This window comes from Prionailurus viverrinus, chromosome A2 (assembly GCF_022837055.1).
Source record: "Prionailurus viverrinus isolate Anna chromosome A2, UM_Priviv_1.0, whole genome shotgun sequence".
Classification (NCBI taxonomy): domain Eukaryota; kingdom Metazoa; phylum Chordata; class Mammalia; order Carnivora; family Felidae; genus Prionailurus; species Prionailurus viverrinus.
The window spans coordinates 38,981,256-39,125,434 of record NC_062562.1 but is presented as its reverse complement, the minus strand read 5'-3'; the positions used below and the strand labels follow the sequence as shown (position 1 = coordinate 39,125,434).

The window sequence follows — 144,179 nt, the reverse complement described above, 5'->3', positions numbered from 1 at the left end:
GACAGCTCAGAGCCTAGAGCCTGTTTCAGATTCTGTGTCTCCCTCTTTCTCTGACCCTCCCCTGTTCATGCTCTCTCTCTGTCTCAAAAATAAATAAATGTTAAAAAAAATTAAAAAAAAATAATGATTATGGTAATCAGCAAAATCCAAGATCGCTCTAGGGCAGACTATAACATCCATTCACCCTATCTGTGAGAGGCGCCAATGCCTCTCCCAGAAAGATAACAAAGGCGAGAATATTGCTTAGCATGGTTACACTTTTGCTTGTCAGATGCTTGGAGGTACAAAGAAAATGTAACTTCTTTATCTTTCTGTAATAGGCCTTTTGCCTTGCATATCTCCACCCAGCTAGATAGTGAGGGGACGAAATATGATTTTTTTAATTAAAAAAAATTTTTTTAATGTTTATTTATTTTTGAGAGACAGAGCATGAGTGGGGGAGGGCAGAGAGAGAGAGAGGGAGACACAGAATCTGAAAGAGGCTCCAGGCTCTGAGCCATCAGCACAGAGCCTGACGCAGGGCTCAAACTCATGAACCTGGAGATCATGACCTGAGCTGAAGTCAGACACTTAACCTACTGAGCCACCCAGGTACCCCTATGCCAGATAATTTAAACAGTTTGTGAAGTTGTTCCGTCAGCACCTGGCTGAGCAGGGGGGAGAATGCGGCCAGGGTTCTGAGCCTTGTCTTTCCGTCCCCATGATTGGAAACCCTCCTCCTCGCCATTTAAGACGGAACCTGGGCATATGGGGGATAGGTAGGAAGTGGACTGGGAACCAAGATCCTCACAAGGTTTCCTTTAGAATGATTGGTCTGAGCGAATACCTGGACTGGGGGGTGGTTGAAGGGCTATCTGCCTAGCTTTTTGTGGCAGTGTTCTGAAACTAGAGCCATCTCTCATGGGTGTGGCTTTCCCTCCTACACAAGCGCACCCACCAAGGGTTTGAAATGTAGCCACTGCTTTGCTAACCAAGCTATGAGCCCGTAAGGCTGTGTCTGTCAGAAGAAGGAGGCTTTTGCTAGTTAGCACAAAGGCGTTCTGTGGGCCAGGACAGACCTTGGCCAGCACCCAGCGTCCAGGTTATGTGCTCCTGGCTTCGCATTCTTTGCCTGTGGCAGCTTGCTGCTCCCGATTACAGGCCAGCTTTGCCATTACCATGGAAATTCTGGGCCCCCTGCACGCCCCAAACAGGCTCCAGGGGCCCAGGGTATCTTCCTCAGACTCCTCTACACCCTCCTGCTACCACCTGCACACCATCGCTCCTGGGCTGAGGGACACAGGGCGTTAAGCCAGAGGCAAGTCCCCCAGGGGTGGCAGACTTCCTTCTACCCTGCCCTGGGATGTGAGGCACTTAGCCTGATGTTCTCACACCCCCCCCCCCTTATTTTCTAGATGTTTCTAAATCTCCTCTCCCTAGAGGCATCTGACCTTATCGGTGGCCTTCAGCTTTTCCTTTCCTGCCTGACATCTTCCCAGAGTGGCATGAATAGGTCTGGGGCATATCTGGGAATGATAAAACTCCGTGATCTGGGGTGGCACCTGTCTACCTTTTTCCTCTGGTAGCACCTCTAGAAAAGAATATGTGTATGGCCCACTGGGTGACCTGGAGGAGACCTGGTACCCTAGCGGGCTCTTTTGCAGGATTAAGCCGGTTGGTGGGTGGGTGGGTGGGGTGCAGCGGGAATCCCAACCACCAAGATCCTAACCAGGCTGCTCCAAGAGTAGTGGGGATCAAGTCCCCTGGGATGTGTGGAAGCACTCTGGCTAGGCAGTCCTCTCTAGAACCTTCAGCCTGGCTTTATTAGAGCGGAACTGTGTGGTTGAGAAATCCCTTTTCCCCACCAAAAAGCCTGCTTTCAAGGCCATTGTCTCTCTGCAGAGGTCAAGAACCTCAGTTTGGAGACTAATGCTGATCAATGGTCTCTTTATTCTTTGATCTTTCTTTGTCCCTAGGGCACTAAAACTCCGGGCTCAGCCCTGGAGCTGGGAAGCGGCAAGAAAATATAGTTTCAAGCGGGAAACTAAAATACACAGGCAAAGTGTTGGTGAAATAGGATCCCCAATACAGTTGTAATGATAGGAACTCCTCAGGCAGCGTGTGTGGTGGGGGGCGAGGGGGGGCGTAATATGGGTTTAGGGTTGTTGGGTAAGACCTCACGGCAGCATTAGGCTTGAGTTTGAATACACTGAATTTATCAGCAGGCTTGAATAAATTGTGGCTACACTGCCTTCTAAGGGAGCAGATTCTTGTCACCTCCAGGGCTTTTGTTTTGCTGAGTGGCTTATGCAAATATAGAGCCCGCCCAGTGGTTCTGGGTGAGAAAGGGGAGAGCACACAGACCTTCCTTTCCAGCTACCTGTCCCTGCAAGACTGTCCTGTGCCCCTTCCCCGTCAATAGTCATCACCACAGATAAGTTTTGCCTATTTTTGAATTTCCTATAAATCAGATTCTACAGCGTGTGTTCCATGTGTTCTGATTTCCTTTGTTTAACATCCCGTCTCCGATACTCATCCATGGAGCTGTGGATGTTCTTTTTCGTTGCTATGTCGTATTCTGTTGTAGCAAAATACCCTCAATTTATCTTGCCTTTCTACCCTTCATTTGGTTCGTTTCCATTTTAGTTATCACACACAAAATCTGCCATGAACATTTTTGTTCATGCCTTTCTGTGGACATTTTTGAAAAAATTCTTGTCAAAATAATTATTATTTATTTCTGATAAATGTTATATATATTCATTTAGAAAGTGGAACATCCAAAAATACAAAGTTTTTTAACAAGTTGTCATCAATGTACATTCAATTTTGTACTTGGCTTTTTTTTTTTTTTTAATTTTTTTAAGTAGGTTCTGTGCCCAGTGTAAGGCTCAAACTCATGACCCCAAGATCAAGAGCAGTGTGCTCTACTGACTGAGCCAGCTAGGTGCCCCCGACCTGGCTTTTGCACTGCAAATATCATGAGCATTTTTTCATCATACTCCGTATGGAAGGCTCTTACCCTCTTTTTAGTTCCATTTGGCCTTGTTCCTTGATAGGCCATCAGCTAACATTTGCGATGATTCTGAGGTTTTACCCAGGAGAGACCTGGAGACAGCTGGCCACCTACCCTGTCCACCACAATCCCCAGGTAGATGCAGGCTGTCTAGTGTGAGAATGTGCCGCGTCAGGAGGGCAGATGCCTCTCTCCATCACCTCTGCCCTGAGCAATCACAAATGGACCTAACAAGGTGAAACTAGAGGCTGCAGATTGAGAAGAGAATGAGAAGTGCAGCTGTGAACCTGGAAAACAGTCTGATAGTAAAGAGGGAAGCGAGCAGTGAGTTTGGAAAGCAGTCCCTTCCCTCACCCAAAGTGTCTTCTTGGGCAGCTCAACCTGCGTGTGAACGATTTCAGCGAATCAGTTCAGTGGGATCCATGGATGGACATCACCCCGACAAAGAAAATCACAGGACAGGTGCAAAGCGAACGATTTCCCATTTCCTCCCTCTCTTAGTTCATCTCAAATATTGGCAAACTTTTTCTCAATCCCTTGTTTGCATTCATTTTGCCAATTATGTTTGATCATAAACCTAAGTATCTGGAAGTACCTCTCTGTACTTGTTTCCTCATCTGTAAAACGGGTTGAATGATGATTCCCCTGTCTCTTACAGCAGGGGTTTTCAGCCTCAGCACTATTGACATTTTGGGCCAGTTCATTCTTTGTGGTGGGGCTGTCCTGAGCATCATGGGATGTGTGACCCACTAGATGCCAGTAACAACACCCTCCCCTAAAGTTGTGACAAGCAAAAGTGTGTCTAGACATTGCCAAATATGTCTAAGGGTTGAGGGGGAAAGCAATATAACTCCCCTTTGAGGAGCAGTGGCTTAGATTTACTACAAGTATCACCTGAGATACCATAGGTACAGTGCTTAGAAGAGTTTCTGGCGGCAAGTACTCAGTAAACCTTAACCATCGGTGTCGGAGGAGCTCCTAGAAAGATGTGAACTTGTGGCCGGGGCTACTTCACAAACCAATTTGCTTGTTTATTTCATCACTATTACTCTTTGCATTTTCTCTTCTTCCTTCGTAAAGTGCCATGGTTTAAAGGGATTTTTTTTTCTTATGAGAGGTGCCTTTCCTTATAGGTACAAGTATCAGAAATAAAACTTAGAAGTACTGGCATTTGCAAGTGGCTTTTGAAAGTGGAGAATGCCAAAGAAATGTAAATCATACTCTCTAGGAGCAGGAGAGTGTCTTTTTCTAAAGCTTTTGCAACCATTAACTCATTGGACGCCACCATAGCGTGTTCTAGCTGAGCCTAAACGGAATTACTAGCTTTGTTGTTTGCGGGGTGGAGGGGAAACCCTGGTCGGGTGACAGCTCACAGGGTCCGTGTGCCACAGTGGTGGGGGGAGGATGGGGGCATGGCGGGGAGGGAGTGGCAATAGGGGGAGAGGGGAAACGGGTGCTATTTCTTCCTGGTGAAGGGGACAAGATTACCCCGTGGGCTGGGGGACCTGAAGAAGACAGAAGATGAAAAAGAGGGTGGGATAGTGTAGGTCCCTTCATGCATCCTGAGGGATCTGGATGATGAGAGGGGGCTTAGGATCCTGGTGCAGAATACTGCTGCCCCATGCACGGGAGGGGCAACCTTAACATCAGGTTCTCTGCCACAGACATTGTCAGCTTGGGCTTCCTGAATGCACATATCCTGTAGAAAGGAGTCCGGGTGGTTTCAGGTCATTTGCATGCCAAACCCCACTCTCACCAGAGGACCCAGAAAGCACCAAGGTATGTGACTGGGACCTCTTCTCTGATCTTTTGCTGCCCGCTCCCCGCCCCCCCGCCCCCCACCCACTCAGGGCCTGTGTCCATCCTTAGCTCAGTTCTACTTTGATTCTGCCTAGAGTTCTACCTGCTCTGGGGGACCAAGAGCACAGTTTTTCAAGTCCCTGCGGTTCCTGAGATGAGGCCAGCCAGCAGGGTCTCCCGGGGTTAACCCCTTGAGTCCTATAGACACGCCCACAGCATGCCCCGGGCCGGACACGCCCACCGCCACGCCCCTGTTTGTGACCACACCCACAGCCTGTCTCCAGGCTCCAGCCACACTCACAACCACACCCGTGGCTGCGGCCACTCCGCCTGGACATTCCTTCTCACAGCTGCTTTCAGCCAAGTGGCTGCCACCAAGTTCCTGCGAAATGACTCACAGGAGATTGCTAACTTTGGGGGAAATCTCGTGCCTGTTTTATTTGCATGGTGTGAAGACCAGCATGATGAGAGGCCACAAAGCAGTACCTGAACTCCAGAGCTTTTAAAACTCAACATTCAGAACAACATTTTAGAGGCCCGTGCACGCCCCACCCTGTGATTCTTTGGGACCCACTCCCCGTTCGCTCTCTTTGAGTAGAAGACAAGCCAGCCACAGTTTTATATCTCAGCGTTGCATTTGGGAGGGCACGCAAAGTACCGCCGGACCTCCAATGTATCTGTCCAGCCCATTAAAACTTAAGTTCCCATTCTGTCCCTTTGTCCCCGGGATCCACACTAGATCAGGCTGTGCCGAAGCCAGCTCAGCCCTGAGAACCGTGCCATGGCCTTTGGAAGCCCTCAGTATCTGTTTGGACTGCCTGGCCGGCTCCTCCCTCTAGAACACGTGCACTCCAAGGTCACAGACTGTGTCTGTTTGGTCCTTTTGTTTACAGGACAAAAATTATTAGCATGCATATGTTCTCATTTCGTCTCTGTCACTCTATCAGAGGCAAGCTTGTAGTTGACAGCCCACGTCGTCCCTCTTGCTGAAGAGGTGGTATTGTTTTAGGTTGGTGAGAAACTAGGTTGATCTATAATAAAGAAAGAAGGGGGGGAGAGGGAGAGGAAAATGCATGTAAGAGTGCGTCCCAATCTTAGCCTGCATCAGAACCACCTGGGGATCTTGCTAAATTCTGATCTAAAATTCTGATCTAAAATCTTGCAAATTCTGATTTAGTAGATCTGAGACTCTGCATTTCTAACATGCTCCCGGGTGACGAAGTTGCTGCTGGTGTTCACATCGCATTTCGCCCGGCAAGGGTACACGGCGCTGGATATCTGGGAGGTCTGCACGTAACTGGAGAGATTAGAGCAGCTTCAGCATGTGAGAGAAATGGATAGAAAAGGCTTTTTTTTTTTTTTGTTTTTTAAATAGGTGTTACCATAGCCTCTGTAGCTGACCCTCCTCATTCTCAAGAAATTCAAGGATATTCATTGTTTGTCAGCTGCCCAGCCTCTAGCCTGTCTTCTGCTAATAGCTCTCCATTTTTGTCTGACGGAATGGTTAGCCAGGTGCCCGTCCCTCCCCCGGCACGTGACTGCCAGTGAGCCCAATGAGGGCTCCGGCTCTGAAATCTGAATCATGGATTCAGGCCCAAAACAGAGAACAGTTGGAGTGTTCTCTTTCCAGCCAAGGCAGCTGGGTGAGATTTTTGAGCACTTTCTGCTGCCAAGAACCTTCTGGAGATGCTGGGTGCCTGATGGCTCCACGCCTGAGTCTTTAGCCTTCCCTTTGCTCTAGTGCACTCTCCACTATGCTTCCAAGATATCCTCTTTTTTGCCTAGACCAGCCAGAGTCAGTTTCTGTTGCTTGCAATCAAAGCACCCTAACAGATATGCTATTTAACCAATATAACATTTTAAGCTATTATTTTGAAACAGTGTTTCATTTCCTGACTGGGGGCGGGGGGATAGGTGGCAGGGTGGTGATAATTATAATACCACTTCACCACTTTGGCTGCACCTACGGTGGCTGGTTTTACAGATCCCCATTTGGAGTCCATGCCTAGCACTGTGCCTGAGAGAAACCCAGTCGGTGCTCAATGGATGGCCATTAGCAAGAATGAGCAGTCACTTCACAGCATGTGCACTGAGCCCTGGCATGTGTCAGCTGCCCCCGTGCCCAGGGACATGTTAGACAGCCATCAAATACTAAAATAGCAACAGCTTATAGGAAAGCCTGTGTAAGCTTGTAGCAGCACTAGCTAATAAACTTCTGACCTTTCCCTTGGATCTCCTTTCTCCCTCTACGGTTTAAGAGCAAAGTGTGATGAAAGGTCAGCAGGGAGCATGCTCTTTGTTCCATCAATGTATTGTGGTTCCATTAAAATATTCCCAGTTAAACAAGAAGCACGCCAGTATTTCCATTATGGCCTTTCCGGTTGTGGCAGTTATTGCTAAAAAAGAGATTAAACTCTCTATGTACTATAAAGGTTAATATTCCCAGGCTGTAGAGGCAAAAAAATCTACCATCCCAGCCGCGCCATGAACTAGCTATTCTTGGGCACGTTACTTAAGGTTCTTGGAGCCTTAGTTTCCTCATCTGTAACGTGGGCACGGTATTAGCATCTTCCTCAGTGGATTGTTGTGAGGATTCAGTTAGGCAATTCATATAAAGTACTTACATGCATTAAGGCAATGCATATAAAGTGCCTGGATCATTGTCAGTACTTAATAAATGTAAGCTATTTATTAACACTCATTTTCCCCTAAAGCCAGAACGTATAATCCTTCCCTCCCCTACTTTTTTTTAAAGCTTATTTATTTTTATTTTTAATTTGTTTAATGTTTTATTTTTATTTTTGAGTGAGAGAGACACAGAGTGTGAGCAGGGGAGGGGCAGAGAGAGAGGGAGACGCAGAATCCGAAGCAGGCTCCAGGCTCTGAGCTGTCAGCGCAGAGCCCGACGTGGGGCTTGAACCCATAGACCGCGAGATCATGACCTGAGCCGCAGTCACATGCTTAACCAACTGAACCACCCAGGTGCCCCCCTTCCCCACTTTTAATAGAAGTCTTGAAAAAAGGCAGTCGATCCAAGGGTGCCTATGTGGCTCAGTCGGGTAAGCATCCGACTCTAGTTTCTGCTCAGGTTATCATCTCCCGGTTTCGTGAGCTTGAGCCCCGTGCCAGCCTGTGCACTGACAGTGTGGAGACTGCTTGGGATTTTCTCTCTCCCTTTCTCTGTGCCCCTCCCCTGCTTGCGCTGTCTCCGTCTCTCTCAAAATAAATAAATAAAAACTTAAAAAAAAATTTGTTAAAGGCATTTGATCCAATTAGGGTGAAGAGAATTATCCTATCCATGAGGAAAAGACTGGAAGAAAACATAAAACATACTACAGTTTTTAATGTTTGTCTATGGGTGTGACAGTATGTATAATTTTTTTTTTCGTTTAGCATGCTATGCCTTACAAATTCTTTTGCAGTGAACACACATGACTTTTATAACCAGATGAGAAGCCCTGACAAATGCTATCTTTAAAAAGGAAGGCAAATATTAAGGCAACATGATTTTGTAGAAACAGGGTGGGGAAAAAAATCCCTGTTAGATGGAGAAATAGATGTTTTCTGGTCAAGAGCTTATTGGGAGGGAAATGACATCAATTTGGTTCTCATCAGCTCGAGTGGCAAATCATAATGCAAAATGAAAGTACATTCAGGAGAGCCAAACCCACACTGGGATTTTGCCGCCTGAATCATTAAGCTAGAAATGACCTCAGGAGGGCATGTGACCCCGCCCCCTTCCCTCTCCTCGGGAAGGCTGGCCCTGGGACTTTTCAGGACTCATGAGCAATGGTCCTATTTATAAGCCCTCTAGGAACTAACTCTACATACATTTCCTTCCTCCTAAGCTTCAGGCAGCCTCAATTTAGCTTTTGCAGGTGCCCTCAACTAACGATCTCCAACCTAGTTCTCCCTCTGCCTGGAAGAGGCCTGGGAATTGTCCCAGATCTTTTTTATTCACCCTGGTCCTTGCACAAAACCTAATCCCCCTGGAAGTCAGTTTTGTCACCCGTAAAACAGGGATAGGAAGGATTTGAAGGGAAAATGCAGAACTGGGAGTCCAGCAGGGGCCATCTTGTCCTGCGTCACAGCCCGGGTGTTTAACCATGTCTATACCACCCTGGTGGGAACACATCACACAGAGGAAGCTTGTCTGCAGAACAGGTGACAGGTTTTTTTGGAGGTGGGGGCGGCAAGCCTGTGAGAAGGAAGCGAGGGGTGGCTGGGAATGGGAGGAAGGGAGATTGAGGGGGTCCAGAGAAAAATGGACGTGGCTCAGGAAAGCAGCAATCAGCAAGGGTGTGCACAGAGCGACGGGAACCCCTGTCGCGGCCATCACCAAGAAGCTCATGGACCAAGCTGCTGTAGATTCCATTTTAATCAATCCCCTGTGCCGGGCTGTAATATCCCTCTCATTATCCACAAACTTTTAGGACCCCACCTTGTGTTCATAAGGCTCTGAGGCATGGAGGAAGTGAGCTGGTCCAGCAGGTACAGAGCGGGAGACCAGGGATGGAGCCTCAAGAGCAGAGGGTGATGGAGAAGGACTAGGGAGCGGTACAGACCAAGGCCGCAGCCCCCACTGATCAGACAAGGCAGACCTTTCTGGAAATCTGTGGAGTTTCTGAAGGAGACTTGTCAAAGCACTGCAGTGGGGGCTGAAACGATTTTGTTTATCAAAGGAAAGTATAATTACTGAATTCTGAAGAACCTGGGCTCTCCAATGGGGAGGTGTCTTGATGACAAGTATCAGCAGTGTTAAAATGAGTAGTAGTCAAGAGTATTACTATTATTACTGATATTTGTATTGCTATTAGTATATTCCTTTCCCTCGCTCAAGTCTTGAATTGGTTCTTGCATCCATTCTCCTGAGGCCAAATCAATGAACCACCACTAAGACCCTGCCTCCCTGCGTGTTGATGAGAGTGGCATGTGGTATCAAATTAAAAGCCCTCCTGAGACCAGAGAGATACACTTACTGCCCACACCCCCTCTATCCACACACGGGGTCACTTCATCATGGAAGGAAGTTAAATGGGCTCGGAATGAATTACTCCTCCTGAAGCCATGCGTGCAGGTCCCTAGCCTTCCTACGTAGCTGCCCGCTGAAGGCTTGATCGTCTGTGGCTGCGTCACAGATCTCCCCACAATTTAATAGTATTAAGTAACAGTCAACTTTTATTCTCTCACACAGTTTCTGTGGGTCAGGAAATAGGGAGTGGCTTAGCTGGGTGGTTGTGGTCCGGGGTTGCTCAAGAAGTTACAGTCAAGATGTCGGCGGGGCTGAGAGCCTCTGTTTCCAAGATGGCCCGCTCACGTGGCTGGCAAGATGGCACATGGCAGTTTATAGGAGGCCTCAGTTCCTTGCCCCAACGACCCCACTTGAGTGTCATCATGCCACGACAGCTAGTTTCCCGTTTCCCTCCGAATGAGTGGTCCAAGAGGGAGTAAGGCAGAATCATAATACCTTTTATGAGCCAGCCTCAGAGTCACATGCTGTCGCTTCTGCAATGTCCTACTGGTTGCACGGGTCAGCTGTACTCCCTGGGGGAGAGGACCATCCAAAGGCATGAATACGGGTCCGTGAGACTCACAGGAGACCATCCGGTGCTGGCTCCCATCCTCCCACTCCCCCCACCCTGATACCAGCTGAAACTGACCAGGCTACACTTCCCAGAATCATGGCTTTTCTCTCCTTTCTACGTGAGTGTGAAATTGGCTGATTTTCAGTTACATGAATAATAGTAATGATGATCCCACTTGACATTACTGGATCAATTTCATCTTCTGGGAGCTATTACTGCTCCATGGCGCAAATGAGGAAATGAAGGCTCAGAGAAGTTAAATGACTTGCCCAGTGTCTCAAAGTGAGAAAGTTCTGGAAGGCTGGGAATTGAACTTGCGCGTTGTAGTGCCTAGTCCAGGGTCCTTGCTATCACACCACACAGTGCCAACAAGCCTTAAACATGCCACATGCCTCATTGTCTTCCAGGGCAAATTCTAGGCGAATTAGAAAGCAATTGTAGTGTAAGAGATGTCCTCTTTCTTTCTTTAAGAAAACTTATTACACAGGTGATTCATGCCCATTGTGAAAAAACTACAAAATAAAAATAACTTAAAAAAAAGGAAGAAGAAAAGGCACCCCCCCCCATAATTCCACCCACCCGAATCTACCACTGTTAATATCTTAGTGTGTTCCCCTAAGAACAAAGGAAATGGTTTTAAAATACATTGCATTAACGGCATCTCCAGGGCAAGCTGTGAAAGAAATCCCATCCTCGGGCTTCACCCGAGAGGAGGAAGGACGTGGAATGGGAAAGTAATGAGTGCAGCAGGCGGTGTGCGTGTGCATGTGCGTGGGTATGTGCTCGTGTGCACACGTGTGTACGTGCCTGGCCCTTCTCTGCCGGGCCCAAGAGAGCGCTTGGCACATCAGCGGCTAGCCAAGTTGGTAGGGAATTTATTACAACTTCGTAGACAGTGGTTCTGCAAGTGAGACGCAGAGCAGCCATGACTGCAAGTGACAAAAGTGGCCTGCCTTCTAGTTTGGTTCAAGCTCCCGTAGGCAAGGGAGGGTTAAGTTTAATTCAGTCCAATGGGGCTGCTGCTGAGAGATGGGGTCCCTCAGGCACCAGGACAGGGCGACGTCCCCTTTCGTTATTTTCCTTACACATGAAGTGTCTTATTTGTGACCGTCTGCCCCGCCCCTCCTCCAGCCAGAAGGCCAGGCCCACAGAGGGGGGCTCATCGGCCTTGCTCACCCGCATTTACCTCTCAGCGCCTGTCTCACTGTCTGGCAGGTTGTAGTACTCAAAACATGTTTCAATTGATTGCAGAGTTTGAGGGTATGCACAAGATAGTTGCTAAAGGCATCCCTCCTTTTATGTAGAAGGACCTAGACCCGACTCAAGGGGGTAGTCAAAGTCCCAGGCACCCTCTCTATGTCATCTGTTTGTAACTCAGGACCTCTAAAATAAGGTTGCCAGCACCTGGAAACAGAAGAGCCACGTCCTTTCTTCCACGAACTGTAAGAAGTGTTCCAATGCCCTGGGCACCTGTTTTGTTCCAAATTAGGAAGACAGAAGGAAATTGACTCTACCTCATCATTCTCACTCATTCTCAGCTTCCAAAGATTTTTCCCTTCAAGTCCAGTGTCTAGGAGGCAGTGAGGTGAGGGGTTATGAGCCCCAGGCTTGCAGTCTGATGAACCAGGAATCAGATGGCAGGTCATCTACTTTTCAGCTCTGTGAGCTGCGGGAGTTTTGTTGACCTCTGTGAACCTCAGTTTCCTCTTCTGTGAAGTGGGAACAACAACATTAAATTTGCAGTGTTGCAGTGCTTAAATGAGATAAAAGTTAAAGTGGATAGGGCAGTGCTTTGGCACATTGTCTCTGAAGCATATATATTCTTCCCACTGGGAATATCTTCCTTAACCTTGAAAGTCTAAAAGCAGTGCCAGCCATGTAATCCCCAAGGTATTTGCATGAGGAGAGCATTGATAAATTCTGCCCATGGACGGCTGCCCACTGAATAGTGTCTCTATTCAATTGATATAAAAATCATCTCCCTGTGAGATTAGGAGATGCTATAGCCTAACTCCAGGCAGTGAGTTAGAGAGGTCCATCCACGAGTCCTAGGAGCACACTCCCAGCACTAGACAGGACTAATCAAGGTTGGAAAGGATACTGGGTTCTATTTTAGTTTTTTTTAATGTTTATTTTTATTTTTGAGAGAGAGAGAGAGAGCGAGCTGAGCAGGGCAAGGGCAGAAGGAGAGGGAGACACAGAATCCGAAACAGGCTCCAGGCTCCAAGGTGTCAGCACAGAGCCCAACGCGGGGCTTGAACTCAAGAACCATGAGATCATGACCTGGGCCAAAGTCACTTAACCAACTGAACCTCCAGGGTTCTAATGGAGAATGTGGGCAGGCTCTCCCATAGGGGTCTTTGTTCTTCTGCTTGGGATGGGCCAGAGAGGTCCCTTCCATGGTAGGAGTCCAGGTTTAGGAGCTGAGGTAGAAATCCTAGGAAGATCAAGGCTCCAGATGATAATACAAGGGCCAGCACACTAGGGAGAGGGTTAAGTGTGTTCCCTGTGGCTCCCCTGCCGATCTCCTGCTGGACTCCTTCCCTCCCTTTTTGCGTCTTTCTCTTCAAAGGGGCTTTGGTACATCAGGCTTTCTCACTACGGCCACTTCTTTCCCCATCAAAACTTAACCATACCTGGACGAACTCTGAACCCAATTGCTTTGACAATCACATCCGTGTGAAAGAGTTATGGGGGTCATGGTTTGCAATACGTGACAACTTAAATTAACTACGTGCTTCTTGAAGATACCACCTGCATTTTCTGGGCTGTAGGACTAGAAATCATGCCCATTCTGTCTCCAGGATCTTCTGTCTTTCCACGACATCTGGGAGAGTGGTCATAAGGGATAAGTATTTATTTATCTCTGATCTAGACCAATCCCCCGGCCCCATTTTCTGAATGAGAAATCTAAATTTGTCGCAGAACCTGGGGGAATAGGGCTGGGGGACAAATCTCCCGACCTCTTTCCCTCTGCCTGTCCCTAATTCTAGACTCTTTACATTCAATATGTAATCTGCAGACCAGCAGCACTGGTGTCACCTGGAAGCTTGTTAAAAATGCGCAATCTCAAATCCATAGGAGACCGGGTGAAACAGAATCTGCATTTTAACAAGATCCCAGGTGATTCACATGCAGTTTAGAATCTGAAAAGCTCTGGTTTAGAACTCACATTTTCCCCATTTCCTTTCTCATCATTACTTCAACCTCGAGGGTCTGTGACCCTCTGAGGCTGAATTTAGCCCAATCTCCGAATATAATGTGCAAGGAGTCCTGGTGTCATTACATAAAGCACAATTTTCCAGTGAGATTTCTGCCCCGTTTTCTGACATTTTTTTCCTCTGCCTTATTTAAAATTCTAAAAAGAAAAGCCTCATCAATGGATTTCTTTTAAGAATGGGCAGGAGAATCCACCACCTTGAACTTCTAGCAGAAAAGGCATGATAGACACTTAATAAATAATCATAACCGGGTGGCGACATGTGTGTGAAAGCGCTTAGTAAATTATAAAGCAGGGCACAAATGTTACTGATTAGAATTCCCAGGGATCCCGGAACGTGATCCTTCACGAGCCCGTTCAGGGTGAAAATGTTTCTCAGAATATAACGGGAAACTTAAAAGTTTTCTAATTATTCTCATTTTATTAGACACTTACATGGCTACAAGAAGAGTGGGTGTGAGCCCTGGCTATGCATCAGAATAACTTGGGGGAGCTTTAGTTAGGAGCTTCATTTCAGAAATACATAAGCCTGAAAAAATATAAATAAGTAAATGAACGAATGAATGAATGAATGACCGGGCTTGGCCCTTGATTCTATTTCTTGAGCTCTGGACAGTCAGGGCTGGGCAATAGGACATTTTTAAACACTCCCAGGTGATTCTCATACACAGTGAGATTGGAGAACCACTGAGCTGGAAAGTTGTTATTTCCAGGTTTACGGGAAATAAATGTGAGCGAGCATTTTATCCATATTTATGATACACCTAAAGTCCAAATTTTGTAATTCCTAAATCTTAATGATGGTCAAACCATCGGGAGCTACCCCCCAAATTGAAATACTAATGGCTGATTCCAAGCAGTATTAACTTGGTAATGACAATTTGGTTCATCCTTTATTCTCTTACCATTTAACACGGGCCAGCCAACACAGCACCCAGGAGTGACCTCAGTCCTGACAGCATATTTGTGTACAGGCTTGTGCCCCAGTGTCAAAAACCAAATTCCATGGTTTTTGCTCCAGCAATTTGACATTTCGATGACATGGGTTTCAAAGAATACTGATGAGGATCTAGGAGACCTAATTTCTAGGCAATGTTCTTTCCTGAAGTTGTCTGATGTTGGGTCAGTTTCCTGCTGTGAAAAACAAGGGTGCTGGACCAGTGGTTATGGAATCTGGCTGACCATCAGATTCACCTGGAGAGCTTTGCAAAACCACAGATTTCAAGGCCCCAGAGCTACCAGTTGAAGCTTCTGGAGTGTGTGTCTATGGGGTGGGGGGGCAGTGGGCAGTGTTGGAAAACAGGATTTTTTGTTTTTTTGCTTTTCGGAAAACAGGATTTTTGAAAGAATCCTAAAACTGGAAAATCAGCTGTGGTTGTGAGCCATTGGACAAGATAAGCTCTTTAGTTCTTCTCCGCTTTATGAATATCTGACATTAGACCTAGTTGGTTAAATCCCACTATCAGAAGAAGCTGGTCTGGGGACAGGGCCTGGCCAGAGGGCTGGGTCTGCAGAGGGATAAACATAGGAAACCCACAATAAGAAGTGTCATCTTTGACCACCTCCCGCAAATGTCTCAAGATCCTGTGTTCATATGGCTTCCGCCCAGGTCTTTTTGTTCGAGTCATATTGCTAAGTGTCGAATTGCCATCTTATCACATTGCCTTTAGAAAAATGGTTAGGGGCACCTGGGTGGCTTGGTCGGTTAAGCGTCCGACTTCGGCTCAGGTCATGATCTCATGGTCCGTGAGTTCGAGCCCCGTGTCGGGCTCTGTGCTGACAGCTCAGAGCCTGGAGTCTGTTTCAGATTCTGTGTCTCCCTCTCTCTCTGCTCCTCCCCTGTTCATGCTCTGTCTCTCTCTGTCTCAAAAATAAATACACGTTAAAAAAAAAAATTTTTTTTTAATGGTTAAAAAGGTGCTGCTTGGGAATAAAGTTCTTAGAACAATTGTCTTCTTTTCCTGCTACCTACCTCACCTCACTTCTCCTCTAAGTCTGAATTTCACTGTGCAAAAGAATCTTTCTTGGATGCTTATTTAAATACAGGTTCTGGGGTGCCTGGCTGGCTCAAACAGTGGAACGTGTGACTCCTGATCTTGGGGTTGTGAGTTCAAACCCCACGTTGGGCCTAAAGCTTACTTAAGAAAAAATACAGATTCCTGGGCCTGTCCCTAATTGTAATAAGGAGATTTGGGTTGGGCCCAGAAACCTGCATTTTTACAAGCTCCTAAGGCATCTGAACTACTTTCGATCTCCCTGTAAAACTTAGTTTGCAGCCTTTCTCAGGCTTCCTTTATGATAAGCATCTCCTCAGTCCATCAACAAATGAATGGATAAAATGTGATGTAGCCATGCAATGCAATAATACTCAGCCATAAAAAGAAGTGAAATACTGATATTTGCTGCCACAGTGGATGAGCCTTGAAAACATTATCCTAAGTAAAAGAAGTCAGATACAAGAGGCCACGTAGTATACAATTCCATTAATATGAAATGTCCAGAATAGGCCAATCCATGGAGACAGAAAGTTGATCAGTGGTTGTCAGGGGTTCAGAGGGAGAGAGGAATGCAGAGTGAGTGCTGATGGATGGGAGTTTCTTTAAGGGGTGATGAAATGTTCTCAGAAAGTGGTGATGGTTGCACAACTGTGCAAATATATTAAAAATCATGAATGGTATACTTTAAAAGGGTGGATTTTATGGCATGTGAATTATATCTTTAAAAAGAGAAACGAGGGTGCCTGGCTGGCTCAGTGAATAGAGCACACAGCTCTTGATCTCGGGGCTGTGAGTTCAAGCCCCACGTTGGGTGTAGAGATTACTTAAAAAATAAAGTCTTAAAAAAAAAAAAGAAAGGAAAAAGGAAAAAAGAAACAAAGACAAAAACCTGGGCAGTGTTTAAAAAAGCAGATTCCCAAGATCTAAGATCCCAAGATCTAAGATCCTCCCTCAGATCCACTGAGTTAGCACCTCTAGGGAAGATCCTAAGAATCTGATTTTAATAAATGCTTCAAGTGATTCTTAACACAAGGGAAGTTTAGGAAGAGCTCCTTGGTACACTGAAGGCCTGAGTCGTACTTCTGCACAGACTCTTGACACTCCATCTGAGGTTGGCAGCCCCTAGGATTATCCTTGTGATCCCTGCCTCCTAGTATTCTGCTCCTCTTGAGTGTGGACAGGGCTCATTGACTCCCTTCTAATGAACAGAATACAATGGAAGTGATGCATAGTCCTTTCAATATTAGGTTTTTAAAAGATTGTGGCTTCCATCCAAAGAATGTATACAAATGGCCACTAGTGTGTGAAAGATACTCAGTGTCACTCATCAGTAGGGAAATGCAAATCCAAACCACAGTGAGATATCACCTCACACCTATTAGGATGGCCACCATAAAACAAAACAAAACGAAACAATGGAAAATAACATGTGATGGTGAGGATGTGGAGAAATTGAACACGTGCAGACGAACACGGTATGGAGGGTCCTCACAAATTAAAAATAGAATTACCAGGGCACCTGGGTGGCTCAGTCGATTAAGCGTCCAAATGCGGCTCAAGTCATGATCTCAAAGTTCATGAGTTTGAGCCCCACGTCAGGCTCTGTGTTGACAGCTCAGAGCCTGGAGCCTGCTTCGGATTCTGTGTCGCCTTCTCTCTCTGCACCTCCCCACCTCACTCTGTCTCTCTCTCAAAAATAAATATACATTAAATTTTTTTTTTTAAATAGAAATGCCATCTGATCCAGCAATCCAACTGTTGAGTCTATACCCAAAAAAACTTGGGTCTTGAAGGATCTTGAAGAGATATTTGTATACCCATGTCCACAACAGCACTCTTCACAATAGCAAAGGGGTGAAAACAACTCAAATGCCCACTGACAAATGAATGGATAAAGAAAATGTGGTATAATGCGTATGATGGGATATTATTCGGTCTTAAAAAAGAAGGACATCCTATTACATACTACAACATGGATGAACTGGAAGGCAGTATACTTAGAAATGGCCCAGTCACCAAAGGACAAATACCATATGGTTCCACCAAGGTGAGGCACCTAGAGAAGTCAAATTCGTAGACAGAAAGTAGAATACTGGTTGGCAGGAGTAGAGGGGAATGGGGAGTTGTTCAGCGAGGAGAGAGTGCTGGTTTTGCAAGATGGAAAAGTTCTGGAGATCTGATGCACAATGTGAATATATTCAACATTATCAAACTACACACGTAGAAATGGTTAAGATGGTAAAAAAAAAAAAATTTGGCTTCCATTGCAGGCTCTCTCTTGGTATGCCCCCTCTCCATTGCCCTCCAGCCCAGGCTATCTTTCAGATCCCCAACTGTCATGTTGGGGGGACACTCAGGCAGCCTATGGAGAGACCCATGAAGTGAGGAGCAGCGTCCTGCCAGTAATACCTGGGTGAACTCGGACTTCAGTCTTCTGATTCCTGCCAACATGTGAATATACTTGGAAGTGGATCCTTGACCCTTCCCCAGTTGCGCCTTCAGATAAAACTGTAGCCGTCACAAACAGCTTGACTGCAGCCTCACGAGAGACTTTGGGGTAGAAGCACTCAGCTGAGCCACACCTGATTTTTGACACACTGAAGTTGTGGCATAAAGATGATTTGTTTTAAACTGCGAACTTCTGGGGTAATTTGCTATGCGACAGTAGGTAACTAATACACCATCAGTTACATTTTGCTCAGTTAGTCAGGTTGCGGTGCCACAGTGCAGACCACACCAGGGCACTGGCTGCAATCCTGCTTTTCAGGATATAAAATTGTATGTATATTTTTTGGTAGATCAAATAATGGGCCCTCCAAAATGGTCACATCCTAATCCCTGGAATGTGTGAATACATTATGTCCCATGGCAAGAGGGACTTTGCCCATGTAACTTTCTTTCTTTCTTCCTTCCATCCTTCCTTCCTTCCTATCTTCCTTTCTTTCAAGAGTGAAAGTGGGAGTGAAAACAGCGGAGGGGCAGAAGGGAGGGAAAGAGATGATCTTAAGCAGGTCCCGTGCCTAGCACAGAGCCTGACACAGGGTTCGATCCCAGCAGGGCTTGATCCCAGGAGGGCTCAATCCCACAACATGGTCCGAAATCAAGAGTTGCACGCTTAACTGGCTGAGCCAGCCAGGCATCCTAAGATTACAAACTTTAATATAGATTATCCTGGGTGATCCAAGTGAGCCCAATCGAATCACACGAACCCTTAAAGGCAGAGAACTTTCTCTGGCCGGAGGTGGGACAAATTTGGCAGAGGCAGAAGCTGGAGAGATTCCAAGTAAGAGAGGGATCCCACCACTGGTGAAGGGGCAATGTGTAAAGTGTGAGAGTCAATGTGGGCAGCCTCTAGGGGCAAAGACTAGCACCCAGCTGACAGCTGGCAAGGCAACAGGGACCTCAACTTTACATCTGTAAGGAACTGAATTCAACCCCAACTTGAATGAGCTTGGAAGTGATTTATCCTGAAGTCTCCAGCAAGGAATGCAGCCTTGCTGACAGCTTGATGTTGGCCTTGTGAAACCCAGAGCAGAGAAACCAATCCAGCCACCTGGAATTTCGGGTCTACAGAGGTGTGCGATAATAAATCTGTATTATTTTTGGTTACAAAATTTGGGGTAATTTTTTATGGCAGCCATGGAAAACGAACATATTTATGCATATATGGCATGTATTGCTTTTGAGCCCCTTCCTACCAGGTATCATAGCTATGCAGATGGTGCACAGTGTTATTTATCATTTTCCACTTATCCTGCTGAAGCAGTCATTCACTATCTTAGTGAATGTATTGCAGGCTCGAGTGTTCCGTGCATCGTTTTCCAAGGCTCTCTGGGAAAGACACTCCTTTTTTCGGGAGCCTGGCGTCTGGCTGGGGAAAGACTGAGTGCGTGCTGTTTTTTTTTCTGAGGCTGCTGATCAATACTTACCATTAGGAGGACAACTCCATGCATCACTAAACTTTGACCTCGGTGCCCCAGAGCGGTCCCAAGATGCCAATTGATGTACAGGCAATATACATATTCTTCAAATGCAATACCCCTTTCATAGACTTCCCTGAATTAAATCTTAGAGGCTTCAGTGATGGCAAAATAATGTTGCTAATGTACCAGCAAGCCCAGGATATTCAGAAAGGATGCTTGGATACAAGGAATTGTCTTTGTGCTTTTTAAAAAAAACTTTTGGAGGCACCCGGGTGGCTCAGTCAGTTGAGCATCCGACTTCAGCTCAGGTCACGATCTCACGGCTTCTGAGTTCGAGCCCCGCGTCGGGCTCTGCGCTGACAGCTCAGAGACCGAAGCCTGCTTTGGATTCTGTGTCTCCCTCTTTCTCTGCCCCTAACCCACTCGCATTCTGTCCCTGTTTCTCTCAAAAATAAATAAACATTTAAAAAAAAAATCTTTTGCATGGGCACTGTGTTTGGATCGTTGACCAGCTGACCCTGCCTTCTGTACAACGGGTGGTGTGGGCATAAGGTGTCCCTTAAGTCTGCCGTGGAAATAAGTACACGTCTAAAAGGCCAAGACTTGGAAATAAGTGGTTGCCTCCCCTTAGAAATCACAAGATAAGCCTACAAGAGCCTAAAATAACGTTAATTGCACTTCTTTCTCATCTACAAATTTGGAATGTTGTTTCCCCAGAAGTATGCATTTTTCAGGGAACTCTTCATAGTGGTGTACCATCACATAACATCATGGTGCTCTGAGTAAAAAGAGATGCTACTCCTGTTTCCCTGGATCTGTTCAAATGGGATCAATTGCCAAACAGTTGTTTGGATTAAAACCAAGTGGTTAATTTAATCAGGCTTTCAAGAGGCAGTTATTTTGATTAAAAGAATCGTATCTGAGCGGGCTTTGGCAGCTTCTTATCTCCAGGCAGTGGGTCCCACACACTGAGCTTTTCTGTGGAACCAGGGGGCATCAACTGCTCGAGTAAAAAGGGGCGTACGGGAAGAGAAGGCTCACGAAGCCCCATTGAAGAAAGTATAGCGGCGCCTCGTCCGAAGTGAAAAGCCATTAGGAACATAAAAGGCTACCCCTTCCATCTCTTTCTCTCTCTCATGTCTGGCTACAGCTACCTGGCCTCACATCAGTTTTCCTGCTTATTCACTGCTTATCCACTGGTGTGGATAATTCTCTGCTTATCCACTGGTGTGCCCAAGGCTGAGAATTCCAGCAGCCCTGAGTTTATGTCACTTTTGCTATTTGTACCCATCACCATGATTAACTTCATCCTGAGTCTGAATTTGAATCCACTCCATTTTAAATTCCCAGGAAAACAATTTGATTCACCAGGTGTGGTCACGTGACTAGCTCTGGTGCAACGAGCTGTACCCAGGATGGGTCAGGTGTCACAAGACATGAAGGAAGGGCTGGCCCCCCCAGGTGATGAATGGAGCAGGGAGGAAATAAGTGACAGACACCTCCAAAAGCTTTTCCTGAACTGAAAATGGCAGATACCCCTTTATCACTTCTTTTCCTGCCAATCTGCACATTCTTTAAGGGCAGAGGAATTTTTTTTTTAATCCTTATCTTCACCACTATTCTTAGGCCAGTGCCTCATCTATAGATGCTCGATACATAAAAAAAAAAAAAAAAAAAAAGATAAAGTTGGTCATGCCTACTGCCAGTTGTACCTACTGGAACTTATTTTACCCTGCTGGCCCCAACCCATGTGGGGATGAGGCATGAAAGCAAAAAGAGGTGTCAGATGGGCTGAACCTTCCTGAGTTCTTTCTTCCAGCATTGCTTGGGTTAATAATAACTATTATGTATTCTTCAGTTTCCAAGGGGCAAGCATAATACAGAGTACTGTATGCATCACTAACCTACTTATCCACTATGATGACCCTGTGAGAAAATTGTTCAGAGAAGTTTAGTAACTTGCTCAGGGTCACACAGCTCTAAAGTGCCATGGCCAATTCTAAACCTAAATCTAGAGGCTACCCTCCGAAGCTTTCTATTTTCCTTCCTCCTCTGCCATGAGGAGTTGGGAAGGAGGCTGAGAGATGAAGCTAAGAGGAGAGGTGTTGGGTCAATGCCAATTTTGTGAACTAAACAAAATTGTTCCATGCTAACAGTTTCTGAAAGCTTTTTGAACATGGCCTTGGGCCTTTCATGGTTCTGAGGTTTTCCAACAACTCCTCTTAATTGAGTCTTTCCAAGCTGAGCTACAGGATTTAAGTATTTCAACAAGAAAAGAGTTCTCAGGTTCCTTCTCTCCCTTTAAGCTGGGTGAGAATGTGTCCACCAGCTTTCTGCTTTTGAACACTGGAAAACATTCTGGGAAGCTGAGACAGGACCTGGGTCAGTGCTGCCATTTTTTATTGTGCTTTGCATAGTGAGGGCTCAAATCCAGGCCACCCTCGACCCACTACATCTTGTACACTGGCACCAGCTTGTACTGCCCAGAAGAAGACGTGCCATGTTCTAATGCACATCTTAGGGCACCTATGGGAGCACTGGATGGTCATAACATTGTTTCAGATTTCCCCTGCTTTAACTTTTAAGTTTTGACTATGACTTGTGTTAATGCCATTTCTGGATCATACCTCTGGTGTATGTACTGGCAAGAGGAATCCAAATTCTGTTCATCATTTTCGAAGGAGAGAGGGGTTGACATTGGTGCCTGGAGCTGCGTTTCCACCTGTCAGTGGGTGGGTAGGGTCTTCTTGCCAGTTCCCAGCTGGTCTCTCTACACACAGCCCTGATCCAAATCCCAAGGAGTGGTCTTAGCGGTCTTGGGAGTGGTGGGGGAAGAAACTGAAACCTGTTTAGCAAAACAACCCTGTAAAATCCCAGTCTAGAGCAGGTGCCTATGTTAACCCTGAGAAAGGCCGGCTTGTCTTAGGACTGTGTGAGAAAACGCAAAGCCCCTTCACCCCACCCTTAGGGCACTATAGGCCTAGCTAAGGGGTTGTATAGTATTTAGGGCCTCTTTACTTTTATTTGTAGTCCTGTTAAAATGCCTTCCCAACATGCTTCCATGATTTGAATTCTGTATGGGAACTCATCCTGAAATTTATGCCCTTGGGAATGTATTTGGAACAGAGACAGGATTTTAAGGAAACAGAAAGCTGGTGAGTCCCAAGAACCCCTTCCTCCGTGGAGCTGTGTATTCACAGCAGTACCTAGGGAGTCCGCAGGGAGTAAAGCGTAGTGGTTACACATGATCAGTCTGCAGGGACAGCTCTGGGTGGGTTCAATCTCATCTTTGCCACTCACTCGTTGTAGAACCCTAAGCAAATTGCTTAATGCTCTGAACCTCCTTTCCCTCATCTATAAAACAGAGACAATAAAAGTTTCTTCTCTAACCTCATGGTGAGGTTCCCTGAGATAATGCACGTGGAAGGCTGGGCACGGAGCAGAGAACATAGTTAGCAACGTCAGCTCCCATTCGTTGCTCATCTCAAGACGTGAACCCAAATTCTGCCTGAAACCCTGTTGAACACACAAGAGTTTCTGACCTTTTTTGATTGGAGGTCCCCTTTTATTCCATATGAATGACCTCAGATTTTAATCCTCCTCCCCAAATCTCATCCACGACACTGCACCCACCAGGAAGAAGTTCTGGTTACCGTGATGTGCACCTAGTCTTAGCCCGTGAGCACACCTACCCACCTCAGTCTTCAGTTTCCGGAGGAGCAATGTAAGATCAGTGAGCTTGTTAACGAGGGAGCGAAGCTGGAAGGGAATGGGCTGTCTGCTGGATGTGCTTTTGTTGCAAAGTTGTGTGGGAAAATGAAAGGCTGGAAACTCAGGACACTGGTAAAGGAGAGAAAGCTCATCGCAGCACATTTTTCCATCCTCACATACAATTGCTTCCACTCCCGGGTGTAACAAAACTTCCCAGTGGCTTCTTTTTATCAAAGGCGGTAGGTAGTAGAGTGTCAGCGCGTGCACTGACTTTGGGATGGGGTGGTCCTGGGCCGGCTGCTACTAGCTGAGGGACACCGGGCAAGTTATTGAAACTCTACATGCCTCAGTTTTCACCTCTATAAAATGGCTCAGTTGGTTAAACGTCCGACTTCGGCTCAGGTCATGATCTCATAGTTCATGAGTTCGAGCCTCGCATCGGGCTCACTGCTGGCAGCTCAGAGCCTGGAGTCTGATGCGGGTTCTGTGTCTACCTCTCTTTCTGCCCCTCTCCTACTCATGCTCTGTCTCTCTCTGTCTTTCAAAAATTAATAAATGTAAAAATAATTTAAAAAGAAAATGGACATATAAATAGCATCTATCCATCTCACTTGTGTTTTGAAGATTAAGGTAATGAATATAAAGTGCCTGGCACATAGTAAGCCCTCAATAAGCGTACTTCATTGCCAGCATCATCATCCAATTATTACCTACATCTTGATGTTGCTGAGCGTATGCGATCCGTGAAACAATCAGCCTTCTGCCTAGGGTTGGTAGTGAATATGTGGTGGATAAGTTTATTTATTTTGAGAGAGAGCACAAGTGGGGGAGGAACAGAGAAAGAGGGAGAGAAAGAATCCCAAGCAGGTTCCACACTGTCAGCTCAGAGCCCAATGTGGGGCTCGAACTCACGAATCGTGAGATCATGACCTGAGCCAAAATCAAGAGTCAGACCTTTAATCAACGGAGTCACGCAGGTGCCCCTATATGTAGTGGATATTATAATAACATCTCAGCTCTGAATATTAACTGTAACAGCTAGTCATTCTTTTCGAAGCATCCCAAGGGCTTGTCTGATGCTGTAAGGTCTCTGATGGGCTCCCCTCACCCTGTGAAAGGATAGTTTCCTATGGCCGACACGACAGGTTGTCACCCCAACTGCCAGTCCCCCGTCTTCCTTGTGAAACAGAACACCAATTCTGTTCAAGCAGCCATGTGCCTAGCCCCAGGGGAAGAACGATGATTCGTGCGAGCTACTTCTGGTAGTCCCATTTACCTCTATCTTAATTGGTCTAAGAGGAGGCATGTGATTAGATATAAGGGAAAGTCTCCCAACAAAAGGAGAGCGGAGTGTGAGGTGAGCCTCAGTTTGGTCCCTGGCATCTTCCTTCTTGCTTTAGGTACTGTCACGTGGGGATGTAATGCTTGGAGCCTGCAGCTGCCATTTTGTGACCTCATGGTAACTAGCATGAGAATGACAGGGCAGAAGAATAGAAGGAGTCTAGATTCTTAAAGACATCACTGAGCTGCCAAGTTGACTCTGAGGCTGTTCGCCTCTAAACGTCTTTTTGGTATACAATAACTGTTTTTATGATTGGGCCTATTGTTAATCCGGTCTTCTGCCTAACTGTTTTACTCCTTTTCTGTTTGCCAAGCCGGCAGAATGACCGCTATTCAAATTCTGCCCAGATATAAAGACATTCGGTTCCCATTTTCTTCCTCTTGATTTGAGTAATCAAGTGTTTTTAAATAAATTCCTCACCCACCATTGTAGTGAAACTGCTCTTGAAAAGGTCACCAATGACCTCTTGATTGACATGTTGAATAGCTCCATCTAATTTCACATCCTGCTTAACTTCTGCTGCATTAGACAGCTTGACCACTTTCTTATTCTTAAAGTGAGTCCCTCTCTTGGTGTGTGTCACTACTCTTTCCATGTCTCTGGTCCGCCTTCTGTGGTTCCTTCTCTTTCTGCCCCTCGACTCTGTATGAACCCCGGCATTCCGCCCTGGTGGCTTCTCGTCTCTCACCAGCACCAGGAGGTACCTTCTCCACGTTCAAGACTTTGGTTACCACCGGTGGGCCTTTGTGACCCCCACGTCCATGTTTCCAGGGCACGTCTTTCCCCAACACAGATCTGCTTTTCTCTCTGTGAACAGGATGTGTCCGCTTGGATGTCCCCACGGGACCATCAACACCGTATCTGTAAACTGAACTCTGTCCCCTACAAATGACTTCTCCTCTGTCACACACCTCACCACTCACACTGGCCCTCAGCTAGAAACCTCAGTCATTCTAAGGAATTCCTTCTTTTGCAACACCCAATCAATCATCAAGTATAAAAATTCCTCTATTCTCAGGAGTCTGTTGCAGCTTCCCCCCCCCCCCCCCCCCCCCCCCCGTGTTCCCTGCCATGGCCTCCAGCCGTCACTTCTGTATTGCAAAAGTCTCTCACGTGCCTCCAATCTCCCCTCCCCTCCCCCACAATCACCTGCATTGCTGTTAGAAGGGATTTTCTAAAAACCAACGGAATCGTGTCATGGGATTTAAAATTTTTCAACGGAGTAGATGTGTGGGGGAGGAGGTGGGGGGCAGGTTGTATTAGCCATCATGCCCTCCAGATAAAGTCTGCACTTCATAACATGGCACAGAAGACCTTCTAGTCCCTCTGGAAACAGACCGGATTTTGTGTTTTGTATCCCCTCCACCTTCCCTGCATTCTCAGCTGGAGCTCCTGGGGACTTCTCTTTCTCTTCACGATGTCCTCTGATTCCATGCTGGACTCCCATGCCAGGCATTCTGAACTTCTAGCACCCGCTAGTTCTCAACCCAAACTGCACTTCCCCAAATCGTTCCCTGAGTCTAGTACTAGGCCAGAGTTCCTCAACCTTGGCCCTGTTGACATTTCGGGTTGGTTCATCGTCTGCTGTGGAGGTTGCCCTGGACATCGTAGGGTGTCTGGCAGCATGGCTGGCCTCTCCCTGCTAGACACCAGCGGCACCTGCCTCCCCCAGTTTCCACAACCACAAATGTGTCCAGACACTGTGACATTTTCCCTAGGGGACAGAATTGCCCCTGCCCCGGGTTGCAAACCATTGGACTAACCCAGTCCCCTTCTTGTCATCCCATGGCTTCCTGTCCTGCTCTGAGCATAACACCCATGGCACAATTTTGAAGTGACTCATCTGTTTCAACAGAATGTTAATCTCCAAGAGGGCGTCTCCCAGGGCTGGGCACCCAGTAGGCATGCAGTCTAGCTTCACGAAAGAGTGGGCTCGCAGATGGGAGTGACCTTGCCTGTCACCTGTGTAGCCCCCAGGATGGTGCTGGCACATGATGGGGCTCCATAAGCATTTGTTGAATGAAGGAATGACTCGGTCATTCATTCAAATGCTTCTTTCTCTGTGAAAATTTTATTAGTTTCCCTGTCAAGTGGAGAGGATGTTTTCTCCTCTCAACTCCATAGTATTTTGTGCGTGCCCTTGTCCCCCAGCATTACTACACTGGGTATCATAATTTGCTAACACATGTTGGTGGAAATTAAATCATGCTCTCTGTATCTTCCGGTCTCTTTCTAGAAACAGAAAAACTAGGTCCATTCCTGTGCCCGGGAATCTCATGATCTACGTTTTCCTTAAACTACTACACCTGTTCTACCCCTGGCTGCTGTCAGCCACACCTGCCCTCCCACATATTCATCTATCTTCCTTAGCCGACTTCAAAGAGGGGGGGATGGCTCAGAGCTGCTGGGCACCGAGGACCCACATCTGCTACACGGCCGCTTCTTGCCTCTCTCTTCCTTGACTGTGCTCCCAACGATGGCAACCAGTTCTGGGAGGTCTTAATAACATATGGTGCTCGCTCGCAAGCCTCTCCTGGGGACGGGATGCACCATGTCTGCAGCAGGCCCACCACCTGATGGCTTCAAACGCAAGAGGCTACGGGGAGCCCCATGGCGGGAAGGAGCCGTGCTATTATTAAAGTAAACCAACACACATTCACAACGGTAGGAAAGGGGATCAGCTTTCTTTTGAGAAGGGTTCAATACGCTGAGAAGAGTAGAGCTGCTTTTTCTGCCCGGTAGATGGTTTACATGCATCCTTTAATCACAAAGTCCTGTGGGGAGAAGATGCCGAAGTTAATATTTATATCTGGCATCCGACCCTCCGCATAAATAACAGCAGAGAGGCCGCGTGTTTGGTTTGAGGTCAGCTCTGTTTCAACAGCGAGGCCAGGTGCAGACACACATGCTGGACCTTTGAACTCTGTGTGTTGCAATCCAGATGTTCGGCAGAGGTGAGGAACTTGGGTCACTGATGGTGAGAGAATGTGGAGTGCTCTTCTAGCATCTTCCACGGGGAGCCCTGGCCAGTAGACTTGGCCCTAAGCCCACTTTCCTCGCCAGAGTCGAGAAACAGTAGCAGCTCCAGTTGTTGCTAGGGATAAGAGATCATCCACTGGGGAGTTGAGATAGCCAGGGCGGGGTGAGGGGGGCGGGGGAGTGGGTAGCACAAGGGAGGTCACGAAATTGACCGTGCTTAGCTTCTGCCCACGTTTGAGTCACTGGGAGACATTCTGCAATGGGAAAAATATTAGGCTTTTAATGACAGCCCTGACAAACAGGATCCGTGTGACCAAATTGGTCTCAAAAGCAACTGCTATCATTTCTTAAAGGAGGATTTGTCAAATTGCGTGTTTCTTGAAGGGTTTTCCTAGTCCCACACTTTGCCTCGAAAACGTGCACAGAGTGAGGGGTTTGAACTTTCTGAATTTAATGCAAAGCACATATGTTGTTTGGGTTTTGTTTGTTGTGTTTGTTTGTTTTTATGGTTCCAAAATATGTTATATAAAAAAGAACCATATAGCAATAAAATGGTAATGTAAACACAAATCCTCGAAAAGGATGCAACATATTTCTAATGAAAGGAAACAACCACCTTCGCTTTATCCACAAAAAAAAATTAAAAATGATGAACAGGGGCCGTTTCGTTCACAGATTGTGGAATCCTACTGTTTACTGCTCTCCGAATGAGTATTTTTGAGGCATGACTGAAAACGGGAGTTTTCAACACCAAGCAGCTCCTGGCATCGTGCAAAGCACGCTGCTGTCGGTTGGTAGCCAGGCGACTTGAATTCTGGTCTTCACTGCTGACCCCCTGCTTCCTGGCTCCCAACCCCAGCACTCCACTGAGAGTGCTCTTGTCAAGGGTACCAGTGACCTTCTAATTGCTAAATCCAAAGGGCAGTTTTCAGTCCACTTCCGACCTGACCTCTCTTCAGCAGATGACATAATTGCCCACTCTTTCCTCCTTGAAATCCTCTCACCCTGTGCCTTCAATGACTCCATCTCATCCTGGTTATTCACCAGCTTCCCCCTTCACTTTTCAGATACTCTCTAGGCTGTTCTTTTTCACCAATGGCTAGGAGCAGCTGCCGTGGGCTGAGGTCGTGTGGAGGCTTTGTGTGCATTTTCTTATCGACGCTTCACAGCAGCCCTGGGAGGTGGGACTTATGGGTTCCCTTTTTCAGACAAGGAAGGTAAGGCTCTGCGTAATGCAGGGATCTTCACTGACCCCCTTGTAGGTCAATGGCTTATAAGCAGCAGGAATTGAATTCCCACCTAGGTCTGTCTGAATCCAGAGTCAAGTTGTCAACCATTACAATGCAGTTTTTCTTCCTCGGATATCCCTTAGATAGACATGTTCTCTGGAATTGTGTGTTTGGCCCCTGTTCTTCTCTCTGCCCCTGTCTCCGCAGGGGACAGCTTTCCTCATAGCACCTCTATGGTGCCTTCACCCCAAATCTGTCCTTTGTTCCTTGTTTCTGACTGTTTCCAAGCTAACCCCATTTGCATATGCCACGGTCACCTTGTAGGGCTGTTGGTCGTGGTGTTGGACGACTCTTCAGCTGCCAATCCTTTCCAGACGATTGGCTGAAGCCTGTGATTGCTTAAGGAGTGGGCATGTGACCCAGACAGGGCAGATTGCTGGGAATGTCTAGGAAAAGTTTTCTCTCAAACAGATACATGAATGATGGCTTCTTTTCTCCTTCTCGATACTGCTGTGCCTTGGAGTCAGTCAGAGTCAGGAAAACCAACTGCAACCATGAGGGATAGGTGAAATCCAACAGGAGTAGAGCCTGGGTCCTTAATGACCAGCTGATTGAATCTTATTGGGAAAGGGGCTTCCAACTATGTTAAACAATATAGTCCCTTATTGTTTGCGTGGGTTTTTAGTTTGTTTTGTTTTGTTTTGTTGTTACTTGCAGCCAAGAGCATCCTAAATGATACGTCAAATTCACTACATCTACAACTCAACTCAATATCTTCTTCCAACCAGCCTCCCCTCCTATAACTCTAGCCCTGTTAATATCACCATGACTGACTCATTGACCCACATCAGAAACCTGGCCATCATCCTTGACTCCTCCCTCTGCCTCACCCCTAAAATCTAATCATGAGTTAAGTCCAGGAGATTTGCAGGTGCTGAGAGCCGTGGTGGCTGCCAGCACCAGGTTGAATGAGGGATGGGGGCGGGGGCGGGGGCTTTGTCCACAGCAGCCAGCTCCTCTGCATTCTGAGCCCCACTCTGCCAGTGCCAAGGGCCTGGCTGTTGTGGCTCCCCGGGAGTGTGGCCTTGCCCGCTGGACCAAGGTGTTTTGGGCCTCCGTGGCTGAGCTGCGCACAGGCGCCCGCCATGGTGGTGGTCCCCACCCACACGCCATAGGGCCTGGCCTTCTCGGCAAGTTGCTCAGTGGCACAGGGCGCTGTGTACCCCCTCAAGGGCTGCAGCAAGGCCAAGCTGCCGCCTGTCTATCTGGGCCATGTGGCCGATGTCTACAGGGACTGCCATGTTGAGCATATCCAAGGTGCTCCTGAAAGACTTATTATCAGAACCAGTGACCCTGGTGTTGGAAAGCTCCCAAGAGCTCAGTAAGGACCTGAACCCCTTTACTCCTCTTGTAGGCACCTGGACTCCTATCATGGCTTCATGCAGGATTTGGCCTAGGTGTTTGAGCAACACTTGCTCTCACCAGTACCAACCTTGACTCTTAGGCCAGTTCTCCAAATGTCAAGGAATTCCTGTACCTCTGGCCTCAATTGTTGCCGGTCATTGATGGGGGACCAATTGGGGATGGCCAGAGCCCTGAGTACTGCTTGGGCTCAACTGTGGTTGACTTGTCTGTACTTGGAAAGTTTGGTATCATTCATCCAGGCTGTGCCCTGGAAAGTATTACATCCATCCTCCCACAGAAGTATGGGCTGTTCCCCTCACAGAGATCTTGCTTGTGAATCTCAGGATAAGGGAGGGCCCAAGGACAAATGCCCAACACCATGTGTCTGTTCACCGGTGACTGGGAGGCGTCATTTACAGAGGCCCCGGGGGCTACAATGTCTCTAGTCTCTGTCTTTAAGCCAATGTGTCTTTCTGAACACTGGAGACCGGGGCCCAGAAGCTGCTGGTTTAGTCTTACACCTGGTGGGGGAGGTCTTCTTTATTATCTGTAACTTCATATATCAGTCAAAAGCCGACTAGAGACTTTGACAACATTCCTAGGATGGCCTTGTTTTCTACTAAGTTGCTTTTTAAAAAATATTTTTGAAAAATAAAGAACAGGCTTGGAATCGAGTCGGAGCCTCTTCTCTGGTGGGTAGTGGCATTTAAGGTCCAAATCAGCTAGGGTACCAGCTGGTGCTACTTAAAAGTCTCAGGTGACCAAAGGCATGTGCTTGTGCACCTGAGGCTGGGGCCAGGTTAGGACAAAGATTGTTGAGCCACAGGGCAAACACTATTTCCTCTGAGCTGAGGAGGCTAGTATTGTGATGTGCTGTGATGCCTAGTGGAGAGAACCCTCCCTTTGGACTAATGGTGGGGAGTGAATTCAGTTGGCAGGGGTGGGGGTGGGGAGGTCCAAATAAAAACATATTGGAAAATAAATCTTTATTGTTCTTTAAAAAAAAAAAAAAGTCCAGAAGATTCTACTGCTGAAAATCTGTTTCTTTCTTTCTTTCCATTAATCCCCTCCTTGTTTTGTTCAACTCTTTGCCACTTTTACTGTTCTTCTGAGCGAGCCCTTTCTCATTTTGACCCAAGCCACCACCATCTATATTGCTCCCAAAGAGATTTTATTTTAAAAAAAAAAGTTTTTTTAATGTGTATTTATTTTTGAGGGAGAGAGAGAGACAGAGCCAAGCAGGGGAGGGGCAGAGAGAGAGAGAGGGGGGGACATAGAATCCAAAGCAGGCTCCAGGGTCTGAGCTGTCAGCACAGAGCCCAACACGAGGCTTGAACTCATGAACCACAAGATGATGACCTGAGCCAAAGTTGGACACTTAACTCCCTGAGCCACCCAAGCGGCCCCCCTCCCAAAGAGATTTGAAAAACTTGGTATTAATCCTACAACTTCCTTGATCACAATGTGTCCATAGCCTACCTTTATCTTCAACATAAACTCCAGCCATCGTGCAGGGTTTGTAAGCTGTGTCAAGACTGGGCATGCCTCTCTGGACTGTCACCTCCACTGTTCCACATCCTCCTAGTTCCTGCACACTGATTTCCTTGTGGTCCACAAGTCACTGCCCCATAGTGTCACTGCATGGGTGGTCCTCTGGGCCTGGGCTGCCCTCCCTGGCGTCTCCCTGGACAATCCTGGCTGGCCAGCATGCTCTCACGCACCTTGGTTCACCTATCGTACAACTTAGGTGTGAATTTCCGGCACACCAGGAATATCTTTCCTTATTTTCATTTCTCCCTTCTCGATTTGTATTTTGAACCCCATCCCAACTCAATCGCCATCAGTTTGGCACTTCCTCTCCCTCCAGTGTTGTATCTAAGTTCTAGACTTTCTAGTGTCACAGTGCTGAGGGACGTGTCTGCCTAGTTTCAGGGCATCTGTTCATCACAGGTTCCTATAAAGATATCCCTGGTTTTCTCCTCGTGGCCCCTTCAAGTCCAGGAGTCACGTAGGCAATGCCTACTCTATGCTGGGTCCCTAGAATCTCTGCAGGGTGGCCTTGGCTTTGTCTGCACATATATATCACCACTACCACACCTACTCCGAGGCCTTGCCACCCTTCCCAGGCCCCCTTCCCAGGCCCCCTTCCCAGGGCCCCTTCCCAGGGCCCCCTTTATGGACATACCCTCCTGCTCTCTGGCCCTCAGCTCTCTCTAATGTACTTATTGTCTTTTCTCCCTCCCTCAGCACCTTTGAAGAGTTTTCTTGTCTTGAAAAAGCACTCTCCTCTCCTTCCTTCTTTGGAATATTTATCCCTTACCGGCCCTGGATTGCCCCGGGGGGACCTTTGAGAGGTTAGAATTATGGACACGAGAGGCAGAGACTAAGGCCTTTTTTTTTTTCTACTCTGTCAGATTTTTTACCTTAAGACAGAGAGCACAGGCCCAATCACCTGCTTGGGAAAGGAAGAAGATACCAGGACACAAAAGAACATGGACAGTTATGATCCCCTGGCCCCCATGGCCCTCGCCACCCTGGAAATGATCTGTGTGTGTACCCATTTCATCCAGACTGTGGGTTCCAAAGGCCAAGGCCTGCCATATCCTTTATCCCCGTGTGGTCAGCCTCTGATATCAGACCCATAGTAGATGCCTTGTAAATACCTGTCAAAGCTAAAAATGATAGAGGAGAGTGGACTTGAGAGTCAAGGACACCTGAATGAATCCTGCCAGCTGTCTACCTAGCTGTATGGCCGCTCACCCTTCAGTGGGCCCAAACTTCTCTGTCACATTCCTCTCCCCCCACAAATTCATTTTGTGTATACATAGATTTTTGCTCCTACTCTTTCGGGTGAGTCCCTTCCCTTCCTCCAGTGAATGACTTTCAGGATCCTTGAGTTCCAGCCATTCGTTTGCGACAAAATCAAATAATTTGGAATTCTGGTTCCACCACACCCTGGTTCTGGGATGTTGGACAAGTGTGTGAGTCTCAGTTTGCCCATCTGGAAGTGATGATAACACACTCAGCTAGATCCTTCAGAACAAGGGCCTGGGAGCCCAGGCCACCAGGATTCAAATCCTCGCCCTGCCACTTTATAAACAGGCAGCTCAGAGCAGGTGACTTTTCTTTGTCTGACTTTCCTGATTTTAAAAGGGGCACCATCATAGAATCTACCTCACGGGGCTATTGTTAGCATTCATTTCATTAACACACCTAAAGTTTTTAGCACCTGAGTAAACACTCCATGTAGGCTGGCTATTACTATGCCATGGGTGGCCACTCTGTAGCCACCCACAAACTCATGAACCGGGTATTATCAGTGTTCTGGGGCTGCTGTAACAAAATACAACACACTGGGTGACTTAAACAACAGACGTTTGTTGTCTCTCATTGTGGAGGCTGGAAGTCAGCGATGAAGGTGTCAGTGGGGGACTCTCTTTGACTTGCAGATGGCCTCCTTGTCACTGTGTCCTCACATGGCCTTTCCTCTGTGTGCACATGTGCCTCGTGTCTCCTCCCCTCTTATAAGGAAACCAGTCACATTGGATTAGGTCCCACTGTAAGGGCTTCACTGTAATTTTATCATAATTTTAAAAAGCCCTATCTCCAAATACAGTCATATCCTGAGCTGCTGGGGGGTAGGGCTTTCTATATGAATCTGCGGGGGGCGGGGGGGGAGGGGACACAGTCCAGTCCATGACGATGCATAAACCGACCACAACATTTGTTGTTCCTGTGGGGGAGCCTCTTTCTTAATGCAGTTCTTAATGAATCCCAGGATATTTATCCCAGGTTCTCTGGATTCTGTTTGCTGTGTAGTAGAGAGAACCTGCCATCAGAAAAAGCCTGCCTGAGCCTCAGCATGGACACCTCTGTTCTAAAGAGGAGGACAATGGTAGCTCTTACGAGGGGTTCAGTGAGGATCAAGGGCGACCATGTGTGTGAAAGCCCTCTGTAATCTCCACGCCCCCCGGGGTTCTTGCCCTTGAAGTAAAAGGACACAAGCAGATGCATTGATTCTCTCCTTTCCACCCTCAAAATTCTGTGATTCGGACTCTAAAGGTAGGAAGTATCAAGCAGAAGCTTCTAGGGAAACAGTTTCTGCATCCAAAGCGCCAATAGATAATGTTGAATCAACGACGGAAATCACACCATCATAGAGAACCCTCACTGTGCATTTTCTTAAAGCCCCAAATGGAGCCATACCAAAGCATATCATTCATGCCCTGGGTTCTGGCACGCGTGTCTTGTCTGATGTGGCAAGAACTCACAGTAACGTGGGCCCATAAACTAGGTGTGCCAGGGCCAAAAACCTCTCTGTTTGTGAAGAGGACCCTGGGATCTCCTGTCAGAGAGGACCACTTGAGCTTCCACGTCAGCCCGTCCTCCTCAGGCACCCTGTAAAACCGGCTGGTTCTTTTTCAGTGAACACAACTCTTCATAAGCAGCACGGCAGAAAGAGAAATGTAAGAGGTGGAGTTGGAAAGTCAGATGCTGACTCTGAATTCGAACTCTGTCCCTGGCTCCAGGCAAATCGCTTCCCTGACTCACATTTTTCATCTGTCAAATAGGGCTATAAAAGTTCTTACCTCACTGCGTCATTTGGGGTTTCATTGAGGGTAACGAATATAAAAGTGCTTCATTCAGGGGACGCCTGGGTGGCTCAGTCGGTTAAGTGTCTGACGTCAGCTCAGGTCAGGATCTCGCGGTTTGTGGGTTCGAGCCCCGCGTCAGGCTCTGTGCTGACAGCTCGGAGCCTGGAGCCTGCTTCGGATTTTGTGTCTCCCTTGAACTCTGCCCCTCCCCAACTTGTGCTCGCTCTCTCTCTCTCTCTCTCTCTCTCTCAAATAAACGTAAAAAAAAAAAAAAAAGTGCTTCATTCAGGGCACCTGGGTGGCTCAGTTGGTTGAGTGTCCAACTTTAGCTCCGGTCTTGATCTTGTGGTTTGTGAGTTTGAGCCCCACATCCAACTCGCTGCTGTCAGTGTGCAGCCCGCTTCAAATCCTCTGTCCTCCTCTCTTTGCTGCTCCCCAGCTTGCACTCTCCCCATAACAACTAAATATTTTTAAAAATAATAAAAAATGAAAGTGCTTCATTCGTTCCACAAATAATTTTTAAGGTTCTACTATGTGGAGGAACATTTTCTACACTGTTCTAGGCACAGGGGATACAGAATTGGGACAAAGCAAAGTCATTGCCCTGATAGACATTGAATTCTAGTGCAAGAGTCAGGCAAAAACAAATACTACATCAGATAATGCCAGGGCATAAAAAGGATGGAAAGAAAAAGCAGGATAAGCACTGACTGGGGGTTATGCCATGTATGATATTTCAGCCAGGAGATCCTCTCTGAAGTCGGGGCATTTAGCAGACACCTGGACAGTGAGAAAGATGGAGCCATGGCAATATCTGGGGGAGAACAGTTAGAGAGGCCCTAAGTTTGGGGCTTGCCAGGAAACCACAAGAGGCCAGTGTGCCTAGAGCTGAATTGGAAGTAGATGAAGTCAGTAAGCCTTGAAGGCCAGGGTCAAGACTGTGAGATATATATATGTGTATGTGTGTGTGTGTGTGTGTATGTGTGTGTGTGTGTATGTATACATATATACGTGTACATATATATATGTATACATACACACACATATAATTTTTTACTGTTTATTTATTTTTGAGAGAGACAGAGAGCACAAGCAGGAGAGGGGCAGAGAGAGGGGGAGACACAGAATATGAAGCAGGCTCCAGGCTCTGAGCTGTCAGGACAGATCCCGACACAGGGCTTGAACCCACAAACCAAGGGATCATGACCTGGGCCGAACCTGGATGCTTAACTGACCAAGCTCCCCAGGCACCCCAAGATTGTGATTTTTCATTTAAGTGTCATGAGAAGTTATTAGAGGATTCTGAGCAGGAGACTGCCTTGGTCATGCACATCTCTCTGACTACTGTTTGGAGAAGAGACTTGAAAGAATCATGGTCATCACAAAGCTGATGAACACACACTTCCTGCTTTCCACCTCCTAGACACATGGTGGGCTGCACTTCCTGTTACTGAGTGGGGCCATGAGCTATGACCAATGAGTGAAAGTCAGAAGTATCACTTACAGGCCACGTTGTTAATTAGTTGCCACTGCAAGTCTGTCTATAAATCCTCCCCACCCCACCCCACCCACCATCTCTGTGACCAGCAGGGCTCAAGCTGGACACTGCTCCATCAGCCTGGGTTCTAGAGGGAGGAGACACGGGGCAGAGCTACAGCTGGCCTGCAGAGGACATGTCACTTCTGGGAGAAATCAACCTTTCAGAGATAAATCACAAAGACTGGGGAGTCGAAACCATAGCGTGAACTAGTATACACAGACAGGTGCGAGGAGCAGGAGGAGAGGTTAGAGAGGCCATTTAGGTGGCGGAAAGGTGATCCTAGCTTGGACTGGAGTGATAGCAATAAACATAATGAGAAGTGGTCAGATGCAGGATGTGCAGTGAAGGCCAAGTGCAAAAGATTTGCTGATGGGCTGGATGTAGGGCATAAGGGAAAGAGTGGAGTCAGGATGATTCCACAAATCATGGCCTGAGGAACTGGGTGAATTACTGAAGAGAAGAGCACTCAGGAAAGCGCAGGATTGCCCCCCGTGCTAGGCACACAGTTAAACTACAGAATGCTAGCTCATGTAATTAATACTATAATGGGGCAGGCAGGATGGGAGGTAGAGGCATGAGGAATTTTCCATGCTAACATGGCAGAAGCATCCCAAGTCGGATTTACTGAAGTGTAATTTATGGGTAATAAAACTCTTTTTGGTGTATAGGTCCGCGTTTGGACAAGTGCATTTGGTCCAGTAACTACCTCCACAACCGAGATGTAAATTACTCCCATCTCCTCTCCAAAACCCCTCTTGCTTGCTGCTCCTCTCTGTGGTCAAACCCTCTCTCGAACCCAAACCCTGGCAACCACTGATCTGTTCCCCAACCCTATGCTGAACGTGGAGCCTGTTTGACATTCTCTCTTTCTCTCTGTGCCCCTTTCGCCTCCTTGTGCTGTTTCAAAAAAAAAAAAAAAAAAAAAAACAATGAAAAAAAAAAAAGAATCACACAACATGAGCCTCTCTGTCTCTTTTTGAGACCGGCTTCTGTCACTTGCGATAATGTATTTGAGATTCGTCTGTGTTGCATGTGTCAGTAGTTGGTTCCTTTTTTCTTGCTGAGTAGTACTCCATGGTAGGGATGGACCCACTCTTCGTTTCTCATTCGCCAGCTCAAGGGCATTTGGGCTGCTTCCAGAGTTTGGTGAGATGAATAAAGCTGCTATAAATATCTGAGTACAGGTTTATGTGTGAACATATGTCTTTATTTCTTTTAGTAACTTTCTAGAAGTGGGATTGTTGGCTCATATGGTAAGTGTATGTTTAACTTTATAAGAAACTGCCAGACCATTTTCCCGGAGGAACTGTACCATATTGCACTCCTACTGGCATTGTGTGAGGGTCCCTGCACTTCCTCCCCAGCACTTGGGATTGTTAGGATTTTTTTTTTAAGCCATTCTAATGTGCAGTGGTACCTAATTGTGGTTTTCATTTGCATCTTCCAAGTGAATAATGATTTTCAGTGTCTTTTCATGTGTTTATTAGCCATTCATGTATCCTTTTCTGCAAAATGTCCATTCAAATCTTTTGCTTGTGTTTTCATTAGGTTGCTTGTCTTTTTGTGTATAGTAAAAATTCTACATATATTTTGTATATGATGCCTTTGTCAGATAGGTGATTTGCAAATATTTTCTCCCAGTCTTTGACCTGTCTTTTCATTTTCTTCGCAGTGCTTTCTAAGAGCAGTTTTTTTTTTCTCTTTTGAGAGACAGAGAGAGAGGGAGAGAGGGAGCATGCTCATGGGGAAGGGGCAGAGGGAGAGAGAAAGAGAGCAGGCTCCATGCTCGGCTCAGAGCCCAGTGGGAGGCTTGATCCCACAACCCTGGGATCATGACTGGAACTGAAATCAGAGGAAGATGCTCAACCGACTGAACCACCCAGGCACCCCAAGGGCAGTTTTTAATTTTGACTAAGTCCAAACTATTGGCTTTTTCTTCTATGGGTCATATTTTTTGTATCATGCCTAAGAAATCTTTTTCTATCCAGGGGCACAGAGGTTTTCTCCTGTATTTTCTTCTGTAAGTTTTATAGTTATAGGTTTTATGCTCAGGCCTATGATCTATTTGGAATTAATTTTTGTAAATGGCATGAGGTATAACCCGGGACAATTTTGACTGGTGATATTTCCTACTGTGCCAGAAGCAGATCAATAAAACTTCATAGCTCTGATAAGCACGTGCACAGGCTGGTTGCAAAATCTGGTTAAGGTTCAAACACAGGTGGTCAGGGAAGCTCCACCTCTCTCTGCCTCCAGGGCTGTTTCTTTAGATGTTAATCCTATCCTGAGTATTGCTCTGCCGATGTCCCCAGTGATACCAGCACAAGCCTGAGTCTTTGAAATGAATTAGGTTCTCCCCAGTTCCTAAAACACTCCATCCATGTAGTTAGTTTGCTTCGAGAAGCAGTGTTCTCTCTTAAACCACTGAAGGAACATTCAGTGCAAAGTAGGGCATTAAATCTTAGCAATTAGGGTGGAAATCTTAACCTTCCTAGTTTCTGTCCTGCTTGGGTGGCTTTTCTAGTCACCAGATCATACTGTTTTCTCCTTCCTCTTCTCCTCAATAAAAGTTTCATTAAAGTTTCATTAAAATCATTTAGATTTTGCTCTGCTTAAAATGTCAAGAATAAAATCAGTGAGGAGAGAAAGTTAGAAAGTCAACATGGGGTTGCCTGGCTGGCTCTATGAGCAGAGAGCATGGGGTTCCTGATATCAGTGTCGGAAGTTTGAGCCCCACGTTGGGTGTAGAGATTGCTTAAGAAAACAAACAAAAAAAAAGAAGTCAATATAGAATTGTCACGTTGTGATGTGGCTAGTCGAGAACATTTTAAGAAAGATAACTAATGTCTACTCCTGCTTTTATTTAGAAGGCATTTATTTATTACATCAAGAATGATGAGGCAGAAAAAGAGTATCTAAAAGGGTCTGGCACTATTTCTGTAAGGGTATCAGGTCTTTAACTTGAGATATGAATATAAAATTCTTTTTTACACTGGTCTAGTGTGTGAATCTGATGCTCTTACTCAACCATAAGCCCTAATATCTTCAAGGCCAAAAAGTTAAAAAACCTAGAAATCTGAAAAAAAAAAAAAAAAAAAAAAAAAGGAGGGGGGTATTAAATTATCCAAACTTCCGGGGCGCCTGGGTGGCTCGGTCGGTTAAGCGCCCGACTTCGGCTCAGGTCATGATCTCACGGTCTGTGGGTTCGAGCCCCGTGTCGGGCTCTGTGCTGACAGCTCAGAGCCTGGAGCCTGTTTCAGATTCTGTGTCTCCCTCTCTCTGTGACCCTCCCCAGTTCATGCTCTGTCTCTCTCTGTCTCAAAAATAAATAAACGTTAAAAAAAAATTTTTTTTTTTAAATAAATTATCCAAACTTCCAAGAAAAGAAAAAAGTCGGCAGGACATAATCTCAGAATAAAAAATACTCTTTCCCAAGAATCAGTTGTTGGTAATCTACTTGGCTGTAGGAGACTGTTCCTACAAATGTATGTACTCTTAGTTTTCTCATTTCATCTCACTGGAGACTGGTGAAAACCTCACCCCAAATCACAGTTTGGGGCTCAGACCATAAGAAGGTATAACATGGGTGGGGTGGGATAAACCATGAGGTATTTGGAGAAAGACTTTTTTCTCTCATTTGTGTATAATAGCTTTCCTGGGTATTTCTAAGGTTCAAAGAGTATTTAGGTTTTCTGTTTGGAAATAGCACAGAGTGGGGCGCCCGAGTGGCTCAGTCGGTTAAGCATCTGACTTTGGCTCAGGTCATGATCTTGCGGTCTGTGAGTCAAGCCCTGCGTCAGGCTCTGTGCTGACAGCTCAGAGCCTGGAGCCTGTTTCAGATTCTATGTCTCCCTCTCTCTCTGACCCTCCCCTGTTCATGCTCTGTCTCTCTCTGTCTCAAAAATAAATAAACATTAAAAAAAATTTTAGAAATAGCACAGAGTATTTAGGATTTCTGTTTAGGAAAAATACTTACAAATTTAAAGGCAGGAGGAGGCAAAGTTGATAAAACTCCAGACCCTTCTTTGGTGGGCACTAATAATTTTTGCTTCTTTCTTGAGCAAAAGAAAGGAAGCCTGCTGGAGCTGCCCTCCTGCTCCAACTATCAGGCCAATCTAAAGTTCCTTCACTACCTCCTGCCTCCAAGGGGTCTGCTTTCACCCTCATCTCATTTGTGAAGGCAGACCACAAACAGATAGGCAAATATTCTTCTTTTTCCTTTTTTTTTGTTTTTGGTTAAATAGGCTTCACACCCAGCGTGGAGCCTGGTGCAGAGCTTGAACTCCTAACCCTGCGACCAAGACTTGAGCTGAAATCAAGAGGCAGACGCTCAACCGATGTGAGCCACCCAGGTGCCCCAACAAATAGTCTTGGTAAACTCATCAGTGGCTTCCATGGCATTCAGGATACAGACACCAATCCCAGCTGAGCCTGCCCTGCCATATAGGGGATCTAGGCGGGCTCTCCCTCTCCAGCCTCATCTCTCCTCTCCAGCCTCATCTCTCCTCTCCTGCAGGGCTCTGCCCACAGCTGCTTGTCTTCATCTCCTGCAAAGTAACATATCCCTGACTGCTCTTTTCTTCTTCTGGGTGATCTTTACTTTTTCGGGGCTGTGCCCCACCTCCCCCCCAGCTGTATCAACTCCCCTCCTCCCCTAGTACCCTCTTGCCATGCATCCTATGGTTTGTCTTTGTAGCAACTGCCACAATCATAATTAATTACTTGTATAAAGTCTGCCTTCTCAACTAGAATGTAAACTCCAAAAGATTAGGAATGAAGTCTATGACGGCCATCTGATCTTCCAGTCCCTGGCATGGGGTATGGCACCTAGTTGCTACTCTATAAATTACTGTTAAAGGAAAACAAAATTCTCTTCAGTGCATGCTTATCGGGCACTTCTCAGGGCACTTATATATAACATTGGGAAGGAAAAAATGCAAACAGAGAAAATCCTTGCGGTTACAGAATTTATAGTCTACTGGGCAATGAGCTGCTAAACAAGATAAGTAAACTCCATGGTATATAGATGATGGTTAAGTGCTAAGGAGAAAAAAGTAAAATAGTTAAGGTATCAGGTTATGCGGTGGTGTGTGATATGTTTCAATGGGTGCTCAGGAAAAACCTCACTGAGAATGTCACTTTTGAACAAAGACCTGAAGGAAGCCAGGCAGCTAAGAATGTGATTATCTAGGGGTAGAACATTCCAGGCAGACAGAAGAGCAGGTGCAAAGGCCCTGAGGTGGGAGCATGAGTGCTCCAGGAAAAGCAAAGAAGCCAATGTGACTTGAGTAGAGTGAATGATGGGAAGGGAGAAAGAATATGGTCTTTTAATCTATTCTACGTATCTGTGTAATCATTTACATCGGACACTTCTTGGGGAGTGCTTCTAACTAGCATCTATTCTAAAAAAACATGGATTTCAAATAATTTTTAAATCAAAAGAACCCTTCAGATGAAACTTGAAATGGAAGTTCAAAATAGGGAACAGAGGAGCAGAGGAGGGGCTGTCTGTCAAATCCCACTCATCCCTGTACCCAACGATGGTTCAAGGCAACACCATGGAGGAAGATTTGTTCCCCAAATAGCTCAGGTGCAACAAAAACCACTCTAGAATGATAATCTGATGCTCTGCCTGGAGACAAGTGTTCTATAGTACACTGCTCCAGAAGTATGCTTGTCTGGCTTCTGTACCTATAAGGAGGCTTTCAAAACATATTTACCCCCAACAAGGAAACCAAATTAGTCTCTACAGTTATAACCGCATGGTGATGTGTGGGTCTGATATTTTCCTAGAAATGAGTTCTCTATTCTGGAACTTCTTTTTCCTTCAAAACAGCTTTTAAAAACTTTTTTGTTTTTTGAAAAGGTAAAACAGGTCAACGATTAAAAGGAAAAACCACTAAAAATTTCGTCTCCTGTGGATAACTAAATTACTGTGTATTTGCAATGGAATGCCACACACTTAAGAAAGCAAATTAAAAGGAACTACTGATAACAGGCAACAATATAGACGAATATCACAAAAATAATTTTGAGCAGACACACAAATACATACTTTATGACCTATATATATATGACATTCACAAACAAGCAAAACTGATCTTTGGTGACACAAGCTGGAACAGTGGCTACCTTTGGAGAGGGTAGTTACTCAGTGGGAGGATGAAAATATTCTATATCTTGATCTGGATGGTGGATACAAAGTATAGCAGGTATCTATAAAAATTCATGGAGCTGTAGAATGATTTGTGCATTTTATTCTATGTAAATAATAATAAAGTCAGTCTCCTTTCCATAAGCTGTGGCTCCCAGCTACCCAGTTTCCCTACCCAGAGGCCACTCCTCCAGCTGGGATTTCCTAATGCTCCTTTTTTTCAGTACCTGCATACCAGGGGTGGAGTCCTGGGAGGAAGCCACGCAGACACCAGAGGCCAAGGCTGTGGGCACTGGGCCATTGCTTGTGTGCATGCCCCTTGGCTTTCTCTGGCCCCTTTGGCCCTCTGCCTCCCTCTTCTTCCTCCTTTTCTCCCTCCTTTCCTCAGAAGGCAGGGGGGTGGAAGCCAGGGAGGTGCGGGAGTTGCTGACCCTTGCTAAATAATGCTGTCCCTCCTGGCCCTCCAGGGTGTGCCTGCCTGCAAAGGACAGCATGTGCTGATCAAGCTTATCATTGACACGTTCCCTCCCTCTTTTATTCTCTCCCTTCTGTTCCCTGGAATGATCCTAGGACTTCCTGCTCCTTGGGCATTCAGTCTCGGAAAGCTTCCCTGGTCTCTCAGGCTTCCGTATGTTTCCCTTCCATGGGGCAGTCCTGATAATCCACTTTGTGTTCGCATATAAACGTATCTCAGTAGATGCTGCAGGCCTGTCTTATCTTCCCTCCACACCCCTATCCGCACCTCCCAACTACTAGCATCATTCTTTGACCAAGTCCCTACCCCCCAGCCAGAGCTTCAGCCCCGCCAAGCCTTTTATCTAACCATCTTAGGGTCCTGACTCCTTGAGGGCAAAGGGGCCCGAATCATGTTCAAGTCAATTTGGCAAGCACTCTTGGAGCAGGGTGGAAAGTTGTTCTTCGCCTTCGAGAATCTTCCAAAGCGGGGGAAATGGTGCTCAACCCAGACCCAATTACAAAAGTTCTTAACCCGATACTTTGTATTGGTCCTTCCTTAGTGCAAGGCACTGACTTGCGTGCTTTTCGTGCATTCCATCTCTGAATTTCCCCAACAACACTAAGAGGACAGTTGTTAACCCTCACCTTGGAGACGAAGAAGCTGAGGCACAAGGTTAGCCTGCTGGCATGTGGCAGCCAGGATTTGAACAGCAACTTCCCTAGGGAAACGCCCTATTTAGGCTGGTGGTGGTGGTGCGGGGGGGTGGTCTCGAGTGGGAGCTGGTGCATTGGAGTTCAGAGTCGGCCTTGGGGAACCTTTAGTTGTGCCACACCCTTAATGCACAGTTCTCTCCTGCGTCAGGGGCCAGAGAAGGGGCTTCAGGCCAGAGTATCCGCAGGAAGCCAAGACTTTAAGAGAGGCAGATACAAAGCTCCGCGTGGCAGAGGAGCAGAGGGGCGCGGGGGAGCCCGGGCCAAAAGAAAGAGGCCCTGCCGACTCCCGGGGCACTATAAGCCTCGAGGCGTTGCAAGCGGCGCGGCAGTTGCCAGCCCCAGTGGCGCGCGCAAACTGCGCGGAACTACTTCCCCCGGGGCGGCTTCGGGGCCGGGGTCCACGAGACAGCCCGATAAAGCGGGAGCGTGGGATCCGGAGCCCACCGCCGCTTCCCGGGCGCGGCCACGTGCGCCCCTCTAGGCTTGCACGCTCCGCCGCGCCGGGCCGCCGGGCCACCGGCAGGCACGCGCGCCCCCAGCGCGCACACACTCCCGGGCACGCACACCGACGGCCCAGCCCACGTCCGCCACGCCCCGCCCTCCCCCGCGCCCCGCCCCCGCCCTCGCGGCGCAGGCTGCCGTCCTCCCATTGGCCACACGGCGCGTGACGCGCGGCGCCCGGCCCCGCCCCTCGTCAGTCACTCGGCGGAGGCGGCGCTGGCGGGGACTAGTCTCGTCCGGAGACTGGCAGCGGCGGCGGCGGCGGCGGCCGGAGCTCGAGCCCCAGCGGCTGAGGGCGGGCGGGCGGGCGCGGGGGAGGGAGGGGGGCCGGTCCGCGACGACTCCCCGGACGGCGTTTCTCCTCCGAGCGGCGCCGATTTCGGCTTTGGGGGGGGCGGGGGTACAGCCCATCCATGACCATGGGCGACAAGAAGAGCCCGACCAGGTACCTGCTCCGAGCTGAGGGGGCGGAAGGGGAGGGAGGGTTGGGGGCGGGCGGGGGCCGGCGACGACTAGGCCCCGGAGCCACCCGGGGCGGGGGGGAGGCGCTGCTAAGATGGAGATCCGGGGGCGGGGGGAGGCGGCGGCGGCGGGCGGTGGCGGCGGCGGCGGGAGGCGGTGTCGCTCCCGCTCGGGGCCGGCGGCCGTGCGCGCCGCAGCCATGGCGGCTCCTCCTCAGCCGCCCTCCGCCGCCGCCGCCGCCGCCACTCCTCCCAGACAAAGGGAGATTTAACCAGGTGGGGAGGGAGGGAGGGCGCGAGTATGGGAGGGGAGAGGGAAGGAGCCGGCCCACTCCCCGCCGCCGCCGGCCTCGGGCTGCCCCTGCGCGCCCCCTCCAGATCCGGCCCGCGGCTCCCCTGCCGGCCCCCCCAGCCCCACGCTCAAGTCCACAAGTCCGCCCGCTTCCTGCGCCCGCCGCGGCCCTTCCCGGGGCGCCGCCGCCGCCGCCTGCTGTGCGAGGCAGTACGGCCCGCGCCCGGGGGTTGCGGGGTGCCGGTAGGGGCGCCCCGTGCCCTCCCCCGGTCCCTCTTTAGTCCCCGAAAAGGGTGGGTGGGTGGTCGCCTGAGCGAAGTTTCCAGCACTGGATTCCTGCGAAATTGCGACGGCTCACCAGCGCCTGTGTTTTGCTGTTTCTCCCCCTTTTTCCTGCTCCCTGTCTCTTCCCTCCCCTTTCCCCCACTCCTCACTCCTCCGAAGGCCAAAAAGACAAGCGAAACCTGCCGCAGACGAAGGCTTTTGGGATTGTAGCGTCTGCACCTTCAGAAACAGCGCTGAAGCCTTTAAATGCAGCATCTGCGATGTGAGGAAAGGCACCTCCACCAGGTACTTGAGGATCTGTGTGAGCTTTTGTTGAAGGACTTTTTTTTTTTTTTTTTTTTTTTCTTAAGGTGGGAGATAGGGTAGAGAGCTGTACTTGCTGCCCTCTTTCCAACTTGTTGATTACGGCTTTTTTGCATTTGGGGGGTGGGTAATGTGTGGTTTTGGTTGTGTGTATTTCGTGTTGGGTGCAAAGCTTCCTATTCACTGAATGATTTATGGGAGGGAATTTTTCCAGGTTTTCGTCTTATTTCAAACAGACTGGATTTATTTGACACTTGTATCCATTGGCTTATTGGTATTGGCTCAAAAAGAGAGGAAGCAGTGCTTTTGCTATGCATTGTAGGACTTTAGACCTTTTATTTTTGCCATGTGTAGAATGTTTTTAATTTGCCTGTCCTGAATTTTTTTTTTTTTTCCTTTTCCGAGAGATTTAACGGTGAATGTACAGTTAGGCTGGTTATTGTGCTTTTCCTGTCTTGAGCTGCAAATGTCTGTTATTTCTCACCCTGTGAAAAGAAATGTTGGGGTTTGATAAAGTAGTATTTGGAAAGCTGAGCTGTCAATTTGTGTGTTTTCTGATTAGCTTATGCAGAGTGGTGGATGGAGGACGATTTTGCAAAATGGTGAAAGGAATATATTGAAGTTTGCATGTAAAGCTTTATTATAATGAAAAGAATGTTGAAAGAATTCCTTTTCGTTTTTTGTGAAGGTAGTAAATCGCATCTGGTATCAAAATGAGTGGAAATATTTCACTTTTAACGTTCAGATATATTTGGATAAAATGTCAAAGTTGATTTTGTAGTTTTCTGGTCATTTTTTAAATCGTATCTGGAATTTGGTTCAGGGGATGTTAGAGTTTGAAGTTAAACTGTTGTTGATGTCTTTTAATGGGAGGGCATTGGGGGATGTGTGTGTGTGAAGGCCAGAGAGGAGTTGAGAGTCTAGTGAATCCTTGAAGACTTAAGTCGATTGCCAGAAGTCTCATTTCATCAGGTACTTATTTTTGAGTTGGTAGTGTTCCAATATGACTGTGTGGTAGTACTGCATAGTTCTAACTGGATAAGGTCCTTGGACTGAATGAGTGTGTCCCGTTAGGGTTTTCTTGCTTTATTTATACCTGGGAATTACCTAGGATATCGGGTAATCTGAAGAATATCATTCTGGGATGAATTGGTGCAATTACTGGGAGAGCAGTTCTGTGACTTCCACTAACTCTTGAAGTAATGAGTGCTTTGAATAAAAGTATTCAAGTACTAGAAATATTTTTTCAGAAGTTTTTACACCAAATTCATGTCAAGTTTTGTAGAACAAGAACTAAATACCATAGAACAGATTTAGTTAAAATAAAAAGCACTTATTGGGAGCTTAATAGATTTTGCTTTGTTCTACGAAACAGGGAATTCCATCAAATGGGATGAAAGTTTAGAAATGTATTTGTTATTTAAAGCAATAGTGATTGTATTTTATTTATGAGTAATGTTTTTTTACACGTAGAATCCCTCAGAGGCCAAACCTCTTTATTGTGGTTTTGCTTTGAGTGTTACCGTAGATGATGTTCAAGTGACTAGGAAACTCCTAAGAACTTGAGAACTTTACTGGTGAAGAGCAAAAACCAAATTCAAGTTTACATCTCATGTATTGCTGGGAATAATTATCTTATAATGAAATGCGTTTCAGTTTCTTGGTGTATTAAAAAAAAATCTGACTTATCAAACTTTCTGAAAGCCTGTGGGAGGTTTGATTTTAAAAGTAATAGAAATGTTTAGTTTTTTCGGGGTTACAGATGATGACAGTGAGATTCAGTTTTTTTAAACAAATACATTAAATAATTAAAGATGAAATATTTTAGGAATAGGACAGTCCCTTCTAACCTTTACGGGTTTTTGTGTAATTTTTTGAGGTCTCTTGTTGAGTAGGATTTGAACACAGCTTTCCGAGATGTGAGGACTTAAACTCCTAACAAGTCACGTATGATACCCTTACATAGCCAAAGTGTGTTTCATCTTGGTTACTGTCAATATTTTGGTGTTTTAGATCTATTCTTGAAGTCGTCATTAATTGGAAGGTGAATGACATTTTGGCTTTCTCATGCTGTGAATGGATTTCATGTAGACAGGTGAATTTCACAGCTCTTCATCCAGGTTTACCCAGTCTAGTAGCTGTTGGTTAATTTCTCAGTGCTAGTACTCCTTATTGCTGTGTGATTTTCCTGTGCCTTTTTCTTGAAATTTTCTTGGTACCTCAAAGGTTTAATACTTTTTGCCTTGCATTGTTTTAATCACACCTGGTATTGATGACAGTAGAAAATTGTTGGGTTTTGGATGCTGAGTAATAGGCAGAAATTGATTTTAGAATAACTTAAATAATCAAAAAGGGCTTTGTAAACCTGTTGACTGGTATAGAAATTAAGTTTTACTGCTCTGGGCTGGTGTTTCTTACTCGTATTGTAGTAACAGCCTATCTGGTGGCCTAGCCACTGGTCATTTTGGAGTTCATCATTTTTGTCTCTGTCACCATCATCTAGTCAACCATTGAAGTCAGATTTTAATTAGTAGTAGGTCCAGTAGGACACAGAAGTGCATTTACCCTTCGAGATAGAATTGGTGTTACTCAATTTGATGAGGAAAATATTGACTCTCATCCAAAGAACATTTATTAAGTTCCTAGGAGGTGAAAAATACTGGTCAAGACATTGGTAGGGAGCATGGGTTGGTTAGGCATGTACAGGGATGATCAGAATCCAGGTTATAAAGACTCTAAGAGTGGTGTAAATAATGCTATGGGAGATTGGAGCAGTCTGACTTGGGGAATCAATTAGAAGGATTCCTCCTCCGCCTCCCCATTTCTTTGGGCAAGGAGAATTGATTTCTACAAAATCACCTGCCACCTCTTCATTGTTATTGCCATGTGTACCGGATATCTTGAATTCTGCAAGTATATTCATGAGAGTAATTCATGAGGTCTTCTTCCTATTGGAGCAGCATAGAGCAGAATGAAGGAGGACCAGATTGCTCCTAAGGAACGTGTTAAGGGAAGGAGGAGATGCTTACTAGGCTGCTTGGAAGTTCAGCGGGCAGTAGAGATCTATATTTTGGATATCTCAGTTATATGGAGGGTCTCCGTATACGCTTCTTTTTCTAACTATATCGTCACACTCTGTTTTCATTTTTTATAGCTTTACTGGGTATGATTTGCATACTATGCAATTCACTAATTGTAAGTGTATGATTCATTGAACTTTAGTTATTTTAAAGACTTCTGCTGCCATCACCACAAACTAGATTTTAGATTTTCGCATCACCACAAACTAGTTTTAGATTTTCATCACATCACATGGTTTTCTTCTGCCTGTTCTGTGATATGTCATAAGAGCACTGGAAGGTTGCCTCCTCACCATGCTGAGCTCTCTAAGGGCTTAGGCCTTTCAACATAGGAAATAAAAGAGTGTGTCTGTAAGGTGGCCGTGGGTGGGGAGGAAACACTATCCCTGTCCTAGGTGGTAAATAGGAGATAAAGTAGGATTTCCCAACCTACTTTGCCAGTCTCATGAAAGTTGATACCACCAGCTTTTAGAAGGAAAAAACCCTGCAAATTAACACATTTACCTGATTATTCTCTTAAGTGGAATTTCTTGAGTGTTGAGCAGAGTAACTTCCTAGACTTGGTGATAAATGAAATGTGTTTTGCTTCGGTCTACTATTGCTGGAAATGCAGCGATGTCTTGGTTGGAAAGTACAGATCGCCGAGACACCGCTGCAACTCTCGCTGATCAGTGGTTTTTCTTTTGATCATAGTGCTGCATTTTGACCAGCTGCTGCTTAAGTCACGCTCGAAAACTGGTAAACTTTTGCTTTGGGTAATTAGCAGAGATTTAGAACTTTGCTAGTCTTCAGTGCCAGATTGTATCATGATGTTGTGTTCAAATCCTGTTTATTTAAATACCATCCCTCTGAAAAGTGTACTCTTTTTAGAGCTTTTATAGGCAAGTAGAAGTGAGGAATTTACTTTAGATGTGTAGTAAGATTATGTCACTTAAAAAAAATCAGTACTCAGGATATTGAATTAGAGGTTGGTACTCAGCTGTGTTATTTGTAAAATGTTCTCCTTGTATAGGAGCTCCCTCATTCTTTGCAGTTATAAATGTGGACATTTTCTCTCCTTAACTTCAGATAGCCTAACAACTCAACATCCCTTGAATAGTTGTGAAGTACTTCACTATTGTGAAGTTTTAGAGGAAAACACACATAATTAGCGATAAGTGAAAGTTCTGATCTTCAAAACTACGTCACCCTGAGGTAATGTTCAGATAGGAAAGCTCCCAGAAAGCAGGGCTGGGTGTACCTAACTCTTCCTATGCTTTCACCCACCACAGTGGTTTTGCTCCTTAGGTCACATTGGTTTTGCCGTAGTATTTGTCTTTCATAAAATTTCTCCATAAAATATATGGAAAAATTACCTGTCTTCCAAACCATCAAACCTTAGGAAACCTTTCAGCCTCAAAGCTGGTAGAGTTTTAATGATCACTCTTACCCAGAAACAGTGATAATTTATTTTGTTATTTGCTATTACGTTGGACTTACTGATTTATTGGTACCGACTTGATCTTATGTATACTTGGTGACCTTAAAGTAAATTACCTGGGTAGTTGTGGTTATTTGACAAGTTTTTATTGAGCACACAGCCGCATGGGCTCTGGGTGTGCAGTGGTGGAAAGACAGACAAGGTCCTTGTTTTCGTGGAGTTTAAAATACTATGGAGAGGAAGAGAAAATAAGTAAACCGGAAAATAAAATACAATTTCGACCCGTGGCAAGTGTTTGGGAGAAATTAGATCAGGCTATGGAACTATAGAGTGATGAGAGCTGGGGCAGGTGACTACTTTCTAGACCACGTAGAGATAACACATTGGTCTTTTTAGGCAACATGCATGCTGCTTTCTTTTGGAGTAAGGAGATATTTCTGTAGTCTGTGCCATTTAGCTCATTGGGTTGGGGACAGTTTAGAGTTGGAACCTTTGTGCACAGGCTACTCAACTTTTCCTTAGTTGCATGTCACGTATGGAAGCCAGGACAGCAAACTTGTTAGTATATCCTGTTAGTTACTGGGATAGGAGGTTTGAATGGATTCAGTTATGTATTATTCATGTGGCATACATTTGTCCTGTGCTTCTGTAAATACTGAAGAAATTCCAAGACTAATAAAAACTATTTTGGTAAACTACAGCTACTTGAGGAAGTTGTTGGCACTAATTCAGTTCATTAGTACTTTAGGTAATAGTGGATCTCTAAATGTCTCCTTTACGGCTTGAACTAAAACATTCTAGTCTTTCTGGCTCTCATTTTCTCTTTGGCTCCATCACTAGGGCTTTTCTCCTTTGTGACCTCTTTATCCTCCTCATCATGAGTGTTGCTCTTTTTTTTTTTTTACCTGTTAAAAAATGAAATCTTAAAAATAAATTAAGTAGTCACACCCAACTTGGGGCTCAAACTCACAACCCCAAGATCAAGTTGCATGCTCCACTGACTGAGTCAGCTGGGAGCCATTTACCTGTTTATTTTTAAGTAAGCTTTTTGAGCTATAGTATATATAGAGAGAAGTGCACAAATCATAATAATAAGACTTGACGAACTTTCCCAAGGTGAACACATCCGTGTAACTTGTACCCAGAAACAGAAGATTGCCAGGACCCCAGAGCCCATCTTACACTCTTGACAGTCACTTTAGCCACTGTCCTGATTTGTAATGCTGCAGAGGAGTTCTGCATGTCTCTGATCTTTATGAGTGGAGTCCTGTGGTTGTGTGCACTTCTGCACTACCAGCACAGAGCCGGATGCGGGGCTCGAACCCAAGAAACCATGAGATCATGGCCTGAGCCGAAACGAAGAGTCAGATGCTAAACTGACTGAGCCACCCAGGTGCCCTTGGGTCTGGGTTTTTGAGATTCATCCATATTATTGTGTGGTTCTTGTTTATTTTATCAGTGCTGTTTTATCCTAAGAGTATATTGGAACTCAGTTTTTTTTTTTATTAATTTTATTTTTGAGAGAGAAAGAGCGTGAGTGGGGGAGGTATAGAAAGAGAGAGGGACACACAGAATCCAAGGCAGTCTCCAGGCTGGAACTCAGAGCCGGTGAGATCATGGCCTGAGCTGAAGTCGGACGCTTAATCTACTGAGCCACCCAGGCGCCCCTGGAACTCCGCTTTTTACATGTAGACCCTTAGAGACGTTCTAGCGATAGGGTCTCTTCTTGATTTCTATTACCTACATACTTGAACACAGCTGTCTTCTTTCAGCTGGTGTAAATTGACACATTAGGTGAGAGGATAAAACCTGGTGTGTGGAACTTCCTGCAGATAGTAAAGGGAGTAAACTGCCTCACATCCAGTTGTGTTCATAAGTCATTTATAATATTTCAAGTCATTGGTTAAGTAAACAGAAAATTCGTCCTTTGAGGGACCCCCAACAACCATGTTGAAAAGGTTAGGTAACATCTTCAGTGGTGTAAAGCACCCAGTGATGGTATGCGTGGAATGAATGAGTCCATGGTAGAGGTAGTCTGTGTGGGTACATTGGGGAAGGCTTCACTGAATCTGGGATTTGAATGAGGACTGTATGATTCTGTGATTGATGCAGAGTTTGTTGTACAGGCTTAAAGAAGTTCTTTGTTCCCTCTACCTCCTTTTAAGCTTTTCTCTCACTTGAGATGTCATCCATACCTTTCAACTTCTCCCGGCTGGCTGGTAATTCGCAGATACTGTGTAGTAACCATACATATCCCTGCTCTCATGCGTGCATACCCATGACGATCAAATCCAACTTGTTTTGAGGCCGTTCCACCTGGTCAACTTCAATTCTCTCCTAGTATTTATTGCCTTTAAGGTAAGTCTAAATGCTGATCATCACGAGGGGCTTCTGGTTTAATCTTTTCATGTTCCTTTAGGATTTCTGGAAGCCGACTGCCTGCTACCTCACACCCATCTGCCCTCCACATACAGCATGTGTGTGTTTCATGCCAAACTGCTTATTTTCTACGCATGGACCGTGATCTCTCATTTCCATACCTTCACACATTCCTTTCCTCTGGATTTTCTTCTGAAATGCTTTTCCTTCCTTCTGTGTCCTGCCTGTCTTCTGTTTGTCCTTCTAGACGTCTCAGGAAACCTTTCCATCACTCTCCGGTCAGGTACCCCTCATGGTAACACTTGAAGTGTTTTTATTTGATTGCCTCACCCTTCAAATCATGTATACCTCATTGTAACACTTGAACAGAATTTTTATTTGATCACCTCTGTTAGGTTTTCACCTTTTTTGAGGGCAGGATCATTTCTTTTCACAGCTTTATTTTCTTTAAAAATCTAGTCCAGTGCCTGGCAGTTGCCAGGGGTTCAGTAAGTGTATATAGAATAAATGAAGTCTAGGACTTTGAAGAGGAGTTCCCTTTAAAACTGTCCCAGCTAAGGGTTCTGTGTAATAGATACGCTTTCACATTAGTCTTGCATCTTGTGTGGGTAATTCATTGATTTAGGGGAAAGTTGTCTTGATAAAGTGTGTCCTTAAAAGTAGTATTCCTGTTTTTCTGGGTTTTTCTAAACGTGTACTAGAAATTAAACACAGAACTTCAGCCTTGGAGGCTGTAGGCAGTTCATTTAAAGTACTTCCTGGAGTGGTTTGGAGCTTCAGAGCATTAGCACATTTACCTAAAAAATAACTGTGGCGATTCTTAATCTTCTTTTTGGTTGCCCTTTTGGTTACTTAAGCAGCCCAAAGTCATGAAAGTCTGACACTGGGGCCGAGGATCAGTCATGTTGTGCAAAACCAATTTTAAGGAACTAGATGGGTGTGCGTGAGAGCTGGCACCTAAAGGCAGTCTAAAAATAGACTCAAAACGTGTTGGGTGTTGTTGATGTTACACTATCCCTTGTATAAGTTCTGTTGTGTTAACATACCTATAAGTTGGTAGTTGTACCTTCTACATAGTGTGTATTACTGTTCTGTTGAGTAATTTGGGTTAATTACTTCCGTTGAAGTCTTGACTCATTCACTTCATTTATTTAGCTTCAATTCAGTTGCATGCTGAAACAGTGATTGACACAGACTGTTGTGCCAAAGATGAATTCTCAGTGAATGCAATGCAAATAAACTGCAGTGTTACTCAGAAATCATGGATAGTTGAAATCACAAGGTAAACAGGTGCAATTTTAATTTTTAAATAGGATTAGGTATTACTGTTCTCCTTTCCCTCTCCTGTCTACTTTGAAAACCATTTAAATTATCCTTTGGTTAGGAAATAAACTGGTGGAAGGGATATGTAAAAAGAAAAACCTTACTCAAAACTTTATCATTTAAGAGCATTAGCAGTACAATTTAAGATGAAGTAGCCTTCGGGAGGGAGAAGAAATGAAAGGTGATGTAGCCAGTTTCATCACCACATATTGGATCTTAAAACTTAGTACATGCTGGTTAGTCAAGGAGAAAACAAACTTGGTTACTGCTTTCTAAGAAGATATCATTTCATATGTAGGTTATAAGGTTTACACACTCTTCATTCTTTTACAAAACATTCCTTTAAAAGTTGTTCGTGTCCTAAGTGCTGCTGGAATATTCGAGGTTTCAAGAACGAAGAATTCAGCTCAAACTAACCTTAAGTCAAAACAAAACAGTTTTGCTGGTTTACATAATTTGAACTTGGAGTCAGCTGCAGGAATCAGGACCCCTGTCACTCGCCCAGCTCTTGGACCGTTCTTTGTTGCCTGGAGGTTGGGATACTTGGGTTGTCCAAGCCTAACAAACACATCTGAAGTCTTACTTGAAGAGAGATGGACACTTAACCAGGTGGATAGAAAATAATTACCATAGTAACACAAATTTGTAACTGGGTTAATACTTAGGATATATATTCAGTTCTAATTGAGAACTGTAATAAACTTGAAGGCTGGAATTTTGTTTACCAGCATCATGTAGATTTTTTAATCATACAGATAAAGGAAGGAAAGATTATCAGTACATTGGTAAAATTAATAATATGGGTGTTTTATAGGTTCATTTCCTGTATCATTAGTTACAGTCACGATTCTCCTTTATTTTCATCGTGAAGGTGGTAATACATAGTTACTACAGAAACTTTGGGGACAAAACAGAAAAACAAGCGTCACCCATATACTGCCTTGCAGAATTATTTTTATTTATTGACCAATTTATTTGTTTACTGGACCACAAATATTTGAGTAACTAGTTTTCCAGGTGTGATCTAATACGCAAGTTCACTGAATTGTCGAAGTGTGATAGGGAATAGTTGACGTAGGAGTGGGAAAGTCAGGCAGTGTATGGTACAAAACTAGTTGAGTTTCTGGTTTGAAAGACACATATTCCGACCTGTTAGTTTATATGGTTCATTTTGGATGTTTCTTCTAAGGGAAATTTTTTGTGAACACTTCATGGTTTTTAGGATTTCTTTTTGCAGGAAATAAAGCTAACATTCAGCTTACAGTTTTCTTTCTGGATTGTTTTAATTTGGGGAAGAATGAAAATCTGTCAATGAATTTGTAATATCTGTGGCATGATTAACTTTGCCCAAGTCCTCCATTTAAAAGAATATGGATACAAGGCAATCGAGATTCCGTGTTTTTATATTAAATTTGTTCAAACTTCACTATGTATCAGAATCACCTGAAAGCTTGTTGAAACACATTGCTAGATTCCCTGTTCCTTCCCTCACCCCCTGGATTTATATTGAGTAGGTCTGGGGTAGGGCCTGTGAATTTGCATTTCTTAGAAGGTCCTAGGTGATGTTGATACTGCTGTGCTGGTCTGGGAAGCACTTTTGAGAAGCACTGGTTGGATGACCTTAAATTCTCCTAAAGAGAAGCCAGCCATGTTTTTTAATGAAGCTGGAGATAGTTCTTGATGTTTGCTATGGAAAATTTATGTCTTGGCATTTCAGAGTGAATTTAAGAGAATTGATCAACATTCATTTTTTTAATTTATTTATTTTAACTTTTATTAGAAGACCACAGCTCTATACTGTTTTATTTACTTATTTTGAGAGAGAGAGCAGGAGAGAGAGAATGCACACGCAAGGGAGGGGCAGAGAGAGAATTCCAAGCAGGCTCTGCACTGTCAATGCAGAGCCCTTTGCAGGGCTTGAACTGACAAACTGAGGTCATGACCTGGGCTGAAACCAAGAGTTGGACGCTTAACCAGCCGAGCCATGTTTTTAATCTAGAATTGGCATTGGAGATGATTTTTTTTTTTTAACCAGTACGTTGTATGTAATATAGGAATACTTACAAATAAATTGGGGAGTCATATCAGCTAAACTTGCATCTTTTTTTCATTGTAAAATCAGATATTGTCTTGCACTATTAACACGTGCGTTGAATTTCAGATATACGTATTTTAAACTATTTCTTTGCAACATACGATAGAACTAAGTTTTATAGTAAACCCGCATTTCAGTAAAATGTTGGCAAAGAACACAAATAGGTAGTTTATAAAAGAACACAAATTAAGTCAGGAAACAGAAATGTATCACCTTCCCATTAGTTAAATAAATACAAAAAAGCATTTTTGGGAAATCTCATTGTAAAGATTAAAAATTTGTTGGTGAGTCTAGGAAGAATTGGGTGTTCTCACAGATACTTGGTGGCTGAGTAAGTTGATTTAAATTTTCTGAAGGCCATTATGGCAGTTGGTATCATGCCTTTAATATTTGTACTGTGAGATAACAGGAGTGCTGATGCATACGGGCACATGTACCCCAGTGTTTATAGTAGTGCTTTCAACAATAGCCAAATTACGGAAAGAGCCTAAATGTCCATCCACTGATGAATGGATAAAGAAGATGTTGTTTATGTATATAATGGAATACTACTTGGCAATGAGAAAGAATGAAATCATGCTATTTGTAGCAACATGGATGGAACTGGAGGGTGTCATGCTAAGTGAAGTAAGTCAGAGAAAGACAGATATCCTGTTTTCACTTATATATGGATCTTGAGAAACTTAAAAGAAGACCATGGGGGAAGAGAAAGGGAAAAAATAGTTACAGAGAGGGAGGGAGGCAAACCATAAGAGACTCTTTTTTTTAATTTTTTTTTTTTCAACGTTTATTTATTTTTTTGGGACAGAGAGAGAGCATGAACGGGGGAGGAGCAGAGAGAGAGGGAGACACAGAATCGGAAACAAGCTCCAGGCTCTGAGCCATCAGCCCAGAGCCTGACGCGGGGCTCGAACTCCCGGACCGTGAGATCGAGACCTGGCTGAAGTCGGACACTTAACCGACTGCGCCACCCAGGCGCCCCTAGTTTTTTTTTTTTTTTTTCCAACGTTTATTTATTTTTTTAGGACAGAGAGAGACAGAGCATGAACGGGGGAGGAGCAGAGAGAGAGGGAGACACAGAATCGGAAACAGGCTCCAGGCTCTGAGCCATAAGAGACTCTTAAATACAGAGAACAAACTGAGGGTGGATTGGGGGTGGGGGAGAAGGGAAAGTGGGTGATGGGCACTGAGGAAGGCACTAGTTGGGATGAGCACTGGGTGTTGCATGTAAATAAGTTATATTTTAAAAATAATAATATTTGTACCCTGAGACCAAACAATTCACCTTCTAGGAATTTGTGTGATCTGCATGTAAAAATATTTGTGTAAACATATTAATTACATCAGTATTGTAACAAAATGACTGGATGATAAACTCACAAATGTAGGTAGTGTGCCACCTGAGGGGCAAGTCTTTCCCTAATACCACAAGGGTCTCTGGCCCAGTAAGTGGAGTTTGATAGTAGTAATTCTTGCTACAAGTTTAAAAAAAAAAAAAAAAAGAGGAAGAAAATTACCTACATAGGAATCAGCAGGGAATTATTAAAAAAAAAAATGGAATATCAGTAAATATTTTGTAGCTCAAAAAATGTTTGGAGGTCTTTTATACATTTGTGGTGGTAATGTAAAATGATAAAACCGCTCTGAAAAATAGTTCGGCAGTTTATTGCAAAATCAACCATATACTTACTTGTATGACTTACTAGTTGCATTCCTGGGCATTTGTCCCAGAGAAATGTAAACTTAAGTTCACACAAAACCTGTTCACAAATGTTCACGGCAGCTTTATTTGTAATAGCCTAAAACTGGAAATAATATAAACGTCCTTCAGTAGACCAGGGGTACATCCATACCATGTGGAATACTATTTAGCAATTAAGGAGGAACAAATTCTTGATAAATAGAACAACTGGCACCAATTTCAGTTATCTGATGCTGAGTGAAAAAAGCCAATCTCTGAAGATCACATACCCTAGGAGCCCATTAACATTTTTGTAATAACAAAATTAGATTAATTGTTGCCAAGGGTTAGGGCTGGTGGGAAAGGAGGAAGATGGGTAAAGAGGTAGCAAGACAGAAAGTTGTGTGTTGATGAAATCTAATCTTGACTGTGTTGGTGGTTACATGAATCTACACTTGTGAAAAGGTGGCATGGAACTGCGCATGCGCACACACACACACACACACACACACACACACACACGCGCGCGCATGCCAGTACCCAGTTTCTTGGTTTTGATGTTGTACTATATATAATCCAGAAGATGCGACCCTGTATGGAAACTGGATGAAAGTTATATGGAACCTCATACTATTTTTGCAACATTCTGTGTATCTAACTATTTCAAAATAAAAAAGTTAAGTTTTAGGAAGAATATGTAATAAAAGGAAATGTTCGTAATATATTAGAAAAAAAGCGAGTTTCAAAATGATAAAACCATATGATCGCACTTCAGTATTTCATATCATTTGATATATATACCTGGAAGTAATGATTAAAATATTCTGACTGGTAAGATGATGGATTCTTTTGTGTGTGTGCTTTTCTATAATTTCTATAGTATAGATGAGTTCATACCACTTTTGCAGTTGGAAAAAGCAATTTTCATAATGGGAAATTCAAAAAATCTTAATTCTGGAATAAAATTTAAATAATAATTCACATCAAGAGATTATATAAAGGTTTTTTTTTATATTGGTTACACTAATTTAGTATTAAAACAGCTATTAGCTGAGATTGAAGAGTATATTTGTACTCTAAAACATGTTGTGTTTGTAAATTTAAAGCTCTTTTGTGCTTTCTGTATTAGAAATGTTTTGTATGATGTTCTGAATCAATGCTGTCCAATGTAAGTATATGCATTGCAAGCCACATGAAATTTTAAACTTTGCTAGCCACAGTGAGAGAGTAAAAAAGCAGGTGAAATTAATTTTAAGAATTTATTTTGTTTAATCTGTTTTATCTAAAATACTACCGCTTCAGCATGTAATCAACATAAAATTGCAGTAAGACTTTCTGTGTTCTTTTTATCATACTAGGTCTTCGCAATCTGGTGTGCATTTTGTAATTACAGCACAGTTGAGTTCAGACTGGCCAGCTTTCAAGTGCCCAGTAGCCACATGTGGCTACCATATTGGAGAGTTAGTAGTAGTAGTAGTTGAGAGCCAAGGTTTTGGTGTCCTACCTAAGTTCAACTAACACCAGCTCTGTCATTTGCTAACCTTATGTCCTTGGGCATGTTACTTAAACTTGTGCTTTCGTTTTTCATTTGTGGATGGTAACTTCTCCACAGGGGTATTATAAGTACTAAATGAGTGAGTTACTGTATGTAGCAACTTGGTGCAGGACCTAGCACAGAATACATATTGTAAAAAAAAAAAAAAAAAAAACACCTGTTGATTTGGATTGGATTGGATCGAATGACTCATTCTAAAGGCACAACTGATTTCTTTTTAATTTTTTTTTAATGTTTCATTTATTCTTGAGAGAGAGAGACAGAGTATGAGTGGGGGAGAAGCAGCACGATAGAGGGACACAGAATCCAAAAGAGGTTCAGGCTCTGAGCTGTCAGCACAGACCCCAACATGGGGCTCGAACTCAGAAGCCGTGAGATCATGACCTGAGCTGAAGTTGGACGTTTAACCACCTGAGCCACCCAGGTGCCCCCAGGCAAAACTGATTTCTTAATGTTACTACTGAAAAATACATAAGTAGTACATGAGGTGGTCTTTGTGTTCCAGAATTGAATTTTTGGGACCTAAGTTTTAAATGATGATTGAATAAATGGACAAATATTTGAGCACTCATGTAGAGTGTATTGCACCAGGCACTTGAACATTTAGACTGTAAATCTTAAGATGATATATTCAAATACTTTATATTTGCATAGCACTTTACATTTTCTATACTTTTTTTATGTCCGTTTTCCCAATGTAATACTCAAAGCAATCCTGAGATAAAGTTGTTATTCCAGTTTCCACAGTTAAGGAAGTTGGGGCTCAGAAAAGTGAAGTAACTTACTTGATTTCCTACCCAGTTAGTAGAATGGAAGAAATAGAAATGTGACATAATTAAATGGACAAATTAATATAGTACCAAAGTATTTTAACTGCATTCTTTTAATTCTTTCCCTTCACCTTTGCCATCTCACGGGAGAACATGTCACCCTTTTCCAGGGCCGTTAAAATTAGAAAAGGGCCATAATATAATGTTTGCTGAATAGCTACTTTGCTTAGAATTATCCTGAGATTATTAGGTTAATCATATCACCTATGATGTAAAAAGTTACCATAAGCCTGTATAGATTGGGTGATTTATTTTGCTTGTTGTGATGTTTTTCAGTCTGTCTCTTGATCAAATATGCCCATAAAAATGGGCTGAGAATATGCAGTATGTGCTGACTGCCATAAAATCACCTTTGAAGTACTGTTCATCGCTTGACTCATTCAGAAAATTACACAGTTCTTTGAAAGAACATGCCATGCCACCATTAAAATCAGTGGTCAGAAGCAGCAGTGAGTTTGTGAATTATTGACTCTCCCAAGGCAGTGGTGCAGTGGAAGGTATCTGTCTCCTGAGCAGGGTCTGATGGAGCACACATATCATTAGATGTTCAGCATCTGTGTTCTGTTATGTACATTCTGCTATCCTGGTATGTACTGCTGTCTTTATTTGTGGTTTTTTCCTCCAGTTAAGAAAATTAAAGAAGTCACTCACAGGACATATAATTTGTTGTGTACTCTGGGACAAAATATATGACCATAAACTGTCAGCTTATCCTGGCATGTACTTTTGGTGTGCATCATTGAAGTGAATTTATAAGAAGGGGAATTACATTTTGATGCTCAGGACCGGAGTGATAGATAATAGGGGGAGGTGGGTAGGTAGTGTTCTTTGCCCCCTGATTTTTTCTCTGCCCTTTGTTTTTGTTTTTGTTTTTGGCCCCGCAGGATGTGCCTGACAATGCCTCCTCTCTGGTCTACCCAACCTATAAATCATATACAAAAAACCCATCAGAATTCTATACGGAGAACTTACTTCTGATCTAGGTGAATCTTAGCAACATGAACTTCTGCAATTAGTGTTTGGTTTTGTTTTTTTCTTTATTGAAAGGTTATGAGGATTGTGGAATTTGGCTGTCCAGACAGACTGAAATTTGATGGAATTACGTTTCAAAGAGTCTTGTTTTTTCTCAATGCCTAGGATGTCTTAGAAGTTTCACTGTACACAGTTTTCTGCTTACTGCAGTTGTGAATGAAAGCTTTAAAATTACCACATTGTAAGACATTATGTATGTACAGATAACAGATTGGGATTTTAAACTGAGTTGCAATAAGTTGAAGTTCCCTGAAATTTGCAGAACTAGATGATTTCTGTGTCTCCTCCAGTTGTAAAATATACTGTGATTTGTGTCAGTTTTGGCAGTTTATAATAATGAAATGACTTAAATACCATGATGCCAAATTACTTGTCTAAAAGTATATGGAAAATAACTTATTTGTAATGTCTCACTCCTCTATTCCAAGATAATGTCCGTAGATATTTGTATATTTCAGAATTTGAATAGGAATAGGAAGGCTTTATGTGTTAAAATTTTTTGGCAAGGGGGCGCCTGGGTGGCTCAGTCGGTTAAGCTGCTGACTTCGGCTCAGGTCATGATCTCACGGTCCGTGAGTTCGAGCCCCGCGTCGGGCTCTGTGCTGCCAGCTCAGAGCCTGGAGCCTGTTTCAGATTCTGTGTCTCCCTCTCTCTGACCCTCCCCTGTTCATGCTCTGTCTCTCCCTGTCTCAAAAATAAATAAAGTGTTAAAAAAAAAATTAAAAAAAATTTTTTTTTTGGCAAGAGTATGTATAGCTGGAGTTTCCTTATTTAAGATAATAGTTAGGGGGAGCCTGGGTGGCGCAGTCGGTTAAGCGTCCGACTTCAGCCAGGCCACGATCTTGCGGTCCGTGAGTTCGAGCCCTGCGTCGGGCTCTGGGCTGATGGCTCGGAGCCTGGAGCCTGTTTCCGATTCTGTGTCTCTCTCTCTCTCTGCCCCTCCCCGTTGATGCTCTGTCTCTCTCTGTCCCAAAAATAAATAAACGTTGAAAAAAAATTAAAAAAAAAAGATAATAGTGTTTTTATTTTGAAATCCTTCATTTGTGGACTTAAAAATCTTTGTTCTGTTTTTCCCGGTCTAAAAAATTAAACTTTCAGACCAACCAAAACTAGATTCAGTTAATCTCCTATTAAGGATCCTTAAGATACAGGCTTTCTGTCAAAACATTGGTGTGGAAGGTGTTTTAACTACAGACAGGTGTGTTGCAGTCCTAGTGGTAGTCTTTGTTATATCTTTTAATTAAAAGAATGACTCTGATGCTTCTCTCTGTTTCTTATTTTTACAAAGTTTGTATTTCTGCAATAGTTAATCCTGGGTCCTGCCTCAAGGCAAAACTTGGTTCTAATACAGCAGGAGTAATTTGCACTTTTTAAAAAAATTCTTTTAAGCTTTATTTATTTTTGAGAGAGGGAGAGAGCGAGAGAGAGCATGAGTGGGGGAGGAGCAGAGAGAGGGAGACGCAGAATCGGGAAGCAGACGCCAGACTCTGAGCTGTCAGCACAGAGCCCAACGCGGGACTCGAATTCACGAACCATCACAAGATCATGACCTGAGCCAAAGTCGGACGCTTAACCGACCGAGCCACCCAGGTGCCCCTACACTTTTTTATGCTTAGCATTTATTGAACAAACCGTAATTGAGTGATTTCGGTACTGTAACTGTAAGACCTAGAACGAGCTTCATTAGGTAACAGGAAGATGTGTGGGACACAGCTCATCGAAGGTTTCATCAGGAACCTGGCCCCAACCTACCTAATAATTATGCTGATAAGGGCCAACATTTAATGGGCATTTAATGTATAGTAGGCACTATATTAAGCCCATTTCATGCATTGTCTCATTTCATCGCTTTAAATTTATGATATATATCTCCATTTCAGATAATGAAATGAGGCTTAGAGTTTACATTCCCACCCTGAGTTTACATAGCACAGTTGCACGTGACTCAGATCTTTTCCAACTCCACATTTATATTGTTTCTATTTAGTTTTCCTCTGAAGATGGCATTGCCACCTATATAGCCGCCAATCTGTAGACATCATTTTTTTTTTTAAGTTTATTTACTTTTGGGGGGAAAGGGGCAGAGAGAGAGGGAGAGATAGAATCCCAAGCAGGCTCCACGCTGTCAGCGCAGAGCCCAATGTGGGGCTTGAACTCATGGACCGTGAGATCATGACCTGAGCCGAAACCAAGAGTCGGACACCCAACCGAGCCCCCCAGGCGCCTCTGTAGACATCATTTTAAGACACCCACCTGTAGCAGCCAGGTATCAAATTCTGTTACTCTATTTCTCCTGTATTCCTGTTGCTACCACCTCACTTCAGGTCCTCATTATTTCATTGTGAACTTCATTAATTGCAAGCCTCTCTAGTCCAGACTTGCACCTGGACTATTGCAGTAGCTTTGGTCAGCCAGGTAGTCAGTGATCTCTCTAGAAGACACCTAGATCATGTAGCTTGTCTGCTTAGAATACTTGGTTGCTGCCTGATTGCCCAGGGAGGTATTGCCTTGTCTCCTTAAACGTCATGTGCAAGGCCCAGCCTAGGCTGGCACTGTCCTACCCACCCGCTCATGTATGCCTGTTCTTACCATGCACCTTCTGGTCAAACTTAAGTGTTCCTTCAGCATGTTCTTTGTGACAGTGCCTGAAGACTCTTACCTTATTACTGTTACTTGGTAAAGTAAACAGTAAACACCACCTTTGCATGGTAAGACCCAGCTCATGTCAACTCTTTTGGGAAACCTCTCTTGATTCTTTTTTTCCGTGATCATAGAAGAACTTTGTGTATTTCTCTAGCAGCACATCATCATTTTGCACCAGAATTTCTTGTTAACATTTGTTGCCCCAAATTTAAATTTGAAGCCCTCATGGGCAGGGACAGTGACTGTTATTCAGTCTTCAGAGGCAGGATCTTACTGTGCTGCAGCTTTGTACTCTTAGGTGTACCTTTTCAAGTGTAATCCATTCTCCAGTCTCTAGTGTAAAATGTTTCCTTTTTAAAATAATGTCATATTGGTTAACCCTATGTGCAAATAGGTTATGTCCTTTCAAAAAAAAAAAAAACACTCGGTAAATGACTTGGAAATACTACCCACATTTGTTTACTTTCTCTGTAGTTTCTATAGAATTTTTACTCTTTGCATAGTCTTATTCTTTTTTTTTTTTTTTCCAACGTTTATTTATTTTTGGGACAGAGAGAGACAGAGCATGAACGGGGGAGGGGCAGAGAGAGAGGGAGACACAGAATCTGAAACAGGCTCCAGGCTCTGAGCCATCAGCCCAGAGCCTGACGCGGGGCTCGAACTCCCGGACCGCGAGATCGTGACCTGGCTGAAGTCGGACGCTTAACCGACTGCGCCACCCAGGCGCCCCTGCATAGTCTTATTCTTAAGATAGGTTCCTTCATTATCTCCCTTTCAAACTCATACTTGCTTTTCTGCTCACAGCTGAGACTACAATTTATTGCAAAATGGAATTTTTTAAAAGTTTATTTATGTATTTTGAGAGAGAGAGACATGGGAGGGACAGAGGAAGAAAGAGAGAAGGCGCTGTCTGCACTGTCAGCAAAGAGCAGGATGTGAGGCTCCAGCTCATGGACCTGGAGATCATGACCTGGACTGAAAGCAAGAATTGGATGCTTAACTGACTGAGCCACCCAGGCACCCCAAAATAGAATTCTTGTGAACCAGTGTCTTTTTTAAAAAGGTTCTCCCTCTCAGGAGAACTAAAAAATACCTTTCTCTTAAATTCTGTTCTGTTCTCTGCTTGCCGGCTTAAGGTTTTAGAAACAGCTGTCTTGAAAGGTTTGTAAAACAGTGGCTAGCATGGTCTAGATGCAATATGGTTTAAAGGAGGATAGGATTAAAATTGACCAAGTCATGAAGTCTGTTTTTCTTAGAAATTTTGAAGCTCAGTAGGACTCAGAATGGGTGGAATTCTCTTAGCAAGGGGTTTTCAAGAGATGGGTTGGAGAATTTTTTGAACTGGTTAATGTAATACAGATATTGGTATTTTACCTATTATTTTCAGAATGGAAGTCCTATATGATCTTTCCCTTTCAGTTGGTTCTATTTTATAAATGAAGCCTCTTAATTATTTATCAGTATTTTTAAAACTCATTGACCTAATAATGAATTTCATGAAAGAAGATACTTCTGATGAATTGGAATGTTTTTGTAAAAAGAGAATTTTACATTTTCACTTAACCTGTTAGCTATTAATACGCATTTAATTACTGGAACACGACTTTGGCAATAAACAAATACCCAGTGAAAATAGAGACTCATGCCAAACTGCAGAGTTGGCTTCTAAAAAGATGTTACACGCAAATTTAAGAAAGTCCATACCTAGTTTTAAAAGCATTTACAAACAGGAAATGTTCTATATAAGCATCAATAAATTTAGTACACAGCAACCATGTTGGTCCCTAGCTCGGGAACTTTTGCTATAAATTTAGTGTTTGGCTTAATCCTATTAGTTAAACCAGCTAATGGTAACTTGATGAATCTTTGTGATCCTCTTGTTTTGAAAGGTATATTTTCAGATGTAATTTTATTCATAACATGCACAGAAAATTGTATAAGGATATTTCCTTGTTTTTCTCAGTGACCAGTATAGTCTTCACTCTTTCAGTTATGTTTTGTAATCACCAGAATTTTGTTTTGTTTCCAGTTCATTGATCTTGTCAAGTAAATAGGTCCTAATTATCTTTTCCTAGTCCTCTTTCCTTTATCCAGGCTGTCTAGTTTTATATGAAATAGGGCTTTAGAAATGAGAGCTTTATTGTAACTCTTTACTTTTATTTATTTATTTATTTATTTATTTATTTATTTATTTATTTATTTATTTATTTTGGTAACTCTTTACTTTTTCAAGTGTCTTATTTATATAGTGGAACTTAAATTTATAGTAGTGTTTCCAAAGTCTTAATAATAGGCAGTGTGTTGAAGTGTAAAAATCTTTCAAATTCTACATAATGACAAACATATCTTGGATATTTCTGTGTCATTTTAACTTTGCTAAGTCTAGTGCTAATGAGTCAGATTTTTGAGGAAAGAGGTGTGAGCTAAACTTGTAACTTTGACTTCCTGGTGGTGTCTGCTCCTTAATCTTTCATTGTAAAACTCTTACCTTGATGTAATTGAGTAAATCTATCAGGATTGTACAAAGTAAGATACAGAATGTGGTTTTCTTTTGTGATATATATATGTATATATATTTTTTTTTCTTTCAAGAACAGACTTTTGGACTGATGGATTGCCCTTTTGAGTTAGAATATTTGTAGTTTGCAGATAAATCAGACTTTTTCTTTTTTTAAATTTTTTTTTTTCAACGTTTATTTATTTTTGGGACAGAGAGAGACAGAGCATGAACGGGGGAGGGGCAGAGAGAGAGGCAGACACAGAATCGGAAACAGGCTCCAGGCTCTGAGCCATCAGCCCAGAGCCTGACGCGGGGCTCGAACTCACGGACCGCGAGATCGTGACCTGGCTGAAGTCGGACGCTCAACCGACTGCGCCACCCAGGCGCCCCTAAATCAGACTTTTTCTACAGGCCCGTTCTTGAGGATTCTAATTGGATCTTCAGTTTAGCAAGTATTTGTTGTAAGTTATGGAATACCATTTATTGTATATGAATGAACATATTTTTAATTCTTGCGACTGGCTGTATTTAGACTCAAGAAAGCGATCTTGTTGGCTTCCTTTGCATCTGCTTTGCAGCAAAAAACAGCCTAAGAACGATGAATGCAGAGCAGTTAGTGCCAGTTTCCACTTGTCTTACGTGATTTGGATTTTCCTCATCTAACCTGAATATTCATTTTAATTAGTAGTTTAAACCTTTTTACCACCACCCTACCCCATCCCCCCCAAACAAACAAACAAACAAACAAACAAACCCTAGCCCTGGAATTTAAAAAAGCAAGACTTCTGGTAAATGAGAGTTGGTTTACTTTCTTTCCTTACTTCTGGCTTTTCAAGGCTCAGGGATTCAAAAGTAGTGAAAGAAGTCCCATCTCTCCCTGTGTCTGGCCCCATGAAAACTTACATGCCATAAGCAAGAAAGAACTAGCTAGGTAATTGACCTTTAAGTAAACTTAGCCTGGCTGTGATTTTTGCCTTTCATATCTTTTCTTGTGCTGGGCCTAAAAACTTTCGGACTAGATACTGGTGTAGAGATCGGGAAGGAGAATAGGATTTTACTCTACTATATAGGCAATATAAGAAATAACATAGTGACCCCAAAATTACATGAAGTTGTAAACAAGCTGGATTTATGAACTCTTCCAGCCGTCGGGAAAACCACTTTATGCCTTGGTGAAAACTGTGGTGGTACAGATTGTTTCTGAAGAGATGCATGTTATAATTTATGGGGTGAGTTTGTGTAATGGTAATGATGGTATTGATACTAAATTTACAGCTAAAATGTTAGGCTTATTTGCCAATTAAAATTACTGGGAAGGAAGATAGAGCATTTTGAAAATACTTACAAGCTAGTGAGAAATACTTTACTTTACAAAAAGCAGATGTATTCGTAGCATTTCTGTAATACATTATCAAATAGTACCGAACAACTAGATTTGATGTCCTGATTTTAAAAAAGTGATGAACAACAAAACATTAATTTATACACTGATGTATAATTTCTCTATTACTCTGTATTACTAAATCCTCTATTATTTAGGAAAAGCTAAAAAGTATTGTAATCAGGAGAAAAAGCACAACATCTTGTCATCTGGGTTTAATTTTTTAACTTTATTAAAATATAATTGGCCTGTAAGAAACTTCATGTTTAAAGAAGAACCTGGAGAAACCACCACAAGTGAAATAATTATCTGTCATCTCTAAAAATTTCCTCTTGCCCTTTGGTAATTCCTCCTACCCTTTTCTGTTCCCAGTCAACCACTAATCTGCTTTCTGCAACTACACATTAGTATGCGTTTTCTTGAATTTTGTATACATGTGATCCTACAACATACACTTTTTGGTTTTCCTTTGGTTTCTTTGAATCAGCGTACTTATTTTGAGATTTGTCCATATTTATTCCTTTTTATTGCTGAATAATATTCCATTGTACACCTGTTCTACTTGTTTATCCACCTGTTGATGGACATTTGCGTTTCCAGTTTCTAGCCAGTACAAAGAAAGCTGCTCTGTACATTTCCAAACAAGTCTTGGTGTACACCTATGCTTTCATTTCTCTTGGGTTAAGCTCTGGAGTCACTGGGTATTTTTAATGTTTTAACAAACTGCCAAACTGTTTTTTCACGGTGGCTTTGTATTTTAAATTCCCAAAGCAGTGTGTGAGAGTTTTTGTTGCTCCCCATTTCTGTCAACCTTGATGTGTGTGTTTTTAAGTTTAGGCAGATAGAGGATGCCTGAAGGTCTCTTATTGCAGTTTTGTATTTTCCTGGTAACTAATAACATTGATCGTTGTTTTCATGTGCTTATTTGCCATCTGTATATTTTAAGGTTTTTTGTGGGGTTTTTTCCCCCCCAGATCTTCTACTCATGTTTAAATTGGGTTGTTTGATTTACTGAATTGTGACAGTTCTTTATTCTAGATTCAGGTGTATGTTTTTTTTTTAATTTTTTTTTCCAACTTTTTTTTTTTTTTTTTTTGGGACAGAGACAGAGCATGAACAGGGGAGGGGCAGAGAGAGAGGGAGACACAGAATCGGAAACAGGCTCCAGGCTCTGAGCCATCAGCCCAGAGCCTGATGCGGGGCTCGAACTCATGGACCGTGAGATCGTGACCTGGCTGAAGTCAGACGCTTAACCGACTGCGCCACCCAGGCGCCCCTGATTCAGGTGTATGTTTTAAAAGTCTTCTGAAGAACACTGGTTTTAGATGAAGTCCAATTTGTGATTTTTTTTCTCTTATAACTTTTTGTGTCATATCTAAGAAATCTCTGCCAAACGCAACGTCACCAAGCTTTTCTCAGGTCTTCTAGGAGTTTTATAGTTTTAACTCTTAAATTTGGATCTTCAGTCTGTTTTGAGCTGATATTTGTATACATATTTGAAGGGTGAATTAGGTGGCTTCTTTTGGTTTTGTTTTTTACATATGCCCATCCTGTTTTTCTAGGATCTTGTATTGAAAAGATTATATCTTCATTTGAATTGGCTTGGTATCTTGGTGAAAACCAATGGACTGTATGCATGTCACTTTCTGGACTCTGTTTTGTTCCCTCAATCTCTGTCTTTACACTGGTACTGTGCTGTCTTAACATTTTTTTTTTTTTAGGCTCTTGAAATTGGGGAGTATTAAGATACACTTTTGTTCATTTCAAAGTTATTTTGGCTATTCTAGGTCCTTTGTATTTGCATATAAATTTTAGCATCACCTTGTCAGTTTCTGCAAAAAAAGCTGGGATTTTTAAAAGATTTTTTTTTAATCTTTATTTTTGAGAGACACAGAGTGAGAGCGGGGGAGGGGCAGAGAGAGAGGGAGACACAGAATCTGAAGCAGGCTCCAGGCTGTCAGCACAGAGCCCGATGCGGGGCTCGAACTCATGGACTGTGAGATCATGACCTGAGCCGAAGTCAGACGCTTAACTGACAGAGCTACCCAGGCGCCCCAAGCCTGCTGGGATTTTTATTGGGATGCATTGAATTTGTAGAAAACAGACATCTTAACCACGTTAGATTCAGTAGTCAATCTCTGAAAACTGTATGGGTTTCCCATTTAGGTCTTCTCTTAGTGGCGTTCTGTGGGTTTCATTCTTGGCTATCTTTTGTCAAATTCATCACAAAGTGTTTCACATTTTTGATGCTATCTTTGTAACTGTTTCTACTTTAAAGATTTTAATTTCTGGTTGTTTTTAGCTGGTTTATACAAATAGTTATTTTTGTGTGTCTTGTTTCCTGCATCTTTGCTAAACTTACTGCTTCTGTAGCTTTTGTGTGGATTTTGCAGTTTTTTCTATAGATGACCCTATCAGTGAATTAAGACAGTTTTACGTTTCCAGTTTTGATGTCTTTTACTTTTCTTTACTTGCCTGCTACACTACCTCTTCAGAATAGTGTTGAATAGAAATTATAAAGAGCGGACATCCTTACATTGTTCTTGAGTTTTAATTCAGTCTTTTATCGTTAAGTATGGTATTAGCTGTACTTTTTTGTAGATTGAGGAAGTTCTTTTCTACTTTGCCAAGAGTTTTTAATTAAAGAATGAACGTTGGATTTGTCAAGTACATTTCCCTGCTCTGCATCTCCTGCATTTATTAAGATGATCATACAGTTGTTCATGTTTAATGCCGAATTACATTGGTTGGTTTTTGGAATTTTAAACCAACCTTGCATTCCTGGGGGAAAAGCCCACTTTGTTGTGATACATTTATGTTCTTGGCAATAATCTGTGTTCGATTTTTAAAAAAGTTTTTTCAATGTTGGTTTATTTTTGAGAGAGAGAGAGAGAGACAGAGCATGAGCCAGGGGAGGGGCAGAGAGAAGGAGACACAGAATCTAAAGCAGGCTCCAGACTCTGAGCTGTCAGCACAGAGTCCTACGCAGGGCTCGAACCCACAAATCGTGAGATCATGACCTGAGCCAAAGTCAGATGCTCAACCATCTGAGCCACCCAGGTGCCCCTAGATTTTTTTTTTCTTTAAGAATATTTGCACCTACACTCATGAAGGCCATTGGTATGTGGTTTACTTAACCTTGTCATGTAGTTGGTTTTGTATTCATACTAATGTGGGTCTCATAGAATGAGTTGGGAATTCCTTCTTCGTTTTCATTTTTCGGGAGGGGTTTCTGTAGAATTAGTATTAATTCTTTTTAAATGTTTGGTAGAATTCACCAGTGGAGCCGTCTGAGCCTAGAGTTTTGTCTATGGAGGTTTGAAATACAAATTGAATTTCTTTAAAATTTATAGAGATATTACTTGTTTCTTCTTGAGTGAGCTTTGGCAGTTTGTGCCTTTCAAGGAATGTAGGAATTTGTCCATTTTACCGAAATAAAACTGTTGATAATATTCCCATATTATCCTTTTAAGATGTGTAGCAGCTATTGAGATGTCACCTTCCTCCTTATTGTTGACCTGTGTCTTCTTTTTCTGATGAGTCTGGCTTATTAGAATTTTATTGAGCTCAACAAGATTTTGGTTCCATTGTTTTTCTTATGTTTTCCATTGATTCCTGATCTGGTCTTTATTTTGTGTATTTTAAGTTTCATTTACTCTTCTATTCCTAGTTTCCTTAGGTGTCAGTTTGATGTGATTGATTTGAGAACTTTGTTTTTCAGATAAAGACATTTGATGCTATAAATTTCCCTTTTGAGTATTTCTTTAGTTACAGTCCATGCAATTTGATATTATTGTATTTCGTTTTCATTCCGTTAAAAGTGTTTTATAATTTTCCCTCCCTCTTTTGGCTGATGCGTGATTTCAAGTTGTCACCTTGTTTCCAAACGTGAGGTTTTTCCAGTTACCCTTCTGTTTTTGACTTCTGATTTAATTATGTCCACTTTCTTATTAGATGCATAAATAATTAGAATTGTGTCTTCTTGAGGAATTGAGCCCTTGTCATTATGGGATCACCTTTATCACTGATAAGTTTTTTTGTTCTGATACTCCTTTGTCATATATCAAGGAGGTTTAATAAATGAGTAGGGTTATCGTGACTTATCTTTTCTTTTTCCATAATTGTGTGTCTTTTTTTTTTTTTTAACTTTATTTTGAGAGAGAGCATGTGCATGTGTGTGTAAGTGTGCAAGTGGGGAAGGGGTAGAGAAAGAGGAAGATAGAATCTCAAGCAGGCTCCTCACTGTCAGCATGAATCCCAGTGTGGGGCTAAACCTGCACACCATGAGATAATCACCTGAGCCAAAATCAAGGCTCAGATGGTTAACCGACTGAGCCACCCAAACGCCCTTTTGTCTTTATCTTTGAAATGGATTTCTTACAGGCAGATATAATTAAATTTTTGTAGTTAAAGATCATTTACATTTAATGTGATTATTGATATGATTGGTTTTAAATCTACTGTCTTACTTTTTGTTTTCTATTTTTCCCACCTATCTTCTTCCCCTTCTGCCATCTTTGGCTTGGTTGAGTGTTTGGTTTTTGTTTTTGTTTTTGTTTTTAATTTCTGTTTATATTCTTTCTTCTTACCTGTAAGTCTTTGGTTTAATTTGTTGCGTTAGTATACTTACTTATTTATTTATTTATTTATTTAGAGAAAGAGAGAGAAAGCACACCTGTGCCCAAGCAGAAGAGGGACAGAGAGAGAGAACCCCAAGCAGGTTCTCCACTGTCAGCGCAGAGCCTGATGTGGCATTTGGACTCAGGAACCCTGAGATCATGACCTGGGGCTAGATCCTGATAGGACACTTAACTGAGGTCACCCAGGCGTCCCTGACAGACTTTTTTTTACCTATACTGTTGACCTTCGAACAACATGGGGGTTAGAGGTGCTGACTCCATATGGAATTGAAATCCACATATAACTTCTGACTCCCCTAAAACTTAACTACTGATAGCTTACTATTTATAGGGAGCCATACAAATAACATGAACACTCAACACATTTTGTATATGTATTATATAGCGTATTCTTACAATAAAGTAAGCTAAGGAAAAAAATACTAACAGAATCAGAGAACAGAGAAAATACATTTACGAAACTGTGTTTTTCGAGAAAAAAAAAAAAGAAACCCACTTGTAATTGAACCCATGCAGTTCAGACTGGTGGTGTTCAAGTTCATCTGTAATATAAGAATCTTAGAGTACTATGCTACCACTCTTATACCTTGCCTTTCTGCTGTTGCTGCTGTTGTAATCTCCCATATATATTAACATTTTTATGTAGTCAATTATATTTTAAAGAGATTGCAAAGTATAACAAAAGAAGTCTTTTGTATTTTCCCACATATTTACCATTTCTGGTGCTCTTCATTCCTTTGTTTAGGTCCAGATTTCCATGTGGTAATATTTTCCTTCTGCCTGAAAGACTTAGTGTAACATTCCTTGTAGCTGAGGTCTGCGGGTGATTGATTGATTTGTGTTTTATTCCTCAGAAGTTTTAATTTTTGCTTTTCTTATAACAGCTTTTTTAAAGATACAACTCCTGTATCATACAGTTCATCTATTTAAAGTGTGCAGTTCATTGGTGTTTAGTACATTCACAGAATAACAAACTGTGGCCTCATTTCCTTACTCCCCAAAGGAATCCTGTGCTTTTTAAGCTGTCACCCTCCAGGGTGTCCCCACTCCACTGCACACAGGCATCCCCAGTCCTAGGGAACCATTGATACACTCTTCCTTGTTTGGGGTATTTTGTGTAAATGAAATAATATATGTGGTCTTTTGTGACAGGGTTCTTTCACTGCCATGTTTCCAAGGCTCACCTTGGAAACAGCATGTATGTTGTAGCACGTATCAGTACCTGTTCCTATTTATAGCCAAGTAATGTATAATATACCACATTGTGTTTATACAGTTGGTTATTTTGAATTTTCCCACTTTTTGGCCATTGTGAATGCTGCTATAAACATTAGCATATACGGTTTTTAATAGATACATCTTTTGGGTTTTTTTTAGTTTTTTTTTTTTTTTTTAATGTTTATTCATCTTTGAGAGATGGAGACAGAGTGTGAGTGGGGAGGGGCAGAGAGAGAGGGAGACACAGAATCCGAAGCAGGCTCCAGGCTCTGAGCTGTCAGCACAGAGCCCGACGCGGGGCTCGAACCCACAAACTGTGAGACCATGACCTGAGCTGAAGTCAGACGCTCAACTGCTTGAGCCACCCAGGTGCCCCAATAGATATATCTTTTAATTTCTCTTGGGTATATACCTAGAATTGCTGGGACAGTTGATAAGTCTTTAATATTTTGAAGTTTACCACAATGTTTTCCAAAGTGGCTGCACCATTTTATATTACCACTGATGGTCTATGAGCCTTCCAATTCCTTGTGCTTGTTTTGAAAGATGTTTTCGGTAGATATAGAATTCTAGGTTCAGTTTATTATCTTTTTAATGTTGTTTTAAATTTATTTTTGAGAGAGAGAGCAGGGAACAGAGGATCTGAAGCGGGCTCCATGCTGACAGCAGTGAGCCGGAAGTGGTGCTCCAACTCACAAGCCCGGAGTTCAGAACCTAAGCTCACCATATGAGCCGCCCAGACCTCTTTATCTAAGTACCTTAAGTACCTTAAATATATGTTGTTCCATTGTCTTCTGGGTTGCATCACTTCTGATGAATAATCTGCCATTCTTTTTTCTTTCTTTCTCTACAAAATGCGTTTTTAGTTGCTTTTAAGATTCCCTTTATCACTGGCTTTTGGCAGTTTGATTGTGATGAGCCTTGGTGTTGCTCTCTACGTAGGAGATGTTTATTGTGCTTAGAGTTTGTAGGGCAGCGTTTTGCTTTTTGCTGAAGCCCATATGCTACTGGTAAATATATAATGTAGTTTTACAAAATGAGATAGTGTTAAATCCACATTCATATGGCTGTAGCCGTATCTGGCCAAGAAGAACTACAATTCTTTGGATTGCCCTAGGCTCCTGTTCTTCCTCCATGGAAAAATGTCTTTAGAATGGGCCTCATAGAGGTAATTTTATCCAGTCATTATATCCAGGAAAACTAGAAGCCAGTGAGATTCAGGGACTGACCCTAAGTTGTGAAACAGGTTAGTAGTAATAGAACCTGGCCTAGACTTCTGGACTAGATTTGTCCTATTCCCAACAAATGGTACCGTCTTTGTGACAAAGCAGGCGTTAAGAAGATGATTAGAGGTATTCCTCTGGATTCTATGCAGTATTAAGTGCTTTGTATTTCAGGGTTTCTTTACAGTTAAGATTTGGAACTATGGCAGGCACATGTGCATTTCATAATGAAATAGCAACTGTTTTTTCTCAATTACCAGCTCTTACTTTCCTCTGCATAATCATTTCTGTGAAGTTCTCTCTGGCATAGTCCATTAACTGTTCTAACTATCTTAGACTTCCAGTGCTTGTATATTGTCTTGGAAGTCCTATGATTTGGTTTGCACGACAGGGAAATTTGATATGACGTGATTCAGGGTGAGCATTAGGTTTCTTTTGATAGTTTCTGTTCTTCTGCCCACCTGATTTCTCCCAGTGAGAGGGGGTATGTCTGAGTGTGGATTGGTGGTTTTTTGTTGTTGTGACCATCGCATCCAGAGCACTTCCTTTCCCTTCATAAGATTTCTTTTGTTTTTAGAATCCTTTCCTTTGATTATTCCTCTTGACGATTTTCTTTTAGATAACTGGAGCACCTGTAGGACTTGGGTGCAGGTGGAATGCTTTACGTGTCTTTCCTTCTTGAAGCTTCTCTGATTAATTGTACATCCTATGCATTGGAAACAGATTGTCTAGTCATATGGAACGTTTGCTTGTCTTGTGGAGTTAAGGTTTGATCAAACTGGTTATAGGAGGCTTTCAGAAGGCCATTTAGAAGTAATTGAGGAGAGGTGTTAGAAAAGTTTGAATTGAATTTGGAAAACTGAAGTGTTTAAAATATTTCAAAGAAAATACTGGAAAAGTGAGAATTTTTTTCAGGTCAGGTTTACCGAGGTAATTCATATTAAGCGTAACCCTTTTGGGTGTATAGGTCTGCGAATTTTTATGCACTTAGACTTGTAATTACAATTAAGAAGAACAAATTCCCATCATCCCCCCCAAAATACCATTTTGCTTTTCATCGTCAACACTATAGAAATTCCTGTCTCTGTACATCCTCAGTACTCAGCATTGCCACTTGTTTTTTTTTGAATAGCCAATATACATCTTAGTGGTTATCTCACTGTAGTTTTAGTTTGCATTGCCTTAATGACTAGTGATAAATCTCTTTTCATGTGTTTATGTAAGTCACCCATATATCTCTGGGGAAATGACTTCAAATTTTTTTTGCCCATTTTTAGTGTGGTGTTTATTATTCAGCTTTTAGAGGTTTTTATATAATCTAAATAACAGTTTTTTAAAATTAGATACGTATTTTGCATATTTTTTCCTCCTAGTCTGGCTTTCATTTTCTTGATGGTGTCTTTCAGGGTGGAGTGGGGGCAGAGAATAAGAGGAAGGTGGTCAAAAGGTAGAAATGCCCACTTACAGATAAATACTAAGGATGTATGTACAGCATTATGACCATAATGAACACTGCTGTATGGCATATAGGAAAGTTGTTAAAAGAGTGGATTCTAAGAGTTCTCACCACGAGGAGAAAGTTTTTTCATTTTTCTTTTTTTCCTAAATTTTTTAAATGTTTATTTATTTTTGAGAGCGAGAGACAGAGAACGAGCAGGAAAGGGGCAGACAGAGAGACACAGAATTGGAAGCGGGCTCTAGGCTCCAAGCTGACAGCACAGAGCTGGGCGCAGAGATCGAACTCAACAAACTGCGATATCATGACCTGAACCGAAGTTGGACGCTTAACCAACTGAGCCGCACGCGCCCCTTGAGTTTTTTTCTTTTTATTGTATCTCTGTGAGATGATGGGTTTGTTAAGCTAAACTTGGGGTTATCATTTTATAATAAGTGTAAATCAAGCCACATGCTACACACCTTAAACTTTTTGTTCTCAATAAAACTGGAGAGATGCTATGTTTCAGAGGATTTTTATTTTTAACTTTTTGTAATTCAATATTTTTTTTCTTTTGCAGTTTCTGTTTTTTATGTTTTATCCAAGGAATCTTTGCATAGACGGGGTCTTAAAGATTTTCCTTTATGTTTTCTCAAAAGTTTTATAGTAACTTTTTCAATAATGTGTTTGCCTTTTTAAGTTAATTCTTATATATGGATAAAGTATAGATTAAGGTCCTTAATTTTTACCTGTGGACATCCCAGTTTTTTCTATACTATTTGTTGAAAGACTCTCCTTTCTCTATCAAATTATGTTGGTGTCTTTGTTTAAAATCGGATGATCATAAATGTGTGTATATATTTCTGGACTCTCCTTTTGCCAATACCACACTGTGTTTAAATACTGTAAGGCCAACATAAATCATAAAATCCAGCAACACTGTGTTGAATACTGTAAGTCAACATAAATCATGAAATCTATCCTTAAACTTGGTACTTCTTTTTCAGAAAAAAATTTTTTTGAGTATAATAGGTCCTCTTTTTCCATCCTCATTTCTGTGAAATTTGCTGAGACTTTTACTGGATTGCACTGACTTTGTAGCTCAGCACTGTCCAATAACACCAGAACTTTGTGTGACGATGGTAATGTTTTCTGTCTATGCTGTCCAGTATGTGGTAGTTACTAACAGCATGTGACCTGGCTACTTGAAAAGTAGTTAGACTGAGGAAATAGATTCTAAATTTTACCGGATTTTAATTAAACTCAAATGTAAATAGTCCTGTTACAAGTGTCTACTGTATTGAATATCATAACTATAGATCATTTGCAGGAAAATTGACTTAACAATAATGAGTTTTCTAATCCACAAGCATAGTATTTCTCCTGTTCAGTTAAATTTTTGATCTCTCATCATTGTTTTTTGTAGAATGTGGCATATAGATCTTGTACATATTTTGTTGGATTTATCCCTGAATAGTTCATTTTTTATGCTACTGTAAGTGGTACTTGTCTTTATTTTTAGTTTCTAATTGTATTTGTTTTCCCCACTTACTCCATACTCCTGGCCCACCAGATGTTGACCAGAAGACTTCGTTTGCTGGCTTTTTAAAAATTATTATGAATGGATGCTGAATTTTGTCAATACATTTTTACCTCATTTATTATTATGATCATGTAGTTTTTCTTTAATATGTTGACATGGTGAATTATCTTCATTTTTCAGATATTGAAACAATTTTGCATTCATGGTATAAACTCACTTGGTCATCACATGTTATTTATCCTTTTTAGGTATTGCTGGATTCAGTATGCTAATAATTAGCTAAGGAGTTTTGGTTCCATATTCTTGAGAGATGGATCTATAGTTTTCTTGTGTTGTCTTTAATTTTGGTGTTTCAGTAATGCTGGCTTTATAATATTGAAAAGTGTTCTTTTTCTTTTGCCAGAGTGTGTGTAGAGTTCGTTGTTACATTTTTGGTAGAAATTCACCAATGAAGTCCTCTTGATTAGAGGTCGGGGAAGGATTCTTTTGGGTTTGTTGTGTCAAGTACAGACCAGTTTATTTAATACGTATAGGTCTGGCGCGCCTGGGTGGCTCAGTTGGTTGAGCGTCCGAGTTCGGCTCAGGTCATGGTCTCCCAGTTTATGGGTTCCAGCCCCATGTCAGGCTCTGTGCTCACGGCTCGGAGCCTGGATCCTGCTTCAGATTCAGTGTCTCCCTGTCTGTCCCTCCCCAGCTTGTGCTCTGCCTCTCTCTCTCTCTCTCTCTCTCCCTCCCTCCCTCCCTCCCCCAAATAAATAAAACATTAAAAAAATATGTATAGGTCTATTTATGTTACCTGTTCTTATGTAAGCTTTGTTAATTTGGAAAAATTCTTTGAGACAATCTCATCTAAGCTGTCAAACTTAGACAGAAATTGTTTATAAGTTCCTTTATCCTTTTAATGTCTGTAAGACTTGTAATGATGTCTCTTCTTTGATTCCTGATACAAAGAATTTGCATCTTCTTTTTTCACTTTGACTTAATATACTACCGCCTTTTAAAACTTCAGAAAACACATAATCCTTTAATAGAAGAACACACAAAAGTATTACATACTCCTCACCTACTGCTTATTAGTGTTAACAGTTTTTCTGCATTTGATTTGGATAGTTTTGATGAAATGTTCAAACGGTAAACATTTATTTAGCAGGAATGTAAACAGTGAGCACCTCTTTTCTCTGACTTTTTCTCCCTCGGTGCCTTTCCCCAACCACTTTTGTTGAAGATGTGTATCGTTCTACAAATCGACCTAAATGGTGTACTGTACATATCCTTTTGCACCTTGTCTCACCACCACCCCCTGCCCTGCCACACACACACACGCGCGCGCGTGCGCACACACACACACACACACACACACACACACACACACACACACACACACAGCTTAGCATTGTCTTAGATGCCCTGGTGATGCTGGACCAACCTTACCATGTTGATGGTGTATCTGGCTTGCACATTTTAACTGTTAGGTTCTGTTTCCTTGGGTAAAATACAGTTATCTATTCTTAGGTAGCTTCTCCTTGCCTTTATTACAAATAACACTGTTGTGAGCATCTCTGTACACGTCTTGTGACAAGTATAGATTTCTTTAGGTTGGAGATCTTTAAGTGGAATTGCCGAATCATAGGATGGGGCTTCTTCAGTGTTTAAGAATTATTAAATTGGGTCTTCAAAGTGTTTTTGCTAAGGGCAGAATTCCAGTTTTCCTGTATAATACCAATAGTTGGGATTATTAGATTTCAAATTCAGAAAAGAGTGGAAAGCATAGGGTTAAAAATGATGTTTCATTGTTTTAATTTACATTTCCCTTATCCATAAGTGTAAACTTCTTTTCATATGTTTGTTAGCTCTTTGAAGTCTTGCTCTTTTTGTTAACTGTGTTGGAATGTTAAGGTCCCTTAGTTTTGATTTTTGAATTTGAATTTTGGTGTTCCCTTTCTTTTGGTTCCTTTATAGTCTCTTCTCATGTTATCTGTCTTTTGTCTTTAGTTAACTGTTTATTTCACGGTGCGAAAAGGACTACAGTATATGCCCATCTTGCTTTTCTTTCTATTGTTCTAACTATCAGGTAATGTTACAGTTTTCGAATGGCTCCTTTACTGTCTCTCTTTACTTTGAAATGGAGAGGAAGGCTTCCCCACCTTCTTCACTCCCAGCTCTCCCTTTCCTGACTGCTGTCCAGCATTGGAAGATTTTCTGGGTGCCGTCAGGAGGTCACCAGGTTGAAGGGGTTTGGCTTTTCATGCTTTATGTGGAGTGGAGAGATGGAGATGAAATTGGGATCCCAAAAGACTGAAGTATTCACAGAATGGCAGTTGATTGTGATCCTTCTTTCCAGTAACGAAGGATCCTGTCAGATGCAGTTTAAGGTGTCAAAATGTGCTAAGAACCCACGTGGTAAACTTGGAATTCACAATGAAAGATGTGTCCTTTTTGTGTGTCTTGTATTCTTTAAGGCATGGTTTCATCTGTAGCACACTACAATATGTCCTTCTGTACAAATATATCCTTTCTTTCTTTTTAAAGTTTGAGAGAGAAAGAGCATGCACTCCAGCTCTTGTGTGCATACACGAGGGAGGGGCAGAGAGAGAGAAGGAGGGAGAGAATCCCAAGCAGGCTCTCTGCCATCAGCATGAGCCCCTTGTGGGGCTCGATCCCACAGTCTGTGAGATCATGACCTCAGCCGACCTGAGCTGAAATCAAGAGCTGGTTGAGCTACCCAGACGCCCCTAGAAAATACCTTTCTAATTGAAGAAACTCCCTATTTTGTGTGTGTGTGTGTGTGTGTGTGTGTGTGTGTGTGTGTGTGTGTGTGAGAGAGTGTGAGTGAGAGAGAGAGAAAAACTTAAATCCACCTCTAGAGATTGTTGTTTGCAGCCTTGGTGTAGAAGTTGTAAGTGCTAGATGTCTTTCCTACCTTTTGTTCTCCGGTGTTTAAAACTCAGTAGTTAATGATTGATTCTAGTCATTTTTCTTGGTAAACCTTCTGTTTATGAGAATGCTGGTACCCCATAAAAAAAGAGTAGTATATTGTAAGACTTAAATGTAGTATAGCCTCAGAGTATGTGGTATATTTGTATTCCATGAAAGTAACAGTGAAAATACACTGTGTTGATTTAACTATTAAAAAATAATTAAAAGATAAAAAAATTATCTTGAAATAATTGTAGATTTATGTGCAGTTGTAAGAAATACTAGAGAAATCTCATAGACTCTTCATCCTCTTTTTCCCAGCGATAACATCTTGAATGACTGTAGTACGATACCACATCAGGAAAATTGACACTGACACAATCAAAACTTTATTCAAATTCCTCTAGTTTCACTTGGACCTATATGTGATGTTGTTAGAGAGTGTGTGTGTACCCGCATATTGACTTAAAGGTAATGTTACCATATGTGTAGTGTGTTTGGCCACTGTCACAGTAAAGATAGATACAGAATAGGCCCATCACAAGAATCCCACATGCTCCTCTCTTGCAGCCACTGTCCTGTCCTCTGCTCCCAGCCTCTTTGGCAACTATTAATCTCTTCTCCATCTCCATAATTTCATCATTTCAGGAATGTTTTGTAAATGGAATCCTACATATGTTACCCTTTAAGATTGGATTTTTTCCCCCACTTATTCTGATTCCTTTAATGTCCATTAAGATAGTGTGTATCAGTAGTTCATCCCTTTTTGTTGTTAAGTGGTACTGTGTGGTATGGATGTACCACAGCTGTATAGCATTCACCCACTGAAGGACATTTGGGTTGTTTTCAGTTTTGGGCTATGAACACATAGAGCTACTGTGAACATTTATGTACAGTTTGTTATGTGAGTGTAAGTTTTCCTTTCTCTAGAGTAAATGTCCAAGAGTACAATTACTGAGCAATGCACTGTTTTATTTGACCCTATAGAGGAGAATGAAGTGTCTGCCATGTTAGATATTTCTAAACAATATGCCTTAAATGAGAAACTGCTATCGTCTTGAGTTCCTTTTAAGCCTAATACAGTTTGTGTTTGAAAACATAATCTCTTGTCTTTGGTAAATAAATGTGAAATAAATAAATGTGAAAATTAAAGTAGCTTCTATGTTAAAATTTTTGGAGGATTGGGTTGTTAAACTTTTTACTTTTACAACTTTGATTGCATTGTAATTGACTATACAGTTGAGTTATCAAACAGTTGAGTGAATTTTAGTGAATTTAGTTGTACAGCCATCACCCTACCCCAGTTTTGGGACACTTAATCATCTCACAACGTCCCATTGTGCCTGTTTGCAGTTAGTCCTTACTCTCCAGGCAACCACTGATAACACTTTTAGTCTCTATAGAAATACTGTGTCAGTGGAATAACTGTCTGTAGTCGTTTTTACATCTGGCTTCTTTCTGGCTTCTTTCATAATCTCTGTGAGGTTTGTCCATCTCATCGCTGGGTAATATTTCATTGCATGGATAAACCACATTTTCTGTATTTACCAGTTAATGGATTAGGATCGTTTCCAATTTGTGGCTGTTATGAATTGTGCTACTATAAACATTTGCATGGACAAGTGTTTGTCTTGAGTAGATAACCTAGGTGGATTGCTGGCTTGTATGGTAATTTCATGTTTAAATCTTTGAAGAAACTGTTGAACTGTTTTTCAAAGCGATTGCAATATTTTATATTACGCCAACAACATATGAGGGTTCTCATTTCTCCATGTCCTCACCAACACTTTGGATTATAACCTTTTCAGTAGATGTATTGTGCCAAGCTCACTGTGGTTTTCATTTGCATTTTTCAAATGACTAATGATATTGAGCATCTTTTCTTATGCTTATTAGCCATTTGTATATCTTCTTTGGCCAAATGTCTATTCAGATATTTTGCCCATTTTTAAAATTGGGTTGTCTGCTTAAAGTTTGTAAGAGTTCTTTCTACATCCTGGATATATGTCCTTTATTAAGTAAATGTGCCTTTTAATTTTCTTACCTATATCTTTTGAAGAGCAAAAGTTTTAAATTTTGATGGAAGTCCAGTTAGCACATTTTTTTTGTCTTAACAGAAGTACATATTTTGAGAAGTCAGTTTTAGCCAGCGAAAGAATTATGTACATTATGAGCTTTTATTATTGTTTCTAAAATGATGTTGGGTTACTGCCTTGATTCTTTTCTTGGTTTTTAGTTTTATTACCCAATAATGAAAAAACATCTTATAGTATCTGTATTTTTGCCCCAGAACCATCTTAATATATTATAAATCTTATGTGAACAGTTTGGTTTTCATCATTTGTTTACTGTGAAAAAGCAATGAATACTTTTCACCCTAGACCTGTTCAGGACATTTTCTTGAATAATAGTAATTGAGCTTGATTGAGATGCACTATATATCTATATCTATATCTATATAGATAGATATAGATATATATACATACATACACACACACGTTAAAATGAATGCCAGATGCCATCCGAATATTATTAGAAGTGCAGGCTAGTGGGGAACCATTCTCTATCCCAGCTCTATCATCTATCCCTCACCTTTTTCGAACTCGTAGCAGAAGTAGAAAGGGTCTTCAATTTCTCCTTCTGCAACTTTTTAATACAGACTTCATTGTTACAACAAACTTTTTAAAAATTTCCCTCTAGAAGTAAATTGCAGCAGTGTAATTCTGGCTTGAGAAATATTAAATTTTTGTCCTCTTTTTTCCTCCATTCATACTGTATGTCTCAGTTTCATCTTAGTTTGCCATTATCAGCTTACTAGTAAAATTATCGAAACGCAGAGGCAGACGGTGAGTAAATTTTGTTAAAAAGGAAAATCTGATAAGGGAAGGAATGCAAACTATATCCCTAATTATGACATTAGAGTTGGACTTCTTACCCACTCAGCACCTTCATACGCAGAAGTCAGCATATTGATAATTACAAGTGAACTGCTTAGGTGCGTTTCAAGATGGGGACCAGTTCAAGAGCTCTCTGAGTACTTTTTCCATATACTTAGCACTGCCTTCTATCAGCTGTCTTGTATGCATCTATTCTGTACAGAACAGTTCTGCTTTGGGCATTGTATAAACACGTGCAGGCTCAAGCTGTATCAGTGACTCCAACAATGAAAATGAGAAACCAGAGGGGCCTGGGACAGCGTCTCAGGACAGGATAGTATGAACTGAGGAGTGTATGCTTCTTGGTTCACAGGCAGATTTTTGCTTGGAAAAGTGTGGATTTTTCTTGTTGCAAAGGAGTAAAACAGCATCTCTAAAGTTGATGAGAAGATGGGAAAGTCAGTAGGAATTGAATTGCTGCTTCACTGGAAAGCCTCTTAAACGAGGGAATTCTGCGAGGGAGAAAGTATGGCATTTGGAGTGTTGGTGAAATAACATGTGAAGCTCATGTACAAGATTGTTGCCACCAGAGACTTAGCTGTGCCTTTTTGGCGGGTGTCTCCTCTGTTTCTGTGGAACACAGTTGTGTGGAGGTTCATCTTGTAGATATGGAGTGTCTGCTTCTGCAGACGTAACAGTTTTTTTTCCCACATAATTGATGCACAGAAAAGAGGGGAAAGTGTTATTTTACTAAGCATGCTGTAATCTTTTAAACCTCTCCTTTCTTGGAATTTGCCAGAAACTGATATCAGGTAACAGTTTCAAGCCTTCTGTGGTGATGGGTCATGTTGTTAACCCCAAGCTTTTGGTTAGGCTGCAGTTAGCAAAGCTGCACCAAGCTGGGTAGTCATTCTGATCCTGCCCTCTTGCCACACATAGTCTGGGAAACTGAGTGGGCAGGCCCTCCTCCCGGCACCCCGCCCCCAGCTGATGTGGATGCTTTCCCTCAGTTACAAACCAGGAAGCATATGTGCGGACCATTGAAGAAAGATGGGTAGTTAACAAGCAGGTGACTAGATTTAACCTACTTGCTTTAATTCTCTTCCCAAGCATTATGGTTTTGCTCCCTGGCTACATTTTCACTGTATGAGTTAATTAGGTTTTTCTTCACAGCATTTGCTTAAGAGCTGGTGATGGATTTTATTTTTCTGTTTTTGAAGAATATTCTCTAATAACACTTGTTTGTCAGTGTCTTGAGGAGGAGGGAGGGGAGGGTGTTTGAGGAAGGAATTTGCTTTGACCAGTACACTTGCCCTGATCTCTAGACAGCCGTCCTGTAATTAAGGATGAATGTGTTATAAAGGTAAATCTGCTAACAAATAATGGAACCCCTTTTGGTGCAGTATAGAAAAAAATTGTCTGTTGCTTCTTACATCATTAGTATAGCTGCATAAGGATTGATTGGAATCCTGAATCTTTTGACAAGGAGAAGAGTGAAACCAACCTCATTTTACCTTCCTACAGATCTTGGCCTTTAAAATTGCCAGGCTGTGAGGGCACCTGGGTGGCTCAGTTGGTTAAGCATCCGACTGTGGCTCAGGTCATGATCTCAGTTTGTGAGTTTGAGCCCCCCCCATCAGGCTCTGTGCAGCCTGGCACCTGCTTCCTATTCTATGTCACCCTCTCTTTCTGCCTCTCCCCCATTCACGCTGCCCCCCCCCAAAAAAACATTAAAAAAATTTTATTTGCCAAGCTCTATATTTCATGCAGGCCACATATGAAACGGTCAAGGCACATGAGGGAATCCTCTTTTCACATTAGTTAATCACATTTATCTGTGATAAATATTCAGAGGGCTTCTCAACATATTTACAAATTCGCTGAATTATCCTTGATTTTTGCTACTTGTTCTGGAATTTGTCATCTGGGCTAAAGTTGGTTGATGACTCATTCTCTTTATGTGTAAGATGTACTTAGGTTTGTATTCTGAAGGTATCGATGTAGTTTACATTGTACTTTAAAGTTTCTAAATACATCACAGAAAAGTAGGTAATCACCACAATGAAATGAAACTGAAAATAAATTACTTTGGTGTGGGTCAAATAAATTCATGCTTTGATTATTTGTTCTGGTAAAGCAAGAGTTAAATGAGACACAAGATGTTGTTATAGTTGAATTTGTAAAATATCTCCTTATAGAAACTTTAGCAATGTAGCAGCTTTTAAAAAATTACTACAAAATTGGTACCTATGTTAGATGTTCTTAGCACATTAGAAAATACTTCTGATCGTAATCAGTTTCTCACTGAGTAGAACAACAGTGTCAGTAATAAACACATTTAAAAGTATTTTTAGACTTAAGAGGTTGTCACTGAAATACAACCAGATGAGCTTAGTTATTATAGTATATGTTCAAGTGAATATAAATACCGAGTTTGGGAAGCAATATAAGTCAACCTTTCCCCCCCCCATCATTGCTGTTGCTAATTATTACTCGATTATAAAGTTTTGAAGTGGGGTATGTTGCTTGAAAGGACGGTAAGTAGTGAAGGGGGGCATGCCTGGAAAGTCTGGAATTCAGTGTGCAGCCTCTGCCTGAGCACTGAGTGCGACTCTGGGCAAGTCACACACCTTCTCTGGCCTTTGTTTTCTGATCTCTAAAATGAAAGGCTTATTAGACTTCAGCAGTGCTTTCCAGTTCTAAATCCTTCAGTTTGCAGGCTGTGGTTCTGTGTGTGTGTGTGTGTGTGTGTGTGTGTGTGTGTGTGTGTGACAAAGCTTTGTTTTAAGTAAATACTTCATCTGAAAGGCTTAACAGTTGCATTATTTGCAGATATCTCACAGACTATGGAAAATAGTGTCTCCTACTGCTTTTTTCCCCCCTCACCTCTGAGAACAAAACAACAAAACAGCAGTGGAAATCCCTTACCGTTTACTAGGTTTCAGATAAGAGCACAAACCTCAGGTTGAGTTATGTATCCGTTCAGTGTTCATTTCTAAGACAAGTGCAAGTGCAGCGTTGTGAAGCCCAACAGCCTCTCTTACTCGGTTCTGGAGAGAATTGGCCCCACTGCTCTAAGGCTTCCACTGGATAGTGAGTTACCCTCTCTGTGTTTGAAATCATACTGGTTACGTATATCCTTGGGAGAATCGAGAAAATAAGTCATTTTTTGAGATGTGCAATTGAGGCTGAGAAAGGCTGTGGAGCTAGAAGAATATACTGTGATAGAATCATTTCTCATGTGAATTTACAAATGCAAAACAAAACTGGCAGCAGAGATGGTCTTTGTACTTAAGACATCACCACCAGACAAATGCTTTTAGTTTTCCGGGTACGCGAATACTTAGCACCTGAAGTCCTTTCTAATCAGCAGTGATACCGTGCTTGGCTGCCCAAATGATTTGGGAGTTTCCCATCCTTCTTTGGCTCTCTCCCCTCGCTTAGACCTTGTCCCTCCTAGGGGTCCTCCCTTTGTTCACCTAGTTCTGTGAATGAAGACTCCTTCATTCATCTCCCAAGGCGAAGTTGGTCTTCCCTCTTTTTTGTGCCACCATAGCTAGCACCCTCACCATCTTTCACATTTAACAGTAATGTTTCACAGAATTGTCTCCCCACCCCTTGTCCCTACCCATCCCCGGAAGTCAGGGACCGTTTGACCTGTCAACAGCCAATGTGTGTTGGTTGACTGTTGAAGGAAACATTACACTCTCCGGCTCTACGTAATGGTAGGCATTTATCGGAAGGTTTTGCAGCAATAACAGCAGCAGCGTATCTGGGCACCAGACAGAACACCTTGGTCTACACGGAGATAGAAATTCAGTCTTGGCTTCTGTAAACACCACACTCAAACCCTTTGAACCCATACTACTTGCTGCTGCCTGACAGGACCATGAGAACATTAAAACACTGTCCTGAGTGATGTAGAAACTACAATACATCAAACACAGGTACGTAATTCGTGGCAGAGAATAAGCCAGCAGGGTCTTTAAAGTAATAACTAGGGGTGCCCAGGTGGCTCAGTTGGTTAAGCATCAAGCTCTTTGATTTTGGCTCAGGTCATGAGTTAGAGCCCTGTGTCGAGCTCTGCCCTGACAGTGTGGAGTCTGTTTGGGATTCTTTGTCTCTTCTCTCTCTGTCCCTCCCCTGCTCGTTCACTCTCCCCCCCTCCCCCTGCCGGGTCAAAATAAACATAAAAAAATAAATAGAGCTTCACAGGAGGGGTGTACGAGAAGACTTAAATGAGATTGCCTACATTGTTCCTAGTTAGGTCTTTTTTATTTAAAAAGAAAAATTTTTTTTTTCAACGTTTATTTATTTTTGGGACAGAGAGAGACAGAGCATGAACGGGGGAGGGGCAGAGAGAGAGGGAGACACAGAATCGGAAACAGGCTCCAGGCTCCGAGCCATCAGCCCAGAGCCTGACGCGGGGCTCGAACTCACGGACCGCGAGATCGTGACCTGGCTGAAGTCGGACGCTTAACCGACTGCGCCACCCAGGCGCCCCAGTTCCTAGTTAGGTCTTAAAAGGTCAACACCATTACTGATTACTCATAGTTTTCTTATTTGTGAAAGTGTTGTTTTGGGAGAAATGAATGTATGAACAACTGTGTTGCAAGTGAGGAAGCAACAAAGTACAAGTGTGAAGTGTAGCGAAACAGATTCTGGGTTTGAATTGTGGAGAGGTTTCTAGCTATTGGCTATTCTGTAGATCAGATATTAATACATTGGGCCTTGTATATAGTAGATATTCAGTACTTATTTGTTGAGTCAGTGAAAGAAGTGAGTCTCGAGGTATAATGAACAAGAGTGGCACCATAGGTTAAACTATGCAGCAGAAAGAGTACTCTGGGAGAAGGTACCTCTGGAGAACGTCTAGAAATGCCATTGCTCCTGAGGAATGGGTCATGAAGTGAACAACTTGGGTCTAGCCCCATAATGCATATGGGAACTCAGGCTGATGCTTTGGAGGAAAGGAGTGGTATATAATCGGTGACAGTGGAAGAATGAACTTTGAGACTCTGTGATAAACAAGAAAGGGCAGTACTAGAGGCGAGGAGGTTTGTACTAAGTACAAGTAGCTCAGGTGAGCTGTACTTTGATCTACAGCAGGAGGTGAGATGATAACGATTTACCAAGTGACCAGTAAATCTCCAGTAAGTTTCCCAGGTCTGGTACATTTTTAGGTGACTCTCTACAGCAGCCTTTAAGGCCCTCAGTATCACTCATTTAAAAAAATTTTTTTTGAATGTTGTATTTATTTTTGACAGAGAGGGAGAGACAGAGCATGAGCGGGGGGGGGGGGGGGGGGCAGAGAGAGAGGGAGACACAGAATCTGAAGCAGGCCCCAGGCTCCAAGCTGTCAGCACAGAGCCCAACGCGGGGCTCAAACTCATGAGCCGTGAGATCATGACCTGAGCTGAAGTTGGACGCTCAACCAGCTGAGCCACCCAGGTGCCCCTCACTCATTTTAAAGATGAGGATAGTTGGGGCACCTGGGTGGCTGGGTCAGCTAAGCATCTGACTCTTGGTTTTGGCTCAGGTCATGATCTCATAGTTCTGTGAGTTCGAACCCTGTATCCGGCTCTGCACTGGCAGCCCAGAGCCTGCTTGGGATTCTTTGTCTCCCCCTCTCTGGGTCCCTCCTTGACTCATGCTCTCTCTCTCTTAAAACAAACAAATACAGGGGCGCCTGGGTGGTGCAGTCGGTTAAGCGTCCGACTTCAGCCAGGTCACGATCTCACGGTCCGTGAGTTCGAGCCCCGCGTCAGGCTCTGGGCTGATGGCTCGGAGCCTGGAGCCTGTTTCCGATTCTGTGTCTCCCTCTCTCTCTGCCCCTCCCCCGTTCATGCTCTGTCTCTCTCTGTCCCAAAAATAAATAAAAAACGTTGGGAAAAAAAATTAAAAAAAAAAAAACAAATACATAAACTTACAGGTGAAGATAGCCATAACCCACCCAGAGGATACATGTAGTCAGTATAATACACTAACTTGAGTTGCAGAGGAAGGAGTTACATTGAGGAAGAAAGTGGGGAGTAGTGGAGTGGTAGTTGTGTTGTTGTGAAGGATCACCTTTAACTGTGGACCCACCTCTTCAGGCTTTACCTTTCCAAATTTGGTGGAGAACTAAGGTGAAGTTGGTTTTGATTTCTTGAGAAACATAATTTGTTTCTGTTCAAGGGATTTAGTAATTATTTTTTGAATAAGACTTTTAAGTTTTTACTGTAACATCGGACATCAGTCTTACTGTGAGGATCTTTAACCACTTTGAAAATGCATAATACCCATTTCTAAAAGATCATCTGATTTGATGGGTAGTTTATTACAAATTAAGAATTTGGGGAGAAAAATAAATACAGACCTTTGAAAGTAAAACTAAGATCTCTGTCCAGTAATTAACTTCCCACTTTGAGTAACTTAGCTATCTATGCTAAGTACCCAAAGAAAAAATGAAAATACGATTTTTACCAGTTAACTTACTTGGCTGAGCGCACTGTATCAGTTGTTTTATATTCCAAAGCACCCTTTCTTGAACGCATTACATTTTTTTCCTTTCATATCTTCACACTTCTTTGCCTTCTAGAGACCATACAGATTTATGCACAGCAGTCCACTTCATTTATTTTCTATTCAGTCCTTCTAATTGCATTTATTTTGGATATGTCTTTTATCAGCTTGTCTTCTTCCTCCCTTCAGTAACCCCAGAGATTTGAGTCACATAGATTCCTGTACTATCAAGAAGTGTTCGTCTAGTCTCTAGGAAGTCTTAAGGATTTATTGCAACATACTGCCATTACTTAACTTCTTTGCCCATATATATTTTCACCAGTCCACTGGATGAACCTTTTAGCTTGCATCAAATATTTTTTGGGTGCCCTGAATATTTTGTGTTCTGTAAGTTTAGATCATAATCTCCAAAAGGGAATCACTACCTTTTCTTTGTTTGGTATTGAGCTTAGTCCAGTGTGAACAGGCTTATTACTTTAAAAATAGTTTTAGTAAGAAGTGGTAGTTTAGTTTCATGTTTCATATGGTTCATTTACAATTGGATGAAATACTAAAGGTAGAGGAAACGGTTTGGGGAGTATTAAATTGCTGAGATGATAGACAAAACTTTTAAGTACCACATGAAGAGAATATATTTGAAAATGCTGCCTGCTGCATGATAAAGTAATTTGGCATTGTTTCTGCCAGTTCTAAGATTTATGTATCGTTAATATTTTAAACACAAACACATACCACTGTCTTTAATGGTGATGATAGAATAGAACACATTTCCAAGAGTACAGCCATTCTTAAAAGAAAGACTTAACACTGGATGGCATTTTTCAGTTATCCTTTTTTCCAAAGTGTAATTATGTTCGGGGAAGGAAATAAAAATCTGGTGGAAATGTCTTTTAAATTGTGTCCTCAAAAGGTGAAGCGGAATGTTCTTGTTCCTGGATTTAAAGAAAAAAACATTTTATGTATGTTTGAAATTTAGAAGTTTGGAGGTGGGAGGCATTTGCTGAGCCGACATTGTTTATTTCATTTATTCATTCAAGACTCTGCTTAAAACACTGTGTTAGGCTGACGTTTCCACACATTACATAGTTGAGATGCTTTGCCAAGTGTTCAACCTTTAGCTAACAGGAAGTAAAGGCATTAAGAAGCCCAATAATGCATTCTCACATCAGCTCTATATAGTCCAGTTGGTGGAACCTGGGAGAGATTGTGGCCATTAAATGGGAAGGGTTATGAAAGGCACTTCTGCCATTGATGTGAGACTCTTTAAATGGAAAAGGACTTCAAATAATGGTGCCAGGATGGTGTGATTTACAATTGGCCCAGGTTTGTCTTAGAACGGAAAGTTCTTGGAGAGAGCTAATTTTTTTCATTGTGTCACTTGTAATTGTTCTTAGAATGGGTTTAGTTTTAAAATAGAGAAGGTGAAATTGGCTTGCATCTTTTGAGATAAATTTCAGCAAACCCTGTTTTTTTTTTCATGTGTAAAACTACATACATAAGGATTAAAATCTTACCTTGTGCTTGTACATCAGCCTGATGATGAAGAATATGACATGCACAGATAATCCAAAGTAGCCAGTGAAATCTAAACTTGTTCATAAGATGCATTTAATTTTGAATTATGTTTGTTTATTTTTGAGAGAGTGAGCATGAGTTGGGAAGGGACAGAGAGAGACAGAGACAGAGAATCCAAAACAGGCTTCAGGCTCTGAGCTGTTAGCACAGAGCCCGACTCGGGGCTCAAGCCGACGAGCTCTGAGATCAGGACCTGAGCCGAAGTCAGACGCTTAACCGACTGAGCCACCCAGGCACCCTGAATTATTTTAAATATTACCTTTGTTTATAACCAGCATTAGGGATAGAATCCTATTATTACAGGTGACCTCAATTAGCAATTTTCTTATACTACAAAACGAAAGCAATAGCCAAAATTTCTCTCCTTAAAGGCAAGCAATTTTAATAGCTTAAGAGTCGACCTACATTTGACTTGTATTTGAGCTCTTATAACTGTTACAGGCCTGCAACATCAGGAGCAATTTGGAATGCACTCCTCTCCTCCCAGTGTCTTGGGACCCTGCTGTGTAATGTTCTTTCAGTCTCTCAAAGCCTTTTGCCTGGGACACAAGCAAACATGAATTAAGTGGTTTCCCTTTCCCAGCTCTTTCTCCTTTTTTACTGATGATGGAGGCAGATTGTTCTCTTTAGGACAGAATTCACTCATCTTCTCATTTTGTTTGCCACCTTAGAGATTTTACTCTTGTTGCACAAATTAGAGTTTTGACTAGGGTATTCAAAACTGAATTGGGTTAGTTTCATGATTTTTTTTTTTTTTTTTATTCCAACTCAACACCTTCAGCCCCTCTTCATTTTTTTATACCATCTTGCTTGTTTGAAAGTGTGTAAAATGAATGAAGGTGGTTCCTGGGATGTAGCTACAGAGATGCGTTTGGTGTTTGGGAACACCAGCGGTTGCGTTAAACTTAGGAGGAATGGGGGCGGGCCTATGTCTGGTGTTTAAGGAAAAGCTGGGAGAAACATAAAGCTATTTCTGAACAATTTGTTAAGAGGACTTGTCCCTAAGGCAAATGGTTCTCTACCTAGAGATCACATTAGAGTTTCCTGGGAAGCTATTTAAAATACTTTTGCCCAATAAAATACATAGGAGTAAATTGTAATTAATCAAGGAGGTAAAAAAACCTCATACTCCCAAAAACTGTTTAAGACTGATGAAAGAAACTAAAGACCATACCGACAGAGGAGTGTATACCGTGCTCACAGATTAGAAGAATTAATATTCTTAAAATGTCCATACTACCCAAAGCAGTCTACAGATTCTGTGCAATCCCTATCAAAATGGCAGTAGTGTGTTAGACCTAAAACAATTGCAAAATAGGTGTAGAAGTACAAAAGACCTCGACTAGCCAAAGTAATCTTGAGTAAGAACAAAACTGGAGGTATCACAATCCCAGATATGAAGAAATATGAAGAAATAGTACAATAATCAGAGGGGCATGGTTAAGTGTCCAACTATTGATTTCAGCTCAGGTCATGATCCCACAGTTCATGAGTTGGAGCCCCACATCAGGCTCTCTGCTCACAGTGCACACCCTTCTTGGGATTTTCTCTCTCCCTCACTCTCTGCCTGTCCCCACCTTTCGAAAATAAATAAATAAAAAAAAAAAGGCCACACAGTAATCAGAACAGTGTGGTACTGTCACAAAAATAGATACAGATCAATGGAATAGGATAGAGAACTCAGAAATAAACCCACACCTCTCTGGTCAATTAACCTGTGACACAGGAGGCTAGAATATACAGTTGGGGAAAGACAATTTCTTAGAATGAGACTAGATGACTTATACCTTACACAAAGTAAATTCAAAATGGATTAAAGACCTAAATGTGAGACCTGAATTCTTAAAACTAAAAGGAAACATTGGCAATATAAGCAAAAATAAACTATTGGGACTACACCAAAATAAAAAGCTTTTGTGCAACAAAGGAAATGATCAACAAAGTAAAAAGGCAACCTCGTAAATAGAAAATATTTGCAAATGATGTATCTGATAGGAGGTAATAATCAAAATACATAGACTCATGACCAAAGAACAAGCCGATTTTAAAAATGAACAGAGAACCTGAATAAGATCACAGAAGACATACAGATGGCCAACAAGCACATGAAAAGATGTTCAGTATCACTAATCAGAGAAATGCAAATCATAACCACAATGAGATATCACTGTATGCCTGTTTGGTTGACTAAAATCAAAGATAAGAAATAACAAGTGTTGGATGTGGAGAAAAGGGAACGAACCCTCATGCATTGTTGTTGGGAATGTAAATTGGTGCAACCAGTGTGGAAAACGGTATGGAGGTTCCTCAACAATTACAAATACCATAGGATCCAGTAATTCTGCTACTAGGTATTTACCCAAAGAAACAAAAACACTAATTCATATTTTTTTTACATTGTTTTCGATTATGGTTTTTATCTTTTTTTTTTTAATATAGTATATTGCCAAGTTAGCTAACATAAGGTGTATACAGTGTGCTCTTGGGTCCAAGAGTAGATTCCCATGATTCATCACTTACATATAGCACCCAATGCTTGTCCCAACAGGTGTCCTCCTCAGTGCCCATCACCCATTTTCCCTGTGGCACCCTCCCCTTCTTCCCCATCAACCTTCAGTTTGTTCTCTGTATTTAAGAGCCTCTTATGATTTACCTCCCTCTCTGTTTAAAACTCTTTTTTTCCCCTTCCCTTCCCCCATGGTCCTCTGTTAAGTTTCTCAAACTCCACATGCATGAAAACATAGGATATGTCTTTCTCTGACTGACTTACTTTACTTAGCATAATACCCTCCAGTTCCGTCCATGTTGCTGCAAACGGCAAGATTTCATTTTTCCTCATTGCCGAGTAGTATTCCATTGTATATATAAACCACATCTTCTTTATCATAACATTCATCAGTTGGTGGACACTTGGGCTCTTTCCGTAATTTGGCTATTGTTGAAAGCTCTGCTATAAACATTGGGGTACATGTGCCCCTATGAATCAACACTCTGTATCCTTTGGATAAATTACTAGTAGCACTATTGCTGGGTCATAGGATAGTTCTATTTTTAATTTTTTGAGGAACTTCTGTACTGTTTTCTAGAGCACCTGCGCCAGTTTGCATTCCTACCAATAGTGCAAGAGGGTTTCCGTATAAAAACATTAATTTAAAAGGATATGTGCACCTTTGTGTTTATTGCATTATTGCAGTAGCCAAGATCTGGAAGCAAGCCAGGTGTCCATTAATAGATGACTAGATAAAGAAGATATGGTTATATGTGGAATCCCAAAAAAACAGACACTTAAATAGAACAAATTGGTGGTTGCCAGAGGGGAGGTAGGTGGGAACATGGGCAAAATGATGAAGGGGATTGAGAGGTGCATACTTGTAGTTATAAAATAATAAGTCATGGAGGAGAGGAGTACAGTTTGGGGAATATGGTCAATAAAATATTAGTAACATTGTACGGTGACTATACTTATTGTGAGCATTAAGTAATGTATAGAATTGTCAAGTCAATATGTTGTGCCCCTGAAATTAGTATGGTATTGTAAGCCAGTTATACTTCAGTAATAAATAAAAAAATAAAATTTATTTGCCTAGGTGGGCCCGATCTCTGACCGATTAAATCAGTATCCCTGTTGTTGGGGCCAGAGCATTATGGTTCTTTAAAGGCTCCCCAGTTGATGCTAATGTGCAGTTAGATTTGAGAATTGAGGCTCTGTAAGGGTAAGCATGGGTGGGAATCAATGATATGAATTTGATAGGATTGGCTACCAGACTGCTCATTTCTTTAGCAAGTTGCATATTTTGTTTACTATTTCAGCACAGTTCTGTTGATGCATTTACCTCCATTCAGCAAGTAAATGTTAAGTTTTTCACTATATGATACTATAGTAGACAGTACAGGGAATTTATAGTAAACAGAATACATGATCCCTAAATAATAGTGACAGTCTGGCTCCCTGCCTACTCTTCCTGCCTCATCATTTACTGCCTGGTCTTTGCAAATTGGCCACCTTGGTCTTTTTTTAGTATTACTTAATACCATAAGACTTTCTTTCCTACCACAGTGCTATTTTCCATGTTTCCCCTACCTGAGCCTGCTGTCCTTGACTCTTACGTCCCCATATCCCTCATTAACTCCCTCACCCCAAAACTACTGTTTTTTTAATATGCCCTTGATGTTTCTTTTGAACTCTTTCCTCTGTAATTTTCTGTTTGTGTGTGATTATATGCTGGTTTGACTTATCTGTTTAGATGAAGCTCTTAAAGAGCAGGGATTAGCCTGTTTTTATCCACCATTTTATTTCTAGTTTCTAGCATAGTGCTTGAGTTACAGCATATGTTGAATGAAAGAATAAATGAAAGTGCAGAGTAACTGGACAGAAATTCCATTAGCCATGTGTCTGTAGAACCAAATAAAGAATAGGAGAGTGAATAGGAGGTCAAAGACTACTGAGGCTGGAGATCCTGTCATGGACAGGAGCAGTCAGGAAAGGTTTAAACAGAGGTAGAAGGAGGTAGGAAAGGGAGTAGTTGTCAGTTTGGGCTGGTGAACAGTGTCAGTGGCCAAACCAATTTTTAAGGACATAGCAGTTGGGCTGGAGAAAGGCAGGCTTTAGATTTATGTCATGTTACATTGTGGGCTTTAGGATTTACTTTCTAGGTAGTTGAAGGACCGTTAAGATCTTAGAGGCAGGATCAAAGTTGTATTTTAAGATGATTTTGGCAATAGTATAGAGGCTAAAGTGGAAGAGAAAGAAGGAACTGGAAGTACTAGGTGAGAGAAAAGAGTAGGTTATGGGTTTGATCTTAACAGCTTCCTGGAATGTATTTTTGAGGAATCTGGAGCCTCATTTGGGCTTGGCCATGTTTGCTCTGGGTTTGGAAGGACGAGAATTGATGCCGGCTGTTTGTCATTCATTCTTGGACTTTGTGGGATGGATGGTAAGATCACTTGTAGAGGAGAAATAATAAAGAGCAGTTATTTTGTAGTGGAACCACTGTCAAATGGTTAGCAAAACTTACTGACTTAAATAAGGTATTTGTGACTTCGGTGGATGGTTGGGGGTTTTTTTGGTTTGTTGTTGTTACTGTTTTTAGAGAGATGGGGATGATCCATTCCTTTGTCCAAAATTCACAGGCAAACCAGTTCATTAATTTTTGATGCTTTTTGATAGCAGATGATTCTTTAGGGCAAATTTCTGATAATGTATTTTCATCCATCTGTAAATACTCAGGATATATATGTGAATTTTATAAGATTCTCCTCTCTCCCAGGAGGTAGGAGAGACAAAATAACAGTAAAACATTTGGCAAAACACAAGTATCTGCTTTTGTTGTTGTTGTTGTTGTTGTTATCTATAAAACAAAAGACATTGGTGTAAGTATTTTTTAATTGTGAAGAACCAATAGAACATAGTTGCCTAGTATATTTTGTCTGGATTTATCTCACAGCTTAAAATAAGACATTCTAATACATAAACTAAGGGAAAAATGATAATTGTAGTTGGCTTCCCTCCCACCTTAGTTATCCCCTTTTTTAATTATCCAGGGAATAAAATCACAGATTTATCAGTGTTCTTTGCTAATAACTGGCCTTGCCAGAAGTTTATGCTTATTTAGTGGTTAAACACACGGGAAAGCATTAGCAAAGCCAGAATATCCATGGCAGGATCCGGAAGACCTTTCTGTGATCTTGGTGGGGGCGCCTTTTCTGAAAATTTTCCAAGTGAGGATCACCTTACATAGCCTGTGATGCAGAACTTCAGGGAGGTCAGCTTAAGAACTTGTACATGTGCGTAAATGGGCTATCCAAATAACAAAAAAATGACACTTTGCCTATAGCTTTCTCTGCTGTTCACTCCCCAAGTGGGTAGATGGCTTGGTGCTAAGTGTCTTAATTGTTGTCCTGCCTCAGCACTTAACTTCTAGCTGGTTAGTATCTGGGCCCTCGCCAAAAAATTTTTCCTCCAGTTGATTCTGTTTAGCTTCTCTCAAAAATTGGCAAAAACAAAAAATTACTGATACTAAAGGAAGGTTAGAGAGACTCCTTAGTCCATTTGCTCCTAAACTCTCCCTTAAGGATCAAGTGGCCACACAGGCTTGTTACTCCGTGGTTTTCACATGTGCCTAAGAGTCCTGGAAAACACAGAGCCAGAATTTGAAGTTTGATTAACTATATACCAACAGTGTTCTATATTCTTTTTCCTTGTCCTCATTTTCTGCCTTTGTTTTTCATTTAGTATTGATTTTGTATATATAAATAAATATATTGATTTGTATATATAAATATTGCAACTTAAATATTGTAAGCCATCTCATCCTTTGTAGAACACGGAAGAAGGAGAATAATGGTTAAGTTTTGTTTTGTTTTGTTTTCAAGTCCCAAATCTGCTCATACTAGTTTTAGGGTGCCTGCGTGGCTCAGTCAGGTAAGCATCTGACTTGGGCTCAGGTCCTGATCTTGCAGTCTGTGAGTTAGAGCCTCGCGTCGCTCTGTGCTGACAGCTCAGAGTCTGTCAGCCCTGGAGCCTGCTTCAGATTCTGTGTCTCTATTTCTGTCCCTCCCTTCCCCCTCTCAAAAATAAACATTAGAAAAACATTTTTTAATAAATACTCGTTTCATTTGCACTCTTTATTTTGAAACATTTAGGTCTTTTCTGTTCCCTCTGTTTGACCCTCATTAAAGTAATATATAAAATAGATTTTATTAGCCAGAAAATGATTAGCCATGGTGCAGCACCAAATTTATGAAGAAATAAATTTAAGGAAATACAAGTTTTCTTAAAACATCCAGTTTTCCTAAAGATCAAAATTATTTTTCAAATTAAAAAAATTTTTTTACTTCAGTATGGACTCTAAAGTACATTCACAATTTTATGCTAAATATATCTAAAATATTGAAGATTTTGAGCAGTTTCTGCTTGGGTTCAGACTGGATCCTTGCTATCACTATGTGCCAAAGATAGGATAATGTCTTCCCTCAATGCTTTCATCCATCAAGTAGGATAACATGTAGACAAGTTGAGTGCAGGCCTCTCTCTAATTTCCCAGTAACTACCTGGCTACTCTTTTGTGGCAGATGTAGCTTGATCCTGTTATTTTCCTGTAGGGGTTTTCAGGGTCATTGATTGGCCTGCCAGACTGATTTCAAGTTCTTTAGTGATATTTTCCCTTAAGAAAACATTTCATTGGCTAGAGAATTCTATGTGAGAACTTGAGCAAATGGAGTATTTTCTTGCCTCTTGGTTTTCTTGCCTCTTTTTAGTATAAGAACACCTGTGTACTGCCTTAAATCCATTAAGGAGACAGAATTAACTTATTTTAGATTTCTTTTTATTTGTTATAAATAGATACACCTATGGTCATGGATTTTTGCCATTCACAAGATTCAGAGATATAATAAATTCTAGTTCCATCACGTAGAATATGAATGAATCCCAGTGAAGATAAATGGACAAAGATTGAGCAGTTAGTCACAAAGTATAAGGACTAGATGTTGGAGGTCTCTTGACTCTTACAGTGTGATGAGAGCTAATTTAATGTGATTAACCTTATTTCCGGCACCCATTGATCCACATAAGTTGAGTTTACAAAGCTGTGTGTGTGTGCGTGTGTATATCTGTAACTTGATGAGTTTTAAAGCCAGAGAATGGGAATTGTTGAAGGTGAGTTGTGTTTCTTTGTTGTATTGGCTAGCCACTATGCCATTTTTGCTACTCAGACCCCTTGTATAATGATAAATTTATTTGCTGGCAATATTACCATTATCGTTCTCTTGCCCTTAATATTCTTACTGAAACACATTTGCATCTTCCAGTTTGACAGGAATGTATCCTTGTTCTTCTGACTCTGGTATTGAGATTTTGTTAACTTTGGAATGGCAGACCTTATCATCTTATGAAAAAGCAGCCATTCTAGTTATAAGGTTTCTTGTTGCTTTACCAGTACTTGCATAATGTGCAACCTTTGGGGGAAGTCCTTTGAAATACAGACCCTGAAAGTTTTGGATTGCTTTAATATGAGAGACCATATATTTTCTGTAGCCTAGACTCTGAAGCTGACCACCTACATTTGTAGGGTCTGGGAGCTCAGAATGCTCTTTACAGCTTTAAATGGTTGTTACGTAAGTTTGTCCATACTCTTTAGTTTTTGCCTCTTGGCTTACAAAACCCAAAATAGTCACTATCTGGCCTTTCACATCAAAAGTTCACTGATCCCTGTTCTAAAGGAATACAGTAACTATTGACAGTATTTGATTGAATATCTGATGACTGGACTGTGAGGTCAACTGGGTTACTTATATTAATTAAGATTCACTTCTGGCTTCTCAAATTAACCTTTATTCTCCCTAGAGTGGATCTCATTAGGATGTATAACCTTTAAAGGTTTTGTAGGAAGTAGTAGATGTTTTATAACCTGGAACATGAATCTTTTTTTTTTCTAGGCATTTTTTTTTATTTTACTTTATAAAAAAATTACTGTATATTTGAGAGTAAGTGTGTGTGTGTGTGTGTGTGTGTGTGTGTATGCATGCATTATCTATGGCTGTGTAACAAATGATTCCCCAAATAGCAACTTAAACCTATTATTTCACACCTTTTTTTCAAGTTTTTTTTTGAGATATAATTGACATACAGCACTGCATAAGTTTAAGATGTACAGCATAATGATTTGACTTACATATATTGCGAAATGATTACCAAAGTTTAGTTAACATCTTAACCACATACATTTTTTTTAAAAAGTGAGGAGGAAGGTTTTTCCATTGTGGTGGGAACTTGTAGGATGTACTCTCTTAGTAACTTTTAGATATACCAGAGAGCAGTGCTACTGTATTCTTTATGTTGTACCTTACATCCCCAGTACTTATTTAATCTTACAGGTGGAAGTTCGTACCTTTGACCACCTTTATCAATTGTCATATCTTTTCTTAAGAGTTAGGGATGTAGGAATGGCTTATCTGGGTGGTTCTGGTTCAGGCAGGGTCCCTAATAAGAATGTATGCAGCAAGATGTTTGGTGGGGCTGCAGTCATCTGGAGGCTTGACTGGGGTTGTATTGGCGGGGGGGGGGGGGGGGGTGCGGGTCCTGCTTCTCAAAATGACTTATTTACATGACTTTGTGGAAGACCTCAGTTCCTTGCTGGCTGTTGGCAGGCATGGCAGGGGAGGTCTTGGTTGCTCACCATATGAACCTCTCCCTGAGTCTTTGTAAGATTCTTCATGACCATGACTGCCAGCTTTTCACAATGGTCCAAGAGAGAACAAGGGAGAAAGCCATGATTTTTTTATATTCTAAACTCAGAAGTCAGTTAAGTCTAATTCTGTTTGTTAGCTATAGTCCATGGTGAAGAACAAGAGGCAGTTAACAGTAGAGTACTGTTTTACCTGGAAGGAAGGCTGTTTGGTGGGAAAGAGTAGGTTCTTATCTGGCAGGTTGAAATTTCATTTGGAGACCTCCAAGAGAGGCCACATTTCTGCTTTTGGAAGTTGCCTTTGCCCTCAACTGGGATTGTCTCATTACACACACACACACACACACACACACACACACACACACACACACACACATATTCCGTATGGATGGCTTTGCTACATAGGCCTGTGGAACTCATCTTACCCAACCCCACCCCATTTTAGTCTGCCCTCATCACATCACTCAAGCATCTGACTGAGTTAAGGCCAAATTCTCTTCATATTCACATTTTCACAGTGGGCCCAGTGGATTCAGCTGTGAAGGAGACTGAATAAACCTTTGTATAAAGACTTATTCCCTCGTGTTGGAACATATTTCAAAATAATCTCTATTCTGAGAGAACTTTAAAGTGCAGATTTTTGAATTCAGGTTCAAGGTGTCATAGGAGAAAAGAAACAGATCTTAGTCCTGTAATGCTAGATGTTGGTAATCGTCTTCATCTTCAAGATAATATTTTACAGAGGCTCAGATTTGAAAAAAGAATAAGCAAACTGTTGATCACAAAATACTTAGTTAAGGAAGTTAAACACACAGCAAAAACTCAACTTAAGAGAGAAATAAGCAAGTTAAAAAAAATTTTTTTTATGTATGTTTATTTTTGAGAGAGAGAGACAGAGCACGAGGCGGGAGGGGCAGAGAGAGAGGGAGACAGAATCTGAAGCAGGCTCCAGGCTCTGAGCTGTCAGCACAGAGCCTGACACGGGGCTTGAACCCACAAACCATGAGATCATGACCTGAGCCGACGTCAGACACTTAACCGGCTGAGCCACCCAGGCTCCCCAAGCAAGTTTAAAAATATAAACTCTGTGTTAAGCATCCAAATCAGGTCATGATCTTGTGGTTCATGAGTTCAAGTCCCGCATGAGGCCCTGTGCTGACAGCTCAGAGCCTGGAGCCTGGTTTGGATTCTGTATCTCCCTCTCTGTCTGGTTCTCCCCCACTCGCTCTCTTGCTCTCTCTCAAAAATAAATAAACATTAAAAAAAATTTTTTTTAATATAAACTCTGTGTTAATTTCTCTGTAATAAATGGCGGTGACAGGGTTGGGAAAAGGGAGAGGGAAAGATGGAAGGATTAAATTGCACGCTAACGGAAACAATACAGGTGACTCTATCTTACCAAAAAAAGATAAGATGGCAAAAAAAAAAAAAGGTAGGATGGCATTTGTGTGGCCATTTTCAGTCATTTTAATTTAGCTAAGTTTTTGGATACTGTTAAAGGCATGATCTACCTTAAATGCTGAATTTGCAGTTCTCCTAGTTGATAAGAGTCAGTCAGCTTGAACAGTAACATTTGGAGATTTTGTGGCTTCCAGATGGAAACTTGGCCAGTCATCCCTATTATTCTTGTTTGTTTTTATATTTGTTGGACCAGCTATAACTGGGGGATCTATAAATTTGAAATTGCACACAGATATTGTGTATTTTTTTCTGAGTAGATTAATACTTATCATATTCACAAAAGCTTCCATAGAAGACCCCACCCAAAAACCCATGTTAAGTACTGAAGAATTTGAGATACATAGGTAGTGTTCTTAATTTGTTTCCTTAGCACTTAGGACAGTGAATAAATTTATCTCTGGGACAGAAGTCTGGTATTTTTCTGGGAAAATTTATTAGTGTAGATAACCCATAATATCCTCCACTAACCCATGCTCTTGCTTTTTTCTTTGGGCCCCAGAACAGCAGAATAAAATGCAGTTTTAAGGAGAATACTTGTCCTGGATCATTGTGAAAATTTTTATTTTTTTAAGGGTTTGTTTTTTTTTTTTATAGCAATTGATAGACACATGGTAACAGCCACTTCCTTGAAGTGGAGCTTTAAGTTATGTGTTAATGAGAGCTAGCTATTTTGGAATAGAAAGGGAGGGGTCCAATCTGACTTAAGAACTAGAATATTAGAGTATTTTTAAGTTCATGCAGTTTAATTTTTAAGCACCATACCTATTGCAGTGGTAACTTACAGTTAAGTGATCCATAGGAGTAAATCAAATCATACCCTGTTTTGCCCATTCTGATACATCACCTTCCACATTTTAATCTTTTGAAATAGTAACACACATTAAAATTGTTGACATCTCAGTTGGTGTTAGAAAGTGGGAGTGTAAAAATTTCCCTTTGACACCTGGTTAGATTAAGAAACATGACATCGCTTGGGTTTAGGGCTTGGAATAGATGAGTAAGAGCTTTAGTTAGGCAATGACCCTTCTATTATAAACTGGGAAAAATGATTAGGAGTCTTGGTTAGGTCGTTGGTTGTTACTGTGTGGTAAATGACACTCAGATTCTTGAGAAAATTACTAGTTATCTCTAAGCCTATTTACTCATCTGTAAAAATAAAGGAAATTACTTACTATTATGAAAAAGTAATTAATAGGTCTTCCTTGATTTAGGATGGAGTTATGTTCCTAATGAACTCATTGTGAGTTGAAAATATAAGTCTACAGTGCATGTAATACCACCTAACCTGCAGGACATCACAGTTTGGCCTAGCCTACGTTAAACGTGCTCAGAGCATTTACGTTAGCCTTTAGTTGGGCACAATCATCTAACACAAAGCCTATTTTAAAATAAGAGCCTATTTTGTAATACAAGGCCTTTTTTGTGAGGATGTGCATATTTTATAATAACATCTCATGTAATCTGTTGAATACTGAAAGTGAATAATGGAATAGTTGTCAGCGTATCAGTTATTGACCCTTGTGATCGCTGGGCTGGCTGGGAGCTGCACGTGCAGATGCCCAGCCTCACAGGAGAGGCTCATACCATATACCACCAGCCTGGGAAAAGATCCACACTCCAAATTTGAAGGATGGCCTCTTCTGATTGTGCATTGCTTTCACACCATCAAGTCATACCATTCTTTGAAACTAAGCACAAGAGAGGTTATTGAGCATACTCCAGCAACCTCTGTAGGTATTCTCTTACCTATTAACATTTTTGGAAGGCATTAATAATCCTGTAACTACAGTAAGATTACCCTGGGAACTGTAATGTGTGAAATGTTTACACTCATTACCGCTTTGGCTTCTAACTCATACTTTTATCACAGACACTTAGCCCTTTTTAGAATTAACTTGTATTACTAGAAAAAAAAGAAACGAATCACAACTTTCTTTAGGAAAACAGAATACCACCCCCACCCTGCTGTCAAAATATATATGTATATATATGTAGGTGTGTGTGTGTGTGTGTGTATATATATGTATGTTAGTTGCTGTTTGAAGGGAACAGCTTTGATATTAACTGTAGATGTCATTCTTGTGAGATAGTACTTTCTACTTGTAGAATGAAGATGACTACTGGTTGGTTTGTTTTTTCAAGTTTTTCTTACTAGATTATAGGTTGGATGTGTGTGCATAGTGAGATAACTTGGCTGTGACTTATTACTAAGAACAGTTAAGTATAAGATAAAGTTTTAAGTGTATTTTTTGTTTGATGGATTTAACATAGTAATAACTCAAGAACAAGTTTCGGGGCACCTGGGTGGCTCAGTCGGTTAAGCGACCGATTTCAGCTCAGGTCATGATCCCGTGGTTTGTAAGTTCGAGCCCTCGAGCTATGCTGACACCTCAGAGCCTGGATCCCGTTTCGGATTCTGTGTCTCCCTCTCTCTCTGCCCCTCCCCTGTTCACACACTGTCTCTCTTCCCTTCAAAGATAAATACACATTAAAAAAAATTTTTTTTTTTTTAAAAAGAACAAGTTTCTTGAAAAGTTAACTTGGGGAAGATGCCAGATTAGCAGTCAGAAGTTGAGAGCATTGTAATCTGCTTCTGAAAACATTGTATTCTCAATTCTAGCATGTTCTTTTACAAGTGCATTCTCGGCTTCCTGAGTGTGTGTGTGGATGGCTCCTTATTAATAGCGGGAACTAGACAGTTGCTGGGGTAGCAGAGATGGCACTGTCATGGACATACCGATGAAAACAGTAGCGTGGACTGTGGGGGCCTGGGGCCACCTTTCATACTTTTCCAGGGACTCTCGCTGTAATCGGTTAAAATAATCAGGGTTAAATTATTTTCCATGAAATATTTAATAATAGGAATATAGAGTATAATTTTTAAAAGCTCTTTATCTTTAACCCTGGTTGGCACTGGGTGTACCTACCCCCAGTGGTACTCAGTAAATGTAGTGTGGCAATGATGGCTTGTCTGTTTTTCTTGCTGGGGTATTTATGTAGCATCAGCCCTCTGAGGCATATGTTGTTATGACATATGGGGAGATATTCTTCCATTTTTACTAAAATCAAAGTTTTTAAAATTTGAACATGTGTGCAAAAGTGTATGTGAACATGAAAACCAAAATAGGTCTTCTCTACTTGTCTCCCCAAGTGTTTGTTTTCCTTGTCCAACATTTTCTCCTTAACTTTATGGGAGGAACATAGGACAGGTCTTTTCTCTTTAACAACTGGGGAAACTGAGGCTGAAGGCTGTGTTTCTTGGTTATTATTCTGCAAATTGATAAAGAACCAGAGCTAAAATTCCATTTTCTTAACATCTGTGACTCTTGACTGGACCAGTCGCATTCAGATTAAGAAGTACAAGAAGCAGATTATGTTCGTTAATACCGCTGTCCTGTGAAATCTTATTGTCTGATCTCAAGTCCATTATTCCAGTTTGCTGAACCTCTTCAGAATTTCATTCTGTCATCTAAAGTGGTAGCTATCCTTGCTGGTCTGGTCCCCTGTCTTCTGTGTGTCTGCGTCTAATTCACTGATTTACACAAACTTTTCTATATAGTACATAAACGCTTAATCATCTGGGTCAGTTGGCTAATTTTTAGGAGTTTGTTCATAGTTTCTTTAGGCTGTTTAAGTCAGAATCAGAAATGCTTTATTTCATTACTCTGTACCAGAATCAGACAAGTAATTGTCTTCACCTCATTCTTTTCTGAGTTCTTTACCTCCGTTAAAACATTAAGACATTCTCTGGGCATGCAACCCAGCAGGCTTCTGGTTTATTTATTCTTAATAAACATAATTTAGACACAAAAGTAGAGACCACAGTCTCTCTACCTGTCACCCAGCTTCAACAGTTACCGTATTGGAAAGCCTCTTGATCTTTACAAATACTGTAAAATCTTACTGTTTCTGGTAAGGCATCAACTGCACTTGTATAAGAGTACATCCTAGGCAACACATTGGCTGAACATCATTATTCTTTGGGGAATTACATGTTAAAACCACATTGAGATACTACTGTACGGCCACTAGAATTACTCAAATTAAAAAGACTGATAGTACCAAGGGTTGTTGAACATGTGGAACAGTGGAATACCCATACTTTGCTGGAGGAAATGTAACACGGCACAGTCCTGTTGAAAAATAGTTGGGCGATTTCTTAAAAAGTTAAATATACACTTACCATAAAGTGAAGTATATACTTGCCATAGGAATTTTAGCCAAGAGAAATGAAAACATGTTCACACAAAGACTTGTGCATGAATGTTAATAGCAGCCTTATTCATGATAGCTAAAAATTGGCAACGGCCCAACTGTCCATCATTAGGAGACTGGGTAAGCAAAATACAGCACCGTAGGTGAATCTCAGAAATACTATGTTCAGCAAAAATAACTGAAATACTATGTTCAGCAAAAATAACTACATACAAGCAAAGATGCTATATAATTTCATTTATGTGAAACTCAAAGATTTAAACCATAGTGACAAAAAACAAATTGGTAGCCTCATGGAGCTGGCAGTAGGGGTTGTCTGGGAAGGTGGACACAAAGGAATCTGGATTGGGGGTGATGACTACTGCTGTATACATTTGTCAAAACTTAAACTGTAATGCTAAAACTGTGTGCATTTTATGTAAATTGTGCCTTCTTAAAATGTATGCTAGGCAAAAGTTGTTCTAGTTAGCAGGCCACAGCACCTATTACTCTTACTACCTGCCTCCCTTGGTTTTCCTTGGATGGCAGGTAAGCATGCACCTGTAAAGCAAAGGGAAGTCCTTTTGGAGGTGCTGCTAGTTATTTCTTCCAAGGCCATGGACAGAGCCGCACAAAGTGGGCAGGGGTGGCTTCTGTTTCCCCCACCAGAGGCTATTTGCTATTTGGAGCATGCACTCAGCTTTGGCTTTTGTGCTCTTTTCTATTCCTGGTCAGAATATTTCCAGGTTCTTTCAGAGTTTGAAGTCTGCCCCCCGCCCAAGTCCCCCTCCCTGAATGTGTTTTAGAGAACACTTTCTACCTAACTGGAATCCATCATTGTTCTTTCTGGCATTTTTACCTCTGGCCGCAAATTGTTTGGTGATCAAGGATGTCTTTAGAGCACAGCAGTTTTCTGTTAGAAGAGGCATTAAAATAGTACCTTTGGAGGAAATGTACTCATAATGATACCTAGAGCTCCCATTTGCTTAGGCATCACCCGTTTTTGTTAATAGTTGTGCTGTCTGGAATATAATGCTGATTGGGACAGGATGTAGTGATTTATCTATCACTTTACATGACTGGTAAGTTAGGGTGTTTTATTCCTTGCTAGCTGGGCTGTAACTGGTTTTGGGTACAGTGCTTAGGAATGTGAAATAGTCCTAGGAACAGTTGATCCTAAAACTTTGTAGAGTTTTAAGGCCTCAGAAAAGGATGAGGGATTGTAGAACTGAACCTGAAGAAAGAGCTCCTGATGGCCAAAGCTGAAGTGATTGGAGACACAAAATAAATAATGGTAATATTGGATGTTAACCTGTAGGATAAAGTAAATATCCATGAATCCATACTGGGAGAGAAAAGACAGTTCTTACCTCCAGGAGAATCCCAGTTAGTAAATACAGAAAGAAAGAGGCACCCAGAAAGCCACCATTGGGCAAAACCAAAACAAAATAGTAATTTTTGCACAGTCCACATTTGGATGCTGACGTTAATAGGTGAAAGTTTGAGGAGAAACAACATATTTTTATATATAGTCTCAAGATACCTCTCAAGATGTTTATTTAAAAGACAATAACTTTAGAGAAACCTGACAGACACCTCCTTAGCCAAGTGGTTATGGTTAACATTGCAAATAAGGTGTGAAAACAGACACACAGGAGGATACACATCTTGGCTCTGGTGTTGTGAAAATGGGTGACTTCTTTTTTTCGAGAGAACTCATCAGACAAACCCCAATTGAAGGACGTTGTTAATAATGACCAGTACTCTTCAAAGGTTTCAGGGTCATCAGAGACCTGGAGACTGAGGAGCTGATGAGAACTAACAATAGAATGCAATGCACGAGCCTAGACAGGATCCTGAAAGAGAAAAAGAACATTGGTGGGATGAGTGGTGAGAATAAAAGAAAGTGTCCATTTTAGTTAACAGTATTGTACCCCAGTGTTAATTTTCAGGTTTTGATAATTATGTTTATATAAGAAGTTAACATCAGGAGAGGCCGCGTGAGGGGTATATGCTGAGTACCATTTTTGCAACTCTAAAATTAGTTAAAAACAAAACATTTGTGTTTTCAGACTTCTAAAACAAAGAATTTGAAAAATCTCTATTTTATCTTTGCCAGTTAGCAAATCAAATTTTCAGCAAACCTTCAAACAAAGTGCAGTTGTAGCAGTTTGGTTTAAGAACAAAAAAAAGCCCATTTCAAACAAAGACACGTAAGAGTCATTTTTGGAACCTGTAGGATCCTTACCCTGTTGGAAACTTACTACAAGGCATGAAGATTGGCTTACTTTCATGCCAAAGGCAGATACTTGATGTGGAGTGGAGTGCCAGCTTGAGAAGTTGTTCCAGAGTGGTGCGGGTACTTGCAGGTATGCACCACACCACCGTCTCTGTGTATCCGAACGTCCCTTCTTACAAGCCAGGGATTTAGATAAAGCTGTGTAATTGGAGAGCTTGCTGGTAGTATGAGGATCCCACTTGATGCCACAGTGCTTACTCTTGAAAATAGTGTGGTTCCTGTAAGGTTAAGTAAGCGGACTTACTAATTGTGCAATGCTTTGAGAAGTCATTTGTTAGTACCCATAGATCTTTTTACTTTGCTAAAGAAACGGAAAAGATGAAGAGCATTCCTTAGACTTCCTAAGAATTTTGTACCAATTCCTGGGCTCTAGATATTTAAAAATACAGGCATCGTACAACAGAATGTCAGAGTCTGCTTTTTCCATACCTATATAGTTGTGGAGTGTAGGTTGGATATGTTGAAATAGTTGGGATATTTGAGGTCAGAGGAAAGGTGAAGGGGCACATATGTTATGTAGTGAAGGAACAGAAGAGAAACATTTCTTTTGCAAATGCACTTCATTGATTAGCAGATTCAGAGATCTCGTTTTTTGTGTCCTCATTTGCTGCAGCTTTCAATATTGGCTGTTCTTTCTTGGAGTCGATCTCCGTCTCCCTCCCTCTCTTCTCTGTCTCTTTGTCTCTGCCTCTGTGTCTCTTGTGGTATAGTCTTCTCTTGTGTTTTCCTCACTTTCACTGGCTTCAGTTCACTTCTTTTCTTCCTTCTCGAGGTTCACTGGGCAGGCAGTGTGGGTTAGTGGAAAGAGCATAAACTTGGATTAGACTCTACCGGCTCTAGCCTTCCGTTTACCGTTGGACCTTCAGGCTTTGGTCCCTTCAGTGACTTGGGAAAGTTGTGAGGATTGTGAGGTGATGCGTGCAGGACACGTGACACAGTGCCTCTTCAGAGGGTGCAGTGCATTCCCCATTCATTTTCTTGCTCCTTTCTTCCCCTCTTTTAAACTGGGAGCTGTTCTGCCTTTGGGGTAGGTATTGATATTCTTTGAGAACCTCCTGTGTCCTAGTGTTTTGCTGGGGAATGGCAGTGTGAAAGAGGAGTTGTACAAAGTCCCTCAGTTCTGAGTCCCAGAGAGACTGTTATGTACAGCATGATGATAATATAATCTTGTGTCACATGCTGATACAGCACTTGCTGTCTGCACCACATTGTACAGAGGACCTGGGTTCTTGCAGGCAACATTAACTGAGCTCTTGTCAGTTACTTTGAAGCAAGTTTGGGAAGTAAAACAAAATGTAAAGTGTCAGTATGGCCTCAGATGTTTATAATCTAGTAAGGAGAGACAGAATGATTATAATACAGAGGGTGTTAGGGAACCCTGAAAATCTGGCCACAAACCGGTATTAGCCAGTAGAATTTGGAAAAGCAGCATTTGAGCTGGGTCTTAGGTACGTATGGGTTTTGCACATCAGTTATGGGGAAGGACATTTCAGAAGCTAAGGGATCAGTATGGTGAGCAAATACAGCAAGAGATAAAAGGTATCTTCTGAAAAAGATGGGCTCAAGTCCGTGTGGCTTAAGCTAGAGCTCAGGAGCAGGCTGTGGTGGAGGCGGAGTGAGCTGGAGAGGATCGTCAGAACCGAGTTGTGAGGAGCCCCTCCCATCAAGTTCGGGAGTTCAGATTTACTTCTGTAAACCGTGGTCGGGGGTAGATGTTAAACAGAGAAATCGCCAATTACGCTTTCTTTTTCAGACCCTTGGTCTCAGTAGCGTCATGTGGGATTAACTAGGGGCAAGACTGGACGTTGCAGGTAAGACATTGAGGAGGAAGGTGTTTAGGCCCTGAGCTAGAATGGAGGAAGACAGTGAAGATCCAGAAGTGGGGTTGTAGGGATGAGTAGTAGAGGTAAGCAGCCCCTGTTCTGAGGTCACAGTAGCATGTTAAGAATGAGGAAGGGGAGAGAGTATATCTTCCTGGGAAGGTGTTCTCACCATAGTAGTAACACATGATTTGACACTGAAAGCATTAGGCAGCGCCCATTCAGTTCACCACACTTAATTGCTAGGGAAGTTGTTCTGAGAATTTTGCTTAAGGGAAGAAAAGTACTCAAGGGTGGGTAGGGGCTGTGCACAGAATTCACTTTTTACATAGAGATGTTGGTTAATGTAGTGTCCTAAACACTTCCTTCGGGTCCCTCAGAGTTAAAAGTATTCATTCTAGGAGGCGTGGCTATCAACATTTTCCAACAAATGTGTTTTCCTTATCTGACATAGATTTTGATACTTGCATCACTGATTTCTTAGGCACTAAGATAAGGTGCATGCTCGGACCTGTTGGGGGTGTGATACGTGACTGCTGACAGTGTATCTCAAAATATTCTCGTCTTTATTGAAACTTCTATTCTTATTCAAATAATTCTCATTATTTTCTGATTCTGAGAAATGTTTCATCCCTGTGTAACAAATAGGACCAATATTTAACTCAAAGATTTACCGTACTGTTTAAATTGCTCTTTGAATCCCGATCTCCAGCCTGTGCCACACTGTCCCAGCAAAACAAAATCCTATTCATGGAGTTGAAGGAGTTCTCAAACTCCAGTGCTAGTTTCTCTTGCTGAGAGCTACTGGTGGTTTCAGAGTTCTCGCCTTCATTCGCATCGAACTTTTCAACCGTTTGAAATGAGATAACCCTAAAATTTCCCTTCCCTTACTGGAAATAAAAACTGATTCACCCAGGGGCGCCTGGGTGGCGCAGTCGGTTAAGCGTCCGGCTTCAGCCAGGTCACGATCTCGCGGTCCGGGAGTTCGAGCCCCGCGTCGGGCTCTGGGCTGATGGCTCGGAGCCTGGAGCCTGTTTCTGATTCTGTGTCTCCCTCTCTCTCTCTGACCCTCCCCCGTTCATGCTCTGTCTCTCTCTGTTCCAAAAATAAATAAACGTTGAAAAAAAAAAAAAAAAAATTTAAAAAAAAAAAAAAAAAAAAAAAAAAAAACTGATTCACCTGAAATGCCTGAAATCTAGATGATCTTAATAGAGTTGAAATTGTGTAGAGACCGTCAAATAGTCTTTCCTCTGCCTTCTCTTTGGTGATTGGTCAGACCAGTCTCGTGGTTATTAATATACTGAAGTTGCTTTACATTTTACCTTGGGTTTTCCCCCCTTAGAATACGTGCTACACATTAAAACACTGTTACTTAGATCTCAGCGACTGGTATGTTCCCGACCAAATGTGTGATGCTTGGCTCTATATGAAATTACCAAAGACTTCTGTTTAATGTCAGTGTAAATGATATATCTTACAGGTAAATCCTTGTGTTGCTGTGAGGTATAGAACTTTATTTAGTAAAAGTATCGCAAAATGTTTGAGAAGAGTGATCATACGACTTCATTTGAAAAACCACTGTTAATATATTCAAAGTTCTTCAGATTGTTCTTCCTAAATCTCACTCTCTGGTAACCTCCAACAATTAAGATGATGAACACATTACAGATGTTTCTGGTGGATATCTTTCGATAACATTTTAACAGAAGCACTGTTGTATTCTGGGCTGCTTTCCCATCTTTGTAGATATTTTGCTTCTCTGTATGATAATCTTGTACATAACAGTGGTTTTCACCTGGGAGTGATTTTGCCTCCTAGAGAACATTTGGCAGTGTCTAGAGAAATTTCTGCCTGTCATGACTTGGGAATTGGGGTGCCCCTGGCATCTGGTGGGGGGGGGGGGATGCTGCTAAATATTCCTCTGTGCTTAAGTACAGCCCCTATAGCAAAGAGTTAGGAGGTCCAAAAGATCAACAGTGCTGAGGCTGAAAAACCCTGCGGTGAACCTCTTTGCCAAGTGATGGCGGGCTTTAAGTTTTGATTCCCAGTGATGTAGGAAACCCATTATGACATGATAATTTGACCATGAACTAGCTCTAGCCATGTTTGTTAGAACGGTTACTGTCTAGTATGTACGTTTTGGTTTGGTTTTTTCAAGGATTAGATTTGAAGGAATCCTAAACGATGACCTTAATGAAGCCCAATGCTTTAATTTTGCAGGTGAGGAAACCCAAGACCTGAAGGAGGCAATGGACTTGTTAGACCTCAGATTCCTTTGAGTTATCTAATTGCCTTTTTTTTCCCCTTTGAAGATTTACTAATTCTTTTGTGTGCTTTGCAGGTGCCCAGTTTTGTGACATGAACTGTAATTTTGAAGTGTTTAAATGCATTTTAAATGGGATCTTTGACAACTATAAAGTAATTTGCAGAGTAGATTGGATTGCTGTTGTAAAGTGTTTCTTGGAGAGAGAAAACCTTGGTTCATCATTGGATTTATTTGCATCTGAAAATGTGGTTTGCTTAGAGATTTGTAGTTTCTGTGATTCCTTCTAAATTATTGACATGATTTATAAGGTAATTTCGTATGTCTTTCGCAGCAGGAGAGAGGGGTCATATCATAGTCACTAAACCAACAGTATAGTTTGTAGAATGTACCCCATGATATTTAATCCTTTTTAAAATAAGAGGCTAAATGAGTTACTAACAGCATAAACTGAAAACCTGCCTCTACCTTGAGAACAAATACTCTATGTAGTTGTCTTTATTAAATATTGAATACAGGTGTCTCAGCTAAAGGAACCTTAGAGATCACTTACCTCTAATCTCTTTGCCAGTGAGGAAACTGAAGTTTAGAGAGGGTAGTACTCACAGTCACTCAGTTAGGTCCCAAAATAAGTACAGAAAGCAAGAAGAGGGAAAGCTTAGGCATCTCACCTGTTAAGTCTTATGATCCGGTTTGTGTGTCAGGGAGCACCCCATAAAACACAGAGGACCATCACCAGTGATCTCGGCTATTGGTATCTGTTATGTCATGTCTTACCAACTCCTTGGATAATGAGCATATATGCATGCACATCCCAAGTGCACAGCACCCTGCCTCAGCATATGGTAGGCACCAGGAAAAACATGTTTAGTGAATTTCAAAACAAAAGCCAGAATGCCAGACGTGAAACTGGGAAAGGAGACAGCACAAGGCATGCCATGTCTCTGCCCCTTTATTCAAATGAAGTTTGAGAGGTAGAGGATGCTGGCCCAGAAATTAGGGATTAGATGCCTGTTTGGGCTTTCCTCTAAAGGGGGCTGGTGAAGAGAAGAGTGTTGCTACCACACCTGTAGTCACATGACCAATGGCTCCGGTGATAGGCTGCCTCCAGTATGAGTAGTATTCCCTAAAACACTTACTCGGACCAAATCCTCAGCAAGCAAAAGACCTTTTCAGTCTGAACACTGAAGTCTTTTGCTGTAGAATAAAATTCATGTTGAAAATAATGAATGGAGGTATCAAAAAGAAATTCACTTAGGAACCCTTGCTGGGCTCAGTGATTTGAGCATCTGACTCTTGATTTTGGCTCAGGTCACAATCTCAGTTCTTGAGATTGAGCCCCATCAGGATCTGTGCTGACAGTGCAGAGCCTGCTTGCGATTCTCCCTCCCTCCCTCCCTCCCTCCCTCCCTCCCTCCCTCTCTCTCTCTCTCTCTCAAAATAAATAAACATTAAAAAAAGAGATTCAGTTAGCTACCTTCAAAGAAGGTCCAGTTTAAAAACAGTTTAGGAAACATTTTTCCTTATATAAAGTCAACTAGTACATTCTTTGTCAGTGGGCTTGCTTTTGGAAAGATAGCTGTGGGAGATCTAAAGGGCATATTTATTATGGGACATTTACTTAAAATATTTGAATGACCACAATAAAATTGTTATTTTAGGCACCACAGGGGAGAGGAAATAGAAGGAAGCCAGATTTATAGTCTATGGTTGAAATACTTTTAAGCCCACTTCTTGAAAGTTGTTCTGATGTTTAGTAAGTTTAAAATTTTTCTTTATTTTCAAACTGTTTTTTTAACCTGCAGTTGGAGGTAATGTTGCTTTTCATGTTTCCTTTTTGAAGTTTTGCTAAGGAAGATTTTAAGCTTGAGTTATTTTAGAAGTTGCCATCTAAAGAAAGTCTCTTCTTTCTTTGCCTATAATGAAGCAGACTGGCACAGAAAAAAATAATTTGGCATGGTCCTAGGATAGCAGTTCTCAAGCTTTTTGGCCAGAGAATCTCTTGCATTGTTGATAAAATTATTATGGATCCCGAGGAGCTTTCGCATCATGTTGGTTGTATCTATAGATGTTTTCCATATCAGAAATGAAAACTGAGAAATGTTTAGAACACAAAACTATACAGTTGATCCTTGAATAACACGCAGGTCAGAGGCACCAGTCCCCCCCCCCCCCCCCCACCCCTGAAGTCAAATCTGCATATAACTTTTGACTCCCCCCAGAAAGCAATGACCTACTAATAGCCTGCTATTACCTTCTCTTTCTGTAACATAAACAGTTAACACATTTTATATTACATACTGTATTCCTACAATAAAGTAAGCTAGAGAAAAAACATTATTAAAATCATAAGGAAGAGAAAATACATTTACAGTACTGTATCAGGAGATCTCTGTATAAGTGGACCCGTGTGGTTTAAACTTGTATTGTTCAAGGGTCAGTTGTACAGACATACATTTCATTAGGTGTCAGAGCAGTGATGTTACATGTCATGTAATCTTTGGAAAGTGAATAGGCAAGTGATGTCTTAGAATTATTGTGGAAGTAAAAGTTACGGAAAATTATTATGGGAATAGTTTTGGCCTTCATAGGTAGACCCTCCTTAAAAAGTTCTAGAGGGGGGCACCTGGGTGGCGCAGTCGGTTAAGCATCCGACTTCAGCCAGGTCACGATCTCGCGGTCCGTGAGTTCGAGCCCCGCGTCAGGCTCTGGGCTGATGGCTCGGAGCCTGGAGCCTGTTTCCGATCCTGTGTCTCCCTCTCTCTCTGCCCCTCCCCCGTTCATGCTCTGTCTCTCTCTGTCCCAAAAATAAATAAAAAACGTTGGAAAAAAAAAAAAAAAAGTTCTAGAGGACCCCCAGGAATCTCTGGACCATGCTTTGAGAACTATGGGGCTAAGATACTCATTGCTCACAGGTTTGCTTATGAAATACAGGTCTTGCTTTCAAGACTCTAAACCATTTGTTGCTCTTTTACCTACTTGAATATGTTTCTGAGTTCTAGAAAAAAAGTTCTGGTGCCTGTACTTAGTGGTGGTTATTTGTAAAGTCATGTGTTTCAGGGCATAAGAGACATTTGAATTTTCAAAACGGCAATTTTTAACCTGGAATAGAACATTGTTGATTCTGCTGCTTATGAATGATGCTTGCATTCGTTCGTTCTGTTGGAGTCAGCTGTTCCTAACCAAGTTGTGTCTGGTGAGATTTGGGTAATACTGTAGATATTGCACAGTTGAAGCCTGGTAGCTTCCCCTGAAGGCGTTCTCTTTTTTTTTTTTTTTTTTTTTTTTTTTTTTTTTTTTTTAAATTTTTTTTCAACGTTTATTTATTTTGGGGACAGAGAGAGACAGAGCATGAATGGGGGAGGGGCAGAGAGAGAGGGAGACACAGAATCGGAAACAGGCTCCAGGCTCTGAGCCATCAGCCCAGAGCCCGACGCGGGGCACGAACCCACGGACCGCGAGATCGTGACCTGGCTGAAGTCGGACGCTTAACCGACTGCGCCACCCAGGCGCCCCAGAAGGCGTTCTCTTTTAAAAGGAATATCTACAGGGGCGCCTGGGTGGCTCAGTCGGTTGAGCGTCCGACTTCAGCCCAGGTCATGATCTCGCGGTTCGTGGGTTCGAGCCCCGCGTCGGGCTCTGTGCTGACAGCTCAGTGCCTGGAGCCTGTTTCAGATTCTGTGTCTCCCTCTCTCTCTGACCCTCCCCTGTTCATGCTCTGTCTCCCTCTGTCTCAAAAATAAATAAACATAAAAATTAAATAAAATAAATAAAAGGAATATCTACAGCCAAAGTGCTCTCTGAAGTATGTAGAAATATTGGTAGCCATGTTGAAGAAGATGCTTAGTGCTGCTGTGTTGAAGCTAGACAGCATAATTAGCTTTGGGACACCAACTTTTGTGAAAGATATGTGTCTCTAGAATCCTTTTCCTAGGGCAGGGCTTACCAACTTGTCTCACTTGTAAACCTTTATATTTGCCTCCCAGTACCTGAGGAAGGGTGGTAGATACATCTGCAGCTGGAAAAGTAGTGTATATATATTACTTCTAAGGGGAATTATTTTGTTAAGTATTTATACATTCTGTGTACATGTCCTATGACAAGCTAAGTAAACTTCACCTTGTTTAATCTTCGCTTCAGCTCTATTAAATGAGATAGGGCCCCATTCCCTTTTGAGTTACTACTACTGCTGAGCTCTCCAGTAGCAGAGCCTATTATATAAAGTTATCCTAACTCCAGAGTCCATGCTCTCCTTCTTAGCTGTGAAGACGGCAGAAGGAAAGACAGACAAAGGGGATGGTTTGTTTTCTAAAAAAAAATTTGTTAGTTGGAGTCGGAATTGAGAGAAGGTTTGTTTTCTGGTACAGAGTAGAGTGGTTACCCTGTTTCAAGGATGTGTACTGTTGGGAAGGAGTAACCTAAAATGGTAGTAACTGAGACCCCCTGGGTCACTTAGTGCCTCATTCTAAAGGATGAGCCAGAGGATTTGAGAGATTTCATGAAGTCAGATATTTACATGAGAGAGGAAAGAATGGTGTGGGAGAAAAAGAACAGCAAGAAGAGATACTATTTGCAAGGCAGGGAGAAGTTAATAATGCCATACCATGTATATGATCCTAGCAAAGTAAAGTGATAGTTGACTTTTAAAAGTATCCATATTAGGGATTACCTGGAGGCTCAGTTGGATGAGCGTCTGACTTCAGCTCAGGTCATGATCACACGGTTTGTGTGTTGGAGCCCTGCATCGGGCTCTCTGCCGTCACACAGAGCCTGCCTGGGATCCTCTGGCACCGCCCCCCTGCCCCTCAAAAATAAATAAACATTTTTTTTTAGAAAAAGATACTTTAAAATTATCCTTATTATGATGGTTGGCTTCAGTGTAGGTCACAAGGTCACATAGGTTTCTTTTCACCCTGGTGCAGCATGGCTGGAGGTTGCGTCAGGAGCAGCTCAGGGGACAGCTAGGGGTACTCATCTTTCAGAGGAGAGCCAGCTAGGTCTAAGGAGTGTTCACATGGGCCTGAACAAGCCAGCGGAAAGGGTACCTTGGTCATTGGGACTAACACCTGGTACAACAAAGTCTTGTATGTCCTGCATCAGAGAGGAATTAGGTTGGAGCTGGTTTCATCTTCCCATGGCTGAACATAACGAATATTTGCACAGTGGTCTGTTAAGATAACCCGTCCTTTAAAATAGTGGCAAACATTGGGGCACCTGGGTGGCTCAGTCGGTTGAGCATCCGACTTCGGCTGAGGCCATGATCTCACAGTTCGTGAGTTTGAGCCCCGTGTCGGGCTCTGTGCTGACAGCTCAGAGCCTGGAGCCTGCTTCACATTCTGTGTCCCCCCCGCCCCGCCCCGCCCCATCCCTGCCTGTGCTGTGTCTCTGCCTTTCAAAAAATGAATAAACATTAAAAAAATAAAATAAAATAGTGGCAAACAAAGCACATACCTAGGAATTCCATGGGGTTTTACTTTTAAACCAGATTATCTGCTGTGTTTCTTCATCCGTTATTCTTCATTGGGCCAATTGATCACATTGGTGATTCTTAATAATAATACTGTCCTATAACACTTGAACAAATATGAAAAAGTACAGAGGTTTTTAAGAGATTAAAACCCTTTATTTAAAAAAAGTCTTAGCCTCACATGGTGTAGCTGAAAGATCACCACATGAATAGTCTGGAGATTCCATTTCTCTGGTCTAGTTGTTAATCCTCTCATTTTTAAAAACTGAGAATCTTAGTCTTTAAGTTACCTTTTAGAACTGTTAAAGATACAAAGTGAGGCAACAGTTGTTAAAAAAATATATATAAGTACACGCAGAGGGGGAAGAGCCCTAAAGGTAGCCTGTTAACTTGAAATCTGTTCTATACATTCGGTGTAATCCGAAAAGGAATAATAAATGGAATATTAACTTTACTGACCAACACATTATTATCTACACTACTCATACTAATTGCATTCTGCCTGCCCCAACTAAACATCTACGCAGAAAAAGCAAGCCCATATGAATGCGGATTTGACCCACGCTAGGGTCTGTCTGCCCGCCTGCCCTTCTCCATAAAGTTTTTCCTAGTAGCTGTTACATTTCTACTGACCTAGAGATCGCACTCCTGCTACCCTTACCCTGAGCCTCTCAAAGAGACAACTTATCAACCATACTCACCGTGACACTACTATTAATTTCATTTCTGAGCCACAAGTCTAGCCTATGAACGAATCCAGAAAGGGCTAGAATGAACTGAATATGATAATTAGTTTAAACTAAAACAAATGATTTCGACTCATTAGGCTTGTGATCCTTGGTGTCAAAGCTGGAATTCTAACTTGTGTTCTGTTCGCAGCATTTCTACTTTGGGTTATCTTTGGTATTAAAAAAAAAAAAAATAAAATGGCTCAAGAGCCGAAAGGTAAAATGAATAGAAAACAGGTTGTTCTTGGGGTGCTGGGTGGCTCAGTCGGTTGAGTGGCCAGCTTCGGCTCAGTCATGATCTCACGGTCCGTGAGTTCGAGCCCCACGTCGGGCTCTGTGCTGACAGCTTAGAGCCTGGAGCCTGTTTCAGATTCTGTGTCTCCCTCTCTCTGACCCTCCCCCGTTCATGCTCTGTCTCTCTCTGTCTCAAAAATAAATAAACGTTAAAAAAAAATTTTTTTTTTTTTTTTTTTAAAGAAAACAGGTTGTTCTTGTAGGGCCTCTTTTCTGTACTAGGCATCAAAGCCAGGGGCCATTAGTGTGTAGTGGCCAGTGTTGTTGACCCAACATGTATATTGCCTTTGCCATAAATACAGACTGCGCTGTGTTCCCAGCTGCTGTTTTTTTTTTTGGGGGGGGGGGGGGTGGGGGGCATCATCAATACAAAAATTCAATCACTATGGGTGGCGTAGAATCTGTCCTAGCTGGTGTAACAATATGTGTAGGATGACCTTTTGCATGTAAGGACCGGAAAATTGGTCATGTCAAGTTTCCTTTTATATTGCCATGTGGTCGGGGTGCCTGGGTGGCTCAGTTGGTTGAGTGTCTGACTTCGGCTCAGGTCATGATCTTGCAGTTTGTGAGTTCAAGCCCCACGTCGGGCTCTCTGCTGACAGCTTGGAGCCTGGAGCCTGCTTCAGATTCTGTGTCTCCTCCTCTCTCTGCCTCTCCCCTACTCATGCTCTCTCTCTCTCTCTCTCTCTGTCTCAATAATAAACGTTAAAAAAAAAATTGTATTGCCATGTGGTCTCTCATGAAGAATCTTGGGTCCTGATAGAAGTGAGCTAAATGGAAAAGCATTCTCACAGCTGTTAAATCCTAGAAGTTAATAGTTCTTCACCTAGCAGATCACCAAAGCAAGGAAAAGGTTGGGGAGATGTAAATGGCCAGAGAACTCAAGGACTGTATAAGCTCAGTGAAGACGATTTGGCAAGTTTGTAAAGCACCATTTTTTTTTGTTTTTTGTTTTGTTTTTTTTTTGTTTTTTTAATGGATGAGTTGATTGTCTGATTCCAGAGCCTTTAGGGTATTTTAATTGAAAAGTGAAACACCAGATGGAATTCTCTAAGTTGGCAAAATGCACAAATGATAATTTAGGAAAAGCTGAACATAATCAAGGGAAAGATACAATTTGTTAGAGATTCTTCTTGCTCTTTGTTGCCTGAACCACAAGACGGTGGTTTGTGTTGTTGCTTGTTAGGTAGCTTAGATATAGAGTTTATGAGAAATGAGCGGTAAAATCTCAGGTTCCCCTGAGTATACAGGCAAACAAGGAAAAGGGTATATGGTAGAAACACCTCTTAAAAATATGGTTTGCCTTTAAAAAAAGAAAGAAAAAAAGGTCTGTGCTTACCCCAGTGACATGAGTACACATACCAGAAACAATTCAGAAAGATTGTTTTGTGCTCTTACTGTGTTCATTTACTCATGTATGTTCAAACTCTGAAAATTTTCCTTTTCTAAAATTAAGGCTGTCCCTAGATGAAGATTTGCTTCGCTTTTCATGGAATGGACTTTTCTGAAATATTAGCTGGGTTCTTGTTTTTTGTTTTTAAGAGAGTGCGAGCCCCAGAAAGAGGGAGAGAGAATCTTAAGCAGGCACCACACTCAGCCAGATAATGAAATAGTCAGATGCTTAACTCACTGAGCCACCCAGACACCCCTGAAGTATTAAGCTGTTTTAAAAGCAAATAAATAGACATGTTTTCCTGATGATGTCTTTTACTGAAATTTCACAGCAGATTTTCATTTGTAAATGTTACTGAGACAGCAACCATAAACCCATAGGGTAATTTTTTTTTTTTTTTGGTTATAAAAAAGTCTTGAGGAAGATACAGAAAACTTGTTCAGTGTCAGCTTTACTCTTTTTAAAGAAACTAGAACCCCTGTTTACTATAACTTCTCCAGTAGTGTTTTTGTTTTATGTTGTTGTTAGTTTATTGGCTTTAGTTCAAGGCTTAGACATCAAAAGCTTAAGCCATATGTTTTGATCTATGTTTCCCACTGTATTTTGAAGGCTATTAATAGTTTATTTTAGGTTTGATAGTTGGAAAACAGATAATTTTGAAGAACCCAGACTCTGCAACTGCATACTGAAGGATTGACTTTCTGCAACATGTTGAAAGTTCTGCCCACTAAATGTGCTGTCTACACTGTGTGTTGTATGACACTTAGAAGATGCAGTGAGCTATGTAAATCTGTGGGAAGTAATGATTTCTCACTGATCAGCAGTATCACATAATCATGATAGGTGTTCCCTTGTTACTGGGAATGTTCCACAGGCAGTGGAAAGCATTCTTGGTAGTTTCCACTGCCCTTTTCTCTTCCCTTAGGGACAACCAAGTAGTCCTCTTGCCACAATGAGGATGACGAGGCTAATGAGGCTCCTGGCATTGTCAGTGAGTTGTCTAGCTCAACGGATTGACCTGAGGTTTTCATCTCTAGTACCTCAGGCCCAAGTCTCTCACACACACACACACACACACACACACACACACACACACACACGTAGACAAGTCTGGGCTATTTAAGGCAGAGAGACTCTTTTGAGGTTACCTTCAAAATAGGAATCCACCAAGAGTCCAGATGGATTTGGGTTAAAAATCCCAGCTCAGCCACTTAATTGTTAGCCTTAGACAAGTTTATCTTTGTGGTCCTCAATCTTCTTAATTTGTAATTTGGAGACAGTCAGTTCTTCCGAGAGTTGTGCTAAATCTAGCTTCACGTTGTGCCTGTCTTGTGATGGCTGGGAAATGGATCTGCCTCTGCTACTCCAGGCACTTCGCCGTGTCTAGTCTAGAGAGGCTGGGGTGGCCTCACTGGAGTGAGGTGGGTGCAGCTCTCATGGAGATGGGGCGTCCCCATTGTCCCACATGCAGTCAGAGCATAAGCCTAGGAACCAGAGGGGACAGATGGCAGGAGCTGCCCGAGTAGTGCTGACGGGGTGGCACTTTTATTTGGCAGGTACACACTGGTGGGCCTTCTGGTCTTCTTAACCTTCCCCTTGCAAAAAAGTTGGCTTTGCTTTTTGAACCAGTAAGTATTGGTATGCACTTGATTGAGAAAAGTACTGTGCAGCTGGTAAAAATTGGATAGGTTTGGGGCACCTGGCTGTCTCAGGAGAACATGTGACTCTTGGTCTTGGGGTTGTGAGTTTGAGCCCCATGTTGGGTGTAGAGATTACTTAAAAATCAAATCTTTTAAAAATTGGCTAGGTTTATTTCCTACATCCTCTGTACCCTGATCTTAGAAATTCTATGGGACTTGTTGGAGAGAGAGAGTTTGAAAAAGCTGCGATAGTGATTTTTTTTTTTTTTTTTTTTGGCAATAGTAATTTCAATAATAAATATTCCTCAGTTTTGGAGGGTTTTTTGTGAGGAGGGGGTCAGGTAACAACTGAGGAGTTAGGTTGTGACTTTGGAAATGGGTGACATAAAACACAGTAATACCTTTGAAACAACACAAATGTCTTTAGCAGACATCCCCTATTCCTTGCTTATTATCAGATCACAAATAGCCTTGGGTCCTTGTCGTTTTCTGAGCTTGTGGCTTGGTTAACCATTGGCGGAGAGCGGCATTCACTCTTCTAGTCAGACATTCATTTTCTTAGGAGCAGGTACAAGCCATCACATGGCTGTGCATGTGTGTTGTGTATTAGGAATCACAGCTGATTTTTACCTTAGGTATATATAGATTTTTTCCTGTAGATAGTGAATCATGGTTTGCATGTGCTGAAGAATTTAGACCATGCATTTTGCTGAAGTCTTAGGGAATGCTTATCTGGCACAGAAACACACCGCAGGCACCTCACCTGTTGTCCACAGTCTGCCTGGAGCCTTGGCAAGCCGGCCTCGTTTCGGGGTACTCCGTCCTGAACACGTGTGATGTCTGGCTGCCTCACAGCTTCTTATGGTCCCCCCACTCATGCCCTTAAGGGCCATTCGTGAGATACAAGTAGCTTTCTTTTTGATGGTAGCTACACTTGGGGTGAGTACAGCATATGGAGTTGTTGAATCACCTGAAACTAACCTGGTATGTCAGCTGTACTCAAAAGAAGCAATTTCCCTTTCTCTCTGCTCATCATTAGCTCTCGTTTCTGCTAATGTTAGTGCCTGCTACTCACTGAACCAGGCACTGCTTCTAAGGTCCCTGGTTTCTGAATCTCTTCTGACTTCTCATTCCCAAATTTTGCCCATAACCCCCATTTACTTAGCATCCCTTTCCTGCTTCAGAAGAATGTGTCCCCGTTCCTTTCCGAGGACTTGTCTTGATTGTACTTTCTCTCCTTTACCCCATGAATTAACCTCTCTTGCCTGCCTCCAGTCTGTTTCAGCATACAGCATGATTTAAGTCTTCTTTTCCTATAGCAGTTTCAAACCCTGCTTACCCCTTTCCACAATGGCCAGGGCCGTGCTCACTTTCGCACCACAGTTCTCAGAAGGGTTCCTATTGGCCATCTCTGTACTAGTGCGCTGACCGTCCGTCCATCTTCGCAGCCCTTGATCCCATGTGGCTTGCTCTCCTGGTGGTTGGCATTGACCTCCTTCTGGTTATCGAAGCTTGGGCCCTCTTGTTCATCCTCATTTTACTTTGTCTTTGCTACGTTCGTTTATTCTTTATTCATCCAGTAGATAACTTTATTGAGCACCTGACACTGTGCTGAATGACATGGTGACAAGAATGATTAAGATGTGAGGTTGCCACTGAGGGGTGTACAGTTGACTGGCAATCACAGTACAGCATTGTAAGTGACAGAACTTTGTAGAGTATTCTAGAATGAGACCGGCACCTCTAACTCGGATTGGATGGGCTTGGTGATTTGGCTGGCAGTTAACCTTCTATTCCTTCCCTGTGGAAGGTTCTCTTAGACTGATGTCCGGGTGTCCTTTCATGTTCTTGCATGTCAGACTTCTCTGGAATAAAATGAATGTGCTGGCTTAATTGAAATTCTCTCTCAAGGTGTAGTTTTTTCATAGTTTTTATGGTTTATTCACAGTATTAACTCTGGCTGACTTATTTTGATACCAGAGTATTGTTTAGTGTGTGGCATTTTGTTTCACCTGAATTAAACTGGTAATCCCTTTAGACAGCTGATCTGTTTGGATCCCCAGTGAGCGCTTGGGAAATGTTTGTGGTGGTGATGATCTTCTTTGTAAGTATGAACACATTCGTGCTTGCTCTTTGAAGGAGTAGAATGTGTTAGCATGGCTGCTGCTGCCTTTCTCAGAACCTGTGGAAAAAGAAAGTTACTTCCATACGGGATCCTCTGGGGGCTTAGAGTTAAGTACCTTCCTCCCTTTCTCTAGAGGTACTTCACGTCTGCGTTTGCATCTCTTACCACTGACAATATTGTGGTCCAGGCTGAGGTGTACCTGTGACTGGGTTTTGTGGTGACCACCCATGACCAAGGCCTATGTTGCTAGAGACTGATAGGAGGTTTGCTCTGAGATTATACCTTTGTTGGTACGTTTTCTGGTAAAGCCACCCTATCACCGAACAAGTACTGAAAAGCTCAGAGCAAACCCAGTGCCTTCCACGCTCAGGCTCACCTTGGGGAACTCGCAGGAGTGAGCTGACTGTCTCCTCCTTGTGCTGCTTTCCTCCTCATCCACGCCACACCGGCCCTCAGAAGCTCCAGGAATTAGGGGTTCAGCATGTCAGGTATCTAGCAACTGTTTTCCTGCCCCAAAATGGCAGAATTACTTAAGAAGGAAGCTTCCCACACACACACATTTGTTTCACTCCCCCCGCCCCCAGGCTTCCCAATGATGAGCTGGACCTAGTGTGGCTGGTTATTTTTCCCCAGCCCTCTTCTCCATCCTGGGGACCCAGAGGGAGATGTAGGGTCTGAAGGTGATGGTTACATTGTGGCAGCCGGTCATTTCACCTTATTAACGACCCACCTGGAGGTGTTTGTTTCCTACCTTGTTCTTGGAGAAGTTACTATATTGCAAATGGCGATCTATTATATTATAAATGGAGATCTAGATGGGAAATGTTTGAAAATTAATATTGTATAGAAATAACGCATAGGCTCTTCTGTCTCCCTTTCCCATTTGGGTCTGAATGCTCCTGCATTGTGCAAAGTGTTTGGCAGCACTTAGATTTTGTAAACAATAGTGTTAAGAGCCGGTGTCAGTTGGAGATTGGCGCGGACATAATGGTTGATGGCACAATGAATGTATCACTTGTCTGAGGTTTTTTTTATAGTGACTTTCAGTCTTTGACTCCCCTTGGGAGCTAGTATGAACCACAGTTACCTTTTATTGCTCTATATGTGTTGTCCATGCCAATCACAGAGCTGCAGGGGAGCAGACCGAGTTGGAATAATTAGATTGAGGAGTGAATGTCACACTTCTAATTTCATTCTCCTTTCAAGGGATTACCAGTGTCCATTTAATAAAATGAGATTAACCCTCTGCAGCAGGAGTATTTGAAAGCTGTCAGTCAGTATAATCTTGACAGCTCAAAAGAAGAAGTGCTCTCTGCACTCTTAGAAACAGTGTCATGTTTTATGGGCCAAAAGACTTTTTCTGCAAAGGGATGTGTCTGTGTGAGCACATGTGTGTGTGTCATTAAAGGCAGACATGCAGGAGGTGGATCTGAAAGAGGAAGAGGGTTCTACCTATTGCATAGGAGCAATAACGGAGAAATAACAAGTAGTGTAGTTTGCACTTGCCAGACACCGGTCATAAAATACTTTGAGAGATTGTAAGACCAAAGCAAAAAAAAGTGAGAGAAATAATACAAAGCAAATAGTGACGTGTCTTTCCTTAAACGTTTTAGAAAACCTCGGATCAATTCTCAGCTGGTGGCGCAGCAAGTGGCGCAGCAGTACGCCACCCCGCCGCCCCCGAAGAAGGAAAAGAAGGAGAAGGTGGAGAAGCAAGACAAAGAGAAACCTGAGAAAGATAAGGAAATCAGTCCTAGTGTTACCAAGAAAAATACCAACAAGAAAACAAAGTAAGTTCCCAGCCCACTCTGCACAGTTCTGTTATTTTGCCGGTGAACTCCAGCCCTGTTTTAAATGCCTCTTTTTGTTTCCGCCCCGCCCCCCAGACCAAAGTCCGATATTCTGAAAGATCCTCCTAGTGAAGCAAACAGTATACAGTCTGCAAATGCTACAACAAAGACCAGTGAAACGAATCACACCTCAAGGTATTTGAAGCTAGATTGAAACACAGCATTGCTGCTCTGATTTACTTTGTCCTGGTCCATAACCCGGGGCAGGTTTTGTGCCTGTGAGCTTGCAAGCTAAGAAGGGGTGGGGGCAGGAGCTAGGTGTGGGCCTGTTCACTTGGAAAACACACTTGTAAATATGTGGGTTTCTTCTGTATTACTGTGCCCACAACAGGAGAAAGATCAACTGATGATAATTTTGCATTGGTCCAAAAGCTTGGTTTAACCGGTGGTGGTTTCTGTCGCTAAAAGTTAATCAGCAGACTTTGCTGGAAGCTCTTGGTGTGTGTGGTGGCGATTTAGACCCCTTGCCACCCACGGTAGCGTGAGGTCCGTGTGTATATTGATGGAGAAGTTGCTTTGAATCCATAGCTTATATTTAATTGGCTGTTCCCCGGGGTGTTGCTTTCAGGCCCCGGCTGAAAAACGTGGACAGGAGCACCGCACAGCAGTTGGCAGTGACTGTGGGCAACGTCACCGTCATTATCACAGACTTTAAGGAAAAGACTCGCTCCTCCTCGACCTCCTCATCCACAGTGACCTCCAGTGCAGGGTCAGAACAGCAGAACCAGAGCAGCTCGGGGTCAGAGAGCACAGACAAGGGCTCCTCCCGTTCCTCCACGCCAAAGGGCGACATGTCAGCAGTAAATGATGAATCTTTCTGAAATTGCACATGGAATTGTGAAAACTATGAATCAGGGTATGAAATTCAAATCCTCCACCTGCCCATGCTGCTTGCACCCCCTGGAGAATCTTCTGTGGACATCGGCCTCTTAGTGAAGCTGCCAGGATGATTTCTGCTTGCCATGGGCATCTGGCCACCAAGGAATTTCGCACCCTGACGATTACTCTTGACACTTTTATGTATTCCATTGTTTTATATGATTTTCCTAACAATCATTTATAATTGGATGTGCTCCTGAATCTACTTTTTATAAAAAAAAAAAAAATCTGCTGTGCACAATTTTCCATGTACATGACAACTGGTTTTTTGTTTTTGTTTTGTTGGGGGTGGGGCGGGGGGGGGGCTGGGTGGGGGAGGGAACTTTTATTTATTGTGTTCACAGACTCCATCCTTTCAGCATATCCTTTTAAGTTTAGTTCTTTCTTCCAGCTATACTATGTACTATCAGTTTTGATATAACTATATATATATAAATATAAAATTATATATAAAGGGTTATTTGAAACCAATCCATGGCAACGCTGGTGCTTGATACACTGTGAAGTGAATACAACATTGAACAGTTACAGATCTGGGACAGTCCCTTCTAGGAAAGTGCTGAAATTAAATTAAAATCAGTCCTACATGAAGTATGTTCCAACCCACGTGGGAACTTGACTCTCATCTGTCTAAAGAGTACTGGACGATATAAAAATATATATTTTTTACACAATGTGATCTCAGTTTTCAAGACTGCTCCAGATAGCCTGCATTTGCAATGGAATAACTGACAAATCACAAATGGTTTAGTTGGGAGGGCTTTGAAGACGATTCAAAAGTAACTAAACTAGCTCCAGAATGCCAAGTATTCGTGTAAGTTCCGGTTACATGTTAGCATTGCTGTTCTTACATAAGCACTCATGAAAATATGGTATTCTGTAACTCGAATTCCATCCATTTTCCAGACCTCCACTCATGTCTGAGGTAAATCTCTTAGTTTCAGGACTGAAACTGTCTAACCTATATTTTTGGTCCATACAAGAAGCAACTCCCTATTACCACTTTGCACGTGACATTGCAGTCGTGGTTTTTGTAATTGAAGTTGGTTTGCCTTGTGTCCTCTCCTTTTCCTTACCCTGCCAATTTAGTTTATGAGAATTCTTCTTCCTTCTTAAAACCTACTCTTGTTTGTTTTTGACTGAACCAAGGTTATCAAACGCACATCCAGTCCCGACATGGAGTATTTACAGTGTTTAGAGACATTTCTCGATTCCCTGCTGTGGGAACGTGGTGAATGGTTTAAGCATTAGCAGCCAGAATTGCAGGGAAAGTTCAGACTTCCTGCGAGCGTGTGATCTTTGTCTTTTTCAACATTTCTGTTCCCTTATTTTTCACTGTCTTGCAAAAACAAAACAAAAAACAAAGACCACTAACATGATTCCACCCCCTCCTTGTTTTTCAAATGTGTTGTTTTGCTTTGTTTGGATTTCGGGTCTCTTGCGTTTGACTCTTACGTTCATATCCACGCGGTCTGTAGGCTTCAGAGTCATTTCAAACATGGGAACTTGGTGTCACCTTCCTTTATTTGATCATACTGAAGGACTCACAGGAGGGCAGCGATTTGTGATGAAGTGCCACATTGTGGGGTGAAAAACCTGGTTTGCTTAAGAACAGAAGTACCTGTCTATGGAGGCAACGAGTAAAAAGAAACAATTAACAGCTTGATTTGAGTAGCCAAGAGGAAAGGTTCCTTTCACATTTACATTAAAACTATTCGGTAGTCACTGGTGTGCCGTAATTTAAATTCTGTCCTCAAAGGTGTAGGCTGTAAAGCAGTGCTATTTGTTGCTGTGCTCCTATTCTCAAATGCATGGACAATTGTTCCCCTCTTTTTAAAATGATGCTTGTATCTGGGATGCAAGCTATGCTCTCTTTTTAAATACATTTTTAAAGTATTTATTAATGAACCAAAGGAAATCAGATGCTTTCTGTAAGCATCAGAATATATAATCCATAGTGATTTGACTATGAATTTTAAATCCACATTTTAATATTAGTGGGATATTGCAAAGACATTCCTTCTAAAGTTTTAATATTCCTTTTATTAAGGGTCTCAGGGAGGGTAAATTAGTCAGCCATATTTATTTTCCAGAGATGTAAGGAATTGCTACGTTTTCTAATTACCTTTTTAAGAAAATTTAAATGCCACCAAACTCGTGGGTTGCACTGCTTTTTGAACCAATAAGTGTTGGTATGCACTTTGTTCAGAAACACTGTGTACTTTCTCAAAATTCGTTTCATGTAAAGTGATTGGACCCCTAGATTAGTGGAAAGAGCTGATGAACCAGCTACTCATAGGCTGCTAATTAATTCATCGCCAGTGTCTTGGTTTTTCAGTTTTGCCTCCGTGATAAAGAATAGAGGAAAGGATTGGGAGGGGTGAAGGCAGGGAGGGTTGCTTTCAAACAGGTAAGGTGAAATTGGCATTTTGCTAGAAACTGCAGCTAACACTGGGACTTCTCGACAGTCACATGCCGTTGGGCCAGTCCTCCAGCTGCTGTGGTGTATCCTGTTGAGGTAGTGAAGTGGTGGGGACTCTACACTTTTAATTTCCGAAATTGAAGACATCCCTCAGGCATGTATTCTGGAAATGGAATTCCTATAACTTCTGCATTTGCAGTTTGCCCTACAACTAGTAGGCAGCGCATAAAAACACTAGTGTAGTTTATAAAGATATATATTAAAAGAGGACCAGAAATACTTGGTATTCAGTGGCACAGTAAGCAGGTTATAAAAACAAAACAAACAAAAGCACAGTGTTACGCTTGCAAGTTTCCATTTGTTTTCATACCACACGCTCTATCACACTCGTGCGTGCGCACACACGACAGAGCTTCCCCAGCGTGCTCTGCTTGAGTCATGCAGTTTAAAAAAAAAAAAGGGAAAGACATCTTGACACCCACAAAATATTCTGATCAAACCTTTCAGTTTCAATCTGGATCTTTAAAAACATTGGCAGAAGCTTCTGTGAGTTTAGTTCCACTAAGATGTCTCACCTGCCTTATCAAGACCATTCTCAGTCTACTTTTTTAAGCTACCGTATCTTAAATTATTGAAAATTTATTAATTGCTGAATATATAATAACCTTTGCTTGTATGTAACCGAAAATGGTTTAAGAGCCAACATTTAGAGTATGACAATGGAGCTGAACAGTTTTTAATGCGCAAGCAGTTCTGTTCTTGTGTATGACTTGTAACCTTAATTTACTGTGTAAAGATGGTTACATTATTTCCTTAGCTTTGTTTGTTGGAGACAAATAGAGAATGCTTGTTAAGTATGTCAAAACATAATCTTATCTTGTGAATTTTTGTTAATGTATTATACGAGCTATATTTTTCATTTGCCCAGAAAGACAGCTTGTATAACGCTTTTGGAAGTTTCTGCTCTGTAACGTCTTTAGAGCTGACAGTCTGTTAGGTTTGTTTTTTTCTTCATGCTAAAGTGTCAGTTGGTGGTTTTGTGAACTGGTCAGAAATTCACAGGTCTTAAATGTTTTGGGGAAATTTATATTGGACACTGCTCTTTGTCTAGCAAATAAAAGATGTTAATATATTCCTGTTACTGGCATGTGCACGACTATGTTATTAGAAGCCACTTTATCATTTTCCTGCTTTAAATAGAAATGTCTATTTATGAATTCTGCTTGTAGTTTTTTCACAAATAAAATAGTAAAATTTACACTGAAATCTTTATTTCCTTGTGTATAGATTTTAGCCTTAGGAAAATGGTTCCATTTTGTACTCGGATTTTTAGCTCGCGGGTTATTTCCAGTGGGAACAGGAGGCCAAGAGCGCAAGTTGGTTTAGGTGTGCATATCTCAAAGCTGCAACAGCAAACCTAACTGAACAAAAAGAACGTCCATATTTGGGAAGAAAACCATCTTAATGTGTCTAAGCTCATCCTTTGAGATCGGTTATAGCGATTTAAAAAGAGATGGCGGCTGACAACAGTTTGGTGGCTCGCCGCAAACTGTCAGAAGACAACCCATTTCTGGCCAACTGCAGTTAGGTAAATTGTCACTCCGATGTAAACAAGTGCAGTGTCAGACCTGAAGGCCACACACACAAAGCTTGCCGCGTGCTAGGGAGACCACTGCTGAGTGGCCGCAGCGGTCGCTGTGCCCTTCCAGAGGATACGAAAACCACTTGAAACGCTTCAGGATGCACCCGATTACTCTTCTTTGTCCTGAGTTTGCACTTGGACTAGCACTGAAAGGAACACGGTGTAACATGGTGCAGGACCCCCAACTGGAAAATGGGTTCGTCCTGACGAAAGGAAACTAAGAAAGCTGCGTTCTCCTTGGTCCTTAATTGCCGGTACGGAGTGTCACCCAAGTCTGGCTCCTCAGAAGTCTCAGAAAGGATCTGGAAGGGTGTAAGGGCAGGGATCAGATGGCGTCTCCTGTTTCCCAGCGGCTATTGTGGCTATAGACAGGCGATTGGTTGTACCCCCTACCTCTCTGCTTTCTTTGGTGTCTGAGGAGTCCTGCGTGAGGGTCCCCGCTGCTGGTGGCCCTGGCTCCACCCTTTGAGGAGGATGGCAGCTGCCTCGCATAGATAGAGGCGTACAGCAAGAAGTTGGATCCTTTCTGGCCGTAAGGACAAGAGGGAAGGGAGACAATGGCTCCTTCCCTCTTGTCCTCGGCTAAACGCTGTGTCGACGCGTCCAGACCCCCACTGAGGAACACCGTGGCTGAGGTGTGACACCGACATGGTATAGACGCTGGCTGAATTCATCCTGGTCAAGGATAGGATGATCCCTGAAGCCAGAAGGCACCCAGGCTTATGCTCTGCTCTCACAATCCTGTGACGTGGCAACCGGCCAGCCTCTGCCTGGGGCAGCAAGGAGATGAGGGGTGTCAGGGAGGCCTTTGGTCTGTCTCGTCCCTGATCTCCGAGCGGTTCTGAAGAGCTACTCCGAAACCTTAACATCCCGGGAAGGAAAGGTTCAGAACCATCCTCTTGATCAAGGTCCTGCTTGTTAATTGTCAAAGAAGCCAAGATCTGTTCTGGCCGCTCCTAATAGTGTTTGTCAGGAAGGTGCAGTCTTTTCCCTAGCAGTCGGAGTTCTGTGAAGTGCGATAGACACGGACCACTGAATACTGCAGGGGAGGCTCTGATTTTTCTAGAAAAGGTCATAGGACATGTCTGGAAAGAGAGAGGAAGGGGCTCAGGGCAGGTTCAGGTCAGGGCAGACCCTGAAGCGAAAGTAGATATCCAGGTGTCATGTTCTGCCTGGGAAACCTGCCTTTTCTCCAGGCATTCATCACAAGGCTGCGACGGGGAGCTCACTGTAGGGCACCTGGGGACTGGGTGTTTCTAGTCCCAATGACAGATCCAGTGCTTTGCCAGAACACAGCTAAGGGGGATAAGCACGTGGATGCAGACTGAAATTGGCCCCCTCCTGCTGGTGCTTTTGACCTAGACCTGGCATTCAAGTGACCACACCCCCACCTGTTCCCCCATCTGGAGCTGTGCCAGACCTCACTAATCACTCACAGTACTGTCTTTTCAGCTGAATTCAGACTCCAAAGCCTCAACACAGCTCTACAGTCTTCGTGACCCCGTGTTCCTGTGTGGTAAAACTCATTTGCCATTCCTTCCCTGGACCAAACCCATCCAAAGCAACTGGGGGACTCTACAAGGCTGACTTAGTCAACTCTTCCGTTGTGGAGCCCTCCCTGGGGCCATAGGGATTCTCAATGGAAGGCTGGCTGAGAGACTTGAAGGAGTCCGGAAAGAAGGAAACTAAATATCCAACACCAACTTTTCGAAAACCTCCGCTTTCCTGTTTAAAATGGGACCAGAGGAGGCGGCCAGTGCCAAGCATTGTAGCTTTAAATGCCAGACCCAAAGGCCTGCTGGCAGTGATGGGTGTAGCCATGTAGGCCAGACCAGGACCTGCCCAGGCTGTCGCACCGGTTCTGCCAACCCCAGGGACTCTCAAATAACAGGGCAAAACACCAAACGGATGTGATTCCTGGAAACAGCAAGGCTCATGCTGGGAGTCAGAGCTGTGGAAGGCTGCCACCTCTACCTGACTTTGTGGGTGACTGTGGGCAAGTCAGCCTCCCTAGGCTCATTTTCCTCATCTCAGAAACAAACCTTACTCTGCCCAGGTCTCCGCCCCCCCCCCCCGCCCCCGCCCCCAGGGTTGCTTCTATTTTGTCGTGGTTTTAATAAGTGGGACAACTTTATTTCCTGGACGTTCGCTATAATGCTTCGCTGATGGCAACACTGGGAATGAGAAAGGTTTGGTTTGTGATTGTTTTATCTTTTTATATTTTATGTTATATACCTCCCCCCCCCCCCATCCCCCCGGCCCTGGCCCAGAGCAATCTGGCAAAGGCCACATGTAAATCAAGTCCGGTGGTATTTTTGACAGCTGCTTGGTGTTTCTGTATCTACACACAGTGTTACAATGAATATGGCTTCTCTTCATTAAAAGTTTGATTTTTTTAAAATGATGTTCACTGTCCTGTTATTACCAAAAAAGAAGTTTAGAGTCAGTGGGAGAATTAGAGAGCCACAGGATGCCTGGCATCATGACAGTAGATTACTAAGCATCGGTTGTGGATTACACACACATATATTGTACCTGCATGCATATGTGTCTATACGTGTGTATGTCATAAGTGTATACGCACATGTGTACTGATGGGGAGTGGGGCTTTTCATTCGTGCATAAATGTCACGAGCTCCTGGCACAGAGAAGTTTGAGCTACAATCCATTAGATCGGCCCCAAATACGCTCATGGAGAGTGAATTGTAGATGAGAACCATTTTTTCAGCCTGAGTAATTCAGCCATCACAGCAGCCCCAGAAGGAGGAGAGCTCCGTGCAGGGGAGCAAGGCAGATATATAAATTGTATTCATTGCCTCTTCACGTTTAAAGAAATTTGTACCCGTTTGGAGAAGTCTACAGTAGAGTTATCTCATTGGCTGGAATTATAACAATCTGCCAGAGTGGAAAATGTGTGAAGGGGAGGCATTCCCAAGAGGCAAGACCCTCTAATAAATGGTACTGTAACGTTCCAAGTGACTCCTGTGTGCAGAGATCATCCTGACAATGCAAACAAATAGACTAATAAGAGGGAGAACCGCCGGCACCTCCATTCATCCCGAACCCATCAGCAGCCACTGGTGGACGAAGGGGCCAGCTTGCCTGTGTGGCCGGCGAGACGTGGGGACCACTTCGGTGGCTGCTGAGTAGAGGCCGAGGGCCGACAACGTCTGGGCTTGCTACTCTTCCGTAGAAGCCCCGTGAATCCCTAGTGGGGATTTACCCTCGAAGAGCACTGTGTACACCAGGAACAGCGGGTGTGAGTGGCGGGTCCTGGGAACCACAGTTGCGTGGGACCCTTTTTTATGTTCCCAGCTCTGTGACAATCCCTCACTTCATCCTGACTCTGTAAATCCCTTCTGTGCAACGTGGAGCGACATCACCGTAGCAAAATTTATTTACATAGCAAGAACACACTTTCTTGGTACTGTGTTTAGCGCCTAGTATTAACTCACTTAATCCGCACAGAAACATTATGGAATATAGTCAGGATGGGCACACGACAGCCCGTGGGCCACATCCTTCCCCACTGCCTGTATTTGTACAGCCCATGAGTTCAGAATGGATTTTACATTTTTAAGTGGTTGAAATTTTTAAAGAATGATATTTGTGATGAAAAATATATGAAATTCAGATTTCAGCATCTATAAATAAAGTTTTATTGGCACACAGCCACACCCGTTCGTTCGTTCACGTGCTGTCTGTGGCTGCTTTCCTGCTACAAAGGCAGAGTGGAATTGTTGCAGTGGAGACCGTGTGGGCCACAGAGCCTAAAATATTTATTATCTGGCCCCTCGGAGAAAAAAATGTACTACTTCCTGGAATACACTGCCGTCTGTCACATTCTATGAGGTAAGCACTGACATAGCCCTCAGTGTCTAGAAGGGTTACTGGCAGTCTGTGCTGGATAAATGGTTGTGGAATGAAGAAATCGCTGCCTGCCTGTTTTACAAATGAGGCAACTGGAGCACGGAGATCTTAAGGAACTTGCCCAAGGCCACCCAGCTAGTAAGTGGAGGAATTGGGATTTGAATCAAGGCTGTCTAATTCAGAGTTTAGTCTTCAAGAGGCTGAATGGGCAGCTTCCTCCAAAGTATGTTCCTAGAACTCGAGTTAGGCCAGATGCCTGGCTGTGGCCAAATACATTTGGTTGAAGTCCTGTTTAATACAGAAGCCCTCTTGGAGTTTCACAGTGATCATTAGTATATCAAAGGCTCTGAGAAGTCCTGCTGGAAAGAAACCCATTTCACTTTCTTTAATATGGTGTTTTAAAAATGTATTCCACCAACTAACGTAACTCTGGGGGGAGCGTTTGTGAAAAGACTGTAGTTAAGACCTACTGGGCCTCTCTGTGGCCGTTAGAAAATGATTGAGCCTCTCTGAACCTTGGCTTCTTTCTCTGGAGAACGGTAACACAAAGGTCTCGTGAGCTAGAGTTCCCGGCTCCTCCTAGATACCTACAAAATCTCAGTTCCCTGCTCCACAGGGTGACTCCGCATCGGGCACACCCGCCATTTCCTACCTTTGAGGCCACGTGCGGACCACAGTAGCTTTGCAAAGGGGTGGCTCGCGTCACCTCCCGGTGCCCATGAGTTACAAGGATAGGACCATTCAGAGCCATAACAGGGAGCCCCCACCGCAGGAGAGAGAAGCCGCGGGGAGAGCGGGCTCCAGCCAGTGCGAGCCAGCAGCGTGGCCCAGGCCCTGGCCAGCCCGTGCGCTCCGCCTCGGAGGTTTCTCCTCCGACCCACTCTGAGCAGATCTAACGGTGCGCCCTGGCTGTCAGCTGGACTCTGGATTCCGCTCTCATCTCAGTCACACTCCTGCTTGAGTGAGTCGTTCTTGACTCCCCCGACGCCGGAAGCCTTTGTTCCCGGCAGCAGGTGAGGCTTCCGCGGCCTCTTGACATGACCGTCCACTTCGGGGTCTGAGAAAGTCCCCTCCGCCCGCATCCCAGACATCTGAAGATGCGGCTTAATAGAGTCCGGTGCCGCGAAGGAGGGCTGTGGGGGCTCCTGGCCTGCGGGAGGCTGCCGCGCCAAGGGCCCCGGGGGCAAGCGGACAGGCCGCGAATGGGTCCAGGGAGGGGGGGCCGGGGTGGCGGAAGGGGTCGGGAGAACGGGGTGGGGATTGATCCGGGGATGGGGAAGGTGGGGGGACGGGGAAGGTGGGGGGACGGGAAAGGGGCCCGGGACAGGACTGGGGACGGAGAAGGGGAAGGGGGCAGGGAAAGGGTGGAGCCGGAGAGGCCAGTGGGCTCGCAGGAGCGGCCGGACCGCAGTGTCCTCGCCCGAAGCGTGGTGCGGCCAAGTCCTCCGGCCGCGTGTTTAAGAATGAAGCGCAAGAACTGGCGGACTCGCTGCCGGGTGGACGCACCCCCCTTTTTCTGGCCGGAGGGCCCGCCACTTCCCGCCGCCGCCCGGGCCTGCAGCCTCGTTCGGGAGGGGAGGGGGAGGGGTGGAGGCACAGCGGGCAGAGAGCGGGTGCCCGGGCCCAGCAGTTAGTTGGCAGATAGGGCCCAAGGCCCTCCCACGCGCGCTCCTGAGCGCCCCTAAAAGCATGGAACCAACCGTGTGAACTGCTCCGTGGACACCAGCACTGACCAAAGGGCCTAGTTCCAAGACAGCAATCTAGCTGCAAGCCTCACCCCCTTCCCGGAGTCCTCCCCACAGGGAAGATTCTGGCTTGGCCTTCTAACGCTTGGAGAACAGCCTCTCCCATTTCAGGGCCACCGGTAGAGCTGGGGCGGGCATCCCAAGAGGCAGCAGGCCCTTTGTGGGGAGCCCAGTTGGGGGCCAGCCCTGTCTCCACCCTCTGCGTTTGAGGGCTTAACCTCTTGTTTCCTGAGTTTTGTATGCCTCTGCTTGGCTGTTTTCTCTTGTTTGTCAGATGTCAGCATATTTATTTACTTTCACTCTGCCCACCCTTTGCCTGCAAGGAGCCCACCCTGAAAAGGAGTCTGACCTGACCTCCCGTTAAACAACCGTCACAGACCGAAGGCAAACACGACAGTCCTTACACCTTGACAACCGTTGCCCAGTGTTGCAAAGTGCACGGCCTGAAATGAGTCTGATTAGAAGGGCCAGGGCCGTATTTGAATATAAGAACAAGGGTATCTTCCAGTTATGCAGTAGACGCTCTTTTTTTTTTTTTTTTTAACGTTTATTCATTTTTGAGAGAGAGACAGGCTGCGAGTGGGGGAGGGCTAGAGAGTGAAGGAGACACAGAACCTGAGGCAGACTCCAGGGTCCCAGCTGTCAGCACAGAGCCCGACACGGGGCTCAAACCCACGAACTGTGAGATCATGACCTGAGCTGAAGTCAGACCCTTAACCGACTGAGCCAGCCAGGTGCCCTTATGCAGTAGAGACTCTTAATGTCCTTGAATGATGGGAGGCAGGCCAGCATGCTTTAATTTTGCCTGATTCTTCAGGCTGCTGGCTTGGAACTTTAAGGTGATGGCTGGAACTGACAGTCACCATGGACCATGAGGTCATCTTAAGGATGGAAGCTACCTATTGAGGACAGGAAGAGCTGAAAGATAGAGCCTGGGTCCCTGATGACACCTTAGAGCTGTCATCCCCAGGCGCCCTGCCTAGCCTCTGACCCCTATTGGTGAGACATAAACTTCTCTTTTATTTAAACCACTATGTATTAGTTAGGGCTCTCCAGAGAAAGAAGGAGACGTGTATATATCTCCACTGCAGGCCAAGAAGGATCCAAACAACTTGGGCATGACTCTGACTTCTCTTCCTATAAATGACTTTCTCCCTGAAGAAAAAAGCATCCCTTCCCCAACACAGGATAGCGATGTATCATCTCCTCTAGGCTGGGTGCCACAGGGAGGGGCAGCAGATATTTTGAGCATTAACTAGTCTACCATACCATTTTACCAGACTATAAGAACATAAACAGAGATTGACCAGGAATTAGAACTAACTCCCAACTTCACTTCCTGCATTCCAGTCCCTTCACCCTTCACCCTCCCATATCCAAGGAGAGACTCCGAGCAGAAAAACCTGGTTTCCCATTCTGGCTGTATTGTTAAAAGTGGTAGCGAACTGAAGCCAGGTGGAGGCACCTGGAACTTTGGGCGAGCCAGGCTGACAATTAATCCCGCTTCACGTTCCCAGTCACCTCTTTGTTTCAGTCCACCTCCTCCAAAGTGAAACCTGGGAAATGGTCCTCAAGTTGGGGAATTCCGTGGTCTGAGGTTTTGGGTTGGGGAAGGAATGAGGTTTCAGTTACGCATTTAATTGCATCTGCTCTGGAAGGTCTTTGTGTGAGTCTGGTCCATATCTGGAGCCCTTGATGGCAAGTCTCCTGTGTGATCCAAAGCCAGGATCCGTAAGAAGCGTGTGTGTCACCAAAGTCCACCATTAGCCTGTGTCTTTATGCCCTTAATCCTGCCCTTTACATCAAGACAATTTAACGCACAGTTGGATGCTCCCTAGATACACCGTAATGCACATAGCCATAGTCTAAAGAATCTCCCGGATCAAGTCATGTTAGGTGTTATGGTTTGAATTGTGTTCCTCCCAAATTCATATGTTGAAGCTCCAACTCCCAAAGTGAACTGTTTGGAGATAGAGTCTTTAAAGACATATGTAAGGGGGGGCCCCCATGGGTGGCTCAGTCGGTTGGGCGTCCAACTTCAGCTCAGGTCATGATCTCACGGTCCATGAGTTCGAGCCCCGCTTCAGGCTCTGTGATGACAGCTCGGAGCCTGGGGCCTGCTTCTGATTCTGTGTCTCCATCTCTCTGGCCCTCCCCTGCTCACATTCAATCTCACTCTCTCTCTCAAAAATAAATAAACATTAAAAAAAAAATTTTAAAGACATATGTAAGGTTAAGTGAGGTGGTAAGGGTGGCTCCCTTAAGGGGACTGATGTCCTTATAAGAAGAGGTAGAGATACCGGAGACCTCACTCTCTCACCGCGCACAGAGCAAAGGCCATGCGAGGCCACAAGAAGGCAGCTGTCTGCAGAGACCATCCCTGCTGCAGGTGTCTAGATCTTAGACTTCTGGCCTCCGGAACTGTGAACAAATAAATATCTGTTTTTTAAGCCACCCAATCGGTGGTATTTAGTTATGCATCCCTAGAGGATTAGTCCATTAAGAGTTACAGCAGTCTAAACTTCCAGTCCTGCTTCCGTTCTCTTCCATTTCCTTTTTCTCAGAGGAAACTCTTTTTTATTCCTTATCACTATTTGGTATTTCTTTTCATACGTCACAATCATGCCCAGTGGGTTCTTTCCTGTTTTCCATCTTGCGTGTTACCTCTTAATTTCTACTATGGGAGATAAGATTTTAGCTCTTTCCTTCTGCCCATTTTCAGTCTACAAACATAGACTTCTCCCTGACCCCGGACCCACTGTCTGTATAGCATATTTGATTAGATCAGCATCAGCATTTATATTATTTTGACTATATACGTAAGTGTATATCACAGTGGAGTTTTATGGTAAAATTGTGATTACTTTGTCTTTCCTGCACAATTTTTTTTTTCTGAAGTTAGTATTTTTTTGTCTGCTTATTTCTCTCTGCATTTATCACCAGTTCAAAACCAAACATGCATAGGCTTAGTCAGGGCCCTGGTCATACGGAGCATATCACTGAGAGGTTTCCACCCGAGGGCTCTACATGAAAGGGCTTTTGAGAGAGGTGTGGACTTGGGTGGAGAGGTACCCACAGACGTTAGCAACAGTGGGAAGCCATTACCAGTGCCAGGCCTGAAGGGCAAAGAGGGGAAAGAGGCTTACCGGAGCCTAGAGCATTTACAGCTCTGCAAGAGAAGCAGCTTTGCAGGATTTGTGGTTGGGGAGGGATAAAGTAGCCACTGCCAAAAAGGTGGCATCAAAGCAGGCCGGGAGGAGCGTGAAATACACTTGACCCCCCCTTGCTTCATCCCCTCTCATCTCCTGCCAATGCTACTCAATAGCCAGCCCGACAGGAAGCCGAGCTCGAGGGAGCTCAAAACTGGCAATCCACGGGGATAGCCTCCTGAAACTGCCAGTCAGAAAAGGGAGGAAATGCAGGGTGGAGGGGGAAGACGAGGCTAGCTGGCCTGTGGGCTCGATGCTTGCCAACAGATTCATTGGCTTTAGGTGTCCTCGTTTCAGCTTCTTGAAGACATCTCTTCTAGTGTCTCCCGACCTGTCCCCATCCAGGCCGAGCACGGCTCTCACAGTGGGACCTCCCTTGACTACCACCCTGGTATGTCCCTCTCTTCTCTGTTGTATCTCCTGTTTCCTGTCATCCCGGTTTTCCTCTTTGTTGTTTTACTTCCTCGTTTTGGTGGAGCTCATCCTCCAGTAGCTTCCTGAGAAAGGATGTGGGGTGGGTGGGGGGGGGCTCTATTCTTTGAGACCTTTCAAGACCAACGATGTCTGCATTCTTCCTTCATACCCACCTTGTACACTCCCCTGGAAGTCATTTTCCTTCCTCACATCTGGTGACACTGATGAGAAGCCTCAAGCTTTCTGGTTCCCGATCCTGCACATGGGACCTATTTTTTTCTCTCTGGACATTTAAAGAAGCTTTTCTGGGGGCTCCTGGCTGGCTCAGTGGGTAGAGCATGTGACTCTTGATCCCAAGGTTGTGAGTTTGAGCCCCATGTTGGATGCAACAGCCAACATAAAATCTAAAATAAAATAAAATAATAAAATAGCATAAAATAACATAACATAAAATAAAGAAGCTCTTTTGTGTCCCCAGTACACTGATACCTCATGACTATGCTCTTTGGGGTGGATCTATTTTCACAACTGTGCTGAATGCCCACTGGATGCTTTCAATCCCCAAATTCAAATCGTTCAGTGTTGGGAAATTTCCTTAAACTATTGCATTGATGACTTCATTTTCTCTACTTTTTCTTTCTGGAACTTCTGTTATCCAGATACTGTACCTCCTCTGATTTTCTTGTGATTTCTGTTTGTGTTCTTTTCATGCTTTCGGGTTTTTTTAAAAAAAAAAACAACCTCATGCTATGGGCTGAATTGTGTCCCCCAAAATATGCTGAACTCCTAACCCCCAGTGTCTGTGAGTGTGGCCTTATTTGGAAATAGGGTCTTTGCAGAGCTAATCAAGTTAAAGTGAAATCAATAGGGTAGGTCTTAATCCAATATGACTGGCATCATTATTGCAGGGGCAATCTGGACACAGACACAGAGAGAACGCCAGTCGAAATGAAGACAGAGATTGGAATGATATATCTACAAGCCGTGGGACACCAAAAATTGCCAGCAAACCCCCAGAATGGAGGAGAGAGGTAAGGAACAGATTCTCCTTGTAGAGTCCTCGGAGAGAACTAATCTCTGCCAGTACCTTGATTTTTGACTTCTGGCCTCCAGAACTGTGAGATGGTAAATTTCTATTTCTTTAAGTACCCCAGTCTGTGGTACTTGGTTAGAGCCGCCCTAGGAAACGAATACACCTCATCTTTGCCTTCCATTTCTTCTATTAAGTTCTTCATTTCTTATATCATGTTTCCCATTTCCACGGGCCATTCTTTTGTTGTTCTGTACACTTCTGTTTTGTCATTTCAGCCTCTTATTTCATGCCTGCAATATATTTTCTCATTGGAGAAAATTAATGATGATTTAAAGCTTTCTTTTCTCAGACTAGTCTGCTGTTGTTAAGTTCCTTGTTTTATGTCCTGTTAAAGGCTCTTCTCAGGTGTCTCTAAATCCTATGGAGAGGCAAGCTAAGGCTGAAAACACCAAGCCAAGGATAGAACTTGTTAAAGATAGAGGGCTGTGGGGGAACTCTTTTTTGGGGGAACCCCAAATGTAAATGTAAATATCTTTAGTTTTTTTCCACTTTGTGTTCGTCAGACCCTTCCAAATTCCTGCTGGAGGTAGAGACTGGGGAGCAGTCTGGGGCCTCAGCCTTCATCATGGACAGTCCCATATCCTCTGTGTCACACTCTTCAGGAAATAAACCTTCTTTCTTAAGGGGAGTGGAGGAGGGCTGGATGCCCTGCATCCTGGAGTGAGGGGTGACCCAGGGAGCAGATATGGGAAGCCATCTGCTTTTCTTGCTGGCTTTTAACTTATTTTCCTTATTCGGTCCTCGCCACCCTTCACCTGCCCTTCTAGAATTACATGAGTAATGAGTTCCTGACTTTTGGAGGATTTGGTTGGTTTTGTTGGCTTTTGCATGTTGGCTTAGATTTGGCTTTCAGCAGGCACTGGCTACCTCCCCGTCTGCTTCCCAGCCTAAAGTATTTTCTTTTATTGTGTCCTCTTCATTCTCTCAGACCTGTGGTTTCTTGCAAAAAACAAAACAAAATAAAAGAACTTTTACTCCAGTTCAGATGGTGACCAAGAGGGAACAAAATGGTATGTGTGTTCAATGCTCTGTCTTTATCTGAAAGCCTCAAGATCTCTTTTTAAAACTAATTTTCACCATTGTAATATAAAAACAATAAACTAGGAATAGAAGAGAACTTCCTCAAATTGATGAAAGATATCTATGAAAAACCCACATCAAACTACATGGTGAAAGACTACTTTCCCCCTTAGATCAGGAGCAAGACAAAGATGTCTGCTCTTACCAATTTTATTCAACATCGTACTGAGATTTCTAGCTAGGCTAATTAGGCAAGAAAATGAGACAAGAGGCATCCAGATTGGAAATACATAAGTAAAATTATCTTTATTTGCAATTGGCATGATCTTATACATAGAAAATCCTAAGGAATCCACAAAACGCTATTGCAGCGAAGTTCAGCAAGATTGCAGAATAAAGGTCAGTATTTAAAAACCAACTGTATTTCTATCTACCAACAAGGAACAATCTGAAAATAAAATTAAGAAAATTCCATTTTACAAGAGCATTAAAAAGAATAAAATACTTAAAAAGGATATGTTTAACAGAAGAAATGTAAAACCTATATGCTGAAAACTATAAAATATTGTTGAAAGAGACAAAAGAAGGCCCAAATAAATGGAAAGATATCCCATGTTCATGGATCAGAAATTTAATATTGTTAAGATGGCAATACTCCCCCATGATCTACAGACATAATGCAATCCCTATCAAAATCTCAGTTGGCTTCTTTGCAGAAATTGACAAGCTTATCCTAAAATTCACACAGAAATGTAAAAGACCCAGAATAGCTAAAACAATCTTTTTAAAAGCAACAAAATCAAAGCACTCACACTTCTTATATTAAAAACAATACAGGGCAAAAATAATCAGGATATTGTGATACTGGCATAAGGATAGATCTATAGATCAATGGCATAGAATTGAGAATTCAGAAATAAACCCTCACATTTACAATCAATTGATTTTTTTTTAAGTTTATTTATTTATTTTGAGAGAGAGAATGACAAGCAAGGTGCAGTGACAGTGCAGAGCCCCACATGGGGCTCAAACTTATGAACCTGTGAGATCAGGACCTGAGCTGAAATCAAGAGATGGAAGCTTAACTGACTGAGCCACCCAGATGCCCCTACAATCAATTGATTTTAGACAACTGTGACAAAACAATTGAACAAAGAAAGAATAGTCTTTTTGATAAATGCTGCTGGGATAACTGGGTGTCTACATGCAAAAGAACAAAGCTGGACACCTTACATCACACCATATACATACACAATTAATTCAAAATGGATCAAAGACTAATATAAGAGCAAGAAAACACAGGAGTAAATCTTCATAAACCTTGGATCAGGTAATGATTTCTTACATATGATGCCAAAAGCGAAAGCAACCAAAGAAACAATGATAAATTGGAGTCCATAAAAATTAAAACCTTTCATGCTTCGGAGGATACCATCAAAAAAGTGAAAAGAAAGGCACCTGGGTGGCTCAGTCAGTTGAACATCCGACTTCAGCTCAGGTCATGATCTCACGGTTCGTGGGTTCAAACCTCAGGTCTGCCTTTGCGCTTTCAGTGCTGAGCCTGCTTTAGATTCTCTGTCTTCCTCTGTCTCTGTCCTTCTCCCGCCTCTCTCTCTCTCACTCACTCTTGAAAATAAATAAATATTTTTAAAAAATTTTTAAAAAGTAAAGACACTCATAGAATGGGAGAAAATATTCACAACTGATATATTTGATAAGGGACTTTATAGAATATATAAAGATCTCTTACAAGTCAATTATAAAAAGAGAACGCAATTAACAATTGGGCAAAAGATCTGAATAGACATTTTCCCAATATATTCATGCAAAT

At 42.6% G+C, this 144,179-nt stretch overlaps 1 protein-coding gene, 1 long non-coding RNA gene and 2 pseudogenes across 2 annotated transcripts; 3 read left to right on the top strand and 1 right to left on the bottom strand.

The window, feature by feature from the left end:
- Nucleotides 1–29,335: 29,335 nt before the first annotated feature.
- Nucleotides 29,336–30,522, top strand: LOC125153165 (yrdC domain-containing protein, mitochondrial-like; annotated as a pseudogene).
- Nucleotides 30,523–44,459: 13,937 nt separating this feature from the next.
- Nucleotides 44,460–130,627, top strand: RYBP (RING1 and YY1 binding protein). The gene is made up of 5 exons (XM_047849522.1): nucleotides 44,460–44,590; nucleotides 45,343–45,468; nucleotides 125,818–125,994; nucleotides 126,091–126,189; nucleotides 126,623–130,627. The coding sequence occupies exons 1-5, from the start codon at nucleotides 44,559–44,561 to the stop codon at nucleotides 126,873–126,875; spliced, it is 687 nt and encodes a 228-aa protein (XP_047705478.1). The 5' UTR covers nucleotides 44,460–44,558; the 3' UTR covers nucleotides 126,876–130,627.
- LOC125161387 (uncharacterized) lies at nucleotides 57,110–57,266 on the top strand (annotated as a pseudogene).
- LOC125160525 (uncharacterized) lies at nucleotides 107,716–113,222 on the bottom strand. Its single transcript, XR_007150273.1, has 3 exons — nucleotides 113,111–113,222; nucleotides 108,464–108,692; nucleotides 107,716–108,031 (listed from the first exon to the last, which is right to left on the bottom strand). It is a non-coding gene; the product is annotated as an uncharacterized LOC125160525 (long non-coding RNA).
- Nucleotides 130,628–144,179: the final 13,552 nt, after the last annotated feature.

What these genes read in the sequence shown, in the direction of transcription:
- RYBP (XM_047849522.1), top strand. Translation starts at nt 44,559, where the DNA reads ATGACCATGGGCGACAAGAAGAGCCCGACCAG. An exon ending in GACAAGAAGAGCCCGACCAG is followed by an intron (nt 44,591 to 45,342) that starts GTACCTGCTCCG and finishes ACTCCTCCGAAG; the next exon opens with GCCAAAAAGACAAGCGAAAC. An exon ending in AATACCAACAAGAAAACAAA is followed by an intron (nt 125,995 to 126,090) that starts GTAAGTTCCCAG and finishes CCCGCCCCCCAG; the next exon opens with ACCAAAGTCCGATATTCTGA.